The sequence below is a fragment of the Drosophila mojavensis genome, unplaced genomic scaffold (assembly GCF_018153725.1).
Source record: "Drosophila mojavensis isolate 15081-1352.22 unplaced genomic scaffold, ASM1815372v1 contig_136, whole genome shotgun sequence".
NCBI lineage: Eukaryota > Metazoa > Arthropoda > Insecta > Diptera > Drosophilidae > Drosophila > Drosophila mojavensis.
In genome coordinates, this window is record NW_025318667.1 from 1,388,505 (window position 1) to 1,521,281 (window position 132,777).

Sequence of the window (132,777 nt, forward strand, 5' to 3'; positions counted from 1 at the left end):
GAATTTCAGAGCTCGACTCGATTGCCTTGCAATAATTTTGCGTGCAATGAATTTGGAATACCCCGTTGCCCCTTCCACTGCGGCAATATATACGTATATTGCATTACAAATTGGTCAAGCGCAACTGGCGAGCAGAAGAAGCAAAAGAAGAAGAAGAAGGAGAAGATGGAGAAGAGGGGGCATCAAATGTAACATGAAACAATTTGCAAATAGGCTTTTAGCTTACAGTTATGAGTTTCTCCACCTCTCCGGCTATCTCTCTCTCTCTCTCTGTCTCCCTTTTATTTTCATTCCGGTTTTCAGTTACGGCAGGGGATGGGACGGGCTGGTTGGGGGAGGTCAGCTTTCGGCTGTTTTATAAAAAGCAATAACCATATTCTACGCATTGTTAAATATTTATGTTGGACAGCCATAAAAAAGTATTAAAACAAACGAAAAACGAAAAACGAAAAACCAAATACGAAAACCAAGCGCCAAAGGAGAAAAATTGTGAAAAAGAAATTCGCTTCATTTGGCAACAAATTTGTTGTGACGGCTCCGGTCAATGGGAAATTGCATTGTTTTTGTTCACTTTGTTGTTGTTGTTGTTGCTGCTGCTGTTCGCGCACATTTTTTGACGGTTCAACAACTCTTGACACAGCGCAAAAAGCGAGAGCGAGCGAGACAGACAGATAGACACTTAAAAAGCAATTGCCTATTGCCAATTGGCAAAAAAAAAAAACAAAAAAAAAAAGAAGAAGAAAAGAAAAACGAAACCCAAAACGAAGAAAACAACAGCAACAACAGCAACAACAACTGACAAATGCAAATAAAAATAGAAGTACCTAAAAAATGGCCAAAGAGACAAAGGCAAAACCAAAACCCAAAACCAAAGCAATTAAATTTGTTCAAATCGATTTAAGCTGACAATAGACAGCAGCAGCGCATACCCTATTCGCAGCAATCGGAGGCGTATGGGCGTGACACACTCAGCAATACACAGCAATTACAACCGCAAATGGCAATAAAATGACAGAGTAAAATGTAACAACCGTTACAACTGTCGCAAGTGGCGCTGCGCGAGCGAGAGGGAGAGAGTGAACTGTGTGAGCACATGGTAGCAACGGGATCGAGTCGAGTGACTGGCCGCTAGAGGGCGCCACAAACAATACACAAATTGGGACATTAGCAACTGTCTCAAACCCAAAAACCGTTATCGCAAATTGTCGCTACAATTAAGAGGGGGCCGACGACGGTAGAGCACAAATTCCCAGATATCAACTGATGCGGGCAACGAGCGACACAGAGGGGGAGCGAGGAGAGTGTGTGCAAGGTGCGGCTTTAGTGTAGCCTAGCCAGATAATATTTGAAGCCATTTTAAAAGTATACGAAAAACAAAAAAAAAACAAAAAAACAAAAAAAAATGGCACTCGAATTAAGTAAATATTTAAAGATGGCCGCAGAGAGAGGAGAAGGGGATGCGCTCTCTCTCGCTTGCCATCTCGCTCACTCGCAGAATGCTTTGAGATATCATTTGATTGTTTTTGCCACGCAGCAGCTGAGCCCGAGGCACGAGGCGGGGATTGGCGGGAATTGGCGGAGCGCTGTAAGCAATGCAAATGCCATAATAAAACGCGAAAGAGCAAAGGAGCACAAGAGAAGGAGATGAAACATTTAAAGCGTAAACCCATTGAGCAAATATTTAACAAAGCGCAAAATTGCAGAATTCCTTTTTTCCCTTTTATTTGCATATTTAATTTGTTTTGAGGTTTTTGCGCTGGACTCTTGCGCTCTCCCTCTCTCCCTCTCCCTCACTCTCTGAGTGCAGCATCAATGCACACATGCTCGAAGCAGCTGCAAAGGCTGAGGAGAGCTGAGAGCAAGCGGCATGAGTGAGCGAGATGGACAGCATATGAAGTACCAAACATTTGCATTTGCATTTGTTGTTGTTGTTGTTGTTGCATTTGTGGCCATTGTTGTTGCTGCTGCTGCTGCTGCTGCTGCTGCTGCTGCTGCTGCTGCTGCTGCGTTTGCTTTTAGTTATTAAAAATAGTTCATACATAATTTGCAACCTGGTTTCATACTTGGCTCCACTGTTTAATTAATACAAAAACTAAGACGGCGCAGCAGAATGGAGCGAGGGAGGAACTGCAACAGTTCGCAGTTTGCTTTGTTGTCTTGTTCACACTTTGACCTCAACCAAACGGCGACAGCAGCAGCCACAAAAAAACCAAACAAGAAACATAAACAAAGAAAAAACTATTAAGCATGGGACGTGGGCCACGTCAGCCGTCCGCCCACTCAATTTGAAGGTTAAACTTCGCCATGTGCCGCCCATTGCCGCCCAGCTGGTGGGCGTGGCCGGCACATTTAGGCAATCCGCAAAGTGTCACACTCTAACGGCATTTTCATTAATCAAGTTGGTCCAACGCCCTCCGCCCCCCGCCCAGCGTCCCACAGTCCCACAGCCATGGCCACTTCGAAATCCTCATCCTTCTAACCACAACAGCAGCAAAAATGTATCCTTTGTCTCGCCTTTTGCTTTTACTTATCCTTTCGCCTTTTTCCTTTCTTTATTTTCTTTTTTCCGCGGTTTTCTCGCCTTTTGCCTTGTCATGCCACTCCCCCTCTCTCCCCTTGTGCGTCGCTGCCTCTGTCTCAGTTTCTCCGTCTGTCTGGCTGGCTGGCTGCGCCGCATGTGACATTAATTGAATAACGTAATGAATAACGTAATGAAGCACGTAAACTGTCTTAATGACAGTTGTCACAATTAATCACAGTCGTAAGAAGGTGCGAAACAAACAATTGGAAATGGCTTCAGTTATGCATGCTGTGCTCCCTCTGTGTGCGCCGTCTGCTCCGTGTGACGTAACAAACTGCACGACGTACTGGCGACACGTGACGCAACTGCAGATGACATCAAATTAAAGACGTGTTACATTTTAGATATTCATTGCTTGACGTTAGAAGAATAGAATTCAATATGTGATGGCATATTGATCCTACGCACCGATTACCTGATTACGTGATGACGTAAGAATCTGCACTGCAACAGCCTCCATACCAGCAAGTTAATTAGTTCAAAGCATTTCAAAACTTGAATGACGTAAGACACACATATACACGTAATATACATGGCGTTACGTTTTTAATAATCTAAAAAATAATAAAGTTATGAATTGTGTTACGTCAATTGGGCCAAACAACGTAACAGCTAAAGACTTGAGCAGAAATTCATGCTTAAGCTGATAAGCATCCCTTCTAGAGTAATTCACTGGCTACAGGGTATATATAAGTTGGACCTCCCACCCCCCACAGTTTTGATTGTTTTCATTGTTTTCCCTTTGTTGAATTGAGCAGGTGCTACCGTTAAGCCAGCCGCTGCGGCGCTTACGCACTTTTAATCTACATATTTATGGCTTGGCGCTGCCCTCTGACTCTTACACATAGTCTCGCGCCGTCCTTGTCTAGCAACCTTCACTAATCCGGCGACTTTTCTTTTTTTCTGGTTTTCTTACAGCTGGCAACTGCACTGCTAATTGCGAGAGTTTAGAGGCAACCCGCAACAACAACGACAACAAAGCGAAGCAGCAAGAACAGCGGCAGCAGGAGCAGAAGGTAGAAACCGAGAGCTGAGAAGAGCAAAAACAACAGCAAAACAAAGGAATAAAAGGGCGCACTAATTAATCACAGTTAGGTCTGCTACGAGCAGCGGCTACAACAACAACAAAGTGAAGACCAGCTGGAACTGAAAATAAAGGCGAGCGAAAGAGACAGACGTATAGAGCGCGAATAAACAATAAGAGCGCGCCTGACCTGTAAACGCGCGCAGCTTACAGTTATAAGCGAAGCCTAAAAGTAGAAGACAGTATTAGGTCAGCCAAGGAAAACGAGCGTATGTGTGTGAACACTTATACGTATAAGACATAAGAACTATTAACAAGTGACTTGAAGCAAAATAGCCATAAGTTTTACTTATACTTCGCCTATACGGCTGGAAGTATTCGTATAAGACGCAGGGCAGAAATAAGAGACGTATACCAATTTATACGTGCGTAAGCAGGACAGTATATGACGCATTGATTGGTCAGCTGTCAGCAATTGAATAGAACTCTCAGAATAAAATACTTAACAGAATGTTAACGCGATCGGTGTTACGTCTGCTGTTAGCAGCTATGCTGCTGTTAACGCTAGCAGCGCAATCGCTTGGCCACAGAGATTGGATGCAGAACTGCAGCAATTGCCATTGCCATTGGAACTCGGGCAAGAAGAGCGCCGACTGCAAGGGCAAGAAGCTGACAAAGATTCCGCAGGACATGAGCAACGAGATGCAGGTGGTGGACTTCTCACAGAACCAAATACCCGAGCTGCGACGCGAGGAATTCCAGGTGGCAGGCCTACAGAATTTACATAAGATCTACTTGCGCAACTGCACGATACAAGAGGTGAACCGCGACGCGTTCAAGGGACTGCCCATACTGATCGAGCTGGACTTGTCGAGCAATCACATAAAGCACCTGCACCCGAGCACATTCGAAGGGGTGGAGAAGCTGCGCATCGTCAACATCAACAACAACGAGATCGAAGTTCTCGAAAGCGGCTTGTTTGTCAATTTGCCCTTTCTGTCGCGCGTCGAGTTCAACAACAACCGCTTGAAGCAGGTGCAGCTGAATGTGTTTGGGGGTCCGCTGACCTCCATTTCGCTGGAACAGAATCAGCTGACGCACTTGAACAAGGAAACGTTCGCCAACCTGCCCAAGTTGACGTATCTCTCACTGCAGGGCAACGCATGGAACTGCAGCTGCGAGCTGCAGGAGTTCCGGGACTTTGCCATAGCCAGGCGACTCTTCACACCGCCCACCGACTGCCGGGAGCCGCCTCAGTTGCGGGGCAAGCTGTGGAGTGAAGTGCCGTCGGAGAACTTTGCCTGCCGGCCCCGCATACTCGGCTCAGTGCGCTCCTTCGTCGAGGCCAACCACGATAACATCACGCTGCCCTGCCGCATCGTCGGCACACCCCGACCCAACGTCACATGGATCTACAACAAGCGGCAACTGAACCCGAATCCCAACGACCAGCACTTGCGCATACTGAACTCGGTGGGCGAGCAGGTCAACGGAAAGCAGCCACCTGTCCAGGTGTTGACCTCAGAGCTGCGCATCTACGGCGTAAGGAACTCGGACAAGGGCGCCTACATATGCGTCGCGGACAACCGAGGAGGCAAGGCGGAGGCCGAGTTCCAGCTGCTGGTCAATGGCGACTATCTGGGAGCAGCAGCTGCCTCCGACGGCCTGGCCGGCATCAGTGGAGCCATTGGCGCCTCAACCAGCGATCCACAGACGAGCATCATCTTAGTGATCTGTGTGATAGCGACGACATTTCTCGTGCTGCTCATCTTTGCGGTGCTGATTCTGTTCTGGTACTGTCGTCGGGTGAAGACCTATCAGAAGGACAACACAATGATGAGCGGCGATGGCTTGATCTCCTGCAAGCTGGACAAGACCCACAACAGCTCGATGCTGGAAGGCTCTGTGATCATGGAGATGCAGAAGAGTCTGCTCAACGAGGTGAACCCGGTTGAGAAGCCACCGCGACGCACTGATATCGAGAGTGTCGATGGTGGAGACGACGGACACGAGATCAAGAAGACCCTGCTCGATGAAACGGCATACGGTAAGTGGGCAGGAATAAATAGTTTAAGTCAGTCAAGTGGTAAAATGAGTAGGTGGCCCCTACAAGGCGGGGGAAGGATAAAGCAAGACAAATTGAAAAATATGAATAATTTAATATCAAAGGACTAGCAGAAAGCTAAACGCTTCGAATCGCATGAGTTAGACAGAGGTAGCAAGAGAGACACTGAGCATCGTAGAGCAAAAAAAATTGCAAATGGCGTCAGATCAAAGTAGAGAATGAAAGTGAAAGTGGGAGCGAGAGAGTGCGAGGCGCAAGACAAGTGATATTGTACCAGCACAAGATGGCGCAGGAAAGGGATACACATGATGCTGAGTGAGAGTGGGAGTGGGAGCGGGAGAGCAAATTGCAAATGGCATTTGCTTTTGGGCTTTTGCTTTTGTTTTTGTCACGACAGCAAAATGAATGACGCGACGTGAGTTGCCTGTTAAACAGTATAGCTGTACCCCTTGCTCTCCCACGCCACTCGACCCCGGCGCTTTCTCTCTCTCTCTCTCTCTATCGTCTTCGCCTCCCTCTCGCTGTTGGCAATTGCACATTTGATCTATTTGTCGAATATTTCCAGTTGAGTGCAGAGCAGCTCGCTCGACAATTTGGCTTGCATTTCTTTTTATTATGCAGCAGCAGCAACAACCAACACACACACGCACACATACATATGTCTGTGTGTTCAATTCACATTTGAGATACATTTGTATCTATTACTTCCGCCGCATTTGGCAACACATTGGCCGCCAGCTCTGTACGACACAACTGCAAACAAACAAACAAACAACCCGACAACTAACAAATGCAACAGCAACAACAACAACAACAACTTTTTAGCGGATGTTTGCTTTAAAAATTTTGCAATTGGCAATTGAAATGCAATTGACAAACGCAAAAGCCAAATTGAATGCAATTGATACACTGCCCAAAAAAGTTGTAGTACTTGTGTTGCCTCGTTGCTGTAGTTGTTGTTGTTGTTGTTTGTGCATAAGCCAAACAGCAATGAAAGCAATTCGCTTAGCTATTGCCGGCAACTGGTGCCAAATGTGCTGAAAGAGTAAGGGAAAAATACATGACATATGCAAATGCGAATGGAGCGGATAATATAAAGGATATAGTATACATATATGAGAGATGATAGGTATTACATTTTAGCGAAAATGGAACATGGAACTATGTCATTCGTATGGCTCAACTACAATAAGTCGATTTTAGGGATCATTCCAAAGGTAGGAAAAAAGTAAGGCTCTTCCCTTCCATGACTATATTAAGCACTAACTCTTTATAGGTATTCCCCACCCAATAAATTATTTAAGAAACTTTTAATTGTTTTTTGTTTTCCAAAGCATTTGAAAACCCTGTGAACGGTTGTACCCAGCAGGTGCTTGATTAAAGCGTATCGTATTCAATGACCATAATTAGATTTTGGCCTAGTTCAGGCATATTTATTAATGTATATGTATCGACAATTTTCATAGCTTTCATTAGCTGAATATAAGAATTGAGAAATTTTTATTTTCAGAATTGAATCATATTTAGAGGTCGACAACAAAGTAGAGCAAGCAAAGACAGCAAAAACCAAAAGGTATCTAAAAAGCATGAATATACCAAAAATTCATTTAGTTTTTCATTTAGTTGTTTAGTTGCTGTGGGCTTAGAACTCCAACCAATAGAAGACTTTCAAGCACCCTAGATTTTTTATTTGTATATTATTTGATAATAATATTGGATATCCAAATGATTTGAATATGCGAGCAGAAAGAGAGATAGAGAAGTAAGAGAAAATGAGAGAGGAAGTGAAGAAAAGATAGACAAACTGAGGAAAGAGGCGATGAATATGGATAGTGAAACAGAATGTAGTGAAAGAGCAAAATAGAAAGAGAAGTAGGTGGGAAGAAAGAGAAAGACATAGCGGACCAGTGAGATGTCATTGAAGTTTGTTTTGTTGCTCAATTGAAAAATGAATTAAACATATAGATATAGATAAATAGATATCTGAATCAATATAACGGTAAACGCAGAAAGAAGAAAGAAATATTGAAATATCGATAAATATTATGAATATAAAGGTAAACAAAGGGAAAGCTATGAGAAAGGATAGTTCAATAAGTTCCATAAAATCAACAAGAAAACAAGATTAAAATGTTTTTAAAAGCACTCAACTCTATAATGATTTACAAATAAATGTATAGTCGTAAGTTGTCAAACTCCCCTCCTAATGATTGTCCTTTAGCTAAGACTTAGAATTACGGAATTTCCTTCCAATTGATTCGCCAATCTAATCTAATGCGCTCTTCTCTTCTCGATCTCTCCCCTCGCTCCCGGCCGTCGTAGCCAATCACACACGCGATGACGAAACGCACTCGGTGGCGCTGTCAGACACGACGACCACGCCCCGTTCGCGACACGCCTACGTGGACGATGCGTACGGTAATAGCTTGCCACCGGACCTGCTGGCCTTTCCGGCCCGTGTGCCACCCACCTCGCCCTCGATGCAGTCCTCGCAGTCGAACATACCCGATCAGGTGATCTACGGCATACGCTCCCCACCGCCACCGCTGACCAGTCCCGTCTACGCGCACATGACGCCCCACGGCATCTACGGCACCACCACCACCACGATGGCGGCCCACAACGGCTTCATGACTCTGCAGCACCCCAAGTCTCGCAATCTCGCACTCATCGCCACCGCCAACAGTCGCCACCAGCAGCAGCAGCAGCAACACCTGGCCGCGGCACTGCACCATCAGCCATCCGGCTCCTCCTCCGCCTCGCCCTTCTTGCCAGCGCCCGTTGTCTACTCGCCGGCCTCCAGTGCCGTCGTGATGAAGCAGGGCTACATGACCATTCCACGCAAGCCGCGCGTGCCCAGCTGGGCGCCGAGCACATCCAATGCGGCTGCCGCAGCGGCTGCTGCTGCCGCTGCCGCCGCTCAGCACCAGCTCGGCGAGTTCCAGTCGCCCACTTCGCCGAATCCCAGCGAAACGGGCACGGCGACCACTGTGGAGCTGCAAGCGGAACCGGTCTACGATAATCTGGGACTGCGCACAACGGCGGGCGGCAATTCGACATTGAATTTGCACAAGGCACAGGGTGGCGGCGGGTCACAGGGTGCTCAGCAGCAGCAGCAACAGCAACAGTATACAATGCGCGATCGGCCATTGCCAGCCACGCCCAGCTTGACATCGGTGGCCTCGGCCACAGCCAGCAAGATTTACGAGCCCATACACGAGCTAATACAACAGCAAGCACAGCAGCAGCAAGCACAACAACAACAGCAACAACAGCAACAGCAGCAACAGCAACAGCACTTATACAATTCGGATACGGAACCGTTATATGGCGGACGTCATTACGGTATTACGATATTGCCCGGCTCGAGCATTAGCGGCGCTGGCTTGAATTCGCCTGGTGCTGCTGCGGCAGCTGCGCCAATGGCTATGGGAGCGCAGGGGACGCCCGGGGGCGATTCGCCAAAAATGGCAAAGATACCGCCCAGGCCGCCGCCAAAGCCCAAGAAGAAAATGTCCGTCACGGCGACGCGCAGCGGCCAGGGCAGCACAAGTCAGCTGTTCGATGACGAGGGCGAAGACGGCACCGAGGTTTAATTTGGCATAAATGAACACACAGACAGATGCCCCAACACCCTCCCCCTCCCCTTTTAACACTCTCTCTCACTCTCTACCCCTGCCCCTCAACTAGAAAGCGAATTCATTTGAAATTGCCTTTAGCCCCAGCAAATTGTAAAGATGATCTTAAAATGGCCGAGAGAGAGAATTAAACAAAATGGCCGACAGCAGAGCTTCACTCTTAACAGCGACAGCTGCTCATTCTGCACTGCTAAGACAGCATAACTCCACTCTTAACAGCGATAGCTGCTCAATCTGCACTGCTAAGACAGCAGAGCTTTACTCTTAGCAGCGAAAGCACTGTTAGAGCCACAATTGCAACAGCAGCTGCGCAGCAGGAGAGCCAGACAGCAGCGGGTTGTCCTGCTCTGCCTGCTTGCTTATTACACACACACTCTCTCCTTCTCTGATCCACAGCGTGTGGATCTGTCTATCGCACGTGCCGCTAAGCGCGTGCCTTGTGTGCCAAACCGACTGATGTAGAATTTAGTAATTAAAGCGAGAAACGATACGAAACACAACACACACACAAACGCAACAGCAAATCAAAGAAGACGAACATGTGCAGCGCCAGCAGCAGAAGCAGCGACGCCAGCAGCAGCACCGACGCCTGCAGCAGTGGCAGCGACAGCAACAGCTGATATGCCCCACAGGGTGAACCAGGCAAATAGATATTGAACAAAAAGGACAGTACGTAAAAAAGTAAATAAAAAGAAAAAAACAACAAAAACAAGAATACAAAAATAAAAACAAATTAAAATACATATTAGCACAAGAGTATGTAAAAATCCCATTTTAATAATACATTAACATGAACCTTCGAAAAATTCTCTCTAAAACAAAAACTTTTTTTTTTGCTAGGCTAAAAACATATATATATATAATTATAAATATATATATATACGAAAAACATTTACTTAAAGCTAAGCAAAACTATATATAAAAATTATATATAACAAAAATAAATTTTAAATTAAAAGAAAAAAAAAAAAACAATTTAGAAATTTTATAAAATTGTAAATCTTAAAATATATATAAAAAATATATATGTATGTAGCATAAAGAGGAATTTTTTTTAAAGATTTTTTTTTTATTAAAAATCAAGTAAAAAAAAGTAATTTTAGATGAAATTAGTGTTAAAAGCTCTATGTAATAAATGTATAATTCACTAATTTTGCAATCGCAACTAAAAGAAAAAGAAAATTTAAAAAATAATAAAAGATGTATGAGATATATACGTATAAATGTATATCTAAATATATATATATAGGAATTATTAATCAAGAAAAATCAAGAGAAAAAACACAATTTAAATGTTAATCAAGATCGAATAAATATAGAGTATATATATATATATAAGTATATATATACGTATGTCAAAATACCACGTTACACAACACTACTATAGCGCTGTACAACACTGCAACAGTATAACTACAAATAATATATAAAAACAATTTCAATATATGCGCAAATTGTCAAATGTAAAAGTTTAAAAAGAGAAACAAAAAAGAAAACAAGAAATTGAAAGAAAAATAAATAGTTAAAAATAATATTCATAGCTAAACGTAGTTAAGAGCTGGCACGAAACACCCTGTGCTTGTGCGCCTTCCCCCTCTTCCCTCATCATCTTTCACATTGCTATAACATTGGTGCATTTTGTTTAAACATTAAGTTTAATATTGGGTTAACATGTACCTTAACATTTCTACCACTTGGTGTAGAGTTTCTCTTAACAGAGTTTCTCTTTTACATTTACTTGAACACGATCTTAACATGCATTTCACTCTGTTTTAGCATGCTGTAACGATGTCTCCACATGGCAATAACATGCGCACTGAGAATGCTGCTAGCATTAACTTAACATGTTCTTATAACATTCTGTTAGCATGCATTAAACGTTCAACCTTTTTTATGCAATTACTTAAAAATATTTTAGCATTTGCTGCGTTTTTTCTCTAATTTTTTAAAAATATTTTATTTTTAAGAATTATTTTTGAGACACACTTTTACTGCAACTCAGTTAATTTCGATCCTATATATACCTATCTAATATTACATATATATATAAATATTTATATACTTTTTTTATTATTATTATTTTTTTTTTTTTAAATTAAAAATAAGTGTCACTAAAAAGTTTAACTAAAAAAATTGCAATTTAAACTAACTATTTTTAGTGCATTTCATTTTGTTGGCCAACTGCTTGCCACGCCCACACGCCGGTTAGGCGTAAAGAGAAAATTAATTTAATAAACCAAGTATTAAATATTTTATAAACAATTTTTATATATATTAATTTAAATTTTAAATTTATTACACTTAATTTTTTTTTTTTTGAAAGGATCTCGAAAAATGTTAAAAATAATATAATAATACATATATATGTATATATGTATACGTATACATATGTATTGATTCCTTTGCCAGCATTAAAAACAAAAAACACAAAGCAAAAGTTTAGCACAGAAATCAAAAAACCAGAAATATATAAAATTTTAACTCAAGCAAAAAGAAAATAGAAGTAAAATAAAAAAATTTAAAATAAGTTAAGCTGTCAGCAAATAACGAACGATTAAGCATAAGAAAAAAGATAAAGAGAGAATGGAAATCGAAGCAGACGAGGAACAGATTAAGAAGAGGACAAGCAGAAAGGAAATATTAAAAATAAGTTTCATATATAATTTTTGCATTGTTTTTTCCTAACACATACAAATATTTACAATTAAAATTAAAAATATAATTATAAATAAAAAGACGAATTAAAAAATAAAAAGGAAATATTTTATTTATTTACTGGGCAAACTTTGTATTTCAGCGATCAAACAACTATTTGGAGAGTTGACTGCGCTATACACCCTGTGTACAGGGTGCTCTACAATGCTGATGCGATGTAGATATGTATGTGTGTCTTTGCACAAAGAGAGAAATATATACATATATATTCATTTAATACATCGTAACTCGGCTATAGATACCCAGGACACACACACTAATATGTGCAATAAGCACACACACACACACTCATACACAGATGTCCGCATACACATATGAGCGCATAATTATGAAATGATGCAAGTTTTATTCAAAACTTGCGCCCAAAATAGGCGAGCCGAACGAAAAGGCTACAAAATATGCTAAATGCGCACGTTGTCGTCTCTCATTCTCTCTCTTTCTCGCCATCCTTCTCTTTCTTGGCACAGTGTCTACACAGTGCTGTGGTTTTATCCTAACCCAAATTCAGCATGCTTAACAGCTTAACACCTGTTAGCGTAACAGCTCTTGCATGTCCTATGCTAACATTGCTGTTACGCATCTGTAAGCGCTAATAGAATGTTAAACCGAAATAAACATACATTTCCGATATTTCATATTCCAAATTTGTAGCAGCGCAATCTTGGCATTTGTCCCACTGTGCCAATCGCCAAGGGCTCGCTGGGCGAATCGAGTGTTGCCTACTTTTGCGGGCGCTGCGCAAATTATTAAAGTTAGGTAAGAAGAAGAAGCTGCTGCACCAGCAGTGGCAGCAGTGGCAGCAGCAGCAAAACTTTTGGCTGAAAACCAAAAATTGTTGCTGCCAACTTTATTGAAAATGCTTCTCGCAAAACTTGAGCTAAACAAAAAACTTTTTACCAATACGCTTGTCAAGAGTATTATGACTCGTTATGACCATGTTGTCCAGACCCGCCCACCAGCCCGTCTCAGCGCCCCCCTCCTACCCTGCTCAGCCGCCAAACTTGCTTGCTCTCTAATTGCACGATGCTGAGAGCTGCCACAGCTGCAGGCACTTAGATCGGCCGCAATGGGGAGAACTAGAAGCTGGAAGCTATTTAAAAGTCAATCTATGCTAAGTTAATGTTAAGTATGCTATGCTAAGTCGCCGTTAAGTAATATCTGGAGCCAGAAAACAAAATCGAAATAAGCTCGGATGGAAATGCAAATGCATTAGCAAGACGTATGTTAAGTCACTGTTAAAACTTGAGGCAAATCCGATCTAAAAGTAAAACTTTTTAAGGCTGTTAGCGATATATGTAATGTTTATGACAATCTTAACAGAGCCCCTGCCCATTGTAAAACACAAAAATTGAGCCATGCTAAAGCTATTTTAAAGTCAGATTAGGTCTATCATAGTGATATTTAAAAGCAGCTCCAAGTAAGTCGGAGAGCTCAACGTGTTTCTGGTATTAAATCAACTAGAAATTGAGCCACGAACTTTTCTATGCTTCATTCAAGTCAAGTTTACAATTTGCATTCTAAAATTGATTGAACGCCAAAGATTGATTTGTTGTCGAGCAGTTGGCAAGTGTAGGGTATCATCGAGTGGGCGGGAGCTGGGAGCTGGGAGCCGGCTGCAGGCGGGGGTAGTTGCAGGGTATTGGCCAATCAATTTGATACACGAATAATCTCGACACTTGGAAAACTACTTTGGATCAAGTCAGCCAAAAACTTTTAATAGCTGCAAACCTCCCTGCGACGAGCCCTCGTCCCGCCTCCTTCGGTGCCTGTTTGCCCTCCTTGGACGTGTTTAATCAACTTTGAGAGTTTAATGGCCAACAGCTATTAGTTTGACTCCCCTCCCTCCATCCCACCGTCCCTCCATCACCCTCTCCCTCGCCCTATCTCTCTCTCTCTCTCTCTCTCTCTCTCTTTCTGTGTCGGCCTCTCTGTCTCACTCGCCCATTCGATATGCCTCATTAGATGCAACTTAAAGGACAAAATGTAAAACTTATATTGAAATCAAGTTTTCGACAAGCTTTTTACACACAGCAACATGTTAACGTTAACCTACAACCTACGTGCGTGTGCGTGTGCGTGTGCGTGTGTATGCGTGTACATGTGTGGCTCTGGGTGTGCGTGCAGAGAGAGGTCGCACGGCCAGCAGCAGGCGGCGTCGCTTTTGACAACATGTTGCCCCCGAAAAGTTTTACGAGAAATTCGCCTTAAAGACGCATAAAAAACTTTAAATGCAACAGCAGCGCAACAAACCAAAGAGTCTGCTCGACTAGCAGATACTCTACTTAGCTAAACAGCTGTGAAGCTGTTCGCTTCGCACAATTGGGAAAAATGGGTAAACGATTTATAATCGTTTTATAATTTGTAAATGGAAAAGAAAGATGTAGAATAAACAAATGGATAAGGGATCAACGAAAAGACAAAGGAAAACAGAAGAAAGAATTCCATAGATTGGCAAAAACTTGTAGAGGCAACGAGAGGTAGAGATAGAGAAAGAGAGAGAGAGAGACAGACAGAGGCTGAAACATAGGAATAAACAATTGGATAATCACATATAGTACATGTGGTTAAGCTTCTTAAGGGATAGACTAACGGATTGTCTGATAATCAGGCGGACAGCTAGAAACAAGACAAACGGATAAGCTGATAAGCGAGTAAACACATACATACATACTACAGATGGATAAATAGATAAGCAGTGATAAGTGAAAGAGCAGATGAAGGTATATGTGCATGATATAAAATAGATATGGATATAACAACGAATAGACTATGCGATAGGCAAACGACAATTGGATAGATGGACAGCCCGAAATGGAGAAAAGGTTGATAAAGCGATAAAGATATAAATATCAATCAATAATCGACAGATAGCCAGATATAAGTATGAGCGAACGAGCAAAAATAAAAACAAGACAGATCTGCGAATATCGATGGGTACTAGGTAAGGCATACGCCCCATAGATACTGTGCTGGTAAGCTCAAAAGTAGAACTCAAAAATAACGAAGACGAAGAGGAAGAAGAAGAAGGAGAAGAAGAAGGAGAAGCAACAGCAACAGCGAAGGCAGCAGCCGATGATGAGCAACACAGAAAGAGAGCTGAAGGTGAAAGAGGCAAGGATATGTGTGGAGCAGGCGGGAAGGGGAGGAGGCAAGCCTGAGAGCGGAGGTTTGGTTCGCTTGGCAACTTTATCTACAAATTGGACAGTTTGACAGCTCAAAGACTTTTTCATAAACTAGCGTAACTTTTCGTGTTGCTGGCGCTAACCAAAAATGAAAACGAAAAGTAAACAGCAACAGCAACAACAACAACAACAGCAGCAGCAAGTAAAGCTGCAGCAACAACAACAGCAACAGCAACGGAATGGCAACAAGCAAACGAGAGTTGCCAGAGCTTTGGCAGAGTTGCCAGAGTTTTTATAGTTCACATTTCATAGACTTACAACTTGTATAGCGAAACAAATAGCAACAAGAAAAAGAAGAAGAAGAAGAAGCAGAAGAACAGAACAAGTAAAGCAGCAGCTGCAGCTGCCTCGCAGCTTAAAATCAAAGCAGCGCAACGCGATTCGAGCCACGATTCGCATTTTCCCATCGACCAAAGCAGCGGCGAGCAGAGCAAGTGAAATGTTCTCTTAAACAAGTGCTAGATGAAATTCTCATTACATTCTCTATCTCTCTCTCTCTCTCGATCGATCTATTTATCTATCTATCTATCTATCTATCTACCTCTACCTCTACCTCTACCTCTACCTCTACCTCTACCTCTACCTCTACCTCTACCTCTACCCTCTACCTCTACCTCTACCTCTACCTCTACCTCTACCTCTACCTCTACCTCTACCTCTACCTCTACCTCTACCTCTACCTCTACCTCTACCTCAACCTCTATCTCTATCTCTCTCTCTCTCTATCGATCGAACTATCTATCGATCGAACTATCTATCGATCGAACTATCTATCTATCTATTTATCTATCTATCTATCTATCTATCTACCTCTACCTCTACCTCTACCTCTACCTCTACCTCTACCTCTACCTCTACCTCTACCCTCTACCTCTACCTCTACCTCTACCTCTACCTCTACCCTACCTCTACCTCAATATCTATCTCTATCTCTTTCTTCTTCTATCTATTTCTCACTCTCAGCCAGTGCTGCATTGATCTAAACGATCATCCCTCTCTCTTTCGCTCTGTCTATCCATCCGTCTACTCATTTGTCTCTCTTTCTGGCTGTTTTATATATCATCCATCTAGTTGTCTTCGACTATTTACCCATAGATCTATTTTTACTTCCGTCCACCTCAGTTTTTGCTAGTGCGGCCTTTCGTCCAGATTTGTTTCTGCCTCTCTCTCTCTTTCTCTCTCCCTCTCTCTCTTTTCTCTCTCTCTCTCTCTCTCTCTCTATCTATCTCTATGCTCTCTACAGATCTCTACCCATAACTATCTAGCCATCCTGTCTTTTGACTAGCTCTATCACATTTCTCCGACTGCTTATTTCTCCCCCCATCAATTCGTCCTTCAAGTCGTCTGTTCTTAAAAGAGATCAAGAATAAGATCAATTTCAGGCCAAAGGCATCCTGCAGCATGCAATGTCAATGCCCCAAAAGCCAGACTCGGCTTTGCCGCATTGTAGAATGGGCATCTGAAATGGGATACTTTAATCACAAAACGAACTTGAGGCAGATTATTTTCAAGACTTGAAATCAACAATCAGCTGAAGACGTCAATTAAACCAAATTATGGCAAGTGCAGCGGCGGGGCAGAGGCAGAGGCTGAAGCAGGAGGAGAAAACGCCAGCAGCAAAAGGGCAGCTAAGCGTAGCGGGGGAAGAGGAGGAGGCAGGGAAGCGGCTGGGGCGTGTTGCTCAGCTGAAGAAGCGGCTTCAACTTTGGCTCGGCTGGTCAGGCGGGCACTCGTTGCACTTTATGCGTGAAAAATAAATTCTCAAGTGCTTTTGTGTGCCGCCAAATGCCGACAGAGGCGCAGGCGTCAGCACCGGCGCAGACTGCGACGCAGCGGCGCCAACGGCGGCCCCTTTTGGATATGCAACGCTTTTTTTAGGCTGCCTTTGCAGCAGCTGCCATGCGTGTGTGTGTGTGAAAGAGACAGATGCAGATGGAGGGTGCGTCCGTGTGTGTGTTACTTGCAACGCTGAAGTCGACGCCGACGCCGACGCCGACATCAGCAGCGGCCCCTTTTGGATATGCAACACTTTTTATTCCCTACATTTTTTCTGTTTTTGGTTTTTTTTTTTTTGCAACTTCAGCTCTGCTCATGTGTGTGTGAGTGTGTTTTGTGTGTTGAGTGGCACTTGCACGCATACACAGGCAGCCGCTCTTTGGCTTTTGACACACACACACACACACACACACGCACACGCACACGCATTAACACTTGTGTGTGCAGACGCGGGCACTTGAGTTGTTGTTTAAAAATGATTAAAAGCTCGACAGGAAAAAAAAAACTGAAACAACCGCAAGCATTCCGAAAAAGAAAAGAATTCAAAATGCAATGAAAGCGAGTAAGTGATAGACGAACTGTATACCCTGCACATACGCGCATACTTCACATGTCAATTTCTTATATTTATTCTGTTTGATTTTATATATTTAGAGTGAGTCAATAATTGTATCTGAGAGATACTTTTATATCTGACAGTTGTAGCTATACTTTATAGCCGCCTCTATAACTGATAGATACACTTTGATCGTAATTGATAGATACACTTTGATCTTCCAGTTATTGATGGTCATTTCTTATCTTGAAGATACTTTTGTACTTCATAGGAAACTCTCGCAGCAGTCGCCTCTATCCCAAAGATACTTTTCTATCTGAAAGACTTTTACCTATGTAACAGCTATATAGATACATTTGCCTCTGACAGCGTATCTCGTAGATACTTTCGATGCATCTCATAGATCTGTGCGAATATTATAAATATTTTCAGACACTTTAACAGCTCTTCCCGTGTCGAAATATTTTTGTATCTTGCAGATACTTTTAGTCTCGAAATAGTTCTCAACTACCCATTGAAGATGGTTGGCAATTGCCATCAGCATAAAGCTGATTAAGCTCCGACCGGAGACGGCAACGGCGACGGAACTGGAGTTGGCGCTGGAACTGGAGCTGGAGCACGCAACAGGAGCCGCAGCCGGAGCCGGAGTAGGCGCTGCGGCAGCGATGCACAATGAGTGGCACTTGGCGCTTGTCGCGCAGGCAGCCGACTATATAATTTACAATCCAGCGACAGCGCCAGGAAACGCGACGGCAGAAGGCACAGTGGGGCAACAGCTGTTTGCAGTGAAGCTGCCAGGACTAGGTGAAAGACTGAAGTGAAGAATCTTGGCATCTCTTTTATACTTTTACAAGATATTGAATTTAATTTAGTGAGAAATGAAAAGTGTCAATCAGATATGGAAATATATACATATATGATTGACTGATAAAGTGGAAACTCGTTGATTGATTGATTGCAGCTATAATCGACCGCCTAAAGGTTTGATTGATTAAGTAACTTAGGGGAGAATACTTTAGGTGTAGATCGTACGTCATTGACTGACTGACCGATAGAATAGCTGATTTAATAACTGATTGACTAACTACTTAAAAGACTGATTGACCTATAAATTGTTGGAGTAATCCATAATTATCTATAATTATAATAATTAATCTTTAACTTATACAGAGATTCACTCTGATTGACAGACTTTTTGACTGATTGATTAATTGTCAGAGTCAATCAATCAATAATCCATTGTCTGTGAATTGACGACCAGACGGACTGGACTGAGTGACTTTCAATTGACAGTTTGATGAGCTATGCCAATGAGTTTCTTAGAATTTCAATCTATTTGCATTTGAAAAATTAATTTGCAGCCCATGCAAATGGATTACTTACCACTGTGCGCCTGCCGCTCTCTCCAGACAGTCTCGCATTTATTTTGCATTTTATGTTCTCTGTGTGTGTGTGTGTTTTTCTTTATTTATTTTTATTTTTCGGCACGTGTGCGAATCATTTAGTGTTTCATATGTTTTTAAACGCTCTTGTGCAGCGCTGCACCTGCAGCTGCTCCGGCAACACACCGGCCTCTCCCCCTGCCCCGCGCCCGTTCCCCGTCCAGCTGTCGCCGCATCTGCGTCTGCCTCGCAACCATAATGCAAGGCGCTGGGCTTTCATATTTCCAATTTATTTTCACATTTAACATATTCACTCAAAGGAGACGAATGCATATGGGGAAAATGGCTTTTCCTGTTTAATTACAATTATAATGTTGGCCTCAAGACGTGACTGACTGATTGACTGAATGATGCAGTTTAATTGGCCGACATGCCGAATTGCAATGGACGAATTGACTTGACCGGCTGAGTCACTGATTGACAGCCAGATAGACCGATTGAGTGCGACTCTCGATGCCGAGTAGACAAGAGACGGACTGATTGATTGACAGCTTAACAGAGAGATTGACTGATTGCCCCACCCATTGACTGGCTGATTGACTTAGTGAATTGCTAATTGGATGTCTGATTGACCAACAGATGCGCTGACTGACTGATTGACTGCATGACCGTCAGACTAATGAACATATCGATTGATTGATTGACTAATGGTGATACTAATTCATTGATTGACTGAAGGACATGACTATTGGCTGATTGAGGCAGCTTGACATGACTGGTGGATTGATTGACTAATAAACTGATTAATCTGATAATGAACGTACAGATTGAATTATGATTGATTGACAGACCTAGTTTATATTGATTATTGATTGACATCTCGAAAGACTGAATCGTACTCTCAGACTACTTTTCAATTATCTGATTGATGGACTGAGTAATTGGTCAACTTACTGATTGATTGATTGATAAACAAACCGAAACGACTCATGGGCAGCTTGTTGAATGATGGCTAATTGATTGACTGGCCGAGTGATTGACACAATTCACAATTCACTGACTACGTGTGCAGCGTAGCAGCTGCTGCAGTTAGCAGTTCATCAAGCAATCAGTGCAAGGCAAGGTACAACAAGCCAGCTGAGATCAACTTTACAGACCGCATAACTTACCTTAGTTGTCCTTGTGGATAAGCACAGAATCGTGACTAATGGATCTACTTTTTAGCTAAACAGGGAAAGACACAAGTTTACAAGAGTTGAACTTAAATGCAAAATAAATTTTTTCGGGCCAATGTTAAAGGAATAGCACAAATTATCCATACATACAGATATACAAAGCAGCTGTGCTTCGGTGTGTGTGTGTGAGTGCGGGTGTGCATATGTATATGTCTGTGTGTACTTATTGTATGTGTATGTATACAGGGTAGCTGCCAGTCGAAGTGCCTAGACAATCGTTACTCTGATATTGTAGAGTTATGTGAGGTACATAGACAGAACAGCATAGCATATGATTTAAACTTAATCTATATCAATGTGTATTAGGTTCCTAAGCGAAGAACCCATCCAAGTTATGCATGCTAAGACTACTTGAGATAGGCACACACATCCGAACAGCTCGTTTGCATAGTTATCTATCTATCCAGAGACCCATTTACACATACTTATAGACATACATAGATATAGATTTATAGATTGTCAGAGAAACATCCAACAGATTCATTTAGGAACGAATTCAGCTCTAAAATTATTTGCTGCCAGATCATATGTAGTTTCCTTTTACTCACTCAAATGTTTCTCTATAACTCAATCAGCTGTTATCAATCTATATAATATATAGCAAATCACATTGAGCTTTAGCATATATCATATAGCAATATACATAGACTCGTCTAATATCTAGCAAGCTACGACTCAAAAATAAACTCGAACGAAGCTCGATTTGTATAAAAATTAGGTTAGGCTACATTTAGTTCTTAACTAAATCTATACTAAATATATAGCTAAGACTGAACAATCAATTGGTTTTGGGCATTTATATATATCCGGACTCCTCTCTCGCTCTCGCCTTCTCTTTCATTTTCATTGCGTTCCTTTACATTTCTTTCGATTCAGTTTTTCATTTAAGTTAGGATTTTTTTCTTGTTTCGAAGTAAAAGTAAAAGAGAAAAACGGTCAAAATTTACGATTTATAAAGTGTAAAAAGTTCTATAACAATTTTCGTTAGTTGTTTTGTTGTTGCCTTCACTCATTTGGTTGCTTGTTGTTCTTGCTATTATTATTATTATTGTTCATTTATTTATTTATAAGCTTTTACGTTGCCACCTTGGTTGCTGCCGCCTCTGCATCTGCTGCATTATTAACTATACATAAAGTAATATGTATGCGTGTGTGTGCTTGGGTGTGTGTGTGTGTGTATGGGCTCATGTTGTATAAAGTTAGCTCGCTTACACAAAGCACATTCCAATGCGTGTCTGTGCATGTGTGTATGTGTGTGTGTGTGAGTGTACAAAACGAAAAATAAAACCGATTCATGCTTCTCCTCAGCGACCCCCGCAATTCTAGTTAACTGAAGAATTTTGTTGCTTCGCTTGCTCTCGCTGCCTGCTGTTGTTTTTTGTTTGTTTTGTTTGTTTTGTTAATATAGTTTTCTTTTATTATTGTTATTGTTGTTGTTGTTGCTGCTGTTGCTTTTGCTGTTGTCGATAAAATTGGGTTTACTGCAGTACTTCAAGTTGCTGTTGCAGTAAAGTCTGTTGCAATTGTTGTTGTTGTTGTTGTTGTTGCTGTTAATATTGTTATTGTTAGTGTTGCTGTCGCTTTTGCCCCAATGTTGCTTCTAAGATGCTGCCGCAATGGACGCTGGCGTCGACGTTACAGACACCTCATTTGAATCGAGATGATTGAGCTGCTGCTGCTCCTCCTCGGCACGCAGCTTGGCTGCCTCCTTCTCCTGCAGCTGCGCCTCCAGCTCCTCAACGTTGCGGAAGATGCGCGCATATTGGAAACGTTGCTGGCACAACAGCTTATACTCGTCCGCCTCCTTCTCGCACTCCCCAAAGATATCGCCATCCCGCAACGCCGTATAAACCTGAACGGCCTCCTGCAAGTCACATGGAAAACACACACACACACACACAGATATAGTACTTGATATACAGTATACAGATATATGAGAAAAATACCTCTAATCGCATCTTGCTCAGATTGAAGCTGGTGATCAGCTTGATGGCTGTTTGCTTTTTGCTAGGATCCAGCTCGTAGAGACCGCGTGCGCCCTCATATAAATGCAATATGGAAGTAGCATGATGCTTGGCAATGAATTCGTCATTCAACTGCTGTGGCGTCTTGGTGCCTATCAGTTCTTTGGTGGCCTTATCCAGCACTTGCTGCACATGCTCGTTGAACGGCTCCAATTTCTTGGCATTGGCCAGCGCTTTCATAAATCGGATGATACAGCTATGCAGCACGGGGTGCTCTGGATTGACAGCACGCGCACGCAGTATCGATTGCAGCATGAGGAGCAGCTTATTCTTTCGATAGTACACCTCGAAGGCCAATAAATGCGTTTCAATGCGCTCTTTGGCAAACTGCTGCAGCGGCTTTAAGAACTCAATTGCCTTCTCCAACGGCTCGTCGGTGCGCTCCAGTTTCTCGGGGATCAGCTCGTCTAGTTGCGGTGCATCCGGATCGGTTTCCTGGTTGGCTTGCTGTTTCGATTTCTGATGCTGTTCGCGCTTCACCTGCGCCTGGGCAGCCTGTGCGCTCTCCAGTTCGGCTTTCTTCTTGGCCTTGCGCTGTTTACTGCGCAGCTTCTTCAGCTCCGATGGCGGAAGGTTCTCTGCAAAGGATCACAGTTAGCAATCATTTATTTATATGTACATATAGGTATTCTGTGACGGATGTTCTTGCCGCACCGATGTCAATTTCCTCAATGGTTGCCTCCGACTTGAGTGGCTTATCGTAGAGACGCATATAGACCTCAATCCCACACTTGGCCGCCTTGAAGTAGAATGGATGACGCCGTAGGACATCCTCCAGTCGCAATAGTCCAACGTAAGCGCGCAATGTCATCTTGCGCATGCAATAGGTATGAAAATCGAACTGATCCTCAATGATCTCGGCAAAGTGACGATCCACTTCGTGGCATTTCTTAAGCGCCTCGCCCCATCGACCCATGCGCTGGAAGGCCAAGGCACACTCCGTCTGGAACCACATGCATTGCATCTCATTCAAATTGTCCATAGCCGAGACGCCTTCACGGGTGAACTTCGCACAGATATCCTCGGCCTCGCTAATCATATTGGCGCGCAGCATATACTTGGCGCACTTGGAGTTGATGTAGCTGCAAGTGGGAGTTTTAGATGGGTGCACAATAGTAATATGTATAGAGTATATAGTCTACCGATCGGCCGTGTCCATGCTCTGGGCCTCTTCGAGCCACACGTAGGCCTCCACAGCATCGCCTGCATGCTTAAAAATCCGCCCTTTCGTGATAAGCAACTCAATCAGCGTTGGTGTATGATCAATGGCGACATTGATGTATTCCAATGCTCGGTTCGTATCGCGCATATAATCATAGTGCTGGGCCAGAAACAATGCGGTCCAGACCAAAGCAGAGGCTGGCTCAACCGGCATACCAGCATCGGCATCTTCCCGGGAAAAGTGACCGGAACGCGTTAAATTCTCAAAGTATTGCAGCGTTAGCGACTCGATGATGTTCGCCTTTTCCGGCTGCTGGTGCAGCGAACGCACATTGACAAACAATGGAGGAATACCCTTTCGAAGGCCACGTCGCAAATATTCATCGGCCACGACGCGGAACTCATCGCCGCTGGCAATGTCTAAAGGCAGGCGACGTGGACAGAGCGCGCGTGGATATTGTTGCTGAAACTCGCGATAAACAGCCACGATATCGCTTGGGGAGCTGACGCGACGGGCCGTCATATATTGTTTGTAGTAGAGCACATTCTCCGGATTCCGCTGGATCAGGGATTCATATATGGGCACCGCCTTATCCTCCTGCTTCAGCTTAATATACAAATCGCCGAGAGTTTCGCGCACAGCCAACTTGTCCACAATCTGTGGCTCAAACTTAAGCAAATGATCCAGCGCCTGCTGCAGCTGGTGCGCTTCGATGAGTATCTGATTCTGATAGAGCAGCAGCTCCGACTGGCGATAATCGTGGGCCTCCTAAATGAAGGGAAACAGATCAACAGGGCAACAGAGAGAGAGAGAGAGAGAGGGAGAGATGTACAGATTAACAACAATATATAGTCCAACTATTCTCGCACTTACAATTGATGTCTGCGACTGGCTAAACGTCTCGAGTATATTATTCGCCATCATATGCTCACCCAGCAGATGATAGCTCATCGCGAAGCCAGTCCATGAGGCGTGCTGCGATGGCCGCAGCGTGAACAGATGATGACGCGTCTCCTTGTAGCCCTCCAAGTCTCGCATTTGTATTTGCAGCAGCGACAGATCTTTCAATATTTGCAAGTTGTCCTTCTCCCATTTGAGGGCATTGCGATAGCATTTGATTGCCTCGTCATACTTTTTGTCGCTACGCTGCAGCAGGCCATAGACATGCCAGCAGACGTGAGAGCGCAAATCGTTCCTCAGGCCCATGCGGACATACTTATACGCCTCCTCACGGCGCCCAAGTCCGTTCAGTGTTAGGCCCTTCATGGCCAGCGTTTCGCCATGTTCCGTGAACTTCGGATTTGATAGGATTTGCTTGGCCAGTTTGAGGCCATTTTTGTACTGCTTCATTTCGTAGCATTTCTGCATGACAGGTGAGCAAATACGAATGTAATTAAATTAAGTGCAGATACACATATACCTAAAGTAACATAAAATTGCAGTTACAACTAGAACTTCTCATACTTTGGCTTGTTATTCAGCCCTTTTCAAAAGCCCGCCCCACTTTTTGAGGTTATGCTATGAACTACGTGCCAAAACAATGCATTAAAAATCCAGTTAGCATTTTTTTTGGCAGGGGCAGCACTCTTCGACAACTAACAAATCCAATTGGTAATGTTTCTAATCAGTTTTGTTCTTATTGCTTTTGTTTTTTCTCTGTAATACCAAAAATAGGCGCAACGAAAAAGCACATGATAAACTGTGTGTGTGCGTGAGCGCATAGGTGTGAGTGTGTATGTGTGTTGGGTCTTGTATGGGAGCCGCAATTGGAATTGTAGCCGGCGACTTAGCAGAGCATACATGTACATATATACGCTCCAATACATATGCATACATGTGCAGAAATATGTATACATATATACTGCACTTACCAGTAATTTACGGAAGAGTGCAGCCTCTTTGGGCGGCAGTGGATCGCTGGAAGGCATCTTCGACGTTTTGCTGTGCTGCTTCTTCTTCAGCTGCTACTTTTGCACCGGATTAAAAATGCTTCCGTTTGGCTATTTTATGAAGGGTAGAGGTATTCTATTATTGTTGAAGCGCTAATTCAGCGTGCGTATAATTAATTTCCTTTTCACCAAGGCACATGAACAAAAAAAAAATTACACACACGCACGGCGTTTAAAAATATATATTTATAAAATTCTGTGTAAAATACACCGCGACCACGAGCAAAATTTCGTCTTGACGGTGAGACAGCAAACATCAACGCAATATACACATGCACAGCATGTGTTTGCGCGTCGATTCGAATGGCAAATGTTGACAATTCGATTTATTATATTTTGCACCTGATTTTCTTTTGTGCACGCGCCGTGTGAATGATTCACATAATTCACGATATTATAAAATAAAGATGATATTATACTCACATTTAAATTAGTTTATGGGAAAAATATTGGATTTTTATTCGTTTGTGCCGTTCTGCAGAGGCACAAGAATCACAGCTGTGCAACACCCTCCAATCGCAAGAAGAAGCAGCAATAGCGGGCTACCCAGTCGTGTTATATAAAACGTATGATTTATTACTTAAAATGAATGTAATGCGTTTGTATAGTATTGCCAGTATATATATCTAAACCATTAACAGAGCCACACACATTATTTTACTTCATTTAGAACAAAACTTCAATAAAATTCGTATTAAATTTTCTCACAAAAAAACTGACATTCAAACAATAGTTAGGAACAACAGCTGTCAATGCGAGAATACATTATCGATAGGTAAGAAAGGGGACTGATTATATCGATATGAGCAACTTGTGAGTCGTTTGAAACAATTGTGAAGTAAATAACATGAACTCCTTGGCTAAGCTCGGAAGCTTCGTTAGCCAAAGCGTTCAAATCGCTGGATGTGGCGTAAGTCGTAACATATATTCCAACAAATAAAATTCATTCAAATTTGTTTCTCCCCCAGTTGCAGCAAGTGCGCACCAAATATGCCGACTGGCGTATGATACGCGATGTCAAACGTCGCAAATGTGTCAGCGAACATGCCAAGGACCGCTTGCGTGTAAACTCGCTACGGAAGAATGACATACTGCCCGTTGAGCTCCGCGAGTTGGCGGATGCTGAGATAGCCGCATTTCCAAGGGACTCCTCACTGGTTCGCGTGCGAGAACGTTGCGCACTTACGTCACGGCCGCGCGGCGTAGTCCACAAATATCGACTTAGCCGCATTGTGTGGCGACACCTGGCCGATTATAACAAGCTGTCTGGAGTGCAGCGTGCCATGTGGTAACATTTAGATATACTTTTATTGAGCCCTGTTTAAAGCTAAACAAATAAAAAAAAGAAAATCAAATAAAACCAAAATCAAGTGCATTTGAATAGCCTCCACAGCTGATGGCCTGAATTTCGATAGAAACTATTGCCGTTCATCGATTGCCATTTGCCATCGCTATTTGTTTACTTCTGAAAATGAGCTACAGATCGGGCAAAACAAGTAGAAAACGGCATAATTCCGCGCGTCAGCCTCTTAATTTGGTGGATTTTAGCTTTTTGGATCACAAATCAGCATTAAGTGGACACCTGTTCACCAAGAGCACCAGGCATCCGGTCAGCCTCGTAGAAAATGCATCAGATTTCTGGCAGTTTGTCAACAAATATGAGTCTATGCTGCGTAGCATGGGGCAGCCGGTGTTACCCTGCCTGCTCAACGATTCCGAGCATGAGCAACCGCAGCCCTATCATAAGAGCAAGCACCTGCCCCTGCAGCTGGACGAGGAACAGGTCAAAGACTGCGAGGGTGACGAGCTACAAGCACAATTCCAGCAGCTGGTGCTCATCTACTTGGACTTCAAGCAAAAAGAGAAATTTAATCGCATCAAGAAACTGAGGGAAGCTCAAAAGGCGCTACCCATCGCCCGCTTCAAGCAGGACTTGCGTAGCTCGCTAGAGGCCAGCCGTGTGCTCATCGTTGCCGGCGACACGGGCTGTGGAAAGTCAACGCAAGTGCCACAATATCTTTACGAATTTGGCTACCGCAGCATAGGCAAGTCTAGCCTACATCAGAGCTACCAAGCTCTGTTAGCGAACTTCTACTCTATATAACCTATCTCAATCATTTGTCTCTTTTACTCTCCAGCTTGCACACAGCCACGTCGCTTGGCCTGCGTCTCGCTCTCGAAGAGAGTAGCCCACGAGCTGCTGGACGACTATGGCAGCAAAGTGGGCTTCCAGATACGCTTCGAGCGGAACAGAACTCAGCACACGCATATTCTGTTCATTACTGAGGGCTTGCTCCTGCGGCAGCTGGCAATGGCGGACAATTTGGAGCAGTACGATGTGCTCATTCTCGATGAGATACACGAGCGCAATCTCTTCGGTGACTTTCTGCTGGGCGTCACGAAATGCTTGCTGCGCGCCAAGCCGCAATTGAAGTTGATTCTGATGTCGGCAACGATCAATGTGGAGCTCTTCCATGGCTACTTCAAGGAGGAGGGCGCACGCCTGCTGCAAGTGCCAGGTCGCCTGTTTCCCATCAAGCTGAAGTATATGCCGCCTCCGGCGCTGGAGCTGAAGGCGGGACAAGCCACAGCCGGCAATAAGCGGGAGAAGAGCTCGCGACTCGACCCGGCGCCGTTCATCCAAGTGCTCAGCCTCATTGACCAGCAATATCCAAGTAAGAGGAGCCCCCACCTATGACCAGTACAATTCTAATGGGTCTTCTCCTTGCAGCCACTGAACGTGGCGATGTGCTGATCTTTGTCAGCGGCGTCAACGAAATCGATGTCGTTTGCGATGCAGTCCAGGAATACGCCAAGGAGCAGACCCACTGGCTGCTGCTGCCACTGCACAGTGGCTTGGCGCTGGCGGAGCAGGATAAGGTCTTTGACTATGCGCCCGACGGCATGCGCAAGTGCATCGTCTCGACGAACATAGCTGAGACGTCGCTGACAGTCGACGGCGTCCGCTTCGTCATTGACTCGGGCAAGGTCAAAGAGATGAGCTACGACGCCAGCTGCAAGGGGCAGCGGCTCAAGGAGTTCTGGGTATCCAAATCCTCAGCGGAGCAGCGCAAAGGTCGCGCTGGACGCACAGGCCCAGGCGTTAGTAACTTCACATGCTCCACATGCCGCATGCCACTTGCTGACTATTGCCGTCTCTTTCAGGTCTGCTTCAGACTCTACACACAGCAGCAATTCGACGCCTTTGAGGCATACCCCTTGCCGGAGATCTATCGCGTGCCCCTGGACACAATGCTGCTGCAAATGGTCTCCATGGGCTTGCCGGATGTGCGCGCCTTTCCCTTCATAGAGGCGCCCGACGCGGAGCGCATAGAGCAGACGATTCTCTCACTCAAGCAGCATGTAAGATGGAAGCCGATCAGCTATTGAAGGGCAAGCTCTAATCACTTCTCTCTCTCTCCCCCTCTCTCCTCTTCCTGTGCAGTGCGCCTTGAGCGTGGAGGAGAAGATCACGCCGCTGGGCAGCTCGCTGGCCCACTTGCCCGTTGAGCTGTCGATTGGCAAGATGCTGCTCATGGGCTGCGTGTTTCCCGAGCTCGAGCAGCTGCTCACGTTGGCCGCCATGCTGAGCGTGCAGAACCCGCTGACGACGCGCGCCTTCACCGATCAGCGTTGCGAACGCGAGCGCCAGCAGTACGAGTCGGATCAGGGCGACCTCTTCACGCTGATGCGCGCCTTCCACGAGTGGCTGCAGCTGAAGATGTCCAGGGAGAGCACCAGGAAGTGGTGCCAAAAGCTGGGCATCGAGGAGCAGCGCTTCTACGAGCTGTGCAAGCTGCGCCAGCAGTTCCAGCGCATACTCGAGAGCTGTCGCATGGCCACGCCCAAGAATGAGCAGCTGGACAGCAGGGAGCGTGCGCGTCGTCATGGCGAGCTGCGCCAGTTGAAGGCGTTGAAGCGGCGCCAGCGCTACGAGCAGCCCAGGCAGCGCAAGCTGCTCAAGCGCCAGCCCCATGAGGCGGAGCAGGAAGACGACGAGGAGCTGGGCGAGGATATGCGCGACGTGGACTTCCGGCTGCGCCATGATCATCGCCAGCTAACGCTGCTCGCTCGCTCCGCCCACTTGAGCAGCCATCGGGACGTCGTGCTGCTGAAGCTGCTCCTGGTGAGCGGCTTCTATCCACAGCTGGCCATTGCGGACGAGTTCAACTACTGCAAGGGCGCCAGCCAGCAGTTCTTCCACACGCAACTCAAGCCATTTCTCTCGCTGCACCCAAACTCGCACTTTGCCAAGGACTTCGAGCTGCTCAAGCTCACAGAGAGCGATCTGCAGGAGAAGCCCTTCTACTACACGCCCAAGCAGCCGCTCAGCGAGCGCCACCAGCTGCTCTGCTATCAGTGAGTGAATCTCTATATCATCCAGTCCAGTCTAGTAATTATCGTCCTCTATTCGCCCACCCAGATCGTTATTGGAAACAGCGAAGCCATATCTGATGAACTGCATCCGCTTGCCAGCAGCTCAGACGCTGCTGCTCTTTGGCTACGCCATCGACACAAACGTGGGCCTCTCGCGCATCGTCTGCGATGGCTGGCTGGGCTTGGACTTTCCACAGCCGGGCAGCGGGCTGCAGCTGCTGAGCAAGGCCATCGAGCTGAGGAGACGCTGGAGCAGTCGCCTCTACGATAAGCTCAACGGTGCGTAGACCAAGACCAAGACCAAGAGACAGATCTCATGCAACTAAACCAATTGCTTCTCTTGCAGAGCTCAACAGCAGCAGTAATGACTCGAGTTCCGTTGCTGCTGCGCCTCTCCACGTAGGCAGCGATTCGCTGTGGTCTGATCTGCTGGACTTTATGAGTTTGGATGTTGCGTACAGCATTAAGCGGCTGCTGCCTGCCGACCAGAAGACGCTCTACACCCGCTCGCCTCCAACCTATCGACTCGCCTCCCTCTCATCGAACCCTTTTGCCGCCGACTTTCCGCTCAGCGTGAACGAGGAGAAGGGCGGCCTCAACGTCTCCGAGCATGTGGTCTATGGCTGCTTGGCCGAGCTGCCCTGGACGCTGGCCATGGAGACGGCACTTCAAGCCCAGCCCTGGCAGTGTCCTCGCTGTGATTACGAGCTGGAGCAGTTCGATGTGTTGGATCAGCTGCTGCATCGCCCTGAGTGCAAGGCACAACAGCGAGCACGTGTATCTAACGAGCGGGACGTGACTGTGGCGCCCACGAGCAGCTCCCGCGGTGGCAGCGATCATCATTGCGAGAGCTGTGGACGCCATCTAAAACTATCAAAGGTCGATATACTGCGTCATCGTCTCAGCTGCACGAAGAACAAGTAATACTCAATATCACAGGACAGCAGTGTAAACATGACTGTGCAGCCGAGACACAAACCAAATCCGACAATGCTCGCGAGCGTTTTCAACCGCTTTGCTGCCAACTGCAAAATACTTAGACAAAAGTACGTAATTTAAATGAATTGTATAATCACATACAATTTTGAAATGCTGTGCGATGCCAAAAACTAGCAACTGTTAGCTAAGACACAAACCACTCACTTCTGATCCAGTGCATGTTTCAGTTAGTTAAGACACAGCGCAATACAAGTTGAGCTGCACCCGCTTACAGTGCAGTCGCGCATATTGGTACACGTTTATTTATTGTTGCTAATAAATGAATAATTTCTGAAAATTGAAAAATAATACAATTCAGGCGTGTCATTTTCGAGATTTAATGAGTTCTTTAGGTACACATAGGCGTTTGTCTATCTCTCTTTCTCTTAAATGTCTACGGTTTATCTTAAAAGCCATTTTTTTAAATAAATACAAATTTTTTTAAATAAATTGTAGTTAAATAAATTTCTGATTGATAAAACAAACCTTTACCTTCGTAACTCACGTACAGAAGCTTAAATTCTACGGAATTTGAATAAAACTCTTTTTTCTTGAGAAAAGATTACTTTATCTAGCTCTCTATCTCTCTTCCTCCCGCTCTTTCGAGTTGTCTCTTGTTCGCTTTGTTTTTGGAAGGCTTTACACTCTTACACCTACAATTATGGTATAAGTATATTCTCTAACATTTATATTTTGTTTTCCAGTAACAAACTTGTGTTTATTTCAATTTCAGTTTTCGTTTTCATTTCTCATTTCCTACGTTGTTATTTTTATTTTTTTTTTTTTTTCTTGTGTGTGAGCTTAGGAGTTTGAGATGATATATACACAATTATATATATATATATAGACATATATAAAATGATATATATAACTATACAAACATAGCGCTCTATATATAATACTAATGTCTATTCATAGCAGTCGAAAGGAGCTATCGCTGCTCCACAAACATTAAAAAAAAAAAAAGTGAGAAAAATAAAAAGATGGAAAATATAGAATCTAGAATTATGCAGATGCAAAATAAAACTAAAACGAACGAAAATAACTCTGACAAGAGTATATTTTGAGGATTCTTCATTTAGTCTTATTCCTTTTCACGTCAGAGTCCTGTTTAGGGCATGATGTACTCCAGATCGAATTTGGCTCCAATGCGCGGAACACGCGGCTTACGAACCACCTTTGGCTGTGGAATATATACGAATGTCACTATTTACATAGAACAAATGTATATGTATGTGTGTATATTACCTTTATAAGCACGGACTCCTCTTTGCTTCCTCCAGTGGCTTCAGCACCTGAAGGCTAGAAAGTGATAGAGAGAGATAGATATTATTAGGTGATAGTAATATTCCTCTCATTATCGTTCTATCTCACTCTATCTGTTAATGTCTCTCTCTCACTCTCTTTACTTCCCCCTTCTTGTGTCTCTCTTTCATTCGTCCTTGTTTCTGTCTCTCTCTTTGTCTCTCGCCCTGGTTCAGTATCTGTGTCTCTCCCTACCTATATCCATCTCTGTCTCTCAGTCTCTCTCCCTCTCCCTCTCTCCCATCTACACATAATTTAAAAACTCAGCCATATTCCACTTAGCTAAGCGGAATATTCTAAATATTTATCAACCTCTCTCTTCGCTTGGGCAACTATATATTATTAGAGTCCATATTCCGCCCACAGCTACGAAGATGTGTGATTCTCCACCTCGTTCACTGTTTAAGGATTATTTTGAAATATTTACCATTATCTTGAGGGTTCTCATTAACTCCGAGCTGGCCTCGTCCTCAGTTGACTGCACTGCGACAGTTATTGTTGCCGTAGAATTAGTTGGGGTGTTCTCCTTTAGCGGATCATGGAGAGCGGCGCTGTTGTTGGTCTTTTCGTATTTATCCTGCAAGCGAGACGGCAATAGATATAAATACAGTATGTGAAGTTTGCTGAACAATCAGTTCAGTCAATCAATCAGCCAATCAATCAGTCAATCAAAGTTTGATCAGTCACTCAATCAGCTAATTGGTTGATCCATCTTACCAATGCCTGCCCGCCTTGAGCTGGAGCAGCTAGAGCTTCCCCGTCAGCCGGACGCTGAGTTTTCTTGGGGCGATAGGCCTGAATGGGCACAAAGTCTTGGATCGAGGTGCGACGTTGACTCCCGTTGCCAAAGAAGCTGCCATCCAGCTGACGATTGTTGTTCCCGTTGTTGCCATTGTTGCTGTTGTTGCCTGTGTAGTTGCTGCTGTTATTGGCAAAGAAGGTTGGGGCGTTGTTGTTGTTGTTGTTGCCGATGTTGCCGATGTTGCCGCTGTTGTAGTTGTTGAAGTTGTTGCTACTGTTGTAGTGAACATAGCCCTTGTGGTAGGCGCCGCCGTTCGATTTTGGCACGTCAAGTGACGGAACTATCGGTGGTTGTTGTTGGTGGTGCTGCTGCTGCTGTGGCAGCTGTTGAGCTAGCTGAGGCGTTGGCAGGAGCGTTTGCAGAGCTGCATTAGCGAGTCGCTGCAAATGTTGTTGCAGCAGCAGCTGCTGCGGCGTCTGCGCTGCCTGCTGTGGCTGCTGTGGTTGCTGTGGCTGCGGCCTGATCAGCTGTGGGCGCATCACGTTTGGAGCCGCTGGCATGTCCCACTGCTGAGTGGCAATCATATCCGACTGCATCTTGGCCTGATGCTGTTGAGCCTCGCGCTGCCAGAACAGCGGCGGCTGCGGCAATTTCTACAACAGACAAGGATTTAGATTAGTATGGAAGTAGCTACAGCTGCAGCTAAAATAATATCTTACAGGCATTTGACTAGGCAGCGGCGCCTGTGGCAGCGACTGCGGCTGTGGCAGCGAAGTGGACGGAACCTTCATTGACTGCACTGGCGTAGCCAGTTGGGATTGCATTTGAAATGCTAACTGCTGCTGCAGTTGTTGATGCAATTGCATTTGCAGTTGTTGTTGCTGCTGCTGCTGCTGCTGCTGCTGCTGTTGTTGTTGCTGCTGCTGCTGTTGTTGTTGTTGCTGCTGCTGTTGTTGTTGTTGTTGTTGTTGTTGCTGCTGCAGTTTCTTCTGCTGCTGCTGTTGCTGCATTTGCAGCTGCAGTTGCTGTTGCTGCTTCTGTTGTTGATGCTGTTGTTGATGCTGCTGCTGCTGCTGCTGTTGATGCTGCTGCTGCTGCTGCTGTTGATGCTGCTGCTGCTGCTGCTGTTGATGCTGCTGCTGCTGCTGCTGTTGATGCTGCTGCTGCTGCTGCTGTTGATGCTGCTGCTGCTGCTGCAGTTGTTGTAGCTCCTGCTTTTGCTGCGACGATGGCTTCAGGCCCAACAGCAGCTTCAGCGCCTGAGTTTGATCAGTGGGCGAGGCCGAGCCGCCTTGGCTGCGCGACTGCTGCTGCTGCTGCAGCAGCCCTTGTTGCTGTTGTTGCTGCTGCTGCTGCTGCTGCTGCTCGAGCTGATTGGCAAGCAGCGGCAACTTTGGCTTGCTTAAGCTGCGCCAGTCCGGCAAGGGCATCAGATCCTTCTGGCCGGAAGCTGCCTCTTGATTTAGAGCAGCAGCTGATGCAGATGCTGCGGCTGCTGTGGCTGCTGTGGCTGCTGCTTGAGCCGAAGTCGAGGCAGCAGTGGAGCCAGACGTGGAGCCGGACGCGGAGCTCGTGGCTGGCGCATCGCTGGGCCAATAGAATTCGTCGGCGATGCGCGTGTTCATCGTGATCGGATTGTACTTGCTGCCCGCAGCCGTCACAAAGCGCGGCTGCTGCTGCTGGTCGCGCCAGTTGCGGCGCAAGGCATCCGTTCGGGTCTTGAGGGGCGACGAGACTGCCATGTTTGCCTGCTGCTTCGGCTGCTGCTTCTCGTCGTTTTCTGAAAGAAGGAGCAGAGACAGAATTAGCAGTTCCTACTTGATCTCGGACGCATGCCACTTCACAGAGCCTCACCGAGCGAGCTGATGATGACCAAGGCGCTCTCCGGCACCTTGTAGATGCGCTCGTCAGCTATGCCGTGTATGTCGCCGCAGTTGGACACCGGCCGATCGAAGAGCAGTTCGCAGAACGTCTCCACTGCGTTCAGGCACTCCAGACGCACTGGATTCGGGTCAGAGACCGGGTGTATGCCGATGACGGTGGCGGTGATGCCCACGGGCACCATGTAGATGGTGCGCACGACCACGACACGGTCGAAGAGGCGCACTGCGCCCGACGTGCGGTAGACGTCGGGCAGCGTCACGTTCGGCTTGACCAGCAGGTGCGGCTTCACCTGCAGCTTGACATTCTTGACGGGCAGCATGCGCAGCTCATCAACAGCCTTTATCAGCAGCTCGACGGTCTCCTTGCAAACGGTGCGCGAGCCGCAAGTGATGCGATCCACCTTCATGTGCGGCTGCTGGCGCACCCAGTTGGCCACGTCCTCGATGAGATGCTGGCCCATCGCGTGAGGATAGATGTCCTCCTCGTAGATGAACTCGCCGCGATCGCCGCTTCTCGAGAAGTAGTCGACAATGGCCGGAAAGTTCTCAATATAGGTATGCATGAGATCGACGGCCAGCGAGGAATAGAACCACTGGTTGTTGATGCGGCGGCAGTAACCGGCGCGCTCCTCGTTCAAACGGGGATACTTCAGCTGCAGTCCAATGTTGTGCTTGGAGACGTTCTCCATTTTCTCACGGCGCGGGCCGAGCACCACCCAGACGGTGCCCGTGAGACGGCCCAGGCATTTGCTGTTCACATTCAACTCACGGCACACCTTGTACGAGTTCATGAAGTCGCGGTCGCGCTCCTCCTGCAGCAGGCGTGCGGGCATCAGCTGTGGCTCGGGGCCCACGCGGATGTTAACTGTAAATCGCAAATCGAACACAAATTAATTAATTTACCAAAGAGCAGTCGGATCAGCATGCAACGACTGGCCAGGATAACACCTACTAGTAAAATCACATTTAGAATGCATTTTTGTTAAATTCGCGAATGAAAAGTCACTTAATTTTGAAAACTCAAATCCAATTTGTCGTTGACACTTGAACGGTCGAGAATCTTCTGAATCCACCATTTTTAAATTTCAAAGACTTCACCTCGGCACATGGTAGAGGGAAAGAGACAAACGTTGTCTCTACCTGCAGGAAGTGTCAGTGTCACTGCCATTTCTTCTTCTTAGTCTAGCTTTGAATTAGATGAGTGAGCGAGCAGGCTCATAGAAAACGCGTGCGACGGAAAGAGACAGACTCTAGCTTAGGCCCTTCCAGTGAATGCCTGCACACAACAAAAGCACATGCAAATACACGTACGCGCATACGCACACGCCTACATGCATACGAAGTGCGTGCGCTAATTGCGAATGCCAATGCGCAAAGTAATTAGACTGCAAATTCCCATTCAATCAGCGCACTCAGTATTGTTTTCACTACTGAATCCAATGGCCGATTGTATGTAATTGCTAATAATACTAGTATTTAATGTTGATCAACATCGCTTAGCTTAGTTTATGCAAATTTACTTAACAGCCTAAGGCTGTGACGTCACACTACGCACTTGACAACCTCTGAGCAGGCGGCAATGCGCAGGCAACCAATAGAAAGAGGCTACACTGGTTGTCTCTCTCTGCCGCACGCCGTTGGCCTATGCTGGGCCAGCGATGAAAATGGAGGACGAAATCTGAGTCGCTGCGCAAGTAGATTACAACCTATTGCAATGTGCGGCTCGTGGCACGTTGTTTGTTGCACGTTGCCGGTTTGTAAACAATGTAAATCATGTAAAGTAATGTATATAATGTAATGTATAGAAAGTGTTTGTAAAAGCTTTTAACTTGCCCTGCACACGGCCACAGCTGTAGACGAGCATCGGATCCAGCACGGTGCCCTCGCTGCCCGCATACGGCTTGCCAATGAAGAAGACCGTGCTGCCCGTCGGGAAGAGCTGTTCGATTTTGTTGAACTGCGCGTGCAAGTTGTCGCGCACCTTGATGTCGGAGACCACGCCTTGTGCCGGGTACGCCGTTATGGCACTGCTCCACGAGTCCTTCATGAAGACGTTGCCGCGTTTGCCGAACTCCACCGAGCTGCCGATGTAGGTGCGTATATAGATGAGCACATCGTAGTTGGGGAACTTGATGGCCATGCGGCCGGTGAAACTTTAAGGGGAAAGTGGCAAAAGTGAGATTAGAAACTGACGGGCGTGCTTGGGCTTGGAGGCAATAACTCAACTGTTCCTCGAGCGACTTGCAGTCCGAGTCGAAGCGTCGCGGCTCATTCGCGCGTATGCCATCGCGATCCACCACTTGGTCGCGCGTCGCGACGCTCTCCACCTTGGCCTTGATCAAGTGCGGCCAGCCAATGTACACCACCTGCCCCAGGTGCTGGGCCGCCACCGACTGGAGGGAATCCTGGGCTTCGCGCTGGCGCGGCATCAAGACCATGCTTTGATTGCGGCTCGGCTGCTCGAAGACCTTGACACGATCGTGGCGCAACTCAAACTGTAGGCGAGAGACAGACAGACCGAGATCAGAGAGAGAGAGAGAGAGAAGGTAAATAAGAGTCATTTTAGTTCCACAATTCCATCTTACATCGAATTCCAAATGCTTCATCGTGGGAAAGCCTGGAAAGAAGACGTGGCGGGCCGCATTGGCCAGCTCCACGCACACAGTCCTTGGCGAATTGAGGGCGATTTCATCGGACCAACGGGCCAGCTCCGTGCAGAACACGTTCTGCAGGGGTTTGAGTGGCGCCAGGCCCTTCATTGGACCCTGGGACTTTGCGTTGTAATCGTACTGGTACATCGGCCCATGGCGATTCCTTTCGCGCTCCTCGACACTCAGCTGCGGCTCACAGTCGGCCATGGCACTCAACAGGCGCTTCTCCTCGATGAAGGGTATCAGCACCACGGCCTCCCAGTCGTGCTTCTTGCCATTCAGATCACTTTCGAATTCCGTGGGGTAAAACTCAGCCAGCGGACTATTCGGCTTCAGCATCAGGTCATGATATGCCATCGGCAGGAGATTGACGCTGGCCGCTGGCAGCACGGCAAGCAGCTGTGAATGATAGAAATGATCAGTACGGAATACCCTGTAAAAGCTGAAAACTATGTGCATAGGCTGAGCCTTATTCCCATTGATGAAGTCATCTCTAGCTTGCGTGAGATGTCAGCTAAAGGAGCTGATAGACTATTGCATACCCCTTAAATACTTAACATGTCAGTGTAGCATATTTTCTTCACAATAACGAAATCAGCTTGTCTAATATGTAAGGGATATCAGTTAAGGTGGGTCAGCCAAGGTGACTGTATACCCTGTAAATTATTTGAAAATTATGGAAAATATTCTGTAAAAGCTGTAAACTATATCCAAATATTGTCATTTCTAGTCTAGTCTAGTATATATCAGCCGAAGAAGCAGTTGAAAGTCAATTGTATACCCTGTAAATACTAAATTGCAGCTGCTAGTCGAGCAGTCACATTTGGAATTACCTGTTGGAAGGGCAAAAAGGGTTTGCCCATCTTGAAGTTCACTTTGGTATTCTTAATGTTGTTCAAATCACTGATGAACGGAGCATAGTGGAAGGGATAATACCAGTCCCAACTCTGAACACCCCGGTAGTAATAATCGAGTACCCATTGAATGGCGCTGATATAATGATAGCTCAGCTCGGAAATCAGGTCCTCATGCATCTCGTTCTTGAATTTATTTCGGTAATAGTTGCGCTTGTAGTTCTGGAACTCGCTGCGCAGCACTGCCTGCTCGTCGTCGGGATCCACATCGTCGTCGTCGTCCTCGTAGAGCTGCAAATGGGAAATGGGTGGTATTACGTAGGCGAAGTCATATTGAAACGAAGGCTTCTGCAATTCTATGTCACTTCCTATTGGCTTTCAATTCCCCTGCAAAACATGCGAACATCAAATCAACAGTTGCTGGAGTTGATTCCAATTGGAAGTCTGCATTGGATAACAGCCAATGCAGAGCAAACAAGGCATGCAAAAATGCTGTTCGCTCTTTCGCACATATTGCCCGGGCGAGCGGCCAATGTGAAAGCAAAAGCTTAACACGCTATCTATTTCAACAGGCCCACGCACACACACAGACATACGCACAAACGCCCACACACAGGCGCTTGCAATAGCTGAAAGCTCGCTTGCATATTCCAATGAAATGCAAAAAGCTTTCGCTCTCGCTCGCTCGCACGTAGTGCATGAGCAGTTGGACAATGCGTTCGCTCAGCAGAAATCGGAAAAGGGGCAATTTGCAATTGAAATGGGAAATTCTATTTGAAAGTGCTTTCCTGCTGCATCCAATCGAGCTATGCAGGGACTTTCAGTTGCACTGATAAAGACAAATATCATAGGGGTTTTGAAAGTGATGTACTAAGCAAGGGAATTTGAGATGCGAAGTATGGAAATAGTCAAATAGTCAAATCTTCATGTGAAGGCAAATATATCTCAAGCGATTTTTGATTTGTAAAGGGAAATTTATATGGGATCTTTTATTCCCGTCATGTATGGGAAATTAATATGGGATAGTTTACGTTGACGTCAAGGGAAATTAATATGGGATATTTGAATCACCCTCCAGTGAAGAGAAAATAATACGGGATATTTGAATTACCTTCATACTCTCATCGATGAGCGCAGCAAGATCCTCATTGTAGCTCTCACCGCTGTCATTCTTGATGTCGTCAATGTCCACGTCGAACGCCTCCGTCTTGGCATTCATGTATTTCAGATCGTCGCTGTGCTCCTCGAATAGCTGAAGCTCTACCTCGCTCAGAGCGTGCAGAAACTGCTGCAATCGATCCAAATTCAGTTTCCCATGCTCATTGATATTTCCGCCCAGTTGCTTGTAGATGCGAATGTACGTCTTGTAGAGCAAGGGCAGGGCGTTCGACGAGATATGCAGGCAGGGCAAGTGCGGTATGAAATCATTGCCCACCATGAAGCCCATCAGGACCCAGTCATCGATCAGTTGAGCGACATCGAGCTTCTGCTCCGGGGTCGAAAGCTCGTGGAACTCCAGTTCTAGATACTCGCGCAACAGGCCCAGATGGAGCAAGAAGAAGCGCGTCTCCTCCACGGAGGTGCGCTTCACGTTTCGGCCAAACTTCACCTCCTCGCGCAGCACAACGAAATGCAGCTCGTGGGTACAGAGTCCAAGGATAATCAAATCAGCATCCAGGCCATAGAGGCAGTGACGCGTGTTGGGGTCGAAGGTGGGCTGAGCCTTCATGTAGCGTATGTAGTCCATTATCTTGTGCTCCCCCTCGCCGGGTGTCTCCTGGCCACTGAGTATGACCCGACATTTTTGCCAGAGGGGATCCTGCGAGATTTTCGTTCGCAGAAAGCAGCGCAGGCCGGCCTGCAATCGCACCATGAACTCTGTGCCCGGCGTAATGCAGTTGCTATCGAATCGTTCATGCTCACGCTTCTCGCCACGCTGCCGTGCCTTCGCCTCCAGTTGCTCCGCCTCGCGGGCCGAGCGAAAGCGCCGGCTGCGCTGCTGATTCATTTTGGCACGTGGTGCGACACCATCTACGGCCAGGAAAAACAACTTTTGCGGCTTGATCAAGTAGAAGAGCTTGTCGATGTAGTTGTAAATGTCCTGAAAGATCTGCGTCTCCTCCAAATGGAAGTGGATATTACTATCATCCGGGTGCGAGCAGTTGTGGACAATCCCGTTCATGTCCAGGTAGAGATTGTCGAACTCAGGAATCTACGCAAGAGAATGGGGTTGCAGTGTACCTCCCTTTGCTATCCTACACACAGGCACATATACATATGTATATGTGTATGTATGTATATATGTGCGTATATACTTACACTATGCTCACGCGCCAATTCACTGAGGCAGGGATATCGTTCGCTGATATAACGAAAAAACTTGGGTACACCCATCTTGGCGGATGTATTTCAGTCCGTTGTCGGATTCGTGCAGCGATATTAATTGCGTCCTCGCCACGTCTTTTGCAACAACAATGACAACAAATCGTCTCTTTTGCTGTCTGGTGCTGCACAAAAAATTTTGACTTGTTTGTATGTAGCGTGACTGCAGCCTATATGCGTCTAAATGCCCAATATTCGTTTAATAAATACTAACAAAAATACTGTTTCCATAAAGTCACTGCATAAAAATGATCATCGTTATAAAAGCGCGTATATTGTTAATGAAAATAATAGATGGTATTGTAACATTTGTATCTGTCGATTTAAGATTTGAATAAGTACCAATAGTCGTTTTAGGTATAGCGAAAAAAAAAACTGGTACAAGTATTATCTTTTATTTGGTCTATTCTATTCTATGACTTATTTTCTCTTATTTTTCGTCCTGTGTACGCCTAAACTATTAATTTGCACTTGCAGAATACTAACAAAAATACCAAAAGTTATAACCATTAAAGGACACATGGAACAGCTGTCCGTTGATCATCACTAGTGATGAACCCCAATAAATCCGATAGTTCGCAACGGAATATCTGGATGTACAGATTAATGTTGTTTATGAATTAAAATATATAAATAAGGTTGCGTATGAATTGATCTATTAATAACTGTCAAAACTGTCAATAAAAAAAAACGTTGTTTTCTTTTATTCAAGTTGGACAACCAATAACTATCGATATACCCTCGCGTTACATATCACTCAGTCAGTTGTCACCCTGCCAATGAAACAGCTGTCAAAAACAAAAACAACAAGAAAACGTTTGTGTTCCAAAATTTTACGTAATTTATATTGTGATTTGCCGTTGATAGCTCGAGATTGTGTGAAAAGGAAAACAAATAAAAATGTCGCTAATCCGTCAGGCGTTGGCACGCACAGCGCCCACAATGCAGTTGTAAGTGCAAAGCCTTCCCTTTGTCCCGGAACCACCAATCTCATTATTTTTCTTCTATTTGACAGCACGGCACGCCGCTGGGCCTCCTCGCAGGACGGCGGTCCACTTGACCCAAGCACTGCGCTCGCACGTCCCGAAGAGCTGGAGCAACGCAATAAGCTGAGTGGCAAAATAACCGTGCCCGTTGAAGTCAATCTCGGGCCCATTTCCGGCGTGCCCGAGGAGCAGCTGAAAGAGCGCCGCGTTCGCATTCATATCCCACCCAAAAATGCGATGCAGAGTGGAACGGACAACATAAATACATGGCAAATCGAGTTCGATAATCGCGAGCGCTGGGAAAATCCCCTCATGGGCTGGGCATCAACGTAAGCGAAATGCGAAATTCTGTCCAGCGACTCCCGTCTGATTAAATCCCACTCTCTCTATCTATCTATCTATCTCGCTCGCACTCGTTTTAGTGGCGACCCATTGTCCAATCTGAATGTAAAGTTCGGCTCCAAGGAGGAGGCCATCACATATTGCGAGCGCAATGGCTGGCGCTGGTTCGTCGACGGCGATCTGAAGCCCAAGAAGGAGCGCGTCAAGAACTATGGCATCAATTTCTCATGGAATAAGCGCACACGCGTCTCCACCAAGTGAAGCAAAGCCATCCACACGCAAACGCATGCGATGCACTTGCTCCAGTTCCGGTCTGCAGAGAACAGTGGCGCTTTATAATAATTTAATTGCTATTAAAACTATTAACAAGTCAAATCCTAATGTCAAATATTGCGTTTGTGGCCGGATAGAGGTTGGATTCGCTGGTGCTTCTCCTCTAGCACTCGTGTTGTCGCGCTGCTTCCATTCGGACTCGTCGACTAGGACCGCTGCTCAGTTTCCTCACTGCTGCTTCATCTCCGTCTGATGCCTGCATTTCCCCTTCGGATCGCGCCTCCACACATTGTTCGATAATACCTTCAACTCGGATTGATGCTTTGATTCCACAGCGAAGTGACAGCAAACCTATGCGCTCCTCAACTGCTGCAGGTCCATCTTTGACTTGGACTCTCCGGTCGCTCCTTCTGTTCGTCTCATTTGATTGTCGCTTCAACATGAGATTGGGTCACGCCTGGGACTACTCCTTCGACTCGTTTCTCGATTGCTGGAACTGGGACTGTGTCTTCGGCTGCGTTTCGGATTTTTATTTCTACTGCGTCTCCGACTCGGACTTCGACTTTGACTTCTCCCACGTCTTCTGTCTGGGGTGCGGCTGCTCCTGTGATTGTGACTGCTCGAGTTTCTGTTGCTCCTTCGACTGCTGCTGCTCTTACTGGGATTGTGACTGTTTCTCGGATTACTTCTACTCCTGCTCTTTCTGCTTTTCTTCTTTCGACTCCTACTCCTACTTCTGCTTCTACTCCTTCCTCTGCCATCCCGTTTCTCCGGCTTCCTCCATTCCCTGTGATCTCTGTCAGATAGACGCTGCTGCTCCTGTTGCTTCTGCTGCTGGTGCTTTAGTGCCTGCATTTGCAGGTGCACGAGCTGCTGCATCTCCTCCAGCAATGTCATCTTGCTCTTGCGATGCCTTCTCGCTCTCTGATGCGCTCTCTTTGTCTCTGCCACGAGCTCAGCGAAATCCGCCTGCTGCTCGAAGCTGAGCCGCTGTCGTGGCGTGCAGCTGAGCACGTGCTCGTAGAGGATCAGCTTCTCTTGGGAGCTATAGTTCAATTGCAAATCCGCGAAAGAATCAACTGGAGTGAGCTGTTTGCCTGGCAACAGTTGCTGCAGCAGTGTAGCATTTAACTGTACACTGTGCTCTGCTGCAGTGCAGCAACTTGGTGGCAGCTGCTCGACGACGACTTCGTCTGGTTGGGACACCGGGCGATGCAACTAAATAAGCAAACAAATCAGTTTTGCTTCAGCTGATGAAGCTGAACCTACCTTCTGCACGCCTTCCTCCGTCCAATTGAGCCGTTGCAGTAGTTGCTGCAGTTGCGCTCTGCTCTTAGCTACATACTCACGCAGTGCCTCCTGGCTAGTGGACATTTCAATTTCAATTTGTGAAATTTGCAATAAGAATTATTTGCAGCCGGCTTGCTGGAGAGTGCACTTTGACATTACTGTGCTAGACACAGCAAGGTCACACTGCCAAATTCCAACCAACGGCCTAGAGCAAATCTAATTACTTTGAACAGCTTAACTGTGCAGTTTCCCAGTTAAATTTGTTGAAATTTAATTTAACTTATAAAGTGTAGCAACCGCTGAGACTTCAGACCTGGAAACACGGGTAAGTTATGGATTGCCATCTTTTCTAGCCGGCATGTTGGTATTTGACATTAGTTATCTCAACAAAGTCACACTGAATAAACGGTGATGGAGATGATAATAAAAAAAACTACTCCATGTTTCACCCAAATTGGATTTTCTGTATGTATAACTTCTAGCCATATATGGATGCAGTACAGCGTATTTAGCATCTTGTTCGCAAGAGATAAAAGCACTCCTTGCTACCGGCATGCTGCAGCCAAACATTTTGTTGCTTAGCACAGCAAGGTCACACTCAGACAAGTACTAAACAAAATATTGCAGTTTGCAAAATTATTTTCGGTTTGCGTTAACATTAATATAGAGTAGAAAAATGTACATATGAACAAGTTGTACTAAAGCCTACAGAATGCCAATCATAATGCTATATTTATTGAACCTTAACTCCAAAACAGAACGGTGAAAGCCATTAGCAGGCAAGCGGCTCCAACCCAAGGGGACTTTCGTTCGCCGATTCGCGCTAGTTTCCAAAATGTGCCCAGCAACCTGCAATATGCATGTGTAATTGAATCAATTAGATTTTTTATAATTGTTTAAACTTAAAGCATTTACCCAGTTTTGTTGCGATCAATGATGCTGGGGAAAAGTGAGCGCAAATAGGCACAGGTGCATATTAACAGTAATATGACCGACAATAAGCTTTGAAAATTGAACAATGCACTCTGCAAGACATTTAACAATGAATTTTATTATTTAATTTTATAAATCACACAAAACATTACCATTTTGATGTGCGTAGCTTAAAAAAAAACGAAAACAAAAACAAATTATACTGTGACGTGCCCTATTAAGTGTGCCCGAGCTTGCGATGTTCTTTTATCGAAATATCGCACATGTAGCACTAAGTTGGCCTATCGATTATGTGTGTGCATGTGCAATGCACATACATATGTGTGTGTCCGTTCTTAACAAGTGCACATATCGCTAACCGATACATAACAATCGATAGCTTCAGTCAGCCCAACATCGACGTCTCTAATAGACTGTGGTTTTTTTTTTTTGCTCTATTACTAGTTTTTTGTCGTAATTGTAATTTGGTCGTCGAATTGCAAAACATCTTTGAATTAGCCATTGTGGCTGCTGCAGCAAAAACTTCATGAGTGGCTCGATTACAATAGCGAACGAATTGAAAGAATCCGCCAGTTGCGTCAAATAAGAAAAAAATACTTTTTACTCCGCTGTCGTGTGTGTTTGTCGGTGTACGTGCGTACATGTGTATGTGGGACGGTCGGTCCCTGCCTGTGTGTGTGTGCTGCACATAGCGCATCGTTCGGTTGAACTTTAAATATACAAACGCAGTTGAATAAAATAGCGAATTGTACATTTCTTATGAAAAGAACAGCACAGAAACACAGAAATAAAGACAATATATAGTAGTTCTACTAGTGAATTTGTAGTCCGCGGAGAAGTTAATAATTTGTTGATTGTGCTCTCGCACTGCAATTTGCGGGCAAAAGAACTTGATACAATTTTTTTTTTTATTTATTTATTTTTTTTTTTTTTTGTATATCTTCTCGTATATAACAAAAATCGGTAATATCACACATACAGATGTTAATATTGTGTGCGTGTGTGCGTTCACATTTTTTTTGTTTTATTTTTTTTGAGAATTTTTGCCGCTGAAGTGCTCCTGTGTGTGTGTGTATGTATGTGTGTGTGTGCGAGTGAGCGAGCGAACAAGCACCAAAAACGACAACAGCAAGAAAGCACATCCACTGTCGCAGCTCTCTCACACACACACAAATTGTTATGTTGACACTCTTGCGGATTCGGACTGCAATTGCATAGCGGTAAGTGTGTTCATATAAAGTTTCCCCCAAATAATCATGAAAAAGAGTGGATGGTAGGAGGTAGAGTAAAATACGATTTAAGTTCGAATGTAAGTTAGGACATTTTGGATTCTTTAAAGGGAATCAAGTATGGACATACATAAATATATTTATATACATATATAAGCGTATACAACTACACATACACATGTAAGTGTGCGTGTGTCGTCGTCGTCTCCAGCGTCTACATATGTATTGGTGCTGTTAAATTTTTGCCATTTTTTACAGTACACCAGTTATCATATAGTTAAGTGCACTGCACTGCAAAAATGTGCGCCATGAAAAAAGTAACGGTCAAAAAGTGTTTGTAGCAGAATACAATGAAATACATATTGAATGATGTATAAGTGCAAAAGTGAATGATGTATAATGATTTATTTATTAATGGTTCTATGCAAGTGGACAAGTTTGTGTTGATTGTTATTTGCTTCTGCTCTTGTTGTTACTTCTGCTCCGTTTCGTCTTCGGTGTTGTTGTCGTTGTCGCCGTCGTGGTTTTCGTCGTCGCCGTCGCCGTCGCCATCATTTTCGTCGTTGAGCTGCGTTCAGTCGATATCTTCTCATCGTAGACATTCGCCAAAAAAGTGTTGGCAAAACCAGCAGCAGTGGCAGTAGTGGCATCAGCAGAAGAAAAGCGGAAGAAGCAGCAGTAGTGGAAGTTGTAAAAGCGCGCAAATTAGTACATAGAAGCAAAGAAAATAAAATAAAGCCAACTTATTAAATTGAAACAAATAAGCACAAATAATTAACAATACAGTATTATTTTCATATTTTTTTGTTAAGTGCGCAACAACAAAAAGTGTGTGTGTTTTTTTCGGTGTCTCTCTCTCGCTGCGTGGCTGCTGCGCTTGTGTCTGTATTTGTGCAAGTGTATGTGTGCGGCTGAGAGTAAACGAGCGAAAACGTGAAAAAGTTTTAAAAACTCAGCCAGCAGGCAGAGCAACAAGCTTTTCACCGCGTAAGAAAGAAAAGGTAAGAGATGCATTCGAATTCGTTGATATTTTTGATGTTTTCCTTTTGAAACAGACATACACACGCACATGCATACACGCACACTATCTCACACAACAGAAAAACACTATGACAAGTTGAAAATCAAAATTTCATTAATTGCATGCTGCGGCTTTTTATGTCAATTTAATGTAAATAATTTGGCGCTCTTTGGTTTTTGTTATTGCATTCTCTTTGCTGTTAAGTTATTTTTTGTTCAATTTTAATTTAAAATCTTTATTATCATATATTAATTCATTAAATTTTGTATACATAAGTAAATTTTTGTATTTTATGCAATTTTGTTTCTCAATTCTCAATTTTGTATGACATTTCATCTTGCACCTCAGCTCTTTTATCGCTCTTTTGTGCTCATATTTTAACTCTTACGCGCTCTTTGCCAAACGCGCTTTCGTTCTGTCTCTCTTACACATTCAAGAATGTTTTTACCGTAAAAGCTTTGACAGAGTTGCATTTGAAGCGCGTGCGGCTTTTGGCGCTTTTCCGCATTCAAATGCCTCGCGCGCGATTCGTGTTGATAAAAAGAACTTTTGTTTTATTTATTTATTTATTTTTTTTTTTTAGCGCGCAAACTCGTTTTTTGTTTTCAACAACAACAAAATGGCTCAGCTTGAAATTTATTTAGCTTTACCAGAGAAGTTGCCGTTTACCAGTTGTTGGCTGTTTGATTTCGCTCTAGAATGTCATTTAATTGCAATGTAATAAATATGCAAGATAAACACATGTTTTCTTCTATGCATGTATGAGTATGTTCAAGTAAAAAACATTTCCTTCCTTCTGGGAATTTGAATTCAGTCGAAATCTAGTTTTCGGAATGGAGACGAACGCAAAAAAATATTTGCCTATCTCGTTTAATTTTCTATTCTACTTCGAATTCCAATCTGTCAGTTTATGACGTCAGATAATGGAAAAAAGTGCTGCCTAGCAGCGAGAGCTTGCAGCTAGAATGAGGACAAATTGGATCTGAACGTGAAGCTGGCGCTAAAGCGCAGTTTGCAGCTTTCGATGCTCTTTTCCTTTATTGTTATACCTGCACAACATTGTCAAGGCCATTATTGCTGCTCTTTGTCTAACACATGTTGCATAGTGTTTCGGCACCTCTTGCATTGGTTTACATGCTTAAGTTTGCTTCGCCTTGTCTTGCATAGTGGTTCGGCTCTTCTTGCACTGCGTACACATTACATGCAAAAGTAATGATTTTGCTGTAAAGTCAAGTGAAAGCAAGCGAGAGAGAGAGAGAGAAAGAGCTAAAGCCTAGTTCTCCACACTAGTTGCTTTTCGGTCACACACTCTTTGCATTTCTCATTAGATTGTTGCGCACAATTCCGCAACTTCCTCTCTCATCTCTTTACGTTTTGTATAATAACTTTTCATTATCGATTTGCGTAATTTGGCAACAAATAAAATATTAAATAGGCAAAAAAAAAAAAAAAGAAAAATAACATTCCATGCATAGTGGTATGAAAGCTAAAAATATATATATATATATAAATATTTGCTTGTATATATTTGAATACCAATTGCATAATATAGCTCTCTGTTGCATTTAAGGAAAAAATAGTAAGGCAAAACAACGACAACAAGAACGGCAACATTGTTGTCACCTGTACTAAAATGTGCTAATTAAATTAGGAAATATAAAGCCTTACACACTTACATATCTACAAGCAGTGTTTGTATGTGTGGGGCAAGTGCAATAGACGTTGTTTTCGTCATGGGACACGCGTTGCGCGAATTCTTATCACATTTATAGCGGTATCGCTGGCAGTGCTGCTACCGTTCATAATCCACGCATTAACAACTTTTTCGACAACGCAATCGCCTTCAAAGTGCTGCGCAAATTAGCTTTTTTATGTGCGTTATTTAGCTGTTTTTATTTTCATTATTTTTGAATACAATGTGAATTTCTAAATGTTTTACATATGTATGTGGTGTGTGTGAGTATATGTTTTATGCAATAATTCGGCATGTCGAATACTGCAGTTCACATATAAAATGTACAATGAAACTGACTTCTTCATATGCGCATTGCCCCTGCGGTCAGCGGCGCAGCACTGACTGCAAGAGAAAACACAACAGAGAGGGCTGCGCATACTAGCTATTTTCATGTGCCAAATCTAGCTGTTTTTATGAACTCATCTCTAAATGTTAAATACATAAATGTGTGTGTAAATGTATTATGTCAAGAAATGCAAATTGATATAAATATGTATGCATATATATATATATATATATATATATATATATATATATATATGTTTACATATAATGTAATATAACATAACGAAATAAGTATTTATTCTAGCTTTATTTTATGTGCGCTTCACTAGCACTGTGTTGATTGATAGTGACGACGCGTCATCGCCAGCGTCTCCGTCGCAACGATCGTTCGCGTGCCATTTTTCGCTGCTTTTTGCTGTTTTGCTCATTCTTATTTTGACAAGCGACGTGTGCGGAACGCATTTGCGCGCGTCGGAATTTTGTCTGATCAAATTTCGTTTACCTTTTTGTGCGTAGCGCGGATCAAGCAGACTTAAAACACGCACACACATATATACACATACACACATATGCAGACGAAGCACACACACACACATGCGAGCTAGCTGTGTCCATATGTGAACTGTGGTGTAACTGTATTTGTGTTATATTTTTTTTTCTTCACTTTCGTGTCTCTCTCTCAATATACCTATATATTGGTGTGTGAGTGTGTATGTGTGTATCAGCTTTGTTTGCAAAACGCAAAAGTATCAAAGGAAGCGCTAGCAGCACGAGTGCGCTGCAGAAGCAGCGCTGTAATAATAACAGCAACAGTAATGGCTCAATGCTGTGAGACGACAACAACAACGGCGACAATGTCCACGCGATTTGGTGGCAGCACTGGCCGTCAGGCAACGCCGGCGCCGGCCTCCGCTGCTGCATTGCTATGTATGTATAATTCAAAGCACCCTGTATTTAACACACTAAACTCTCACACACAACGCAACACAACAACAACAACAACATCAACACACGCACACACACACATGTACTTGCACTTGAGCTTCATTGTTTTACTGCTACTCTCATTATTGTTCTTGTTGTTGTTGCTGTCGAAAATTATGCTGACTGCTGTTGCTACTTCTTCTCGGTATTCTTGTTCGCCCGTCTGCTTTGCGTGTGACATACATTGGTTTACAATCGCGTGATTTATATTTACTTGTTTCCTTCTTTTTTGCTATTTTCTATAAAGTTTAATGACTTATTAATATTTCTAGATATGCATGTACGTATGTATTTCGTTTGGGATCTTTAACTTTGTTCTTTTTGTTTTACCTTGTCTGCCTATTGTCATTGCTGCTGCATGCGTGCATGCACAAATCTGTACATGTATGCGAGTGTGTATGCAGTGGGTGTGCCTGTGTCTGTGGCTGCCTATGTGATTGGCTGGTCACACTGTGGCTATTGGCTGCGCTCTGATATTATGGGCAGACCACATACGAATGCAGCGACAGCTGCTACGCCGTGGTTGTTGCTGTTGTTGATGTTTTTGTTATGCCTTTACAGCTATTTGTCATGATGCTGATGATCATCATTATCTTCTTGAACTTCATCATCGAATGATCATTCGTAATCATCAAAACAAAAACACAGCTAAACCAGACAACATTTAATTTTATTTTTGTTATTTTTTTTTTTTTTTTTTGGTTTAGCTCTTTCTCGAATATATCAGTTTTTGTTTTATTCTATTTTTGTGAATTTCCGCCTTCAGACTTGAAATGTTTTGCTTTTCTTTACTGTTGTTAGTTTGATGAGATTTTGTATAGAAAGACGAGACGTAAACATATGTATGTAGATTGTATTTTTTTTTTTACACACATCTCAATAAATATATCTAGACTTTCATAATTTTCGAATTTGGTCTAGTCAACCGGAATTATTGTGTGAAGCAAACATTGCGAATGTTTTTTGGCCTTGAGCACTTTATAATTGACTTTTTGTTTTGGCAAAATTTGCAAACAATGGCCAAAAGCTTAAATGGAATTTGTCATTGGGTGAAAGTTGAGACGGGGCACAACTCCTCTGCGCAGAGTGCGAGAGGGAGGGGAAAGAGGTTGAAGAGCAGGCGAATGAATAAAATCTATGTAAGCCCGGCTCTAGCGGCACTTTTGATGAGTAATGCTAAAGAGCGGGAGGGAGCGAGACAGAAAGAATGGTATGCGAGAGTAAGAAGGGCGGAGCGACATTGTTGTTTGTTATAAAACACTTGGCACGTTTATTGCTGGCTAAAGCTGTTGAGCCCAGCGCCCAATGTAAATGCAAATGCAAATGCAATAAAAGCAACAACAACAACAGCAGCAAAATAATTATAATCGAAAATGAAAGTGCTGTATAAGACAATGCACTTTATAAGTAAATATTATAAATAATTGCATAAGGGAAGAGGAGGAGGTGGAGGAGGAGGAGGAGGAGGAAGCGACATTGCAATTGGAATTGTCAATGTCAAGGTGAATGAATATATTTTTGATTGTTGGCGCTGAGGCGCGCAGTAGAGAAATAGGAAATGAGTCAAAACGTTGCCTTGCACAGTGGGGCAAAGAAGACAATTTGGTAAAATAATATTTTGTATAATATAAATACAACATGAAAAGTTCTATTTAATCAACCGTTGCAACTCTCCCCACCATCGTTTGCCTCAAAACATTTGCTCACGTACTTCCACCGTTTATAACTGGGTTTTTCTTTCTGATTTCTGATTAGATTGATGTCCTAACTTTAAATAGGTCTGATTCAGACAAACTTTCTCTTTCACAACAATCGTTACTGATGCTTTATCAGCCAGTTGAGCTCACAGGTTTCACCATTATCTGTGCCATTGTTAACACTGACAGCATTAAGTGTTGCAAAAACATTCAAGTCAAATACTGCAAAATGTTGCAAAGTAAAAGGCTCTTTGTTGATATAGAAATAAAGATAAAGCAAGAATATATGTATCTTTGTTGGGCATACCTGACTGTCCGATACTTGCTCCCAACTGATGTAAATCAATTCAAAGATATTTCTATAACCAATTAATCATAGGTCTAACTGCAGGAAAAGCTCGTAATCAGTAAAAATTGTATGAGTGGGTGTAACTACATATATCCATTAATTTATTTATTTTTTCATTCAACTTTAAAGAAATGTTTGACTTTTTGTTTTCTTCACTCGCTTTTTATCTCATAAGTAAATATTGTTTATCTCGGCGCTTTTTTTTTTCTACTTTTTCATGGGGCTTACGGATGCCTGACGTGTGTTATCAGTGCGAAATTAATAGTGTTAGTGTTATAATTAACACATATTCACATAGATATATGTATATATAGAGAGAGAGAGAGAGAGAGAGAGCGAGGCATTGATGGCGATGGAAGATAACTGAATACGCTTAACGCAGTGGCAATATTTTGTTTGTTGACATGAACTCCCGATTGGCTCCAGTATCTATAAACAGCTTAACCCCGATGATTGATTGATTAAAGCCTAAGAGTTAAATTGTAGGGTAGCAGCAAATCGTTCAGCAACAGTCGTATATTTGATTTCCTAGGGTATCTTCACGTCGCATCGTCGTTGATTGATCAGAAGTTAGTTAGGATATCTGCCAGTTGATCGGGAAAGTAGATAAAAACATGTAGACAAGTTTTTGAGACTGATTGATTGATTGACTAAGGTATCTGGTAGTCGCTCATGCAGTTATCAGTCAGATGGTTGACTTGATAGGGTATCTGCTAGTCGATTCTGCCTGTTTATGCTTCTTTTATGTGTGTTTGGCTTATCGTCGCTTCATACGTACATATGTCTGCATATTTTTTAGCTTTCGATAAGAGCGGAGTGTGAAGGGCAAAACCACGATTATCTTATTAGAAACGCGTCAGCTGCCGGAGTACTGATTATAATTATTATTATTGTTGCTCTTCGCATTTGTAATATATTGTCAAGGGGTTAATCAGAGTTCAGCAAGATTGTAATTGTAATTGTAATGGTAATTGTTGATTAAATACAAAATGTTCTTATCAATCGCAGTCGGAAATCATTTGGAATACATTTTGATTAACATCGCGCTGTTAGCAGAAGAAGAAGCAGAAATGCAAACAAATAATTAATGATTATGTTAACGGTAAGTATGTGCGGTCAGACAAACTGACAGACTGTTCACGTGCAAGCCGAATGAATGCGACACCAGCAGCAGCAGCAACAGCAACAGCTGGTTGATGGCAAAGATAAGCGATGGGGAAAGGAATGTTTGGCGAGAATAGAAGTGGAAGAGGAAGACAGCAACGAGAGCAATGAGTGCACGAGATATATAAGGTGAAAGAGAGCGAGAGAGGTAGGGAGAGGCAGGTAGAGGCTGCATGCCAATTGGAATATGTGAAATCTAGTTCTGTTAGTAAAGATAGACAAATTGCAGATAACGGTATGCATATGAAAAGAGAATGAGATACATGTATGAAGAGATGGAATGAGATGAATGAAGAGAGAGCGCAAGATTAAGAGAGGAGATGTTGATGAGGAGGTTGAGAATAAAAAAGAGACAGGGGTAGTATAAATACGATCTATTCAAGCAGCAAAATGAATCCGATTGGACAATGTCGTTAATGTGAATGATCTTGAGGCAATGGGCAATGAGCTATAAATTCTGGTTAAGCACTTGGAAAGGATTCCAGCTAGAGTAGCACTGGAAAGTTTTGGAAAGCTGTTGTGATTGCAATCAAATGTTTTTGTTTTTGTTTGTGTTCTCTTCCCTCTCCTCTCTCCTCTCTTCTCTCTTCATGCATTGGCGTGAGCTCGCCTATCGCCTGTTTCAGATCGCTAATCGCAGGTCAAATTTGGTTTCTAGTGACGCATTTCCATTTGTATTGCTGCTGCCAGCCCTAATCAGTATATTCACCACAAATCTATATTAGAGAAGACGTATAGAATATGTGTATGTATGCGTATGTACGTAATTATATGAATATGCAAATTGTCAGGCTGCGGCTCTTCTGACTATTGTTCAATTGCACTTGGAGTCACTTAAGTGTATCCCCCTCCCTCATTCGTAGCCCTGCCCTAGAGCCTTTCAGTCCAGTTGGCATCTTGCGCAAGCGGGCGATTGCAAACTAGTTCACACACACACACACACGCACGCGCGCGGAGAGATAGATAGATTTGCTGCCAATCAGAATCAAAGCGAAAAATCGCGCCATTTGATTTCGAATTTTTTTTATACTTTTTTTTTGCGTAGTTTTCGTTTTACAGCTACTTTTTATGTGTGGTGTTGTTGTTGTAGTTTTTCGCGTTGCTTTTCGTTTGATTTGTTGACCTCTGTCGTTGCCGGCAAGCAAGCAGGCGAGCAAGCAAGCAAGCAAAAAGTTTACAGTTACAAACTGCGCTGCCGACTGCGCAGCTGGTAGTGCTGCTGCTGCTGCTGCTGCGTAACAATTTCGCTTCGCTTCAAACTTTTTGCATTTAGTGCACAATTTTTAGTATTGCCGCATTGAGCGTTGTGTCTGCTGCTATACAGATTTTTTCTCTCACTTCATCTTTATTTTTTATGTTTTTTCTTTAGTGTTTATATTGTTGTTGTTATTGTTCTCCTTATAATTTTGCGCTCGCGCGTTTGCATCTATCTCGCTCGCTCGCTCGCTTGCTCGCGCTGCTTTACAACTTTAAACTTGGTCGCAGGTAATTACAACTGCACACATACACACACACACACACACACACACACACGCATACTAACTAGCTCGGGCATGGATTCAATCATACCATATCACTCAGCTTTTGATTGGCTATCAGACTGCTTGTTACGAAAGTCTTCAATTACTTGTTTTTTTTTTCGTACTGCGCAGTTCTTGCTGCTGTTGACTGTAGTAGTTGTTGTAATTGGAATCCAATTGGCTTAATGTGCCATTAACAATTATTTGTCGCTACATTTCCAGTATGCAGCACCGATAGCATTTGCATTACATAAGTCAATTATAAATCACCTGTCGGCTAGTTTTCTTGATTATAAATCAATTTGCTGCTTAATAAATAATGTCAATGAATGAGGGAATAAATAAACACTTAGTCACACTTGTACACCTAGACATAACTCAATGAAACTTCGCGGCAACAGTGCTGCCAACTTTATAAGCCAACGATTAGTTGATAGATAGATTTCAACAAGGCGCGATCTTGTATAAATTAAGAGAATCTATGTGTTAGTTACATATATTAAGAAAGAGCTAGTTAGTATATCTCGATGTAATATAGTTAGATTGTTGGGCTGCTTCAACATTTATTTATGCATATACAAATTAATAGAAAATATATCATAATCGGCATGTATTAATAATAAATGCTAAAGGAAATGAAAACTTCAAATATTCAGTCAACAAAAAAAAAAAGAAGCTAAAAAGCTAAATGTCATGTAACTAGTTTTAGCGTGTCTCAGTCGTGTGTGGCTTCTCTGACAGTTTGCTGCTACCTAAACAGCTGATCGCTTAGCACATGCATGCGCTGCCTATATGTGTGCGTGTGTGTGTGTTTATGCTTGCATGCAGACGCCCGTTAATGTTTGGCCTGTCTGGCAACACTGACCTTGACAGTGCGATAACGAATGAAAGAGAGAGAGAGAGAGGGAGAGCGAGTTCTTCTGCCGTTGTCGTTCTGCCTGTTTACCTACCTACACCATTGGCTTGCTTGCAAATATTCCATTGGCCTTTCCTTATCACTCTCTCATTCGTTCGTTTTGCCTTGGAAATTTCTTAAGTTGCACTCAATTTGCTGCAAATGACAAAAGAAAAGCAAAATATTTTTGTATGCATGCAGAGAGCATGTGTTCACCGCTTCTTCTGCGTCTGCCATATCTTTTTGCCGCTGCTTCTCTTTAAGTATATTTATTTTGTTTTGTTTGTCATTTTCCAAATATCTCACTTTGTTTATCTCTTCTGCTTTTATTTCTGTCTTTTTCTTTTAGTTTATGTAGTACATATGTATGTATGTATATTTGCCAAATATAAGCAGAATATAAGAGCAACAACAACACAGACTGCTACAACAACAACAACAGCAGCAGCAGATAATAGAAGAATTTCGCTTTTATGCGCTAATCGATCGCTAATTACTACCAGGGCTGAACTATCGATAACAAGTCATTAATAAAGCCAACAGACACGCACGCACGAACGCACTCACGCACGCATCCCTCGTCTTCCAATGCCTATATTTAATATTTAATAAGCCAACAGCTGTTTGTTTTTGTTTCCATATAAAAACGTTTGTCGTCGCCCACGCACGTTTTTACTATTCTGCTTCTTCTTCTTCTTCGTCTTCTTCTGCTTCTAATTCTCATTCGCTTTTCCGCACAAATTTTCCTCGCGCGCTTCAGTTCAGTCAGTCGTCGGTTTTCGTGTGCGTCAAGTGCAAAAAGAAGTCAAATATACATATCTATATGTGGTAGATATATCTATGTATGTATTGCAAAATCATTTATGTATGAATGGATGTGTGGGTGTGTGTGTATATATGCATATGTACTTATCTAGTTGTTTTTTAACGCGTTCTCTTTACTATTTATTTTTGGTTGCGTCTGCTTCTAACGGGCTTTTTTAACTGGTTTATTTTCGGTATTTTCCATTAACTCTCATTAATTGAGTTCATTTTTTGGCACATACACACACACACACACGCACGCATATTTATGAATAATATTGTTGGGCTGCTTCATGTGGAACGCACAACAACAAACACTGCATCACACTCATTGCCCATCACAACAACCACAAGAACAACACAAACAACTAAAACAAATGCTCGCCTAATTTCATGTCTCACGCCACAACAACAACAACAACAATTGCTCAATGCAGCAGCAGCAGCAGCTACAACAACGCAGCAGCAGCAGCAGCAACAAGAATTGCCAAGCAGCAGCAGCAGCAGTAACAACATCAGCAACAACAATTCAACACATTTCAATTACATTGCAGCTAGCAACAACAACAACAACAACAACAACAACAAGGAGGAAACAATAACGTCAACAACAACAACAACAGCCGCAGCAGAAGCAACAGCTAACAAATTGTTGCCCACGCTTCAGCAAAAGTTAACATCCAACAACAACAACAACAACCACAACAATAACAATAATAATACCAACACCAATACCGATACCGTTACCAACTCCTCCGTGACAACAACAACCTCTTCCGCATCTTCCGCTTCTACCATCTCTTCTTCCTCCTCCTCCTCCTCCACCACCTCTTCACCAGCTCTATTAACAACATCTAAGCCCTGCAATTGCTGTTGCGCTCACGTTTTGCAACGACAACAGTTGGAGCAACGACAATTGATACAGCAAAACGCCGCAGTTGCCGCCGCCAAAGAGCTAGTACGTTCCGTAACAGCCACCAGCATCATGGATATGCCCTATAACACCTCGCCGTCGTTACGCGTGCGTACCACCTCATTGAATCAGTTGAAGAAGACAGCCGACCTGGCCATCGAGAATGAGTTGCATGTCTGTCCATCGGTGATGTCGGATGAATTGCGTAAGCTGTTGCCGCCCACATCGGAAACGGTGATGACCAAACCGTTTCCGATTCGGGGCGAGCGTACAATAGCCGATTGTACAACGCCTCATGTGATCGCAATGGTGGGCCTGCCCGCCAGGGGCAAGACATTTATATCGAAGAAGCTGGCGCGTTATCTCAATTGGATTGGCATCGCGACGCGTGTCTTTAATTTGGGCGAGTATCGTCGTCATGCAACGACTGCCTACAAATCCCATGAATTCTTTCGTGCCGATAATGAGGAGGCAATGGCCATTCGGAACCGCTGTGCTAATCAAGCACTACACGACTCGTGTGATTGGCTGTTGAGTGGACTCGGCAGCATCGCTGTCTTCGATGCCACGAATTCGACGCACGATCGCCGTCAATTGATCTATGACATTGTGGTTAAGCAACATGGCTTCCGTTTGTTCTTTGTGGAGTCGATATGCGATGATCCGCAAATCATTGAACAGAATATATTGGAAGTGAAGGTCAGCTCACCGGATTACATCAATATGAATACGGAGCTGGTTGTCCGAGATTTCTTGCAACGCATCGAGCATTACGAGGAGCGATATCAACCGATTGACGAAGTCGCCGAGTCGCATCTCAGCTTCATGAAGGTCTACAATGCCGGCAAAAAGGTCGTCGTCTATAATAACGAGGGTCATGTGGAATCGCGCATTGTTTACTATCTAATGAACATTCATATAACGCCACGCACCATCTATCTAACGCGTCACGGTGAATCGGAGCACAATTTGAGCGGCTTAATTGGTGGTGACTCGAACTTGAGTCCCCGTGGTCATCAATATGCCAGAGCGTTGGCCTCGTTCATCTCGCAGCAACAGATCGATGGATTGCGTGTGTGGACCTCATGGATGAAGCGTGCCATACAGACGGTAGCAGATGTCAAGGCGCCCCAGGAGCGTTGGAAGGCATTGAATGAGATCGATGCGGGCCACTGTGAGGAGATGACCTATGAGCAGATTAAGGAGCGTTTTCCCGAGGAGTTCAAGGCGAGAGATCTGAATAAGTTCGCTTATCGTTATCCACGCGGCGAGAGCTATGAGGATCTGGTGGCGCGACTTGAGCCTGTTATCATGGAATTGGAGCGTCAGGGCAATGTGCTCGTTGTCTCCCATCAGGCTGTCCTAAGGTGTTTGTTCGCCTACTTCCTGGACAAGTCAGCGGATGAGTTGCCCTATTTGTATGTCCCATTGCACACGGTCATTAAGCTAACACCTGTCGCCTATGGCTGTAAGGTGGAGCATATCAAGTTGCCAATCGATGCTGTCGATACGCATCGTCCAAAGCCAAAGATACCCGGAGATGTTAGCGAGCCAGGTTTGGATGGTCTAAGCGGTGAGCTGGTTGCGCCCGATGGCGTCGGCAAGGTGCTCATCGTGGGCGATGATGTGGCTACGGCAACGTCTGCCTCCAATGGCAACAGCGGTCGTGCGGATAATACCCAATGACATTGCACCAAGCCTCCCAAAACAATGAAATCCAAGACATTATAAAAAGGCAACCGAGATAACCAAAAGACCCCCAATCCCCACCCACCAATCAATTAACTAATCCGACCCTGGACCTGGCCCCGGCCCCGCCCCCATTGGATTATAGCTCTGTAATTGAAGTAAATGGAAAAGACATTTCCCTCACACACGCACACGCACATACACAGCCACAGCCACAGCCTCAGATAGACAGACAGCGCGGGCGTTGTAATGTTAACATAAGCGTAATGGTTGCTGCCAACAGAGCAGTTAACAGTGAAGTTGATGGATGTAATAACTGCAAGCTTAACAGTAAACTTAACCGTTAGCAGTAGCTCTAACCACTGCTGTTAGCAGAATACAGAGTTAACATTAAAAGCTGTAATGGCAGTCAGAAAGTTAACAGCAGTTATAAATTGTAGCACATGGCTTTAACATAATCAATAATTGCAGATTTAACACTCGCTGTTAACAAATCAATTAACAGTGGCTTATCTTGAATGTTATGCCTTATGTTAGAGTAACAGAGAGCTTGAAATTGCATTTTGAAACCACACGCTTAACAGTTGCTGTTTGCAGAGTCGTAACAGTAGCAGTAACATCGGGAACACACAACTGTCACTTAAAGAGACACATCATAGTTCTGACTGCTTACATTTAGTGTTAACTGCTGTTCAATAGCTTTAACAATCAACCGATTGAAGAATACTTTAAGTACAACTGTATGAATCATTGAATGAAACGGGCTTAGCAGCTTCTGTTATACCTTATGTTGGCATATTCCCTCTAACAGTGTACTTACATAAAACAACAGAAACAGAAATTATTTATAGACTGCTTTAAGTGAACTGTGTTTATCAATGTTAGCTGTAACAGTAAAAGCTTCTGTACTTATGTAATGTTAGCATACTGTTAACACGTGGTTAACAGCTGTTAACAGTTAACAGTTGCCATATTCTCTTATCCTTTATCTATGTATCTATATCTATATATATTTCTTACGTCTCTCTATTATGCCTGTTTGCCTTTCGTGTTTATATAGATATATAGACGTATATCGATATATATATTTCGATGCTTGTCGAAACTTTTTTATATTGAATTTTGAATTAATGTTTGTAATTTGTCTGTCCTTGCTAAATTGTGATTGGAATGACTCTGTTATATCGATGTACTTTACGCTCACTAGAGAGATGAACCACTAAAAACTTAAAATTTAAATCCTAGCATTAGCTTAAGACGAAATATATATATATTTTTAACATATTTTCTTAAACAAAAACAAAATATACATTTTTTACAATTTTTATTCATGTTTAATAAATATTTCACTTTTCGATTCAATGTTATATAAAGATTTAAGTAAGAACTCTATTGCGTATACTTTGTATACAAAGCGAACAAAAAATAAATGATACAAAAATCGATATACGATAACACTTTAATTGTAGCAATACACGCAGTACTTTCGATTTTGCGCTCTTTTTTCGCTTTCTTCGTATCTAGTTTTGCGTGTCTATCAAATTTTGGACGCCTCATTTTACACTCATCGTATATATACAAAATATATAAACTATATCTATATTGTAAATTACTCAGAATAATGAAAAATATTAATAAATTACTATGAAAAACCAACAACAAAAAAACAAAAACTTGTATTTGTCTTCTAATTTATACCTATATGAATATACCACCCTCTACAGAGTGTATCGGTCTTAGGTATAATGTAATAAACAGAAAGCGTGGTAAAACTCATCAAATCTATGCAACAGTTGAGACGGTTTGTTTCTAAACGAGCTGTAGACGTATGTAATTATACAAGAGCTATAGGATCATTTACAGATGTAAAATATCAGCGTAGAATAAGAGACTACTTGGTATAAGAGCTAAGCATTATCCGTTATCTTATCTAAGTTATGCAGTATAAGAGCTGAAAATTAAAGATCCCTTGCTGTTAAAGCTAGACTAGTTGAATAGTGTAAGAACTTGGCTATCTAGTAAATACTATACACCAGCCACTCTGCTTAAGGGAGTGTTATATCTATAAGTGCGAAGGAGTATTAGATTAAAAGCCAGAGACTTATACACTATTCAGAATTGATTTGGTGTAGGAGATGGAGATTTAGATGTCTATTCTATTTCTATCTATTTACTATCAATATATATAGCTACGATGTTTCTCTTTCGTGATTGGCAAGGAGCCTAAGGTAACTGCTAGTCGGACACTCCCGACATGATGTTTTTCATTGTCGTATTACGTGTATTACGAACTAAATATACCAACTGTTCTATTTATAAGAAATATATTTCAGTTAAATTAACGTTAGTTAGTTAAGAAAAAGCTGAATCTGTGGCTTAGCTATTTAAGCTTCAGATTGTATATGTCCGACATGCTCTGTCCGTTCTTGAAATTGTTGCACTCAAAGGCCTAGATATTAAGCAGGGGGCTAAACATGGGTGTATAGATACGTAATCGAAATTTGAACTCAAATGAAATTCTCTCTCAAAAAAATTAAACCTACCAAATGCTTGCAGTTGTTCAGGCCCGATGTAAGCCGTGAAGGAGGACCTAGACATAAGGAATAGACGACCAGAAGTGAATCGAACTTGGACTACGAATTTGGATAACATATATACATCTAAAGAGCTTGTATATATATATAATATATATATATATATATTGATTTATATATATATTCACTGATAACAACATCAAAATGCCACGATTCCGCAACGAGGAGGTGGAGCGGCAGTACAAGGATGGGGACATCGTTTGGGTAAAGATTCATAACTCAGAGATTTGGTGGCCCGGCGAGGTGACCTCGTCGCAAGATTTTCGCTTTGTGAATAGCTCGCGGCGACCCTACGCCGTCGTCGAATTCTTCAACGAACGAACTTTGTAAGTAATACCCATCTCTCCTAACTTGGGATTCCTGCTGACATGTTTTTCTGTCTTTCGCAGTGAGCAGGTGAACACGTCCAAGCTGATCTATCCATTTCAGTGCGAGCACAAAAAGGAGTTCATCAAGCTGGGCACCAGTGAGTAGATATGCGTTTATTGTTTGATTGATTGATGGATTCACAGATGGCTGAAGGGCAATCAAGACATTTCAAGGGAAATGGGGCGATTGGGTAATGGAGCAAGTCGGTCGGGTAATGGTGTAACTGCATGATTGATTGATTGACCAGCTGATCGAGTGCTTGACTGGCACAGAATACCTGGGGAAATTAATGTTTTGCTTCAGGATTAACTGTTTACCTATTACAAGTTCATCTTGCTTTAAAATATTCCACATGATTGGCGAATTGATTGACCGTTTGGCAGGCTAGTTACTAATCCGCTGTGATTGATTGATTGAACCACTTTGAGGTTGAGTGAACGAGGGATGGATTAACCGATAACCAGAATAAAAAATGAATGACCTTTGCATGCTATATGCTATCGATAATCAATTGAGAGACTTTCTTATATATATTCTCATACACATATATATATATATATATTAAATTTATATATATATCTATATATATGTATATACGCATTATATTTATCTTTATATAACTGAACTATTGTTAATGGCGGGATTCATAGACCGAAATATATGCACACACCTCTTTTCGATAAATTTAAAGAAGGGAAGAAATAAATATTGTATGTATATAAACATATATATACATATATACGTATATATGTATATGTATATATGAATGCATATTGAACTCTTTGATTGATGTTTGATTCGAGGAACACCGCTCGCTCACTCTCTCGTCATCGCTCAACACTCTTGATTGATTGATTGAGAGTGGTTTGAGGCTGATCTGTCATTCGCGACTTGATTGGTTGATTGGTTGCAATTTGATTGATGATTGAGTAGGGAAATAATTCGATGAAGGCGCTTTCTTTCGTAACTCTTGATTGATTGGTGAAGAATTTCGAGGAAGATGCTTTACTCGGCACTCTTGATTGATTCATTGATTAATTGAGAGTGATTCGCTGCGAGACTCTTTTGGTTGCTTGGACGATTGATTGAGATTCAAGAAAAATTTACTTTGAGACTAACTGAATTGATTTTGAGAGATCCAGGGAAGTTTTTTCTGAGGCTTGATCGATGAACTGTGTGTTTGTTTGTATTTTATTGATTGGCTGAGATTCGGGAGAGCTCTCCCGAGACCATCCTACGTTGCTTGACTGATTGCTATTCGGGCCCTACTCGATCTCCATTGAGTTGGAGGACATGGAGGTAGTCAGCTCTGCATGAGATACAGTTTCGACATCATCCCCAGCTTCAGCTTCAGCTTCAGCTTCAGCTTCAGCCTCGGCCTTAGCCTTGGCCTTGGCTATGCCTTTGCCTTTGCCCCCTTCGCGTCCATCTTCAGCTTCTGTTGCAGCTCCATCTCCTGCGCCAGCTTCAAGGTTTCTCAACAGCTGCTCAGCTCCTGCGGGCTCCGCTTGCCATGCCTCCGCACGCTTGAGCTTGCCCTGCTCCACCGCCCCCTTCTGCTTGAGCCAGCGATGGCCGCAGTAGTAGAGGAGCACGCCAGTGGCCAGGCCGCCCACTATGAAGGGGCGACTCTGGCGGCTGCCCAGTGCCTGCTGCAATGGCTTCACATTGTCGAAGATCGTCTGCAGGCGCAGCTGCGAAATGGCGCTGGCTGCGCCGAGTATGTTGGACATGATGGTGCTGCCGCAGCAGCAGGCCTCCGCACCGACGCGCATATCCTCAGCTGTGTCCGCTGCTGCTGTTGTCCTGTTTCTGTTTTGCTTGCTGTTAATTCGTCTGCTGTTAGTTTGGCTTGCGCTTTCTTGCCTCCTCTGGCTCGCTGTTGGTCTCTCACTCTCCACCTCTCTGTATCGATCGCTTGCTTTCCCTCTTCGTTGATTTTTCGCAAATGGACTTGACTCGTACAAAAATACAAAAATATATAAATCTATATATCGATTTGATAAAAAGTAAAAAAATATAAATTTATAGAAATATATATTTTTGAAGAGCTCGTATGCTCGATGTGAACAATACCAGATATAAAATAAATGTGAGCCCTACGAGAGCAGCTCAGAGCCAACGAAAGCTGTCCGAATTGACATTTAGCTACTCGACTGCTAGATGATTATGTGTGTGACTAGTTGTGGAGGGGGCGGGGAGTCTGGGGGGAGAACGTCAGAATGGGAGGGAAGGAAAGAGGCAGAAAGAGGAGAGAAAATAGAGTGAAAGATTTGACAGCAATAGAAAATGGCAGAGAAAGAGAAAGAGAGGGAGGGAGAAAAAGAAGGAGAGCAAGCAAGGGAAAGAGCAGAGGACGGCTAGGATTAGCAAGTGAATGGGAATGGGGAAAATAAAAGGCCAAGAGATAAAGACCGAAAGAACGAAGATCGAATGGGAGAAAGGACAAACTCAAATTTGAATCTTGAATTTGAGCTCCTTTGAGAGAATATAGCGAACATCCAGTTCCACTCTCGAACTGATCTGACCATGCATTTGCTTTACAGGGAAATCCGTGGCAGCCGATATGAGGGAGAAGTTCAACGAGGACGTGAAACACGCCGAGAGCCGTTTGGCCGAAAGAAATTTGGAGAGCGCAGAGCCTGCGGTGAGCCGTGAGAGCTTGATTAAGGCATTTCTATCGAGCACCATCACCACCGCCTCTGTCGGCACCAACACCACCGTCTCTATTGTCACCGGCAACAACAACATCAGCAGCACCAGCAGCAGCAGCAGCAACAGCAACAGCCACAACAATGCTGCGAATAATCGCACCTACAACAACAACAGCAACAACAATCTGGATGATCATCTAAATAACAATCGCTACAACAATCACAATAGCAACAACAATAACAACAACAATCAGATCCCCAACAATAACCACGTCAACAACAACAACAACAACAACACTCACGCCCACAACAACAACAACAACAACAATCACATCGATAACAGCTACAACATCTACGGCAGCTTTAACGACAATGTGAGTTTTGTTGGATATATGTAAATATAAGATAGATGTACATTTTTGATATATACGTATTCCCTTTCTTCTACAATTAAGACGTTTTCTTTAACTCTCTTTGATTAACCCACTTAGAAACTATTTTACCTAAGATATATTTATATACCAGATATTTATTCGTAGCCCTCTTATAAATATCTCTTATACAGAGAGACTATATGCCTGTTGCCTGTTGACTACTCGTTTCTCTTTCATCTGTCGGTCTTCGCTCTATTATTATGTGTGTATTCCTACACATACCTCGTACCTCTTCCTTATGAAGACTCCCTGACTCGCAGCAGTCGGCTGTATATGTATGCCTCTATCTGTATTCCAATCTGAAATCTCGTAGTCTAAGGCCTTCTGCAGACCTCTTTGTCGTATAAGAGTTTGTCGATTATTATTCTTATACATATCTGTCTTTAGGCAATTCAGTCTTTAGCGTATCCTCTATATCTCTTATTTGGCCTTGATCTCTCGAATGTTATCGACTCCAATTAATGTTGCTCCTCCCTCTTTACGCTTGACAGGATTCATCGATTCGTATCATGGACATTGGCGCGCCGGCTTCAGCTTGCTCACGACCCGAGGGACGCAACGATCAGCGCTATGAGTGCAACCTGTGCGACTTCCATACGAGCAGCATGAACGTTCTGCTCATCCATAGGCGCACTCACTTGGACCTCAGCCGCTTGAGCACCGCGTCAACGGGGATGCCAGGCAGTGGATGTGCCAACAATTGCGTGTCCAACAAGTCGCGTGCGTCCCGCAGGGCCAACACATCGATCTCCCGTGAGCTGGCGACCTACTCGTCGCTGTGGCGCTGTCAGTCGCGACACGTCTCCATTGTGGTGGATGCGCCGCTCAATGACGAGGAGCAGAGGCAGGTGGCGAGCATTGCCCAGCTGACGCTGGCGAGCATTGAGCGCGTGGTCAAGTCGCCTATACCCCCCGAATCGCCGTTGAGCGAGTGCTCCAGTCCGGCGGTGCGCCGCAACACGCAGATTAGCTCGAGGGATCCGAGACGCAAACGTTGCCACCAGTTGCGTGCCACGATGCCAGTGCCGCCGCCGCTGACGCCGCCGTCGCCCGCAACGCCGGCGAAACAGAGAAGACTAACGCGCTCCTGTACCAGGCAGCAGGAGACCAGCTCCACGGCCAGTGCGGAGCGTGAGAGGGCCAGGGCAGAACGGGCAGAGCGATTGGGCAGGAGGCGGGGACTTAGTGCTGCAAGGGAAGCAGCCACAGCGACATACGATGATCCCAATGCCGACGAAAGAGATGCGAGTGCAGCCAGAGGAAGAGAACGAGAAAGGAAAGTCCTGGAGAAAACACCAACTTCCAGAAGATCCGCCTCTTCCTCAGTCACCTTTGCGCTTCCCCGAGAACGCCCGCAGCAGACTGGTGAGAGGAACTGCACAATTACCAGTGCCTCCATGATGTCCACGTCAACATCACCGTCGCCATTCACACTGGCCTTGCCCAGTCGAGCGACCCAAACAGTGAATCCCAGTCCGGAGACGGCGCCCACATCGAAGGCGAAGTCCCCGTCAAAGCCGACAGGCAGACCGAGTGGAGGCGTGTCGGCCGCGGCAGCGGCAGCGGCTGCGAAAAGGGGACGCAAGCGCAAGCGAAGGGATGAGGAGGACGAGGATGAGGATGATGACGAGCAGGCAACAGCTGCCGAGAGAGAGCAGAAGGCGAAAGCTGGGACACTGCAGGAGGCAGAACAGATGAAGAAGGAGCAGGAGGAGCAACAGCAGTGCAACGACACTCCAAATCAGATCGTGAATGATTCACGTGAGCTGCACCTAAGATTGCTCGCAGAATGGAGAGATTACGAGCAGGAGGAACCAGATCTGGAACAGGAACAGCAAATCGAGCAGGGGCAGCAGCTGCAGCAAAGGGCGCAACAGCAGGAGCCAGACGACGAAGCCGACGACGAAGCCGACGCCGACGCCGACGCCGACGCTGACGCTGATGCCGAAGCAAGTCCAGCCACAAATGATGCGCTATGCAATGATGTATCCTTGAATGCCGTGGCCTCCTGTTCATCGAGCTCGTCGTCATCCAAACGCATACGCAACATACCAAAGAAGGATCGTCGAGATGTGGTGCTGCAGGAGTTCGATGCTAGCGCCGAGAGCAACTGCGTGCAGGATGAGCCGATCCTAATTCAAGATAGCGATGCTAGCTCCAATGAGAGCGTTGTCTTTATCGATGCTGCCGAGCCGCAGCGCTCGATGAGAGCATCAGCACTAAATCCGAATCCGAATCCGAGTGCCGTCTCCTGCTTTGACTTCGACGAGGAAGACGAGCACCTCGAGCCGGCTGCCATTCAGCCGAATGCACCCATCGCTGAGAGAAATGGAAATGGTCTAAGCTATAGACGGCACACCAAGCCCTCGGCTCCAGCTCCTGCCCAGACGGCAACAGCTACAGCTACGGCTCCTCTGTCCAATGGCGGCGAGGAGTCGAACTCTAGAGAGCAATCTTTGGCCAAATCCAACGAAGATCTCTTCAAGTCTTTCAATGAACACCAGCGCCAGCAGCAGCAGCAGCAGCAGCAGCAGCAGCAGCAGGAGCTGGAGCACGAGCAGGACTTGGAAACCGGAGGAGGCAGTGTGGATGCGGAGGCAGAGCAGTCAAATCTGCCCATCAAGGAGCGACAGAAACGCATTTTCAAGTCGCGCAACAAGCAGCGCGAAGAGCAGGAACAACAACAACAACAAGAGCAACAGCAACAGCAGGAGCGGGAGGAAGATGAGGACGAGACAAGTCAGCAAGAGGTTGCGCTGGCGCTGGAACACGAGGAAGAGGAGGAGGAGCAGCAGCAGGTAGTGACGTCGCCTCTACCCACATTATCCAATGGCTCCAGTTCTGAACTGAAGACTGACAAGCGACGCCAAAGCAATCCAAACAATTGCGCTGCCAAAGCCCAGTCGCAATCCCAAATCATGTCCAGCTACAGCCTGGCTCAAACTCCGCCCACGCCGACACCCACAGCCGAAGAGCTGAGCAACTCGTCGCCTGTGCCAAGCCAAATGCAAGCGCAAGAAACGCAACTGGAATTCCAGACGCAAATGCCATTTGCTTCCCAAGCGCAGTTCCCCATTCAGTCGCAGTTCAGCGGCCTAGCCTCGCCAGCGCTGAGCCATATCCACATCCACATGAGCTCCAACAGCAACAGCTCCTCGCATTCGGCGAGCAACAGCAACAGCAACAGTAACAGCAGCTCCATTCTTTCCAATATGGCTGTCATCTCGGCGGAGGAGGCGTGCGAGCTGCAGCGCTCGGCTCCTGCCCTGGTCGAGGAGTCCACCACGGCCACAGAGTCGAGCGGTGTGCTCATCCTGGAGGACATATTGCTGCCCAATCTCTATGAGATACGCCCCAATTCGGAGAACAGCAACATGAGCAGTGCGCGGGTTCGCAGTCTTGCGAGCAGAGCCAGCCGAACCAGCAAGAACAGTAAAATCAGTAAAGCCAGCAAAGCCAGCAAAACCAGCAAAAACAGTAAGCGGGGAAGCCGTGGAAGCAGCAGCAGTACCAGCGGCAGTGGCTGTGGCAGTGGCACTGGCAGTGGCAGCGGCAGCAGTAGTAGCGGCAGCAGTAGCAGTGGCAGCACTTGCAGCAGTTGCAGCGGCAGCGGCAGCAGTGGCAGCGGTAGCAGCAGCACCGGCAGCAGCAGCAGCAGCGGACGCAGCCAGCTGAAACGGCCGGTGAGAGCAGAGGCGGGCGAGCGTCGAGATGCAAAGAGTCGAAAGGAGAGACAAAAGCAGGAGCAGCATCACAACAAACAGAAGCCACAGAAGGCGGAGCAGCAGACGCCGGCAGGGCGTTCAAAAGACAAGAGAGAAAGGCAAGCGAAGAAAGCAAAGCACTCGAAGAAAGAAGACAAGAAACACACACCGAAACAGCCGATACCCTCCACATCGGCGGCAGCTCAACGCGCACAAGCCGAAATACGTGAATCCCCGGGAGCTGGCTCGCCGTCATCGCCAAATCGCTGGTCACCGACGTCGTACCCGGTCGGTCGACGCTTCGAAGTGCAGCTGAAGGAGCGTGAGCGGGAGATGCTGCTCAAGTACGAGGCGGACATAACTAGCGGACGCAGGGCAGAGATCAATCGCATTGCCCGGGAGCGCTGGGCTCGCGCCCGCTGTCAGCACAAACCGGATGCCGAGGAAAAGTTGCTGCTCATGCGGCTGAAGGAGCAGCGCAATTTCCGGCTCAATCGCCGAGCGATTAGCGTTCACCCAACGGCCATACGAAGAGAGAACATAAGCCGCCCACAGAAGAGTCCATCCTGTCAAGCGTTTACCACGCTGACCGAGCAGGATCTGCAGTTTTCCAGGCGCCAGCTGCAGCGTCTGCGCGAGGCTCAGGCTAGAAGAAAGCGACGAGGTAGCGGCTCGCAATCTGCAGTGGAAGCTAGGAGAAGAAGGCAAGAACAGGATGTCGAGAAGGAGAAGGAAAAGGAAAAGAAGGAGAAAGAAAATGAGAAGCAGGAAGAGGAGCAGGATCAATTGGATCTGGACCTTGAACTGGAACTGCAATTGAGTCCGGTATCAGATGAAGCGCTAGAAGAGGAACAGGAAACGGTGGCAGAACAACAAACGCAGGATTTGCTACACGGACAGGAGCAACTGCAGCTGGAGGAAGAGCACGAGCAACTGCAGCTGGAGGAAGAGCATGAGCAGCTGCAGCTAGAGGAGGAGCATGAACAGCTGCAGCTGGAAGCACAACAGCAGGAGCAGCTGCAGCTGGAGGAACAGCAGGCGCAGCTGCAACTGAAGGAACAGCAGGAGCAGCTACAGCTGAAGGAAGAGCAGGAGCAGCTACAGCTGGAGGAAGAGCATGAGCAGCTACAGCTGGAGGAAGAGCATGAGCAGCTGCAGCTGGAAGAAGAGCAGGAGCAGCTGCAGCTGGAGGAAGAGCAGGAGCAGCTGCAGCTGGAGGAACAGCAGGAGCAACTGCAGCTAGAGGAAGAGCAGGAGCAGCAGCCGCAACTGGAGGAACAACAGGAGCAGTTGCAACTGGAAGAACAGCAGGAGCAGCTGCAGCTCGAGGGACTGCAGGAGCAACTGCAGCTGGAGGAAGAACAAGAACTACTGCATCTGGAGGAACAGCAGGAGCAGCTGCATCTGGAGGAACAGCAGGAACAGCTGCAGCTGGAGGAGCAGCAGCATCTGGAGGAACATCAGGAGCAGCTGCTGCAAGAACAGCATGAGCATCAGCTGCAAGGACAGAAGGAACAGCCGTTACACGGACAGCAACAAGAGGGACAGGAACAGCAACCGCAACCACAACCACAGCAGAGGCAACAGTCGCAGAGAATCGATGATCCACTGGATGATCAGCCGTCATCGTCACGAGCAGTAAACCGTCCGCCGCCAAGTGACAACAATTCCGAAGCAGATGAGTCGAAGGAAACCACCCAAGAGATAGCAGCAGATTCACGGATTTGTGCTGTGATGACTCGCCCCATTCCTGGCTACAGCAACACCTTCATGCTCTGCTCCCTCAGCAACAACAACAACTTTACCCCTTTGAACAATGAGGCACTATATTTGGATAGCGAGAATCATTTGGTGCCGGTGCCTTTGGAGGCGCTAACCGAGACGCCACAGCTACCCGAAGGGAATCCGTTGTCTGCGGTCTTTCTGCTGGATGGTGAGGCCATAGCGCAGGTGGTGCAGGGTGAGCAGGGTGAGAACCCGGAAGCAGAAGATGGGCAAGTGGGAGAAGGAGTAGTGGAAGGGGGGGATGTGATGCCAGGTGCCATACTGGGCATGATGTCGCCTTCAAATCAATTAGTCGACGGCCACGACGACGAAGAGGAGGAGCCGGAAACAGCTGAAGATCTGGTGGCAACTGATGAAGCCGAGAATCCATCGCCATCCGAGGAAATGTATCAGCTGCAGTCGAATGTGCTCCAACTGAATGTCGGTGGCCACCAGCTGGAGATATCAACCGAGGTGCTAATGAATATAGCCGAGCAACAGGATGACATCATCATTGAGATCGACGGCGGCGGGCAGGCTCTGTTGCCTGCCGCCGAAATACTGCAGGCGGCCAAGAACTATTTGCACGAGCGAGACTTACAGCTGGTCAATCTGGAGGACTTGACCTTGCACCAGTGCAACAACGGAGCTGGCTCTGTTCCTCTGATAGTCCCCGATTTGTTGGCTGCAGCGCTGGCCGGCAACAGTGTGGACGTTCTACACATTGAGACTCAATCGGCGGCTGCAGCGGCAGCATCTGCAGGCACAGCACCAGCACAGCTACCAACACTGACACCAGCAGCAGCTGGAGCTGGAACTGAGGAGGATGTGGTTGGCTTTATGGCACACACGTTGCCGGTCAGTGCCTCCCACTTGACGCCGCCGATCACAGCCCGCACGAATGAGACAAATGCGCTGCTGGATCAGACGCCCATCATGTCCGCCTTGGAGCAACCAAGCACCAGTGCCTCTGCCGCCCTTCAACTGCGCGCCGGCAGCAGCAGCTCATCGGCCTCGCCTCTGTCCCTGGATTCCATTGGTGGCAATCTGGACGATAGCCTGGCCGTAATTGGTGTGACCAATGGCAGCGGCAGCGGAGTGCCCACATCCTTGGAGCTGCCCATAACCGTCACCAATCCGGCGATTGCGCCCCGTTCCACAACTGCTGATATGACGAAATTTGTGCCGTTCCAGTAGCTGTTGCAGTTGGATGAATTGTCCGATGGCTGGGATAGCCTGGACTCAGAGTAGATAGCGATTGGTCAAGTCGATAATCAGCTATGCTCGCATTCGGCAGCGCCATAAGCAAGACAGTTAAATGAGAAGAGAAGAGCGAGGTAGAGCTCAACAGAGCAGCAAATCATTTCTAACTAGAATATTTCTTTTACATACATATTCTCTCTCTCCCTCTTTCTTTGCAAGGAATGCAGGTATTTTTGTTTTCAAATATAGTAAGGAAAGCTTAGGCTAAATGAGAGCGAGCAGCATAGTAATAGAAACTTGGACTGTAAACTGTTTACTTTTAAGTCACTCGCTCTCGCTCTTGCCCTTGCTGTCGACGACACGCACTCAGCATGAGCAAATGACTATACACTTACACTTACAGTTAGGTTAAGGCAGAATAAGTAAGAGCAGCAACTGGAACAATGGCTGCTCTCGTTCTCTCACTCTTACTTTTTGTGAGTATGCATAGTATGCATCAGCTACGTTATTTTCAGCATTGCAATGGAAGTTAGGCTAAGGCTATTAATTAGGGAGCGAGCAGGATAGCAGCAAAATGAATACTAGAATACTTGATGTATAGACTAATGCGTGTGCCGTCGCTCTCACTGACTTGGTGTACAATGCACATACATATATATATATATATATAGTTTTTTTTTTTTGCAAGGCAAATATAAAGCAAAGCTTAGACTAAGCCGATCGAAAGAAGTGCGAGAAGGAGAACAGAACAGAACAGAACTGGACAGAACAGAACAGAAAAGAACAGAATTTAGCATACTTAAGAATTACTAAACAAACGATTATAAATGTATATGAATATAAATGATTTTATTTTATTCTTTTTACTGCAACAAGATACCCTTAATTCGCATAAATGAGGTAAATCTATACAAGGAAATAAGAGTAGGAAACTGTTTAAACCTACAACGTGTAGCTTAAGAAGTAAACAGTTTCCTGCTCCTATTTCCTTGTATAGATTTTCCTCATTTGTGCAAATGAAGCGTATCATGTTGCAATAAAAAAAAAAAACATATTCATATAAACATTTATATAAATATATATATATTTATAGTTTAATAAAATGTTCTGCACCAAAGCAACTTAAATGAGTTAAAACATATTTTTAATAAAATTAGATATAAATATAAATCTATTAGTATATTAGTAAAAACAGAAGCCTACAAATATATAATATGAATTATATAACGAACTTAATTTTGTAAACCTAAATTAAAATGTAATTAGTTAAAAATAAATGAAATGAAATATTTTCAAATTAAAAAAAAATAAATAAAAAAACTATGTGTATTATTATGAATTCTCATTTCAAAAATCCGTTTTTTCAGCTATAAATGGTTTATAGCCCAGCCAACATTCCTTGAGAACAATATATTTAAGTAAAGGGCGCTTTTTCAAAATTATTTAGTGATGAGCCTGTTCCGGAATTTGATTAACGAGTCGATTTCAATAACTTAGAGATGAAACTGAGCAAGCTAGTTCCAACTATATTCCTTGAAATCTGTACCCATTTGTAGCCTTCATCATCATAAATCAAAGTGGCCTGGGCCATTCCACATAGGAGCCAAGCAAATAGAAATCATATAACTTTAAGTAAGGCTGAAAATCGGAGCACTTCTAAAATAAAAAAAATAAAAAATAAAAAAATTATTTTTTTTTCGAAAAAACAATTACGAGAAATTCGGCAAATTACTAAAGAGGGAGAACTAGAAAAAGGCAACAAATAGGCTATAGAAAAAGAGAACGGTATAGACCAAAGCGTGCACCAAGCTAGGGTAGAGTTCATCTGCACCGTCGGTGCCAGTACTTTGGCGGAAGGGGAGCAAAGAAGGAGCAAGTGAAAACCTCTTGGAAGCGCGAAGTCTATCTGTAGCTGGTCTGGTAACTATAGTATCCTGTAGACATAACCATACAGAGTAGATTACGAAGAAAAAAAGAGTCTGGTAAGCACATCTTAGAAATGCCGTTATCCTGAAATATATTAGGTGTATCCCCTGCAAAGTAACTCTAGGGCGTATAGAAGAGAAAAGGAGCGGGGAAGCGAAGCAACGGGAAGAAAAAATATACCCTATATAGCTACTCTATATAAACCGGTAAGCAAAGAAGTTAAACAGCAGAAATCTACATAGTATTAAGAGCGTATATAATACCTACATATACCCTATAGCTTGCGAGATATAGCGGGAGTGAAAATCATGAGTTTTAACTGCACATCTTCGGACGAGGAAGATATGATGCTAGACATTGAACTTGTGAGCAGCTCCGATGACAGCTCCGATGAAATAATTATGGCTGCGGTCGAAGGTGAGCTGATGCAACAACAACAGCAAGAGGCTCCGTTGGAGGTGGATCTAGTATCAGATTCGGATGAGATGGATGGCTTAGAATCGGAGTCCGAGGAAGTGGAAATCGACTTCAGCTCTCTAGATGAAGATGATTTGATCGAGCATGTACCAGAGGACCCCATAATGGAGGAATCTTACGAGAGCATTGATATGGGGCTAGCTGTGCTGGATGGGATCGCGCAAGTGGAGCATCTGGACGAGCTGACTCAAGCCGAGCAAATGGAGCACATCAAGGAGGTCTGTCTTCAACAGTTGTCGGGGGCGTCGAACACATCGAGCGAATGGGCAGTTATTGCCCCACTGCACACCAGCTCGGTGGTGAATGTGCTGCGTCTGTGCTTCGGTCGCATCAATCGCAACGAGTATCGCATCTACGATGCTACCAAAGGCAATGGGTATTGCCCGATCCCTGGGCCGCCGTTGGTAATCGAAGGGCTGAGCACTAAGCCGTCGGGGCAGTTGGAGCCGCTGCTCGATGGCTTGGCGCTCACGGAGACCTATGTGCACCTCTTTCCGTACAGCTCTCTATCGGAGCACGTGAAGCAAATGATCCAGGAGGAGACGGGCGCTGATATTCCAGAGCTGTTAAACAACGCCGACAACAAGATGGGCATTGAGCTACTTCCGGACGCCGAGTTGAACATAATGTGCGCCGGTCGTGGGGATCGTGTGGGAATTCATTTCCGCTCATGTACCCAATCCAAGGAGCAGCAGATGCTGAACGAGGAGAACAGCGGCACCAACATCTTTGGCGAGCCAACTGTAGTCTCAATGATTATTGCCAAGACGGAAATCGTGCTCTCCAACCAGCAGATTCAGCTGTTGGCCCAAAATCCGGAGTCAAACATCTATCTCTATGCCGACAGCAGCTGCATCTACGTCCTCAACGGACGCATTCTGTTCGAGAACACAGAGCTGACCCAGCACATTCTGCCCATCAGCAACATTGATCTGATCCCCTTCTCTCCATCAGAGCCCATTTCCATTGACTCGGACCCTGACGATGAATAAGGGGGCCGATGATCGCAGACTGCAGAATTCTACACTGAATACTAAAGACTGATAATTCAAGACTGAAAACACTAAACTGCAACACAGAAGACTGAAAATGCAAGACTGGAAACGAAAAACTATCAATATTCAGAGAGATAACTGAATATTGAACTGAATGCTGAATAATGATAATGAATAATACTGAAAATAGAAGACTGGAAGACACGAAGGCAGATGACAGAAGACACATGGATTAATCAAGGCAAATATTTGAGATATGCTGATGTTTTTATAGATGTACATATGTATACATATATAGCTAAATATAGGGATATACCAGGTATTGATTTAGCTCAGGTTTTTGTATATACCTTGGGATGTAGAAGAAATATGATGGGAAATTATTTGATTTCTGTTCTATACCTCCTTCTCGTATGGCACATCATGGGTATTTGAACGAATACACTTGGCTATGATGGTGTTTAGTCTCGTACAGATTTTTATTCCTCTGAGCCTGGGTTTATATAGCCGGACTCATGCGTACTTTTAACCCTTAAATCTAGTGCGTATATCGCTGAGTTTATAGGTCTTCGTGTTGGTCTATTGGTTATTCTTATCCCATCGCTGAGTTTGTAAGGCTCAGCGCTCGTCTCTGAGATAATCTGTCGCTTGGATTGCAAGGGTTAGTTTTCATCTGTCTATTTATAGAGTCCGCACATGCGTCGGAGGCATGTATACGATCTTCGTATATTCGCATATTCAACAACCTACAGTACAATATTGTTTCATATCTTGCAATCCTTATATCGTATCTAGGAGCACATATCTTCCCCTCAGCTCGCATATTGTTTACTTTTTTCGTCTATTGTATTATGCACCTCATATCTGGTATATAATATCTCATATCTAGTATATAATACCTTATATCTTTTCAGCTTCAATATCGTTTATCGTTTAACTGGTCGCTACCTCAATCGCTTTGTCTTGCTCTCTCCCTATGCCCGTTCCTATCTCTATCTCTGTGCTATTGTTATACTACTATGCGTTATATTGGCATTTTGTGCTACTGTTATACTGCGCTGTTGTTATACTATACTGTTATAATCGTGCTTCACTGTTTCGTGAATGCGCCCATTATTTTCCCAGTGCATTTGCTAATTTGGGATATTGAAATATTCACATTTTGTTTTTGTAATATATATTTTTATTGAGTTTTCAACAAATTGAATGACATTCGGTTTGTACGCCTGATTAAACAATGAAACAATAACAATTGCTTTCAAATGAATAAACAATGTGCTATGTAATTTGTTGCTTCTTTTTAGTTTTCAATTATAATTATTCATTTATTATAATATTATTATCAATATTATTATTGTTTTGTTTTCTATGCACTCAACTTTCAGCTTGACTTGGATTGTTGTTTCTTTCTTCCTTTTTACAATTTGTTTAAACATAACAAAAGACGCACGTGGAAATAGTTAAAAAAAAAAAAAAAAGATGTCTAAACACAATAAATAATAATTAATTAGAATTACTTTCGCGGCCGATATACATATATATAAATATAAATTTATATCTATTTATATATATGTATAAATACATAAATTATAATTGAAATTTTCATTTTGGATGGCAACAAATCAATACTTGAAATTAGTTTTGTAAACATACAAAGTTGTTGCTGTTGTTGTCTTGCTTTGAACTGATTCGATTTGAATATTCGAACATAAAAAAAAATACTTGGGTTGCGTAAATATACAAATTTAACTAAATAAAATGAATATTAGAAACGGTCGGGCTTCAATTTAGATATTGTTTGATTGAGTGTTTGTTGTGGTTGATGTTGCTATTTGGTTTGAGCGGCGAGTGCTTAATTGCTTTAAGCTCTTCTTCCTTTTCTTCTCCTTCTTTTGCTTGTTGTTGATTTTTGAACACTCTACCGAAATAGTTGTTTTTGCTGTTTGTCACCGGAGACTTTGGCTATTTAAAGCTTGGCGCAGATCTCGTTTGTGAATTCGGAGCACTTGGCCTTTCCACCGAGATCGCCAGTTAGATATTTGCCCTCTTTGATGGTCTCGAATGCGGCGCGTTCAATCTTGTCCGCATGCGAATTTAGCTCCATGTGACGCAACATCATCACAGCAGACAGTAGCAGAGCTGTGGGATTTGCCAAGTCCTTGCCGGCAATATCGGGCGCTGTGCCATGCACCGATTCGAACAGAGCACCATTCAAGCCCATGTTGCCCGAGGGCGTTAGGCCAAGACCACCGACCAAGCCGGCGCACATATCAGATAAAATATCACCATACAAATTGGGCATGACCTAAGAAAGAGAGATTACTTAAGCAACGAAATGATTCAAATTAACATTCAAATTAGCGGCAAGCGTTGCCAGCTCGTTAATAAAATTCAAATTGAGCCACCGACCCTCGATTAGGGTCCACTTACCAGCACATCGTATTTGCCTGGATTCTGCACCATATTAAGGCAGACCGTGTCCAAGTAGCGTTCCTCGAACTGAATTTCCGGATATTTTTTCGCTGTATCGCGCACGCAACGCAGGAACAAACCATCCGACATACGCCTGTCAAATGGGAGATATATAAACGTATATACCTGTCCAGCTAATGATCTAGAGACCTAAAGATCTACTACTTACATAATGTTGGCCTTGTGCACAACGGTCACCTTCTTGCGATTGTTATTCTTGGCATACTGGAAAGCATAGTCGGCCACACGCATCGACGCTTCCTCCGTAATGAGCTTGATACTCTGGACGACGCCATCCACAATTTCGTGCTCGATGCCAGAGTATTCACCTTCAGTATTCTCACGAATTGTGACTACATCGACATCATCGTAGAGCGTCTTGTAACCCTCCAGGCTGCGACAGGGACGCACGTTGGCATACAAGTTGAATTCCTTACGCAGAGCCAAGTTAAGCGAACGATGGCCCTTGCCAACAGGTGTCATCAGGGGTCCCTTGAGACCGATCTTGTTGGTGTTGACCGAATCGATGGCGGCCTGGGGTATGCCGAATTTGCCATCGGGACCCTGAGAAGCAAAGTATTTAAATTAATATTCAAATTCATATGGCGGGCATATAACTGACAAGTGTTGCCAGTAAGTGAATGAATTATCTACGAGCTTTTCGATAGTATCGATTATTTTCAGACAAGCGTTGCCAGCGAGTTTCTGCGCGCCTCATTCAAAAATAAACGGTTGAAAAATCATATGATCAAATACTTACACGCACGGGTGTTACATCAACAGCTTCCCACTCGATGGGAACGTTGGCGGCAGTGAAAATCTTTTGCACGGCAGCAGAGATCTCGGGGCCGATGCCATCGCCGGGTATGAGTGTTACCTTTCTGACCCCGGACGCATAGCCGCGAGTGGCAGCGGGCGTTGTGTTGACCTGCAAGCAGACAAATTTAAATGCCAATTAATTACAAACGCAATCCACAGCGACACAGGATCACAATCTGCAGAACCTATCCGGTTGCCAGATGTCTGGTTACATAAGCGACATCTCGCGCATGCAAACGGAAGCAGCGTTGGTGCTGCAGCTAATCGCGCGTTGAGGTTAAGCGCGTCTGGCAAGGTGGGCTGGCAGGCAGGCGGCGGCGTTGCCATCGCTATTTATGCAACCCGTGCAAAATATAGAAACTGATAAGCTTAAGATTCTAATTTATGAGGGTGTTTGTTTTCCCAAATTGATCAGAATCGAATTGAAGTGTTTTTGGTTTTGCAACTATCAAGAAGTCTTAGACAATGTAGGCAATCTTCCATCAACCCCCCGCCCCATCCCTCATTCACGCGGTGTGTTATGTAAACGAAGCAGTGCTTGTTTTTCTTACGCTCCATCTTTTTGACCAACGGTAGTTGGTTCTGTTGCTGTTGCTGTTGAAAGTGCACGCACCTTGGCTTTAAGTGTTGCTCCGGCCAAGGACGTTGACTCGGTCGCCGCCTGAAAACCCAATTGCTTCAACTGCCAAATATATTTTTTGCGTAATGTGTTGTTGTTGTTGTTGAGGTTGTTTGCACGTTGGTTGGGGTTGTATGTTAAGAACAAAATCAAAAAGTTAGTTTATGTTTCGTTATTATTAGTTATTTCTTTTGGTTTCTTTCCCCTCCTGGAAGGGCGCACGTAATCACAAATGGGCAAATATTGCATCTGTATGCGTGTATGTGTCTGCGGGACAGAAGGCGAAGGAGAATTGCGAAAGGGTTGACAGTCGCGGCACATACAATGTTTGCTTAACTAATTTGGCAAGCTGTTAAAATTATTTTATTAAACTCTCTTATGATCTTACAATTTTCTGTATAAATCTAGCAGCCATTGCGTTGCGTTTTTGGGTTACTTGCACTTGGATTATTTTCACGTATAGAAAAAATTTGACCACTCGCACGTCTGAGACTTTACTTTGCGCCCGCCGTATCGCCACCTAGCGGAAAAACTGTCGAATCTGGAGCATGGCCGATATGCGTGAGCTATTGGTTATCGAGCATGGTTTTGTAGGCGTTGCCACACCATATAATTGTCACATGTTTAAAAAAAAAGTTATACAAATAAGTATGATATTTATATTACTTATGAATTATTAATTGGAGTTAATATGGCTAATAAACCTAAAGTATAAACAGTTATTTGATCACATTTTTATCAGGTTGAATTTATCTAGATGCAGAGAGAGATTTTACGGTATATATCAATAAAATAAGTAATCTGGCCCTTCATTTTCGTACACATAGAATGTTATGATTTTGTTATTTATTTATTTACTGTTTTCTTTTTTTGCTTTTTTAAATGCCTACAGATCGTTTCATGATCGACAACGATGGCATCACTAGACAGCTAAAATCGAATCGATATCAAAACACAGCTATATCGATAATGTCTTTTGCAACGTTGCATCTTGCAGGCACAGTTTAAATTAATTTCGGCTCTTGCGGACATTTTACGCCGTATTACATATAAAATTAATTTAAACAAATTCTCTGTGGTTTAATTAATTACCTAAGTGTATTTCTATCCGCTGCTACGATAAAAAGTTCGTGCGTGTCGCGTAACCTATTGACCAACAGAATAAAATTAAACGACCAAACCGACAGACAAAGCTACGCTACGGTCGTTACTGGCAAAGTACGCTGTGGAACGGCCAATGCAGAATTTTGTCATACGCGAGTATTTTTTTTTCGCGTTCAGTTTAGGTTTTAGTTACCTGCGCGCAACAACCCCGTCGCCTTAGTCGCTGAGTTTCAAATTCTAAAACCTGAACATATTACAAAGTGTGCATTGCATGAGCAATAATACGGCTCCGTGTTGTAATTTAATAAACTCTCAATCGTGTAAATAAGCGAAAGCAGCTGCTATAGTATATTATACCCTCCGTTTGTTTGAGGCGCAAGTCTTTAAATAGTTGTATTTGTTCTCTCTCGTTTGTTTGTTTATTGCAAACGGGTAGCAGTTAAAGGTAAGCCATAAAGTATTTGATGTTTTTATACGTGTTTAAAATGTGCACTTTGCATTGCATCTCAGCTGCTTGGGCTAATACGCACACACTCGCAATCATCGCGCACACATACAGGCACACGCGCGAATACACACGCGCATACATATATAGATGTGTATAGCACACGCACAAATACAGATGTATAATCTTTTGACAGCACACTACGGTTGTTACGATAAAGTGCGACTCGTAGGAAGATTGCCTACTTTGCTTAAAATGCGCCGAGTTTCTATTTAATATACTTTTTCGTAAATTTTTCTATTAGTTGCCTTTGAGTGATAGATTTATTGTGCACTTCATTTCTCGTCTAAGATTTGTGGTTCAAGAGAATTGTACAATAACCAAATTGGAACTATTGATTTCCTTTTGCAGTTGCTCCTCGTTGGTGCTGTTGTTTGTTTGTTTTCTTTGTGATTGGAGTTGCAATAATACGCGGCACGCTGGAGAAACAAAATAAACGCTCCCAGCTCATACGCGACAAGATGGTGTTGGCCGAGCGCAACACCGGCGACATAGTCCGCAATGGCCGTCGCTCACGTGGACCCAGCCCCAATACACATCAGAGCGGCGGTGGCAGCGCTGCTACTGCTGCCGCAGCCGCTGCTGCTGGGCATGGCCACAATGCTGGCGGGCTGGGGGTAGGTGGCAACTCTGTTAATTCAGGCAACGCAAATGAGAAAGCCGCTGCTGTCACAGGAGCAGGCACACCCGAGAGCTCCGACGACGATAACTGTGAGTATATAGATGACTATCTGTATATATGCACATCATTTTTATTAAAATCTACTTCTTTCACCTAACTTGATCTCCATGTAGCAACCAAGCGAAATGGCAAGTCCAAGGCGAAGCAATCTGAATATGAAGGTAAGCACTTTGTAATTCCATACAGTTCTTCAGCCGTGCAATTTCAAATTTTGTCATTCTTTCAGAGAAAATCCGTGTTGGTCGTGACTACCAGGCTGTGTGTCCACCGCTAGTGCCTGAGCTGGAACGTCGTCCAGAACTGATGAATGAGCGTGCGCTGCTAGTGTGGTCTCCCACCAAAGAGATACCCGACATTAAACGTAAGCGATAATCGATAGACAACCTGCCGCTGCCTGAATCTATAATATTCTCTTCTACTTCTCTTTCTTCAGTGGAGGAATATATTTCGGTGGCCAAGGACAAGTATGGCTATAATGGCGAACAAGCTTTAGGCATGTTATTCTGGCATAAGCACGATTTGGAACGCGCTGTCATGGACTTGGCTAACTTTACACCTTTTCCCGACGAATGGACCATGGAGGATAAAGTGCTGTTCGAGCAAGCCTTTCAGTTTCATGGCAAGAGCTTTCATCGTATACGCCAAATGGTAGACAAATCTCTCCCTATTTCTCTCTGACCCTATATATATTGATATATATGTAATACGATGAAGAGATGTAGCTAAAAACTGTCTTCTTGTTGCTAGTTGCCGGATAAATCGATCGCCAGTTTGGTCAAGTATTATTATTCGTGGAAGAAGACGCGTCATCGCAGCAGCGCAATGGATCGACAGGAGAAAATGTTAAAGGCCGCTGTCAAGGACGGCTCCGAGAATGGCAGCGAGCTAGGCAGCAATGAGGAATCCGATAACGATAACGACAAGGTAATTATCGCTTAGCACTTACAATCTCGATCGATAAATCGAAAGACAAAGATAACCAAAATACTCAAAACTAAACAATGACAATAAGCAAGACTCTGCCACTCCTCCGAGACATCATCCTACTCTTCTCCATGCTACACCGTACATCAGTACATCAATATATCTATACTTTCATATACATATATACATCCACACATCTGAATCATCATCAGCTCGTCCCCATGCATAAATTTGCATAGCTTGAGATATTCGTCTTAATTCATTCTCATCTACATACAGAATTGCACATACGCGCACATACATACACACATACAAGCGCACACGGCTTTCTCGAGCTTTCTTGTAGCTCTTCAAATGTTGTTTTCTCAAATGTATATTAGATAGCTATCTATAGAGTATCTGAATTAGCGCTATCTATGACATCTGTCTGTATCTATGATTGTAATGTATAGTTAGATTATTATTCGAAGCTTATTAGATTTTAGTTAATTTATATATATTTATAAAGAAATTATTAACATGTTGAAGCAGAAATTTGAGTATTATATAAAAATATTGTATTTATGGAGGTTATCATTATAAGACATTCTGCTCCGAAAGTTATGAAATATAGTATTGCAATATATCATTACTAGTTCAGTATTATCTTCAGTGGATTATATGGATAGATAGATTGAAATTGATATATATATATACATATATATATAGATTACATATACAGATACTTATAAGCAAATAAATAGATAGATATACGAAGATACACAGAGATAGAATAATATATTAAGATAAATAGAGTCAGAAGATACATAGAAATATATGGACATGTAGCTAAATAGATTGATATCTACTAATAAAGATAGATACTCATGCATATTTGTATGTATGTATATGTAGCATATCTATCTATGGCATGAAATCTTTCGAAAAGATTGAGCTATCGTTATCGAAATGCATTATTTATAGAAAATAATGAAAAGGTATTTATGTGCGGCCTGTATAAATGTGTGTGCGTATGTGTGTGCGTGTCTGCAACTGTGAGTGTATATGTGCCTCTAGTGTGCGTGTGTGTTTGTGTAAAAGGGGTGTGGCCTTGGAGTGGAACAAAAGAAATACCAAATATAGATAATAAGTTGACGAAGCATACATTTATATTTATATATACTTCTTGGACAAATTAAATCTAAACTCTTAGACTATCCATACATATATAATTTTCTTTAAATTTCTTATTATATAATAGCAACTCCTTTATGAGCAAACTGTCAAATTCAAGTCAAATTTGTTAAGCAAAATGCGAGTGCTGCAGTAAAAAGAGCCTGGCTAAGAGATACCCTGTAGCAAACCTACACCTCCATACAAACGAATACACAGACACACACACACACATATACATACATCTATTCCTTTCCAAGCTCTATGATAGGCAACTTTTGTGTTTCTGGTCCGCTTCTAATGAAATTTATCCGAATGAGAGCTAAAACGATCTGTTGAAGCGGAAGTTGGTAAAGTAGTTTCAATTTAAATGAATGAGAATCTTAAATGTTTTCTGTAATTGTTCTAGATCAAGTAATTTATCATGAATGATACTCATTTCTGTAGTAATAGAGCTACTGTCCTTTTCTTTTGCGTTGATCTCTGGTTGTATGCGTATACATACATATATTATATATGTATACAGTTTTTAATATATTGTCTGTATGCTCTATGGTTTTGTTTCTTCTTTACTTTAGGGTAGTTAGGTTTCGTTTAATAGATATAGAGTATAAATATGGTTCGTTACTTTTTTCAGATAATCGCCGTGCCTGCATATCTCTCATAAAAACTTTCACACACATACACACACCCGCACTCACATACACGCTCACGCACAAGCATACACACAGACGTACATTGATTTTGTATGTATTTTATGCCAAATCGAGAATAAAAGAATTACACTGACCAACATGCTTAAGACTCACACTAAGCCACATGAGTGTGTGTTTTTTTTTTTTATGAATATTTAATTTTTTTTTTTTAAGTTTCGAAACTAAGTAAAACAAAAGAAAATTTAAATCGCTTGACTTAGACGTAAGGCACATATATAATATATATTATATATTATAGTAATTTATAACAAATTATTTTGTATTAAAAAAAAAAAAAAAAAAAAAAAAAAAAAAGAAATCAAAGATTGATATAGTTTATTCGAAACTATATATATATATAGATCTGAATCAAATAGTTATATATACACAAATTATATATAGAGAAAGAAATATTGAGCTAATGAGCGTAAATGATTGTTGATATGATAATGATAATGATAATGATAATAATAATGCTGATGATAATCACAAAAGTTAATGCTAACATTAAAGAAACCAAACGAAAGACTACAAAAATAATAAACAACAAATATATTTACATGTGTTTCTTATTCCTATAAAAAAAAAAAACAAATGTTAAAAACAAAAGTAAAAGAAAAATATAAATATTAAAGAATAATAGTGCATATAACAATATATGTTCACGTAGCTCTCCCTCATATTGAGAAGCTTTGGGGAAAGTTATGTCTATCTAACTGTCTAACTTCATCTTGGAGTTTGAAGTTGTCTTCCGAGTTGGTCGAGCATAATTAGCTCTCTCTGTAGCCATGTTCCATTTCCATTTCCGTCTGCATTTTTCATGAGGTATGGAAAACTGGGGGTGTATTAGTTAGTGCTATGATTCAGTTATTCTTTCCTTCCCCTATTGATCTCTTAAGGAGCTTTAGTTGGTTTTTTAATTAAGAGTTTCAACTAAATGCATTCATTGACTAGTAATATATGCACACACATCCATACACGCACACATACACGTATGTCTTACACATGTATATACGATATGCATATGTATCATTGACACCTATCTCCTTTCCTTTGATTGTCCTTTTATTAATATATCTAGTTGACTGATCATTTTACTAATAGTTGTTACATACATATTTATATACTTAAACACGTTTGTATGTATATTTATATGAATATGTATATACAATATATTTATTGATTGAATTTCTATTTATTTTTTGTTGTTTACCCATACTGAATTCAACTTTACAAAATTCTCTTATATATATTTATATTTATCAAATATGTATATACTATTTGTGATGTAGGTGTGTATACATATGTCCCCACCCGTCTCTGCGCGCGTCCTCTTCAAATAGGTCGTTATGCACAGTGGAACGTCTCACGTTCTGAGCTCGCTCATTGCTTGCAGCAGTTGCTCTGCGCTCTACTCCATTTCCCCTATGCGATTTCTCTAATTAGGCGTCTCTTAACTCAGTGAAACATTCTGCTTTACTTGGAAGGTGAAATCTTAGTATTTGTACACAATGAGACAAACACACTCACGCACACACATACACACATATACATCTATATATACACACTAGCACGTGCAATATCTACGCAACTTCAGCAAGAGAGCGAGAGTGTGAGAGAAAGAAATTTCCCTGATTGCAGAAAAGAAAAAGCGACAAAAAATTTGATCAACAGTTTGACGAAGCTTTAATGGGTACATATGCATATGTATATCTATGTATGCTGTATACGTATATGTGTTTGCATGCATGTGTATGTGGTAGTCTAGCTTTTGAGCTTTTGTCTTTGCAGTAAGCCATATTTGGTACCAAAGCCAAATACCAAAAAGAACAAAAACACAAAGTCCCAAAAAACAGATTCTGAAAAAAAGTACCAAAAATACTAAAGAAAAAGTACCTCACCAAAGACTCGTGGAGACTGATGCAGACAAAACCAACGTTGTTAAAAGTGATTTCACACACACGCATACATACACATGCATATACACACACATACACGCTTACATTTTCATGCGCCTCGCAGTTCAAATATAGCAGCAGACGGAGCTTTGAAAATCAGCCAGAGGGAAAAAGCAAAAAGAAGAATTAGATAAAGGCGGAGAAGAAGAATAAGATAAGAAGAAGCACACGTTGAAAATTTCAAATTTTGCATGTGCTTCATATTTTTTTATTTTTATTTTTTTTTATTTATTTCTTTATTTTGTTTTTTTTTTTTTCTGTATTGCTTTTTGCTGAAGAGTTGATGATGATCAAATGGGGGTGGGGTTTTGCTGGAGGTGGGTGCTTGCGCGCAAGCTTAAAGTAATCTTGGGATTTAAGAGAGCAGCGAACAAACAACAAACTACATTTTAAGTGATACCAAGTGAACTAAAGCCAAACAAAAAAAACCAACAAACTGTTTTTTTTCTCTTCTCTTTGCATTTACTGTGAAAATAAACCAACATAAACACATTAAAAAAACATTGTCCGAAAAAAAAATAAACAACGATCCATTAATATAAAATAACGTACGAAACAAAATCGAATTATTAAAAATCCCAAACGATATCGAAATTCATTGAATTCGCTTGCTGCTGCTGCTATTGCGACTGCGTCGGTATAAAAAAAAAAAAAATAATAATATAATGAAAATTAAAAAAAAAATAAAAATAAACGTAAACCCAAAAAACAACGAAAACGAACGGCAGAAGGCCCATAACAATAATGGCGGATTGCCAGGCAGTAATGGAAGTGCCAACAACAACAGCAGCAATGCATCTGGGGATAACGGAAATAACAATGGCGGCGGAAGCAGCAGCGGCAGTGGCGTTGGCGCGGGCAGCGGCAGCAACGGCAATAACAACAACAGCATTGAACTGGATGCCGAGCAGCTGTGCATCTATACGAATGCCTTGAGCGATGATATGCTCGGCTTTGGCCTGCCCGGCTGTGGTCTGACCATCGATAATGGCATCGAGTTTGATAACGATATCAACAATCACAATGCTGGCAACACTGGCAACAGCAACGGCAGCGGCCGGCGCGTCGTTGTGGGCGGTTTTTGCAAAAATTGCAACGTTGTCTGCTACATATTGTTCGATTCGCCATTGGGTCGCATGTGCAAAAGTTGTCACACGCACTGGAGGTAGATATTCCCAAAAAAAAAAAAAAAAAAATCAACTTTAGCTAAATTATGTTGTACAAATCGAAGCTAATGCTAAGTTTTCTCTCTCTCTCTCTCTCTCTCTCTCTCTCTCTTTCTCTCTTTTCCATTCTTACGCTCTTTGAACTCGTACAAAAACTGAATGTTGCATAACTTGCTGACCTACACACACACACACACACACATTCGCCCATACACACGCACACTCACACACATACATACACTCACTCAATCCTTCGTTCATTCATGTTTAATGTTGTGCTTGTTTTGCCTTGTTTCCCGCCTCTTTCCATTTTGAATTCGATATTTTGTTGCTGTTGTTTTGCTCATGCGATAGACGCACTGGGAATCGACGTCCGATCTCTGGGCCGGATAGCGTCGTGTCCTCCAAACGTTCCGCACACAACAACAACAACAACAGCAATAGCAATACTAATAATACGAACAATAATAATCACAATACCAACAACAATAATAACAACAACAACAACAACAACACTGCCGCTGCGGCGGATCGTTCCAAGCGGAAACCGCCGCGTGGCATGTATATCAATCACGACGATCTCACCGCCCTGGCCAGCTGCAAAAATCCGTGCGAATATCTAGCCGAAGGCGATCGCAAAATAGCCGCCCTCATGGCCGAAGTAAGAAACTTTAAGTATTCATTCATCCACATCAGCATCAAAATCAACTTTCGTACTTTGGAATGTAGAAGCTTTGCGGACTGGAGAACATGGATGCAGTTCCCATTCGAGGCCCCTGTTAGATAACGTTAGGATGAATATGCAGTAACTGCAATGCAAGAAGCTTGGACTGGAATGTAAACATTGAAGAACCAATGCAGCTTTTCTTACGTTCCAGTTAAATAGAATGTCAACTTTGAAGAACCGCTGCAGCTTTTGTTACGTTCCAGTTATATAGAACTGGATGTGTATTCCAGTCGTATATGTATATCATTTGTATAATATATATCGTAAATATACATTTCAGTCCTATCAAACTGAATGCACAAGCTACGAATCAAGATCCAGCTGCTTATTTCTGATTTCCAATCGAGCTGGAATGTTGGTAAAGAACTTGTGCAGGGTGTTCAAGATATTAGAAAATCGCCAACAGCTCAGTGAAGTAACACTTCAAAAAGTTTATCTAGGGTATTCTAGCTTACAGTTAGTAGCTCGTCCTACAACTCTAAAGCTTAATACCTGCTCGTGTATATATTTCTAGGGTATCTAAAGCTTCCATAGTTGGATTACAGTAGTTCATTATGCCGTTTATTCACACACACATACACACACACACACACACACACACACCCACAGAAAAACACATAGAAATATATACAATATATCAGCAGCCTGCATATCGTATCGTATCGTATCGTATCGTATCGTATACGCATATCATATCATTTATACATATCGTACATATCGTACACACACACACACACACACAATTGCAGGTCGCATCGAACATACGCACACGCATACATAGACAGAATGGACTATGAACGGACCGTATTTACAATCTACACAGACTTGACATACTGTTTCCCCCTCATCCCGCAACCCTCTCGCGCTCTCGTTCTCTCTATCTTCCCGAACTTTTGGATTTAATGCCCCATGGCCCATTTTACAGATACAAAAGAATAGGCAACTATTGGAGCAGCTGGAAAAGGACTGCAACGATGGCCAACAGATGGATGAGGGCGGCAGCAATGCAGCCAAAGCCTTGCCAGGAGCAGCCGGAGCCGGCGCAGCAGGAGCAGCTGCAGTTGCTGCAGGAGAGACGACAACAACGACGACGACGACGTCGTCGACTTCCCCAGGCACAGCAACAGCGGCGGCAACACCAGCGCCAACAGCAGCAGCTGCCGCAGCCGCCGCAGCAGCCAATGCTCAGCCAACGCGCATTTCACCACGTTGGACAAGTGATGAGAACAAGGTAGTTCTGCTCGCCCTGCGCGACTATGGCAAGAACTTTCAGGTGAGTAAATGGGCCGAGATCGCAGTAGAGATGGAGTGACTCATTGGGGACTTCCTCCATGCAGATGATCGCCAAGGTGGTTGGCACCAAGACGGAGGCGCATGTGCGCACCTACTACTTAAACAATCGACGACGCTATAATCTAGACGAGATCGTTAAGGAATATGAAGCCAAGGCGGAGGAGGCATTGCTCGAGGAGCAAGGCTCTGAGACTGCAGCAGCAGCAGCAGCTGCATCAGCGACAGGAGCTACTCCACCAACAGCAGCAGCAGCAGCAGCAGCAGCAGCAGCGGCAGCGGCAGCAACTGTTGCCAGCTCCTCCAGTGAGGCGAGCGAGGAAAAAAAAGATGAGATTGCCAAGAAGAAGTCGGACTTGAGCACTGACGGCAGCTCGGCAGCAGCAGCAGCAACAGCAACAGTTGCTGCCTCAGCTGCATCTGGCGCAGCAGCAACAGTTGCTGCAGTAACTGGCGCGGCAGCTGCTGCGGCTGCTGCTGTTAGTAAAGCCACGCCCACTATAACAATTGTCGACGAATCGGATACGGCGACCAACTCCTCGAGCAGCGATGCAGTGCAAATAGTTGCCAATTCTGTCTCCACCTCAACGCTGTCCAGCAACAGCAGCAGCAACAATAACAACAACAACAACAACAACAGCAGCAGCAGCAGCAGCGCTGCGCCCGCCAAAACAGCGACTAACAACAATCACAACGAATCGGCTGACAGCCAGGAATCGCCCCTAACGCTCAAGTCCAGTCACGTTTCAGCCGCAAAGCGTGACAATTCCGAATTGGTATGTGAAAAGAGAAAACAAACACAAAAACAACAACAACAACAAAGCAACAACTCGTTGCTCGTTGCCAATGGGCATTAGGCAAAGCTACTCTAAGGACTCGCTCTAGTTAACTCGCTGCAGTTGACTCGCTTTCAAGTCTTGTAGCTAGTCCGCTTATTTCCCCATCTTATGGTTGTATATATGTAATTAATCAATTTTCTCTCTTCTCGTCACCTTTTTGGTTTTCTTTGTAGAACACTGCCGAAATGCCGCCAGCCAAGAAAATGGCACTCGCCGTTGAGTTTCTGGCCAAGTGAGAGTCACGCCCATATGCAAAGAGAAAGAGACGGCCCCCTCGTTGGATGGCTGAAAATAACTGATGCCTGATCAGCAGGCGACATACATAGATATATATATATATGTATGACACTTTATATACATATATAGACAGAAAAAGAAAGAGATAGAGAGAGAACGAGAACGTATATATGTATATGTATATGTATATGTATATGTATATGTATATGTATATGTATATGTATATGTATATGTATATGTATATGTATATGTATATGGATATGTATATGTATATGTATATGTATATGTATATGCATATGTATATGTATATGTATATGTATATGTATATGTATATGTATATGTATATGTATATGTATATGTATATGTATATGTATATGTATATGTATATGTATCGTATAGCCCAAAGGATTTTTTTGTTTTTTTTGGCGTGTGTTTAAAATTTTTGATGAGTCGAGTAGCTAACGTAACTTTTTATTTGATATATATCAGTTATAGATACACACACCTACACACAGACACACGTTCACATATACATTTACGATTTAGTGCGTGCTTTTTTTAAGCAATATATTTTAAATATTATTTTACTCATTTAGTTAAAAATTTATATTTGAAATTTAAATTATTATTATACATTTTTTCAATTCTGCCGAGCATTTACAAAATTTTTTATTGTATATGAATATATATATATGGTATATATACCATATATATTCTATAAAGATTGTATACATATATTAATACATTTGATAGATCTGCTCAAGCTTTGTTTATTATTCAATTTTGTCCTCAATTTGTACATAAATATATATGTTTTTCTAACAATCCAAGATCACTCTGCGATCACAATCGATCGCTTGTCGATAACTTTTTGTCGATACCACTTGTTTTCCTTTTTACCAAACACGCAGACAAGAGAGACATTAATGGTTGGCTAGATGACTGCTAAAGAGTTTGCTACTAAAGCATTCGCCTACACACACACCCACACACCCACAAACACACACACACACATACACTGCACAACAAAAACAGTAAAGAAACACGCAAAATGCCAACAGCAACAGCAGTAGACAAACAGAGAAAAGTTACTACTACAATTTATGTATTTAATAATTATTAATATTAATATTAACATTAAAAAGAAAAGAAAATCAATCAACCATAAATCTAAAAGAGAAAGAAAAATGAAAAAAAAAAAAAAAAACAAGAAAAGAAAAGAAAAGTGAATATTGTATAATTAATGATGTAAAACAAACACAAACTTTTTTTTTTTTCGTGCTGTAATTTTAGGCATAGGTGACATTTTTCGAGTAACGCTTGTATACAACATCCAACACATATGCACTGAAAAACAACAACACGACAACAGACTGCGAACAACGACGACAAAACGCTACAAAAACATCACAGACAACAACAACAGGACTAAAAGGACAATACACAACATACATCAAACACAGAGAAAAGTTAAACAACAACAACAACACAGTAAACACATTCGCGGTGTTTGTTATGGTACAATTATTATTATAAATGAAAAAATCTTTTTTTTTTTTTTTAAATATATTATAAGCGAATCATATAAGAGTTTTTTTTTTTAAATTTGGGTTTTGAATTTGGTTTCTAACACATCATATCCACTCACACACACACGCACACACTCAATCATGCTAACAATTTGTATACAAGAAGCTAAAAGAAAACCCGTTTAAGAACTTACAAAATAAAATAAAATAAATTCAAATAAAAAAGTGTGAATATTGTGTTTCTATTTGAAGCTCAGGAGTTGTTTAACTCGTTATTTTCGGACTGAAAGTAACTGGTTGGAAGATATATGGCGAGCGGTGCAGATTTGAGCTCTCATCGAGTTCGGTTAAAGATTGGATTGAAGCGGTAGTGGAATACGCAAACTGCATGCCGTTCTCTATCAAGTGAGCTTTATTCGGTACTCTTCATTAATCAGAAGGAAATATGAGAAATTCTGCTTTGAACTTCTGCCTTAGCTGTGCTCTTGCAGCATAACCAATTGCATCTGGGGGATGCTAATCAATGTACCCAAGCACATATACAAGCACACTTCAGCATATACATATATGCTGCGAGAGAGCCATAAAGCTCATCTATGTATGCAAAAGTTTTTGCGCGGGTTATGCATGTGCAAAAAAGCTAGCTGACCCACAAGTCAAATTGTTTGCTCGAACTCTTAACTCTTAAGAGTGAGGCTCTACACACTTAGATAACCGATCTACTCCTGAGGAAGAGAGAGGAGAGCTTAGTCTAATAAAGATCTTTATGCCTCAATTGCTGCATGTTGCTGAAGGAATCGGAAAGAGCTTTTTTCAAAAGGCAATTTGAGAGAGGAGAGAAGAGCGAGTTACTGTGAGTGCCACTATCAGAGGCAGTCTGAGAGATATAGACAGTGTGAGAGTGAGAGAGAGATGGAGAAAGATAGCGATATAGGGTATATTCGCATCGGCTACATTCAGTTTCCTTTCGGCAGTCGTGTCAGGAACAGGCTGCGCAGCGAGCTTTGCCCAAGCTTTCGCTTTCGCTTTCACAATGCGACACGATGAGGAGCGAATCGAAGCTTTGATTTGTTGCTTCCCACACGCACAAAAACATCGAGTAAACGAAAAAATGTCAACAAATTCTGTTGACTGTTATCAAAATCGTACAAAATATATAAAATCAAATTCAAAATTATACGCGCAAAACAACTGAAAAGAAAACAAAGCAAAGGCAGTGGAGCACAAACGGGAGCGAAGGCAACAGCAGCGGCAGCGGTAATCAGTAAAAACAAAGAGAGAGTAGCGCAAGGAAGAGCAAAAGCAAAATTAAAAGAAGCATACGCAAGGCCAAAACCAATTAAAACAAAAGCAAAAGGACACACGCGAGAGCAACAACTGCAACAGCAAAACCAACGGCAGTTGCAAGCAGGAGAGCAGCGAGCTGCGGAGTTAAACGAAAAAGAAAGAAAAAAAAAAAAACAAAAACAAAAAGCAACAAGCAGCAACAGCAACAATTGTGCAAGTGCATTTGTGTGCGTGTGTGAGAGAGCGAGCGAGTGCATGTGAGCGTGTGTGTTTGTACTTCTGCGTGCGTGCGTGCTTGTGTGTGTGGGTGCGTGGGTGCTTTTATATCTGCTCGTGTGTGTGCATGTGTGTGTTGGCGTGTGCAGTAACTGCGGCAGCCCACCCCCGAAACTAATGAGCAAAATGAGCATGTTCTTTAACCGAGTGCCGTTGTTCAGCTGCTTTAGCGGCAACAGCGAAAGCTGCGAGGAGCTGTTGCCTTTGAATGGGGCCGTGCGTAAGGAGCCCGTTATCCTGAATGTCTACGATTTGTTTACTATCAACGAATATGTAACGCCACTTGGCCTGGGCATCTTTCACACCGGCATTCAGGTGTATGGAACGGAGTACACCTTTGGCGGGCATAGCCTGAGCAATACGGGCATCTTTGAGTTGGCGCCGCGCAGTGCTCAACAGGAGTTGGGCCAAAACTTCCGCTATCGCGAAAGCATTCACCTGGGCCACACGCATCTAAGCCGCGACGAGGTGCGCCGCCTTGTGGAGCAACTGGGATGGCAGTTCAGAGGCAACAGCTACCACCTGACCAGCCACAACTGCAATCACTTCTCGGATGCAATGTCTCGTATTTTGTGTGGCCGGCAGATTCCGGGTTGGATCAATCGATTGGCACACTTCGTTGGCTGTGTGCCATTCCTTGAGCGCTGCTTGCCCCCTGATTGGCTGACACCCATGTAAGTGGGCGTGACAGCAGCAGAGGATGATGGCGGTGTTGGAAGAGGGCGGGTGTGCGTGTGCGAACAGCTCAATAATTATCATATTCCCAACATAAGATTCATTCAATTCGTTACTGTGTTAATGTGTCTAGACAATTATAGTAGGAACCTCAAGTACAAGTATCATCCAATCCAAATCCAAATCCTAATCCAAATCCGAATAAATAGTTATATGCTAACATTCTTTCTTTTATAGATTCAGAGAGCAGTGAGTGAGGAGCAGCGAGTGAGGATTAGTGACGAGCTACGGACAGAGTGACGAGTGACATTTACTGACGAGGTGGGGGTGGGGAACCACAAGTGATATATGTATGTATGTACATGCATAGCTGTAAGCTGTTGAGCTTTGAGAAGTTGTTTTTTTTTTTTTTTTTTTTACACCCGGTGCTGTTATTATAACGACTGGGAAGCAGGGTGTCGTGCGACGAGTAGAGACTAGAAAGTGAGACATTATATTTTATATAAATGTATTAGAACCGAAGCAAGATTATATATATATTGATGGCAGTGATTAGAGGGCATGGCGAGTGACGAATCATACACAATTTACTCTCATATAATATATAATCATTAAGATAATCTGAGCTGTTCCCTAATCTAAGATATTGTAAGACTCAACAGATGAAATTGTGACAAGTAACGAGCGAAAATAATGGTGAATGACAAATTATTGTAATATCAATGTACGTATCTATGTTTACTGTAAGTGTAAAAGTTGCAAACTTCACTCGATAGATGAATCGATTGTCTGTCGCTTAGCGAGAGAGAAGCAGCGAGCGAGAGCGAGCGAGTGACGAGATAAATGTTGTTATATATGTATGTGTTGTATGAATGTGCTCAAACTGGTTTCTATTGTTAAGCCTATGTAAAAGTTACGCCAGTTAAATTTTCTTGAAAGTCTCTCACTTTACTGAAATTGTGGCAAGTAGCGAGTAAGAAGTAACGAGATACGGGTAGAGAGTAACGAATGACTATAAAAAATGGACTCAACTATGTTAGCTAATAACTTTATTTTGATTTTGTCTGTTTTGTTTTTATACAAAAGCAAAATTCTATTGGAACGACGAAGATGAAACTGTGGCGAGTAGCGGGCAGTGAGTAGCGAGTAAGAAAATAACGAGTGAAAAACTATCTTTGGTATACATGTACTATTTATTTATGTAATCTTGTGTAAGCTTTGAATGACACTCAGATGAAACAATTTTTGATAGGCCAGTTATACAAAATATATCAAATAAAAATTCAATGTACACAAATCCATGCGAGTTTGATGATTATAGCGAGTAATTAATGAATAATGATTATGCTGGGTATGCGTAAGTGGAGCCAGTTGGGCCTTGTCTTAGCATTAAGAGATTTCTGTTTACTGAGCAATTCTTGTGCCCCTCAAGGTCCAAAGCCGACGAGACTGCCAAGGTATGTGATATATGTTTATGTGGTTACGCATATGTAAATATACAGCTATGCCGTCATAATTATGAATCAAACCGCTCAGCATTTGGGCGCCATTAGAGAATGTGCTGACACTGTCAGCGCGAGTTCCCCCTCCATGTTTGTTTTAATTCCTTTTTTTTTTAGTTCCCAGCATTCAGTTGGGCAAAAAGGAAAAAAATAAATGTTATTGAGGCAGCATAGCAACACAAATTATGCAAAATTAATATAACCTGTTGCTTATTGCTCAAAATTGCATCGCTCAGCTCTTATATCCTATACACTTACACTAACACTCACACAAATGTGCGTGTGTGTGTCATGCACTTATGTTTATATACTCACTTATACGCATACGAATAAACTGTGATACTCTTAAGTACATATACTCTTTCACTCTTCTACTGCTGCACTATTATGCTGTCTACTCTTCTACGTTTCTGCTTTCTTTTCATATACTGCAATACTCTTCTACTCGCATACTATTACAAGCGTTGGCTTTTACAAAATGCTACTCTTCTGCTCTCTTAGTCTTATATTCTCGTCTTCTAATACTTTTAAGAACTGAAGCTAAAATTCTCTTATACTCTCTTTTCTATGTTCGTATACTCTTAGTCTCTTAAGCTCAAATAATTTAAAGCCCTCATATTTGTAAGCTCATGGCTCGTTTACACTTATTCTCTTCTGCTCTTCTGCTCTTCTACTCTTCCTTCAGTAAGTAAGTAATATACGCTGCTTGGCCGCATTACCATAGTTACAGGGTATACAGTGAGAAGATATTGAAATTCTTTTTTTTTTTTTTTTTGTTATTTAGTTTTTATTTATGTTTCATTTTGCTGTTGTTTGGCATAAATTGTTAAACATGTTTTTTTGTTTTAATTTAATTTTTTTTTTCGTATTTAAATATATATAGTTATGTATATTTTTTTTTTGTTTTTTTTTTCTTTGTTTTTTGTTTTTTAGTTGTATTTGGTTGTAGTTTTTGTTTTTCTTGTCTTCTTTTATCTAGTTTAGTTGTTTTTATATTTAAATTATTAAATTTAACTCTCGTTTATGCATTGCTTAGCTAAAAAAAATCCACTTACAATTAGTTTACACAAGTTGAAATAGTGCGAATGACTTTTTGTTTCGTTTTCGTATAGCTGTCTTCTAGCACTCGCTGCTGTTTATCTAAAACCTAACGAGATACGAGCGAGGGGGGGTATTTAAGAGCGGGTAAGTTGGAATTAATTCTAATCTCGTTTCATCTCACTTCTGTTGTCAATGTGGCGAAATGTGAGTGGGGAGTGGGGAACAAACTGAAACTCGCTATAGCTGACTGAAAATGATGATACTCGATCAACGAGTAACGAGTGCAGGGTAATTCGTTGTACTTCAGCTATTGACATTTCGGGAGAAACTAGAGCCAAAGCGTGATGAGTGAACTTAAATTCGTTGTGCCTCAGTCAGTTTGATATATGCGAGTAGCGAGTTCACTTGAGTTTAGTATGATTGGCCTTTTAGTGGGTAACGAGTGGTTTGAAAATCGATAAATCAGAGCACCTCAGTAGGACTAGAGATGTGTCGAGCTATGAGTAACGAGTGGCGACTAAAACTCTTTTATATCTGAGCACCTTTACAATTCCCGTAGGTGAAGTACCGGGTGGAAAAAGCGAGTGATCCCCAGTGACGAGTGGCAACGAGTGGCAAGTAAACCCAAACCCTTCCCTAGAGGGACTGAAGATGAAGTAGCGAGTAACGAGTGTGACTGACGAGTTGCGAATAGCGAGTAACGAGTACATCGCGCGGTAAGGAAAAGTGACGAGCGACGAGTGACGAGTGACATTTAGTTCTAGTTGTATTCTTGCTATTAACAATCTGTCTTACAGCTGATTTATCTTGTGTAGTATACATTAAGGTTAGTGCTTATGCGTATCATACAATATTTGTCTTTTTTTACGTTTTTCTTCGTTTATCAATTCGTTTGCTTTGGTTTTTTGTTTGTTTTTTGTTTTATTTTTTTTTTGTCGATCGATCGATTGATTGATCTGTATATTTTATAATCTCACGCTAAAATCTTAATTACACAAATTCGCTTAGTTGCTATGACTAGTTAGCCTATTAGAATAAAAAAAAAAAAAAATTATATATATATATACATATGTATATATATATTTATGGGAATTACATAGACAAAATATCAACAAGTCTTACCAATTATATAGATGTTGTTTATATATACATATAGTATATATATATATGTATATTTTATATATGTATGTGTATATAGATATATGTAGGTATACATAGAGTTAGAGCACGACATTCAATAGTTAAATAGTTCTACATACAGATACAGATTTATAGCTAAGCCCAAGTATATATATATATATATGTATATAATATTCGTATGCATATACATATATATATACATACATACATATTATGTACACCCGAGTGTTACTATATATATATATATATATATATATATATGAAGTTGTCTAATTCCTAGTCCATTTGACGCACTCGCTTTTAAAGGAATCAAGTCGAATATCAAGAATCGATGATCGACTTAAAGGTTCCTTTAAAAGAAGTCGTCAAAGGTTTTTGATTATGTTTGGTATTGAAGCATCGGCGCCGATAAGTTCGGATGATGCGAGCTATTCATGCGCAATGCGGATAGACTTTTGTTATACCACTCGTCCTCCGGTGACATGCCTGAAAGCAGAAAGGAGAAAATATAGCATTGTTAGTTGGGTTGTATAAAAGTTGGGTTAGAATGAAAAGCTGTATGGCTGATATGTCAGTATGTTTATATGGAATTGTCGGTGAATTTATTCGCATGAAATATGAAGTGTCAGGTGAGGGTATGCCAAATAAGGTTAAGTTGAAGGTCAGCTTATTTGATTATTATTATTTTTGATCATAATTAACAAGTTTAATGATAAATCATTGCATAAAAGTGAGATTACATTGCCATTAAAACACAATCGGATTGAAGATTAGGCCAAGTGTTGATTTAATCAACAAGTTGTAATCCTAATATATAGATTTATGCATTAACTGTGACTATTCAAAATTTCCGCTACATAAATGCAAAAATCAATGAGGTTAGGTTGAATTAGGCTAGAGGTTATGATGAATCAGCTGCACATATTTCGATGATTATTCAAGATTTCCGCTACGTAAATGGAAAATGGGCCGAGACGAACTTACCCAGACACGCACACGCACACACACACACACACACACACAGACACAGGATGCTATGCCTAACTGGACTTGAGAAACTTGTCTTGACTTTATTTCGCTTTTTTCGTTTATTTTCGTTTTCTTCCTTGGCCGGAAATTCATTTGCAGATTTGTCGTCGGCTTGACTTTTGCCTTGCAGCCATCTCTCTCTTTCTGTCTCTCTGTCCTTCATTCTCCTTCGCTTTCTTCCTCTCTCTTAGTTCCTCTCTTTTAGTTAATAATATCCGGTTAAGTAGTTCCCCCGCTAACCCCCCGGCCATATACGTCCCTCTGTCTGGGCGCTTTATGCCTCTATATCTAATGTCAATCGCATTTACAGGTTTGTTTAGTTGCGCTGCTTATCTTTCAATTTTCTGTTTACGGCTCCGAGCTCGGAAGATCCCCTTCTTGCCGACCAATTTCCTCTGCCCTCCCCCCCTCCCCCTCTCCATTTTCTTATCAGCCGTCGCGACGTCGCCTCAATAAACAAAAATTTCATACTTCAGACAAATGGCTCGAATTAATGGAGCCGACTGCGAACGGAAATTTACGCTAACTCGAAAATCACATAGAATTTATACATATGCATTCATGCACATACATATGTACATATATAGGAGAAATATGGCGTATTAGGATTTCATTTCTATGAGATAATCGTAGCTTTCTGCCGAGAATCTATGAGACTGCTGAAAATTCGCTCAGAGAACGAATCTTTGAGCTAAAAGAATGGCTGAGTGCATGATAAAAAGAGAGGGTTATATATAGTGAAGGGCGCAGAAGGACAGAGAGAGTGGCAGAGGGAGTATGGGAGAGGCAGCGAAGCTTTCTGCGCTTTTATCGTAGAGAGCATATGCTATCATGGCCATTAAAGGGTGACCATACCATTCATATTTAAAAAATATGCGTAAAGATTTTTATGGGATTTATGAATTAAATTGTTTCTAGCATAGAAGTGTCTACTAAATAAGTATATTTCTATATATATACTTCTATCTATATCTGAATACTCAATTAAATGGGAAATGATAATCGATATTTATCGATTATAGGCTAACTTTAAAAATAAATGACTTGTTGCAATAGAACTGATGGACGCAATGGAAACGAACTACATTTATTGAGCCTATCGTGATTATATGATATAGTATATTAGTATAGGTAATATACAAATGGCCATAGTAAATGTATGTGTGTATGCCTTATTGACTCTCTCTCTTTACACACAGATTTCCAATTAAAGTCTTACTCTCATTCGCAAATTGTGTTGTCGCAGCGCTAAAGAGTTGCGCTCAACTTTCTTAAGGCAAAGCTCAGCTTGAGACGCGAGAGAGCCGAAGCTCGTGAAAAAGCTGCGAGCAGCCGATCGCAGCGAGCGGCTAGCAGGTAGAAAAAGGCGCAAACAGAAGCCGAATATTCTTAGTTAGTCGACGGGCGGCTAAGTGTCGAAACGTTTGCCAAGCCCAATTAAGAAACAAGTGCAGTGAGAGTGCGGGATAAAGAGAACGGTTTTTTGAGGTGAGGTTTGAGGTGTGAGACGCAAGGCATGAGATAAAACGGAACGAAAGCGTGAGTAGTGCCAACCAATTGGAATTGTTATCGATAGCTGTTTGCTTTGCGTACTTACCCATCGAGTCCTGGCGCACGCCCACCGAGCCCATGTTTGTGCCGTGGGCCATTGAAAATGGCTGCGTCATGCCCGGATATGAGGAGGCGCCCATTTGGAACAGATCCTGCAAGTGTTAGAAAACAATTAATTATCATAAATGCGGAAGCGTGTTGGGTGTGGGTGTGGGTGTGAGTGTGAGTGTGTGCATGCGTGCAGCCTTACCTGGGGATAACGATTCATGGTATTGTGATGTGGATAGGGCTGATAGCCGCGAGAGACGCTATAGCCTTGAATGTTCCGCATCATGCCGTTGCACGACGGGATCACAGATGGTGCCAATGCCTTTTGCAGCTGCTTCTCCTGCTTGCGGTACTTGGCGCGTCGATTCTGAAACCAAACCTGCAAGAGGACACAGAGAGAGAGAGAGAGAGAGAGAGGGAGAACGATGATTTAACATCAATTAAAGCGTTGCCAGACCTTTAAGTTGTTTGCTAAATTAACCAGCAATGCCAGCCGCAGCGGCAGCAGCACTTGGCAACGCTGTGCGCATAAAAAATAAAAAGCGAGCGTAAAGCGAATGATGGAAAAAAGGCAAGGCGGAAAAAAAACATGGCTGCCCCAATCCATGCACACACTTACACACAGACACGAATACACCCAAGCATTTCACTTTAGACTGCGGGCGACGTCTTATGAGTGAAAAAATCTACAAAATTGAAATTGAAAATAAGTTGACGACGCTGTTTGCAATGAGTGGGGGCCGCATCGGGTGGGGGGTGTGGGGTGTGGGGGGGATTTCTGCTTAGACATTATTAAAGATGGTCCTCACGATTGCGACTGGGGTCCCGACTACTGCCGCTGCCGCTGCTGCTGCTGCTGCTGCTGCCGGTGCTGATGGCAAAAAGAAATTGCCAAGATGAAAGCCGCGCGCCGAGCATAGACAACGTTGCCAGTGGGCTTAGCGGCCAACAGAGTGGGAGTACGAGGGAGTGAGAGCAAGAGGGCGGCGGCGGCAGCAGGCGACGGGCTGTGTGTAAAAATTTCCGACATTTTGAAAGCTGCGCTCGCCTCAGCTTACTTTGACTTGCTTACAAGTCGCCCGTAATGGCGCGGGCCCAGACATCTGAAGGGCGTGAGCGAGCGAGCGAGCGAGTGCTGGGCGTGGAGTGTGGGGTGTGGGGTGTGGGGAGATAGCGACGGGTGTGGGTAACTGCCCTGTGAGTGTGGTGGGTATTTGTCGTTGTCTTCAACTTGAGCTTGCTACGTCTTTGGACGTCTTTGGCATTTTTCTTGTATTTATTTTATCATTATTATTATCTTTGTCCATGGCTATGTGTGTGTGAGGGCCTGAGTGTATCTCTCTCGGTGTGTCTGTGTGTGTGTGTGTGTATTTTAATGAAAAATACAAGCAGGCCTGCAGCTCGCTCGCTGGCTTTCGGGGTTGTTTTCTGTGCCCACTTGATGGCTCGTTCGGTTTCATTTGGTTGGCTGCCAGCATAAAAATGCCAGCCCATGCTTATGTGTGCGTGTGTGTATGTAGGTGTGTATGTAGGTGTGTGTGTGTGTGTGGGTAAAAATGCTCTTAGCCATTTGTTGGAGGGTTGCAAACTGCCTTCTATGCTGCTTCGACTGACTGTCTAGCTGTTTGTATATTTGTATGTACATACATATGTATATATGTATGTATGTGTGTGTGTGTGTGTGTGTGTGCCAGCCATCAAATGGATCCTTAATTGAGTTACTCCGCCCACACACATACACATACACACACACACACAGTCCTACATATAGATGCAATACATAAAAAATGGCTATGAGGAAAAAAAATAAAAAAAAAAAAAAACAACTCGGCAAATTGTAAAATCGAGCACAGAACTTTACTATACCCTCTATAGGTGACCAGCCATGGGGTATGCTAATGCCAAGACACAAATTACGAGGGTATTCATTATATATCAGTAATATGGATTTATTACTGTTGTATAACATTTTGATTTATTCTAAATGAAAATTGTCATTTGGGATATTGATTTTATTTCTTATACATTTTCGATGTTGCTTAGATAAGAAAGTCTAATAACTTTGCCAAAGAGCTTATTATTTATGTTATATGTTATTTCGTAATGCTCTCCAATGTTTTAGAGCTTTACATTTTTTTTGGTTTTTTTTTTAATCGAATATAACTCTAAAGATAAATCTGAAAGTTATGTCATGGCGATGTTTTTTATATCTCAACAATCATACAAATAACCTTAGCTGTGTTATACAATATCCTGGCAATATTCTCAGCTCTACACAGTATTAATTTCGGTTTGTTTTGTGATAAACTTGATTAATATTTAGTCTGCTATACTCTGCGATGTTTTTGCTTTAATTAAAAATAAGTTTAGTTTCAGCATGATTTTTGTTTTTTTTAAGATGTTATCAGCCTAATCCTTGTTGCCTAATCTATGTTATGACGATGTTTTCTTATATAATAATTTATACGTTCTGTACATTCTGGATTGCCATTTGATGTTGATGGTAATTGGTAACTAAATGTGGCCTGCGATGTTTAGCGATGTTTTTTTTTTCTTTTTTTGTCTCATTTGTTGGTTTCTCTGAATGGGCCTAATTAGATAAATGTAAATTAAAACTACAAATAGCCTGGCCCAACAACAACAACACACACACGAACACACACACACACACACACTTACACCAGGATACAGACATAGACAAGCACCGCGACGGAAATATGAAAATTAAACGTATTCAAATTGAATTTACTTTCAACATTTAATCAAATTTTGACCCGCATAACGTTTCATTGCAATGTTATTCAGTCTCTTTGCTTTTTTCGTGCTTTTGGTTATTTCAATTCAGCAACGTTTAGGGATTTTGCATTGTTGTTGTTATTAAATTGGAGTTAGCTGAACTTAGATGCAATTCTCTGTGCGTGTGTGTGTGTGCGTGTGTGTGTGTGTCTGTGTGTGTGGCCTATAAACAATATATAAATAAAACAAGCAGCTAAACGAATTGTTATCACATTTCATTTCAACATAATTTCTAATTTGAAAATATGTTTCTGCATACCAATTGGCTTTCAGTTAAATTAGCTTTTCCTTAAAGGCTATCAATTCATTGTTTTTCCCCCATTTTCATGAGCTGTGCTCTAAATTACGGGAAGCTAGTGCAATTTGTGTAGTTGAATTGCAATTATCTTCATATATGGAATACTATATATATATATATATATATAATCCACTTCAATCGGATTTGAATTCTTTTTTAATCTTGCTATATTTTTGGCTACCGAATTAAAAAAATTTTAATAATTCTAATCAACGAACCAATTATCTAATTTACTTAATCATGCTCCATTTGGATTTATGGTTCTTCAAATTCATAAAAAATGCCATACTAATTGAAAGATGAGGCATTAGTGCAGCTGCAATCCAATCAGCCGACAATTATTCCAATTGGCGTCCAGTTGACATTGTTTATTTACACATTGGCTGCAGACCAGACAAATGACAGTTGGACTGCGATGATTCGCATGTTGATATTAATGTTTAGCAGAAAATCGTGCAGTTTTTTACAGCACTTGCAAAATATCGAATTGCCAATTGGAGTAGTGATTCATGATTGCCTTGAATATTAATTCCAATTGCAATGCAGTTGCCATCGTTGTTTATTTTTTTTCAATAACATTTGTTTCTGCTCATTGGAGCCGCAGAAAAACCCAACTGGATTCTTATTCGAATAACATATCGAATGTACATACATACACACATATAACTATGTATATAGTAATCATACATGTATGTGTAATGTATATGTTATAAATATTCAATTTCATTAAAGTTCTGTTCGTGTTTCATCCATTTTGCTGTTTCTCAATTTCCATTGCCTACTTATTGGCGCCCGCCTCTTTATGCAACTCGATTCGTTCTCTGCCTTCCTCCACCCCTTTATCGGTCTATATACACATCTCGTTTTATTTCTGAGTAAATTAAGCTATTATTGTTATGCGACTCATTTCACAGTTGTTTACAGAACAATCGAAAGGAAACCGACTCTATTAACGTAAATAGTAGATATTGTATTACATATCTGATACATGTTTATATAGATATGTTTACTCGACTCCCCTTGCATCTTATATGCTGCATAGCACATCTATAAACAGACTGTTTAGCAATTGATCAATAAGAGATTAATAGAGCTCAGATTGTTGAAGTTAAGTAATACGATAATGACGGACGATAATGAAAATAAACGTAATACTATTGTCAATATTAATAATGCTACGCTAGTATTAGTGATTATAACGATAACAATGGATAATAATGCTAATACTAATTACTACTTACTAGTTGATATTAATGCTAACACTAATATTAATGATGATGGTAATGCTAATACTAATGCTAATAATAATGATAATGCTAATACTAATATTAATGCTGATAAGGATAATAATAGATGATAGTGTCAATACTAATGATAATATTAATGATAAAATTAATATTAGTATTAGTGATGATAATAATGCTAATGCTAATGCTAAGATGAACAATAATGTTAACATTAGAATTAATGATGAGAGCTATAGTATAGCGATGATAATGCCAATACTAATGATAATATTAATAATAATACTAACATTAGTATTAGTGGTGATAACGATAACAATAAATGATAATGCTAATATTAATAACATATAATTATAATGCTAATTTTAATTCTAAGACTGATGCTAATAATAATGCTAATTCTAGTGCTAAGGATAACGAGAGATGATGATTTAATTATGATGATAGATGATAAATGACAATTTGATGATATGAATCATGATGATAGATGATAATGAGGCAGAGAATGATAATGATAATAATATATGATAGTGACAGTTGATAAATTAGCTAAATCAGTCGTTGCTCACATCTACTCCCATCTACTCCCATCTACATTCTAGCTATTCCTCCCACATTCTCTCACTCTAGCTCTTTCTAGTCTGTCTTGATCTTTTGGCGTGGTCTACTCATAACAAATCTTAAACCTCATCTAATCTCAATTAGTTGTACACGAAGATAAGCATCGCAGCCAAGCAAAAAGCTTTTACCTTCCTTCGAAATGCATCTGTGCTCCAGAGGATAATCAAAATGCGAAAAGGGCTAACAATGACAAATATATACATATATAACTATATATAGAGTTATATATACAGCTGTTGGCTCTGATCTGATAATTATGTGAGCTGAACAAACAAGCAAATTGAAAGACTAGCAAAATGCGGCAAGGGGCGAGGGTTGAGCTCGAGGTAGACGGACAGGCGGGCAGGCGGGTAGGCGGGTAGGCGGGTAGGCGGGTAGGCGGGCAGCCTGCAGAGCGACTCGAATCAGGACATTTGTTGGCGATCAAATGACAGGCAAATGCCCTGCTATTAGCACAGCATAAACCATATTTTTCTACAAATGTTCAAATATTTACACACACTCGCACACACACACAAACACACACACACACACATAACCCTCAGCTGCAGAACCGCAACCCTCGTATAATGAGGCGTAGAGTTTGCTCTGCTGCTGCTTCATCCTTCTCTCTCTTTCACTCTGTTCGTAATTTGACGACAACTTGACTCTGGCACTCACTTAACAACAAGCAACAACAACAACCAGCAATAACAACAACAACAACAACAACAACAACAACAACCAGCAACAACCATATCTACAACATAATTTTGGTGTTGACAAAATTTGTCGCATATAAAATTGTATCGCAAATTTTCTTTAGGTAGTGCGTCAAGCGGCTGAGGGTGACGACCAGGGGGCCAGGGGTAGCTGGAAATCGGAGTGGGGGGCTATGCGGCTGCTACATCTGCTTGAAAAATCTAAAAAGCATTTCTCATATTCGCTAATGCAAGAGTGCAAGTGCTTCGCGCATAGCATCAGCTTCAACCTATTTGACAACTAATTAGGGTCATATACAGTAGAATCTGGTTATAACGACTCGGCTTGTAGCGTCTGTACGGTAATAGCGACGGAAATTCTGGTTCCCAGATAAACTTGTATGATTCTACTGTTTATGTAGATCTAATATATAGATCCTATGTGTACACATCCTATATGCTTTATAGATCTGTCCCAGTAATAGGTCAGCATATAGAGCGAAAGTAACTGTTTAGATATTGGAGTGTCTGGCTTGCCTTAGCTAAGCTAAAATGTAGCTAGTGTTGTTAATAACACTGTGTTGTTAACAACACTGTGTTGTTAATAACACTTGACAGTTCTACTTGAGCTTGACAGCAGTTTCTATCTAACTGTTTTGCTTATTTGTGTGTGTCTTAAGCTTAGCTAAAATAAAGCCAGTGTTGTTAATAACACTGTAAAGAACACTCTACCTAATAAATCTACAATCTAAACATTTCAACTTGACAGCAGTTTCTATCTGGCTGCTTTCTTTTTTTTTTAATTAAAACATAGTTAGTGTTGTTAACAGCACTGTCTCCTAAATGAAATCAACTAGCTAACAGCAAGCTGAAAGTCTAGCCTAGTGACGGCCTTCAGGCTGTATATATGATGGGATATATGCAGTCCAGTCTCGCTAATTCGAAATGGCAAGGGAATCACTTTTTTTATTTACACAGAAATTCAAATTATCGATAATTATCGAAAATGAATTTTTTGTTCAAGGGGATACAATTTTTTCGATTTAATGGGGTACGAATTATCGATATTGATATATATGATATACATATACATATGTATATAGATAACTCTATCAATTGATATTTGTAGATGACTCTATCAGGTTGTCAGCTCGCTCTCAGCTCACGAATCTCTTAGATCAAATCAGAGATTTTTCCTTTTTATTTTCTTAGTCCCCCCGTGACATGTAATTCTATACCTCAAATGGGCAAATGAAATGCGCCCGGGGTTTGCGAGGGGCGGGGTAGGAGTGTCTGAGAGTTGAGGGCTGAGGGCTGAGGGGTGAGCTACCCTAACCACAGGAGCAGCCGCTGCACTTCACTTGTTTCGCAGTCATGATAAAAACTATAAATTAATTATTACCGCGGCGCACTTGAAAGCGCAACAGAGTCGCAGCACAGCAAGGCGGGCGGAGAGGGGGTGACACACAGACAGGCGTGCATGGGTGTGTGTGTGTGCGCCCTAGTGGGGGGTGGCTTTGGCTTTGGCTTTGATGCCGTGTCGCCCCGGAGAGCACTTTAGAGCGACACCCAAAAGCGAAGCATTCAATTGGAATAATCGTGAACTAATCGCCTAACCCAGATGATCAGAGCGACATCCATATAGAGTTAGGCGCGGCTGGGGGTGGGGGCTGAGTGGCAGGGGTAGTTGGTGTGTGGCATGCTCTCTAACCAAGCAAATGGCCCTAAATCGCATCAGTGCGCAAATTGCCAGCGCTGCGGGCGAAAACAACTGTTGGAATAAATTGGAAATTGAAAGACCAGCGACAAATCGATTTACGTATATCGATAGCTATATAGCTAGATGGATAGGTAATTAGCGGTATTTGAAGAGCTCTTCAGGAATGATTTCATGCGTTTTAGTTAGCTTTAGCTAGAGCTATGCCAATGCAATGAATTCGATCATTAAATGAACTAATTCATAATAGAATGGAGAGATATATAGCTCACAAGTGCTAACTGAAGAGCTGAACTAGTTCCGATTAGTGAACTAACGTTAATTTCAATGAATTATTTACCTTTACCATACTCATTTAATATCTATAGAGCATACTTGTTGCACATGTTCAAATGAACTAGTTCAACTAAATGAACGAGAGCTACAAATTCATATGGGAATCAGAGTTTGCTTGCATATTCCACATACATAGAGTCAAAATCTCAGCATCTCGTTGACCATTCGCTTTTGAAATATTTTCTAGGGTATTTTTTATGCTCTGTTACGGGCGGGGCATCATGGAATACTCACTTGAATTCGCGCTTCGTTCAGCTTTGTCGTTCGCGCCAGCTCCTCGCGACAGTAAATATCCGGATAATGCGATTTGGCGAATGCCGCTTCCAGTTCAGCTAATTGTTCCTGAAATAAAGCGGATTTTAATTATGCTAATTTCTGTTATATATATGTGTGTATATATAAATATAAATATATATGTATTGGCATGAGCTGCAACACACACACACATATACATTCTGTCTCTCTCTCTCTCTCTGTGTTTGACTTTTTCACTGAATGCAAATCGCTCTGATAAGCAGCAAAGAGACAACATTAAGAGAGCTTGGGTTGAATTGATGCCGACATGGGCAGTGACACGCCCCACTGCCAGCCAGCCCACTGTTTTGTCCATAGCCAAACAATTTTCGTATTCCCATTGGCTCAGTTTCAGTTTGGCAAATGCAAATTGTGTTGCCCACTTCGGAGGACTTGTCAAAAGTTTAACATCAAATTTCCATTAGAAAGCAGTGTTGTAAAGTGACCAGCGAAAAGTCTAGCAAAAAATAAAGAGAGAAAGCAAGGCAGACCAAACAAACAACAACAACAAGAACAACAACAACAACCGTAACAGCAACAACACTACTTAAGCAGATTCCAGGCGAGCGTAATGAAGTTTTGCTTAAAGCTGTCGCAGCTTGACACACGCCGCCCAACTGGCTGTCAACGCGCTTTCTGTGGCGTTCCACAACACTTCAAAGTGCTTGTCACCGAGCTATCGATGACCTACGCATCGAGTCTAGACAGGCACTTGGGATTGGGAACAGAACTACAATATTATTGATGTTTTTTTAAGACTTAAACTAAATAGCTAAACACTTATCGATTACTGATGGCGCTTAGCGGAAGTTGGTGCTTTGCAACACTATAAAAAGTAATGTTCAAATACGCCACTTGACGCTTTACAGCACTTGCCTTAGCTTTGCTACTTTTATTGCTTTCAATGCATGCCCAAATGCACTTGAACATTATCGAACACTTGTGTTTGCATTGTAGGACCCATAAAAACCCCTTTAATAGAGCTACTGATGTCTCTCAATATTCGATACGTTCGCTTTTGTAGCTATACTTTGCATCACATGATTTCCCTTTGATATGTACATAAGCTATATTTAATAGTCTAACGAATATCTGCAGACGTTTTCCAACACTTGCGTGCCCCACTTAGAAGCCACTAGAACTGACGCACTTTAATAGATATCAATAAAGCTTCTTTAAGAAATCCGCTGACATAACCATGTGCCTTTTTCAACACTTTTCTTTCACACACAACACTTTCCAACACTGCTTAACGGATTGTCCTTGCCCCTGATTGAGTTTAGCTGATTACAATTTTTGAATTTGTGATTGAAATAACACTCTAATGCTTAGGCTCTATCTACGAAGTGAGTTGTTGTTGTTGTTGCCGCTGCTGTTGTTGTTGTTGTTGTTGCTGGACATTTACTTTGGCAAATGCCAAAAGTTTTAATTGCAAGCGTAACCTTCACGAAATCTAATTAAAATTTCTCACTACGTGCTTGAGCTGAGCAGAGCTGGTCTCGTCTGGGCCAAAGGGGAGGGCAGCGGCGGGTTGAAATAGGGAATACCCCTAATATATATATATGTGAGTGTGTGTGTGTGCGTGTAGGTGCACATGCATATTCACTCTCTCTCCCTCGCTCTCTCTCTCTCCCTCTCTCTCTCTCTCTCTGTCTATCACACTCATACTCCCTCTCACCCACTCTCTCTCCCTCTCCCTCTCCCTCTCTCTATCTCAGTGGTTAACTGACCTGTGTGAATGTGGTGCGATGTCTTCGTCTGGCTGGCGTTGGGCAGGATGCTGTGGTTGGGGTATGACCGGCATGTTGGCTCAATGATGAGATTCCACTTCCGGGCGATGTGATGCCAGCGGAAACCGTTGACATTCCGCTATTTGGTTCCGGTTTGAGTTTCTTGAAAGCGCCCTCTGCTACAAAAGAGAGAGAAAACAAAATACAGTTTAACTAAAATAAACATTTCTTATACGGAGTATATATCATGAGATGTATCTATAACTCTATCTATGGGGCAGACTGGTATCAACCGTGAAGTAGTAAAGCCGATCAGTACGATCGACGAAAAGATACAAAAATAACTTAAAGATCTATTTGTAGAGATCAGCTGAAAAGAACAGAGTGGGTATATACGACTATATAGTATATATATAGTTAACACTTGAAGTCTTTAAACTGATGGACAGAAGGAAGCGGCGAACGGACACACAGATCAACTACTTGATGGACGGGCAGAGGAGCAAAGCTAAAGTCAGAGGAATGTGCAGGCAAACGGACGGACGGGCGGATGTCGAATAGGCAGAAACTCAGAGCAACAGAAGAGCCTGGAGGCAGATAGACAGAGGCAGGGCAGAGAGGCAGAAGAAGAGTCGGGCGGACAAGCGGATGTGCGTACAGCCAGAGCAAAATACTGGAACGGAAGAGCGGACCGGCTGCCAGACTGAAAGTAGGATGTGCAGTTAGGAATCTGTTGGACGGAAAGACAGCGAAGCAGAAGAGTAAACGGACGGATGAGTAGGCAGGCAGGCGGACATACGAACGGCAATAGAGAAAGCGACTATATAGCCAGACCGACATAAAGCCTAGCTGCACTGCATGAAAGAGTATCAAAAGGCTTACTCCAAATACAACAAATATTCATTAAAGCAGAAAGTGAGAGGGAAAGAGAGGCACATAGCTGGAAATTAAAGAGCCGAGGCAACTAGCATTTAATTTGAATTTTAATATGCAGCAAACGTTTATGGAAACTGCCACCCCCTACCCCTACTCCCAGCCCTACTTATGCCTCTAACTCCCACTCTTCGTCCCTCCCACGCCTCCTCTCTCTCTCTCTCTTTTTCTCTCTGCATGCCTCTCTTTCGGTTTGTTGCATAATTTGTTGCGGCCACAATAACTTCGGCGGACGTCTCCGGGCCACGGGCCACGGAACACGGGCCACGGGCCACGGGTCACGGGTCACGTCGTCCTCTCCGGCTCGGGCCATGAATATGCAATATGGGATAATTTATGCAAATTTCTCGGCACATTAATCGGACAGAGCAGTCGCTCTCTCTCTCTCTCTCTCACTCACTCGCTCTCTGTTGCTCACCTGGCGAATTACAGGGCCAAAGGTCAAAGTAGGGAGCGACTACGGCTTAAGCTTCATTCATTTAGCTTGTCACCTGCCATGTGACCTCTGGCCACCGGCCTCCGACCTACGCTGCTGCCGCCGCTGCCGCTGCCGCCGCTGCTGCTGCTGCTGCTGCTGCTGCTTGGGCGCTTAATTGGCCCGCTTAGCTCGTTAACAAAATTTCAACTATGTTTGCATTTAACATTTCGCTCGCACTAATTGAATAACACACAAGGCGAACGCTACCTTTTATCTGCATTTATTTATGCTAACTCACGGTCTCTCTGTCCTCTCTGCCCTCTCTACCTCTCTCTTTGGCTATCGCAGTTAAGCTTTCGTGACCTTGTCAAGGTCATTAAGGATTAAATCATTTCCTGGCCCATGAGCGATCCTCAGCTTTGTTTTCTTTTCAACTCAGTTCTCTGCATCTTTTCCATTGTTTCTCTATGGATTTTTTGTCTGTTTTTCCTTTAATTATCCCTGCTCTTTCTACACTCTTCGCTCTTGTCACTTGCATGACATAGTTTCGAATTACCTTTGCCACTCTTAATATTCGCTTTCCTTTCTGTTCACTTCTTCCTTCACACTAGATTTTCTTTTATTACTCTTTTCCTTTTCTATGTGATCCTGATTTCTAATCTCTATTTCTCAATACCTTTGACTTTTTTCTTATATATCATCGAAGTTTACTTCTCTAGTCTATCTCTCTCTCTCTCTCTCTCTCTCTCTCTCTTTCTACTCTTTACCCTTCTCTTCCCTATCGTTTTGCTCATTCTCTCTTTCTTCTTTTGCGCAAGTATTATGCATTGCCTGCACTTCTCGCCTAATCCTAACTCATTATCGCTTCTCTCCCTACTGCTGTTCCTTCTATATTCCACTACTGGGTTCCTCTCTTCCAACTCTCTTCTAAGTCATGTCTCTTTGGTATATCGCTTTGCTTTGGCTTCTCAGCTAGTTCTAAACGATAAGATCAATGAAATATTTTTCAATATGTGAAATCCAAATCGAATCAAATATTTTTTGCTTTCTGCAAGAGAGTATCAATATACATTATGCAGTCATAGCTCTCAAAGTTCAGGTTCGATTCCCCGAACTAGTTCATTGTTCACTGGACTTGTGGGTTTGTCTGTGATCATTGGGGACTACTGAGTACCTTTCTCTCCCCATCTGTTCTACTATAAGAGGAGTTTATGTTGTTTCTTCTTGGCCTTTCTCTCTGCCTCTCTTTTCTCATTCAACATATCTCTTCTTCTCTGTCATTCTATGTACCTTTCCTTACTTATCTGCAATGTTCATGTTAGTTATATATAATGTTTATTTATCTTCTATTCGCCGTTTCTCAAGCCTGTTTCTCCTCTCTTCTCTCTGTTTTTCGTACTCTTATAGTCTCTTATCCCTCTATTCTCTCGTCAATATCGCTTCTACTTATTTCAACTCTACAGTTTTTCGCTTTCCTCTTCCCCTTCCCCTTTCCCCCTTCATTTGCACTGTATCAGCTAGTCGAGAACAAAAGCTGGGCTATTGAAAGGACTCAACGATTAGCTTGGATTACAGAGCTAAAGCCAGAGCCTTGGCAGAGCACGAGCAAGGGCACGAGGCTAAAGGACAGCGAATGTGCCTATTAGCAGCTGATTTTTGTCCTTTTGCTGTCACAACAATTGCGATTAGGCCGAGGAAATGTGGCAAACGGATATGCTCACATAAAGGAGTAATGCAGAGGCCAGCGACAAAGGGCAGTTGAGCCGGGAGACAATTGGCAGCAGGCGTTAATCCGTTCACTGCACAATTGTGGAATAGGGAGAGGGCAGGGAGCAAAGAGCGGGGTCAGTGATGGAACTTACCTGATATGGTGTGATCGGAGAGTCGAGAGGGCGGCGTGTGGGCCGGCGTGTGGTGGTGCGAGGAGGAGTCCATGCCAGGCGTCGGCAAGCCCGAATAGAGAGCACTGAAGTCCTCGGGCGTGCTGCTGCACTTGCGCTGGTGGTTGAGCGAGGACGAGGAGGACTTGTCGAGCGTGGTGATTGGGGAGCGGGTGTCCTGCACCGAGCTGGCCAGGCTGAGCAGGCGATTCTCGTGCGCACCGCCGATGCCCATCAGGCGATTGTCCTGGAAGGACATGAACTTGGTGTCCTGGGCAACGCCAACGCCCGCCGCAGCGTGCTGCATGCTCGCATGATCCTCGAGCAGACCCTGCTGCAAGCCAAGCAAACCGCCCACCAAATTGGGTCGCAGCTCGTCCATGCTGAGCTTGCCCGCCTGACCGCACGCTCCAGCCGCCGAGAAGTTGAGCTGCCTGCTAAATATGGCTGGAAAGATGTTGAACTGCTGCGAATCGGCGCTCGATTGCGGACTCAGGCCCAAGCTGTGCGGCACCGCCGCCACCGAGGTCGATGACGAGGAGGCAACAACGGAGGCCGCAGCGGATGCGGCAGCGGCGGATGCTGCAGCGGCGGCAGCAGCAGCGGCGGCAGCGGCGGCCGCTGTCGATGAGACCGTCGAGTGGCTCGTCGAGTGGCCCGTCGAGCCTGGCCCGTTGCCTATTAGGAGTGTGGGCGTGCCGTGCAGCTGATCTAGCTGTTGTTGTTGCTGCTGTTGCTGTTGTTGTTGCTGCTGCTGTTGAGCTACCTGCAATTGTTGCTGCTGCAGTGGCGCAGCTCCCGCCGGCAACTGTTGCTGTTGCTGCTGTTGTTGCTGTTGTTGCTGCTGCTGTTGTTGTTGTTGCTGATGCTGCTGTTGCTGTTGCTGGTGATGTGCGTGTGCTGCTGCTAGGGCGTGTGCGTGACTGTGGGCGTGGCTGCTATTGCTCCCGTTGGAGGGCAACGCTTGCTGCTGCTGTTGCTGTTGTTGCTGCTGCTGCTGTTGCTGCTGACCGTTTGTACTGCTGTTGCCGACGACTCCTACCAATCCAGCTGGCAATCCGACGCCGCCTACACCGGTACCAGGGCCGCCGGCACAACTTTGATGTTTGAAATCCAATTTGTGGCCGGCGTAAAAACGCTGCGTATCGATATACGTTTTGAAGAAATCTATTGAATAATCCAACTGGAGGCTGTAACGCGGCAAGATGCGCGCGTTCTTTTTTACGTAAATAAAATTTCGATTGAGCTAACCTAAGCTCCTCTCGTTCCAATGGCTTGCTTGGGTCTGAGGATTGAGAATTTGTTACTTTCGTTTTTAATGTCTCGTTGACGTTTGAGTTTTCAATTTGATTTTACACTTTTCCTTTTTGTTTATGTTTTTGTTTCTTACGAAATATTCTCACTTATTGCTAGTCAAACACGTGTTTGATCTTAGCTGTGCTATTTTTGAAAATGGCGCCTCTTTTGTCACTTGCTAAATTGTTGTTACACAATGGCGCATTCTCTTGGATTTGATAAATTGTTGTATTTAAAAAAAATGGCGCCTCTCAATATGGCGCCTTGTCTTTAATTGGCCCGCTGCGATGCGGCGCTTTGGTCAGTTGCCTTCGCTCTTGCTCTTCTGGTAATCACACTTAATGCAAATCATTTGCATTTGTTATTATTGCCGTGCTCCTTGCACTCACGTACACACACGCGCGCACATTATTATTATTATTTTTTCTTTCAATTTTATTTTTTTGCAAATGGCGACGGCTTTTTGGGACACTTGAAAAAAATACAAACTCTTATTGGAAAAAAATTGTGAGCAGTTGATTTTCGAGCCGTTTTATTTTGTTGATTAATTATTATTGTTATTTGTTGTTGTTGTTGTTGTTGTTGTTATTATTATGGTTGGATCTGCAATTGGCGTTGCGTCGCGTGTTGTGTGGCACCGTTATGTCGAAAGCCGTTGCAGCGACTGTTGGTTTTGTTGGTTTGTTGCCGCTGCTAAAGCAAAAATCGGCAACGCCGACGGCAAACGAAGAAAAAATCAACAAAAAAACAACAACAAATATGAACAACGAACGCCTCGAAGAAACACGCAACTGTGTGGATGTGTGGGTGTGTGCGAGCTGTGTTTGTGTGTGAGCTAATGTCGCAACTATTGTGAATTGTTAGGCTATTGATGTTGTTGTAGCTGCTGACGTTGCTGTTGTTGTTGTTATTATTGTTGTTGTTGTTGTTGTTGTTGTCGCACGCACAACGGTACGTATTCGCGGCCGATCAAACTTAAAATGATATACAATTTCAGCCAACATACAAAATTATAACGAAATTAAGGATCATGTGCTCTGCACGAAGCTGAGCTGCGCAGCTCGGCTGATGCTTCTGCTGTTGCTGCGCTGCCTCTGCCACTGCCAATGCTGCTGCTGCTGCGGCTGGGGGTTGCTTTTGCTAACAGTGGGAGTATTGCGGGTTGCGCGCGAACGATTGGTGGTTAGTGTATGCGTGTGTGCGTATGTCTATGAGACCACGAATCGTTAGCCGTACTAATAATTTGAAAAATAATGAAACTTCTGCTGGCGTCGCTGCTGCTGTCGCTGCCGTTGACGGCTAGTCTGGCAACGCTGCGTGCATGTCGAGTGCGACAGCATGCGCCATTTTGTGCCAGTTGCAGCTAGAGGCCGGCCTGCTCGCACGCATATGACAACTGCAGCAGCTGTTGTCTCGCTTTAACTTGCTTGGTTAATTTCGTTAGTAGTTACCCAGACGTTTGACTGTGTGCGTGTGTGTGCTTGAGTGTGTGTGTGTGTATGTGCGAGCAGCTGTCCATACGTATGCCATGTTTTTGTTTGATCCAATAAGGCTCGCTGCTGTTGTTAATGGTGTTGTTAGTGTTGGTGTTGGTGTTGCTGACTCGCTCGCTCGCACGTACGCATAAAACAACATTTATCCTATTAGACTTGCAAAAGTTTTTCATACTTTTGCTTGTCTGACACACATCCTTTGTCGGCAACAACTGCAACTGGCTAATTTGCAAAACTTGCGGCGCAGTGAAAGTGCGCAAATTAATTGCGAAAGAAACAGAGTCGCACAGTTTGACACAGTTTGGCTGTGCCTCTCAAACTGTCCGCAACGATCAGCAGCAGCAGCAGCAGCATCAGCAGTGGCGAGAAGGAGAGCGAGATAGCGTGCCTACTCATTAAAAAGCAGCCGCAATGCCAATTGGAATCCCCTGAGTCTGCCACAACACACACACACACACACACAGACGCACATGTGCATACATACACAGTCCGAGCTGGTAGTGAAGTTCACGGCGAGGAAAATGTGTTGTGCCTGCTGCCAGCGACGCGCATCAAATGAAAATGTTGCCCCAGCCAAAGGCCGCGTCAATGGGGACAGCGAATTGCACACGAGTGCCAGCTAGTTGTCTCGCTCTGGCTAACGTGTGCGCCTTCGCACAGCCAATGCGCCACAACTTCTGACCAATCAGAGAGCAGCAGTTGCCAGTAAAATCACTATGGCTGCTGTTTGTTGTTGCTGCCGCTGCTGCGCTGGCAGCGCAATGAATTAGTGTTCGTTAAATGTGGCAGACGTCGACGTCGACGCTGACGTTGACGTCGCCGTCGCCGTCGCTATTGCCGTCGCACGCTGGCGCTGTTGCCACATTTCTTTGGCAGTTTCTTTGCCGTCGTCGTCGCATTCGCTGTAATCCTTAAAACAATACTTTTGAACCAACTGACTTTGTCCTCTCTGCTGCTGCTGCCGACGACGGCGACGCGCATCTTCATCCTCGTTCTCGTCCTTGTTCCCGTTCGCATTCGTATGCTCGTTCTCTATTGCGTTCGCCGTTCGCTTTGAAGCACTGCCTCAGCTTTTATTTTATTTTATTTTTTCTCTTTCTTTTTTATTACCATTTTCTTTTTACTTTTCTCATTTGTTTGTTCTTCATTTTTTCCCATTTTTTGCTCGTTTATTTTTCATCTTATTGGAGCTCTGGCTTGCTCGAAATGATTTCATCTCTTTGTATAAAACACACACACACACACACATGTGGCTTAAAGGCTTGTCCTGTTGGTCAGTAGGCCCGCTTAAATTGCATAAAAGGGCGAGCAAAACTTTTTCTGACCTCAGCGCGAACATTTTTCAATATCAATATTTATGGAAATATCTGATTGGATTTTTCGCAATTATTCTCATTGGCAGTTAATTTTTATAGTTTTATGAGCATGAGCCTAATTTTTGGCACTTATGCTGATTCGAGGTATTGGTTCCTTGAACATACTCTTTTCTGTTTATTTTCTTTGTTCATGGATGATGTTCAATCGTTCTTTAGCTCATTTCGTCTTTCATTATTCTTATTCGTCGTTATTCTTTTCACTTATTTATTCATTGTTGTTTATACCCGACTTCAGATGGTTATCCATTACATTTTTGTATAAATTCTTAATTATAATTTCATTCAGTTAGTTCATAAAGCACTTTTAGCTGGTCCATTTTGGTTAACAGGCGTTCTCCATTGGTTGTTTTGCAACTTTATGCAACTCGTTTCCGATACATTCACAAACTTCACTTTTAAACACATCTGATCTATCTAAAGTGCTGTTATATGTCGCTTCCATAAATGTCTGGGCTTGTTCATTGATTCCATATTCCATATTCCTAGATTGTAAATTCTGAATATTCTGTATTTTTTGGTCCTTCCATTAGGCTACTAACATGCTCAGCTTACTATAGCAATAGCATTTCCTTCATATTGTCCTCCATTGTATATTTAAATATTTTATTTCAATTTTATTCATTGATAACATAATTAAGGCTCATTATAAGTCATTTCCATGTTAGTTATAAAATGATTTTTCTACTACTTCAACTTTCTCTTTGCAGTTGCTTAAGCTTTACAGTTGCCAATGCATCTGTATAAAATGCATTTGGCTTTAAAACTGCTTTTAAGTGCACTCACACACACACATATATCTATATTTACATATATATATATATAGATATGTATATGTTCAGCTGCATTACCAATTCCAATTCCAATCCCAATTCTCAATCTACTGCCCGATTGGCGACATCAAAAGGCCGCAATAACCTGTTTGCCATACACATGCACACATACATACATGTGTGTATATTCATAACCAAAAGCTTGCTCACACACACTCACACAGAAGGCAGCAACACTCGCTCAGGTTTGTGTGCATTTCGTAGTCGCAATTGGAAAACAACCAGTTTGGCTATTAAGCATCCATTTAGGATACTAATTTGTGTATCATTACAAATTGTATCTACACACACACACACACACACACACAGACATACAGATGCACACACACACTCCTAATATAACCCTCTCGAAAGTTACAGTTTGCAGTTAACCATTTTGTCGAGTTAACATTGCAAACTCGCACTCTCCCCATTTCACTCACACTAGTACGCTCCAATACGCTCTCTACTCTACACTGCACTACAGTGCTGCTCCTCCCTTTTCCTCTGCCATGTCGAAGCATTGCAAAATGGCAGCCATTGCCAAACGATTGCCCCCCTACTGCTCTCCCGCTCTCCCGCTCTCTCTCTCACTCTCTCTCGCTCTCACTCTGTCACTTTGCCCGTTCCATTCCATTTAGCTACGTTCTGTGCCATTTCGGCTTTTTTTGGGCCCTTGTCCTTGTTGCTCATACGCCGCGTGCACCGCAAAATGCAATATCCCAAAAACACAACAACAACAACAACGAGTTGATGTTATGATTGTTGTTGCTTTTGTTGTTGTTGATGATGATGATGATCATAACATCAATTAGGACCTTCCATCTATCTATTCAACCAACAAAGCCAAAGTTAAAAAAAAAAAAAAAAAAAAACAAGTAAAAACCAAAACCCCAAAATGCCGACCAAACGAATGGACAACAGCAACAACAACAACTACTACGACAACTATGACCGCCAACAACAACAACAACAACTACAGGAACAACGAGCACACAGAGTTTGCTTCTTGGTTGGCTAGTTGGCTTTGCCCTGGCTTGGCTATTGGACATCTTTTGCTCATCATTTCTGGAAGGCCAAAACAATAAAAAAAGTGTAGTTAAATTAGTCAGCTAAGCGTGCTGGACTAGCAAGTACCCTGTACTTCAAAATATGCCCAAACCGTAGAATCAACAAGAATCTGCTTTACTTCCACTTGGGCCTTGTATATGATTAGCTTAACAAATTATTCTTCTACTTACCATCTTCGTAGATTCTTAAGGATTTCGAATAGTTTTTGAAACAATGTGTCGACTATCTAATGTTCTGTAAAATATAATAAGCTTCTTCTTCGATTCGTCGTGTGAAATATAGCAGACTCTACCGACTGCAGCATACGTATAGCTAGACCATATTATACAATTCACAGAGTAGAATGTAACGGTACATGCCCGTCTACTGCATTGTGCATTAGTGTCTGTTGATTTTGGCTCACTTAAATGCATTTGACAAAGGAAAAAAAATCAGCACATGAGATGCTGTGCAGAGTGCTTCTAACACCACTCTGCTATTCTCTCTCTCTCTCTCTCTCTCTCTCTCTCTCACTCTCTCACTCTGCAGTTATATCTCTTTGTCTTTCTCCTCTAAGAAAGCAAAAATGTATCCCATTGATGTGGTTTTTTAACTTTTCATTATTTACCGCTAAAAGCATCTTTTAAAAAATTTCAAATAGCTGCCGCACAGCAACAACAACAACAACAAGCAGCAAAAACTGCACACAACAACAAAGCAAAAAAAAATAATAATAAAAAATAAAAAGAGGAAAAAAATGAGACGAATTGCGAGCGTAGACAACAAAAAATGGTTGGCTGCTCCCGCAAAGTGCCAAGCCCTCATCTTTACCGTTACCCCCGCACTCGTGCTCGCTATCTCTCTCTCCCTCTCTCTCTGTCACTCTGCTTGGGCGCCAGCGAGCCACCATTTTGCCAACGCTTTGATATTCTCAGTTGTGCTTCCCGTTAGCTCACTCCACTCCACTCGCTCTACCCGCCCCTCCCTCACTCCGCGCCGACCGCTGCTGCCTTTTCTTTCGCTCAGCCATTTTGCCCGCCTTGCCGTCCTTCAACTCATTTAGCTTATGCTGCTCCCACTCTCCCGCTGCTCTCATGTCTTCTCCTTGCCTCATACGGCTCCTTTTTCTTTTTTTTTGCTACATTTTCTATATATTTTCCTTCTTTTTTTTTGCAGCGCTTTCGCATTTTTACTTTGATTGCAAAACGCACTTTTATTCTCTTCATGTTGCGCTTAAACGCTTTTAAAGGCTTTTCTCTTTGCCTCTTGCCGTTGCCTCTTGCTGCTACAACTTCTGCACCCCCCTTCCCTTCGCCTTCTCTCGCTCGCACTCGCTGTTGATCTGCTTGCTGCTTGCTTCCTTCATTTCTGTCCTGTCTTTCGTCGTCGTCATCGTCGTCGTCGTCTAATTTAGCCTATTAGCCAGTAGATGCTTTTACACATAAACACACACACACACACATACATACACATTCGTCTTATAGCAAACTTGCTTTAAGCTTTAAATATGCCTAATGGAAAGTAAATGTTGGCCTACCCTAAAAAAACAACATCAGAAATGCGTCTAAAATTTCAATTACATATTGAAATTATTCAAAACTGATTCGAAATTTAATATATGTATGCATAATCTACAAGATATTTTACATTGGAGTTCCATGAAAATTGGCTTTATGACAAAAAGGCAAAGCTCAGTCCTCATCTGTTAAAGCTTAACTAAAAGTTGCAAACTTTATAAAGCCTACAACAAAATGTTGCATATATCATATAGAGACATTTACCTGAAGCTTTTGGAATTTTACTTCAATTAGTTTTGTGAAATTATTGTTGAAAGTTCGATTTCAATTTCATACAAAGGAACACCTTGTACAGCATGGCTATTCCAGGTATTACTTTATTTGGGTGCGTCAAAATCACTCGGCTTTCACTTTTCGTGTTCGATGTTTGAACTTGGATTTTTAAATATGAAAAGAAATCTGTTCATTCCTCGACACTAAGAGTTTAGGTCTATAAACAACATGGGTGTTTACAGAGAGGCAAAGGATATGAGCACAGGGCGAGGGCTAGTCTTATTCCCTCTAGATACCCTACAAACTGTATATATGTATTACTCCAATAGTCGTATACAATTATGAGTCTGAATGTTTCAATCGAAGACAATAAGTGTTTACGAATATCAGAGTATTATGATATAAGCACATACGGGAAAAGGATTATAGAGTGGCGACCCTAAAGGTCTAATAGTGCAAGTGTGAAGAGTATAAGAGTATAAACGTATAAGAGTCTAGGCATTCGAGGGTGTAAAGGCATAAAAATACAAAACTATTTTTGGAATTCACAAGAGTTTTGTTTTTTAGACTTTTATATTCTTGTGCTATACAAAACTACATACATATGTAGATATGTAGAGGAGTGTGTGATCAATTATTTTGATCGATACTGCATTCATTCGAGATCTGAACTATTTTAAGGATGTGATCAGTCGTTCATGACCTTGGAGTGGGGAATCTATCAATCAGACGCTGGGCATTCCCTCTGAGCGAGCAGAGAAGTATTATTTGCGTGCATCTGATATCAAATAAAACTTTTTTGGTTTGCTGCGAGGTATTGTTGAAATGTAAACGTTGCTCGCTCTCTACTGATTGATTGATTGAGCGACAGCGTAACTTAGAGGCAATGAAACTGTCATCTGTAATTGTTATCTAGTTGTATAATATATATAATATATAATATTAATAATGGTAATACCTCTACAACATGTTTGATTGATAGACTGCTTGATTGACACAGATACCCGACTCCACATGAAACCTATAAGTGTTATAGGATTGCACGTGATTGTTTGATTGACTCATTGATAACTGAAACACTGACTTACTCTTTAGAAATTGACTAGCAGTTAATTTTATTGGGGGAATGATTGATTGATAACATGATTGATTGATTGAATGCTTGACTAACTGTTGAATCTGTTGAAATACTTATGTTTTTCGTCAGTTGAAACCTAAGGCATGTACATCAATCAATGATTGACGTAAAATATTATGTTTTACCGAATTCATTTGAAGAAGGAAAATCTAAGCATGTGGAAATAGACCTGTAAATGCCTATTTATGGCAGAATCTCCGATACTACACACACACATATAGACACATATAAATGAATGTATAAATGTATGTGTAGCTTATAAATTTCACAAAGATATCTGAGCTTGTGTGCGCGTTTTGTTCCCCTCGTGCAATTTAAACGATTTAAATCTTTCGATTTAATTAGCATCGTTTTAAAAAATTGAATTCCATTTTGCATTTTGCTAGATTATTACAATGCAACTGAGCGAGCACTGCTCAGTGTGGGGTAACGCGCGAGCGAAAGGGAAAGCGAGAGCGAGAGCGAGAGCGAAATACATATACCTGTCTCGCGTCTATTTTGGTGCGTAAAATGGCGTTTGCTTACGTTGTGTTTGCCTGATAGCGTTAGCAGTCGAATAGTTGACTTCCGTCCCTATCCCTGCTCTAGCTATCTGCCGCATTCCCGCTCCCACTCCCACTCCCACTCCCACTCCCCCCCCACTCCCACACTCGGCCTCGCCCGCGCTCTGTCCTGCGTAGCTCTGGCTCTGGTCATGCCCATTAATTTTTCAATCATACAAGCCCGTGCTCGACCGAGCAACCGGTCCGACAGATATGCCGTTAGCAACAACAACAGCAACAACACGAGTTGCTCAGCAAGAAGAAGAGAAACTAAAATCAAGTGCATGTCCCTTGATGCCGAGGCTACACTCAAAACTCAGCGACAGCAGAAACGAGAGCGAAAAAAAACTAAAATAAAATTCACGAAATACAAAATACGAAAAAAAAAAAATAGAAATGGGAAAAAATGTCGCCCTGCTGTTTCCGGAAAAGTGCTCGGGGCGCACATATGTCAACTTTTTGCACTGACTGTTGCCCGCGCGCCCTCTCCCTGCTTCATGCTTGCTTGCCAATACCCTGTAATCGTCATGACGAGGCATAATGATACACAGTCTGCAATTGCAGATGTCCTGACTATAATTGCTCTCTTATATATCGATAAATATATCGATTGGTCAATAGATTTTCGATAAATTTGAGAGCAATGTAAAACTTTTCCATACAACATTGTCGCCATGCACAGGGTATTTGATAGCTGGGCAGCTGCTGCTAGAGCGTTGTTTCTAGTTGTGATGTGCACGCACACTCCGCGTATATATACATATGTGTGTGTGTGTGTGTGTGTGTGTGCATGTGTGTGTGTGTGAGCAACAACTTTAGTAGAGAAGTTTTGGCAACAGCAACAGAGTAAAGCAAAAGGGAAGAGGGGGTGCCGAGTAGTGGGGGAAGACAAGGAGGAAGAGGAGGAGGAGGAGGAGGAGAGCGCGCTTGAAGAGCGGCACAACTTGAAATTGGAAACTTTTGAATGTCCCTCTTATCAAAATCGTATAATTTGAATGTAATTTGCAACTGCAAAAGAGAAGGGGCGCAGCAGTGGAATGGGGGATGGCGAATGAGGGGCGGGGGGAAGCCAAAAAGCCTCGAAACTGCGACCCAATCGCAAGCTCAATGCCAAAGCCAAGGGTTGTCAGCACTAGCAGCAGCAGCAAAGCTGAGAGTGAGCGAGCGAGACGGAGAGAGGGAGAGAGGGAGCGACTGATGGAGTGGGAGAGTGGAAGAAGGAAGGCATATTCCTATTTGCAGCAATGCGGTAAAGTCAATGAGACGAGGACAGGTTGTTAAATGTTTAATGCGCGCGCTCCCGCTCCCGCTCTCTCTCTCTCTCTCTCGCTTGCTCGCTCTGGCACTGAATAAGACAAAAGACTTTTAAGCGTATGCTAATGCTAATCAGAAAGACCCATTTTTAAATGAGGAGACGCTAAGCGGAGGGAGGGGCGCCGGGCACCTAATGAAATTAACAAAAACTGAGCAATGGCTTTTCATGGCTTTTATCGATGTTCTATAAATAGAACTAAAACAAAAAGAGAGTTAATTTTTGCCAGATTTATTTCTATTTTTTACTAAATAATAGAAATAATAATAGAACAGAAGACATTGAGACATTGAGACATTGAGACATTGAGACAGCTGACTGAGTAACCAGATATGCGAACCAAACCGAATCGAATCGTAGCTAAAGTCTATGACCTTATCAAGGCTCTAAAATGAATAGATCTATAGATCTAACATGGTGTGGTTGGTGAGCCTGTCACGCATTCTCTAATGCATTCTTTTATGCCAGAATCGTAAGGGACTTTGCGGCTAATCAGTTAATTTGCTGCAAATGCGCTTTGAGCGTCAAAAGTCTGTCGCACGAAATGCACTGGGAGGGATTAGACGATGTACTTAGTGCGCAGTCTGGCAAAAGGGAAGAGGGAAGAGGCAGCACACAAATAGCGATGATGACAACAATTTAAAATCCATCAAGAGCACAAAAAGGCCTCATTAAGTCAAGAGGGGGTCGCACACACACACACACACACACAGACAGCGAGAGAGAGAGAGAGAGAGGGAGACATTCAAATGATCTGGGCGGATAACGCAGGGGGGCGTGCTGCATGCCTTATGTGCGATAAGTCCAACCACCCAAACCAATGAAACCACCCTGCCCAAAGCCCCGCGGTGCGACTTGAACAAAATGTAAGCATAAGACACAATAGTAATTATTGCCCAAATAATTGCAAATGATGAAGCAGGACTCTTGTTGCTGTTGCTCCTGCTCCTGCTCCTGCTCCTGCTCCGGCTCCTGCTCCGGCTCCTGCTCCTTGTTGTGGTGGTGGTGGTGGCTCACATGGTGGTCCATTTGTTGCCTCAGCCTCAGCATCAGGCACTGCGCTGTCAGCATTTGTCCAGCGGCGCTAAACACAAGTGCATGACAATTGAGCAAATAATTCAGCAGGTTTTCAAGTGAAGTGCAAGTCAAGCGGCTGTTCACGACAGCGCGATGCACTGCCGAACAAGCAGAGAGTGCGTGCAAGCTATCAAAATAGAGAAGATGGAATACAGCGAAGCGGCTATGCACGACTGCTCGATGCACTGCTGCAAGCTATGGCCTAGCTATTTGCCAGCTAATTATCATTATATCGTACCTATGCCATATACAACTAAGCAACTCCAATATTCGATGCATTCGATATAGGAAATTTACATAAAATTCACTTGAAAAATCGGGTCTTAGGCTCATCTGCATAGAAGCTCATTCAAATGCAGTTGAATTCACGCAAAGTTCTTTGAGAATCGAGGAGAGCGGTGCTCGTATCATTTTGTACATTGAATGGTAGCTATCGGATGTATTTGATAATCCTAGCAACCGTCTTTGTGCAAAATCATGGAGCACACGAGCAGCAAAATGATAATGATATAATAATGATAATGCGAATGATAATAAGAATGGCAGATAACATGGGAATATTGATAAAGAAAGTGACAAAGCTGTGATAATGTCGACTAATGAAAATGCTAATCATGATAATGAGCGTGAAAACAATGACAATACTAATGGTAATGACCATTATAATGATCATAATAATGAAAATGACAAAGAGGATAAATGATAATAAGAATGGCAAAAAGATTGAGAATGATTGATAATGATACTGATAATGAGAATGAGATCATGATTATGATATTGGAAAACAATTGATAATAATTATAATGAAATAATATTGATAATGAGAGTCGTAACTGATAATGATAATGATAATGATCATGGCATGTAAAAGGCAATAGCTTATATAGCTTTACCTATACGGATATTTATCCATAATCGGAAAACTAGATCATGGTATAAAGCTGAGCTCTAATAGAGACGCTTGTAAAGCAAAGCTAGTTTATGCAAGTTCTACAAGTATTTCACTCGCACTTGACCGAATTTGAGACAGACCCATTAGTTTGGAAGTAATACGAGAATGCAGTGGAACAAAAACTTGGGAGCAGGAAAAAAGAAAACTATTCAGAATTAATCCAAATGCGCATATGCTCAATTTGTGGGTCTGACAAAGAGGCAGCTCGTCATTCCGAGTGACTGTCAACACCTCGGGGTGTCGCACTAAAGCGCACAGTTGTTGCACATCGACACAGAGAGCGAGTGCCTGAGCCAGAGCGAGAGCGAGGGAGATGGAAATAGATGAGGAGGAGGGGAGGGAGGGAGGTTGAGGAGGCTGATGGACAACTGCGTAAACCAGAGCTGCAGAACAACAGAAATTTCAAATGTTTTGCTTACGGCAGGGTGCGACAGCAGCAGAGGTAGAGAGAGAGAGAGAGAGAGAGAGACAATGAGAGAGGGTTGAGAGCATTGACTATAGCAAACGGCCCTCCACCCCCGCCTTTTGGTTACACTCGCCAAATGTGTCGATGGGCTTTGTAATTCGAGTAGGCAAACGATTTTTGGACTCTGGGGTCTGCGCTCTGAAAATTGAAATAAGGAACCAAGGACCAAGGACCAGAAATTGTAACAACAACAACAACAAGAGTAACAACAGCACGAAACATGAGGATCAAATGAATTGTGCAAATTATGCCACAAAATTTGAAATCAATTTGTCCATGTGTTCCGTTTCGCTCTGTCGCTGACTCGGACTCTAACTCTAACTCTAACTCAAACTCTGACTCTGAGCAGCTCCTCCACATTCCCAATTACATGCTAAGCAGGAAAAACTCATTGAGCAGAACAACTTTTCATGCCATCATATGGTAATAATTTCATTGGAAATGAATAACTAATGCATTATGCAATGATTTCATTTCTGTTTACCGAAATCTGATCATCATAACATGTTTATCATTACTATCATTGGCATAGCTATTGGAATAATCATTGTCATTGTCATTGTCATAGTCATAGTCATTGTCATTGTCATTGTCATTGTCATTGTCATTGTCATTGTCATTGTCATTGTAATTGTCATTGTCATTGTCATTGTCATTGTCATTGTCATTGTCATTGTCATTGTCATTGTCATTGTCATTGTCATTGTCATTGTCATTGTCATTGTCTTTATCATTGTCATTGTCATTAGTTGACTGCTTCCACAGGCACACAGAGAGACAGCTTGCCAGATTGCCAAATAAGATCGAGTTCAGGCAGAGATTGAGGTGCGTGAGATCTGTGGGCTTTAGGCCAATTGATATGGTCGTGTGGCATGAGGCAGGTGTCAGCAGGTGGCAGCAATTCGGAACCATTGTGTGCCCACATCCGCATTTGCAAGCCGCAAGCCGGCGACTCATTTAGCCAAACTGCAGCCAATTGATTGAGACACGTGCCGACACTTGAAGCAACAACAACAAACTTAAAGCTGCCTGAAAGAAGTCAAAAATCACGCCACGTGCCGACACGTGTGTGCGTGTGAGTGTGTACGAGTGAGTATGTGGGTGTGCGTGTGTGTGTGTGTGTTAATTTTGTCAGCCTCTCTCTGCATGCAGAAGCTGCCTAATTTGATGCCCTCCCTTCGCCCCTCAGCCCGCTCAACTCCTCTGCCTCATCTTATTCATAAAAACTTGCTTCAATTTTCATTGCGTTTGTTTGTTGTGCGTGTGCGTGTGTGTGCGTGTGTGTGTGTGTGTGTGTGTGTGTGTGTGTGTGCGAGTGTGTATGTAGGTCACGCCCTCTGTTATACAATCTAATTGCATTTGTTACCTACTTATATGTAAGTCCATATGCGTACATATGCATATACCCTGTAATCAAGCGAGGCTCCTGCAACACCTGAAGCTAAGCCTATGTTTTAGCAAGTTAATTGATTAGCCATAGTTGCTAAACGTTTTCCTTCTGATTGGGCTTTGGATAGAGTAGCAAAGGCGAAGTTTGGTAGTCAATCAATCGATGATTGATAAGTTTATTAATTGAATAAACAAAGTGATTGACTTATGAGTATCTGTCTGATTGACTGATTGACTAGCTGACTGATTGGTGATTGAGTAACTAATTGAGTGATTGATTGACCAGATGATAATGATTGATTGGTAGCTTGACTGAACACTAGCTGACTGCTTGATGAGTAAATCAACTGATTAATATCTTATTGATTGACTGACTAAAACTGATTGAATGAATGATTGATAGATTTAAATCAACCGTTACCCACTCAGTTCTCAGTCTGGAACTTCACTTACATTTAGAAGATGCATCGAAATTCCCATTAGCTGTCAAACGAGTCTCTCTTCGTTATAACAGGGTATCGCTTCGTTCAGCAACTTTTTTTACGTGCATCACTTTTTATTTTTCTGGCAATTTCATATTTCTTTGTTCAATTAATTGTTACCTTTTCGTTTCTTCCGTTTTTTTTTTTGTCACACTTTTTTCTCCTTTGGCACGCATTTCGGAATGTGTGGGCGTGTCAGTTGCCGCCCCTCAGTTGTTCGTGTGCGCGTCAGCTAAATGAATTGTTTGTTGTATTTCACTTGCGACTCACACGCGACTCGCCTATTGTCCAAGCGGACTCAGGGTGAGCCCATGAGGTGGCAGGGGGCGGGCAGTTGCGGGGGCTGGACTGAAGAGGCCCAAGAGATGGGCTTACGGGTATGTCAGGCCAATTTTGTATGGTGCGTCTAATTGAATGTATATTCATGTCTCTCTAGTTGGGTGCCAAGTGAACGCCCACTATTATTATCATTTACAGCTCATTGTCTGCGCTGTGGAGTGTGTGCGCAAGTGTGAGTGTGAGTGTGAGTGTGCGTGTGTGAGCGTGTATGTGTCCGTGAGAATATATCAAAATTGAACTAGTACTCGTGTAGCCAATTTCTAGGAGATTGTACTACTGCATCATCTGTCACATATCATCCATTATCGATCATATATCTTGTATTATCTATTTATATATCGATCTATTATCGATCGTCAGTAATCTAAAATCTATCTATGTATGTGTCTATCCATTTAGTTTTTTCTCCATCTATGTATTTATCCATACCTCAAACATTCATCTATTATCTGTTAATACACCTAACTATTACCATTATTATATATCCATCTATCCATATATGTATCTATCTGTCTATCTATCTATCCATATAACTGTCTATCCATCTATCCATCCATCCCATCCATCCCATCTATCCATCCATCCCATTTATCATCTGTGAACGAATGGTCGACAATCGATAGATTTATCGATAGCAGTCCGTTCACAATTGCTGTTGATTTGGAATCACGAAACTCATCTGTTATGTAGCGAACGATAACAGTGAGTCTCGCATTCCAACTCAAAGGCAATAATTCAGTAGCAACGTTGTTAGTTTTGGCTCGATAAAAATCGATATTGGTCTTAATGCCAGCATTTCATATGGTCTTTGATTGTAGATACTCCCTATATCCCGTATGTGCGATACTTTGATAAAATACAAGATGTATGGGGTGTCTGCAATCACAAACCACATAGCCGCAATCAAACAACTGGCCCAAAGTGTTATCGTTATCGTTATCGCTAGCGACGCTTCGGGTGCAGCCCCTCGCGATTGATGAAAGCATCTCCAATGAGTATTTCGCATTGGATTAGTTCTCATCGATGTCGATGCGCTGTATCAGCAACAACAACAACATGAGTTAAACGAAATGAACCAGTTCGTTGTTCTGGCCCAGCCCGGTTCCGATTGCGCGGACATCTCATCGTCTGACCATTCGATAACCGATGAGATATTCACGTTATCGAGACTGCGACAGCGGCACTGACTTCAAATTTGTGCATGTGTCCTATGACTATCCACTCTTATGCCGAAAATAGTTCCGAGCTGTTCCGCTACAGGTTCAATAGCGCAGCAGCTCATGTTCTTCTGTAACAAGATTAGTTGGGAGTTTTCGCAATTAGGCAAGGCTCATCAGTGACTAGAATAGGTTCTGTAGGTTTGTGGGGACTGAGTAGCTCAAAATCTATGATCTGGTTCTGCTTCTTCTTCTATTAGGAATCAAATTATCAATAATGGTTCATCTGTATAAACTTGATCTGCTCTGATGTTTAGAGGACGTTAATTTCTTAGTTAAAGTGATTCACAAATATGTTAAAAAGTCGTTCAGTTCTATAAACATGATCTGCTATGTTCCTTTACATGTCTCCATTTCATCTGCAATTCGTAACTCTAGTAACTCTTTGCCTTATAGACGCCTTATAACACTCGAAAATATCCAAAATATTTTCTTTGACTTAACAGACTTGTAAGCTCTATGAAATTCAGCAACATCATCGTCATCGTCATCGTCATCATCATTATCATTGTCATCATCATTGCTATTGCTGGGCCTTTCAAGTGCCCATTAATGAGCTGCTTGTATGCTTTTAATTTGCATATGTCTGTCAGTAAATGCCCAATCGATAGATGGATGGGCTTTTGATTAATTAACATACACACACACGCACACATCGCTCTCTCTCTCTCTATGTGTGTGTGCATGTCGTTGTCCATGTCCATGGGCCAGCAACCATAATTGATTGTCGATAATTCATGCGAGCTTAAATTGCCAATTGGATGTGGGGCGGGGTGGGTGGATGTCAGGCAGGCGTGGCTGGCTGGTAGGCGCACCGCCTACAACGTCAGCTAATGGTAAACATATAACATATATAAGCATACCATATACACAGACATGCACACATACACACTCACATGCATGCACACATGCTCATTCACGAGGGTCGCTTGATAAGTCATCGAAGCAATTCCATTTTGAACGGATTGGAGCAGGTTTGCTAAGTTGACCTCGCTTAACTAAAGCTAATATTACGTAACTTAGAATCCTAGTCGCTTATAGACCCATCTCTCCACCGTACCACTCTGTCCTCCAACACCTAACAACTATCTTAATCTTACAACTATCTTAATCTTACAATATTCAATATATATATATATCGAAGATAAGCTCTCAAGACTTCAGCAAAATAATCTGTTCTAAAATTAAAAATTAATTTGATACACATACACATACATATGTATAGAACAAATACATAAATTAAAGTCGATTGATCTCTAAAATTCAGTAATTTCTAAATGTTCCATGAGCATTAGATAATATCTAATATAATATCTAATATGTAGATATTAATTAGAACTTTATATACACATACATATATCTCAATTATCGGCCCCTAGTCGATAAGCTCTATATAGGCTCTCGCTCAGTGCTGTCAACCCAAATCGATTATTAATTGATCAACCCAGCTTTTGCGTTTTTATATGAATGCTATGAATATGCAAGGCAAATTGGCTTTCGCATCTGTGTGTGCATGTGTGTGGGTCGTTGTCCCTATGTCTGGACAGCAGCTCTTAACGGGCAGTTGCGGCCGTTGGCCGTTGCAAAAAGTGCGCAACATGATGAAAATCCATGGCAAATTAAAATTGGCACATTTTCCAACCAGACAACAGAGAGGGGGTGCAGGGTACGGGCGATGGGTAAGAGGAGGTAGAGACAGTTTGTAGGGTTTGTAGGGGGCAAGAAAGGTGGGGGAACTGGCAGACAAAGCCATCAATTTCGGTCGCTGTTCACATTTCGGGCTGTTATTGTTGAAATTGCGCAAAGCTGTGATGTAAATTGGTAGCATGATCTGCGATACCGTTAGATAAGCGTCTTTCCAGTATTGGTAAATGGCAAATGGGCGTATGTGCCTATACGTGCGATAGTTAGCCATAGCTGCGCAGTGGCCTAGGTGAACTCGATTAAGGATAGGTAAAACAAAGGCTGTGTAGAAAGAGTTCGAACTTAAACATAGTAAAAATTGTTAGAATAGAATAGGTTAAGTGGAATACGTAAACATGAAGTAGTTGCATTACCCGCGAAAGGGAAAGTAAGAAAGGTTAGGGATAAAAGGCGACAAAGAAGACAAAGATCCAAACTGAACAACTATTGGATCAGTGTGGGTGTAGCACTCTGAACAGTGCTGTGAAACGGAGTGCGCAACAAGAAACTATAAATTGAGTTAGCTAAAGAAAAAAGCTTGGGAAATAATAGATGTTAGGGAAAAATTAATATAAACAGCTAATGTTGATTTTTGCCTGAACAGTGTTGTAAAACAAACTGTGCAACAAATGAATACACCTACTCTTACCGGGTTGATACCCTTATTAAAGTTAAAGTGAAGAGCAAGAAGTAAGAAAGAGTGTTAACTGTAAAAAGTGTTTCCAGTGCTGCAAAACGTGTTGAAATTCTAGAGAAACTGTACTGTTTACTATATACAATACTACTATAGTAATTAAACTATACTAGAATATAGTACTAGTGCTATAGTGTGCATTACTACGTTTATATAATACTACTATATCAACCAAAACGAACCAGTGTTGTAAAAGAAACTGCGACAAATGTGAATGTGCGCGAAATAACACAACTCTATGGATAACAACTACACAAATCGCTGAATTCTACTTAAATGTATGTGAGTCGTTCTCCCTGAAACCAAGTTTCGAATAGATTTCGACTTGTTGGGTACTTAGTTGCTAACGTGGCCAATATTTGTAATATGTTTACGTGTTATCAGTTCCAAGGGAGCATGCGTGCGAAAATAAGGCACTTTAGCAGCCAAGAGTCCACAGTCCAAGTCCAGCATTATCGATAAGTTCGCATCGAATCTCAGCTAGGAAGTGAGTGCAACGCCGTGGATAGGCGTATGAAGCAAGAGGCCCTTTTTGATTGCTATGTGATTTGTCGTATTGGCCATAGATAACAGTCTGAAAGGGCCTTTTGGCTCATATGCGGTGCCAACTCTGACGCTCAAAATCGGCAATATCGATTTGGGCGGTCATCGATAGACAATGCGCGCATCTGGTGACTAGCTGTTCCTGAAGTGTCAAATAGTGAGTACTACTCGTAAGAAAATGTACGTTGATTTTTATTTGGCACATCAGTGACAGCATGTCACGAG

At 42.7% G+C, this 132,777-nt stretch overlaps 16 protein-coding genes across 28 annotated transcripts in view; 9 read left to right on the forward strand and 7 right to left on the reverse strand.

Annotated features, from left to right (window-relative positions):
• The window catches only part of LOC6585651 (leucine-rich repeat-containing protein 24), a 203,898-nt gene extending 193,865 nt beyond the window's left edge, over positions 1–10,033 (forward strand). For 3 of the 4 annotated variants that reach the window (XM_015160976.3, XM_002011243.4, XM_044006951.1), the window contains 2 exons: positions 3,500–5,652; positions 7,993–10,033. In XM_015160976.3, coding sequence (XP_015016462.1) covers positions 4,116–5,652; positions 7,993–9,266 — 2,811 coding nt within the window. In that variant the 5' untranslated portion in view covers positions 3,500–4,115 and the 3' untranslated portion in view covers positions 9,267–10,033. Of the gene's footprint in view, positions 1–3,499; positions 5,653–7,180; positions 7,244–7,992 lie in introns of all 4 variants that reach the window. The other variant, XM_044006955.1, reaches the window with a different exon arrangement.
• Positions 10,034–21,085: 11,052 nt separating this feature from the next.
• LOC6585649 (N-alpha-acetyltransferase 16, NatA auxiliary subunit) lies at positions 21,086–25,804 on the reverse strand. The gene is made up of 7 exons (XM_015160975.3): positions 25,713–25,804; positions 25,212–25,340; positions 24,214–24,702; positions 23,321–24,108; positions 22,833–23,260; positions 22,101–22,756; positions 21,086–22,018 (listed from the first exon to the last, which is right to left on the reverse strand). The coding sequence occupies exons 2-7, from the start codon at positions 25,266–25,268 to the stop codon at positions 21,755–21,757; spliced, it is 2,682 nt and encodes an 893-aa protein (XP_015016461.1). The 5' UTR covers positions 25,269–25,340; positions 25,713–25,804; the 3' UTR covers positions 21,086–21,754.
• Positions 25,805–26,100: 296 nt separating this feature from the next.
• Positions 26,101–26,655, forward strand: LOC6585648 (28S ribosomal protein S14, mitochondrial). Its single transcript, XM_002011240.4, has 2 exons — positions 26,101–26,199; positions 26,258–26,655. Exons 1-2 carry the CDS (start codon positions 26,137–26,139, stop codon positions 26,579–26,581), a joined length of 387 nt encoding a protein of 128 aa, XP_002011276.1. The 5' UTR covers positions 26,101–26,136; the 3' UTR covers positions 26,582–26,655.
• A 16-nt stretch (positions 26,656–26,671) lies between these two features.
• LOC6585647 (probable ATP-dependent RNA helicase DHX34) lies at positions 26,672–30,958 on the forward strand. The gene is made up of 7 exons (XM_002011239.4): positions 26,672–27,334; positions 27,428–27,964; positions 28,021–28,391; positions 28,455–28,652; positions 28,735–29,648; positions 29,713–29,945; positions 30,013–30,958. Exons 1-7 carry the CDS (start codon positions 26,761–26,763, stop codon positions 30,588–30,590), a joined length of 3,405 nt encoding a protein of 1,134 aa, XP_002011275.1. The 5' UTR covers positions 26,672–26,760; the 3' UTR covers positions 30,591–30,958.
• An 8-nt stretch (positions 30,959–30,966) lies between these two features.
• LOC116804582 (transcription factor mef2A-like) lies at positions 30,967–33,585 on the reverse strand. The gene is made up of 5 exons (XM_032732859.2): positions 33,411–33,585; positions 32,667–33,344; positions 32,377–32,526; positions 31,893–31,946; positions 30,967–31,827 (listed from the first exon to the last, which is right to left on the reverse strand). Exons 1-5 carry the CDS (start codon positions 33,555–33,557, stop codon positions 31,756–31,758), a joined length of 1,101 nt encoding a protein of 366 aa, XP_032588750.1. The 5' UTR covers positions 33,558–33,585; the 3' UTR covers positions 30,967–31,755.
• Positions 33,586–33,593: 8 nt separating this feature from the next.
• On the reverse strand, positions 33,594–41,095 carry LOC6585646 (5'-3' exoribonuclease 1; the record flags this gene model as incomplete). Its single annotated transcript, XM_002011238.4, has 9 exons — positions 40,399–41,095; positions 39,191–40,291; positions 38,059–38,370; positions 37,160–37,624; positions 36,801–37,069; positions 36,408–36,727; positions 34,546–35,439; positions 33,752–34,471; positions 33,594–33,661 (listed from the first exon to the last, which is right to left on the reverse strand). Coding segments are annotated over exons 1-9 (4,224 nt in total), but the record flags the coding sequence as incomplete, so codon positions are not given.
• Positions 41,096–41,237: 142 nt separating this feature from the next.
• LOC6585645 (NADH dehydrogenase [ubiquinone] iron-sulfur protein 4, mitochondrial) lies at positions 41,238–42,164 on the forward strand. Its single transcript, XM_002011237.4, has 3 exons — positions 41,238–41,411; positions 41,477–41,776; positions 41,870–42,164. The coding sequence occupies exons 1-3, from the start codon at positions 41,362–41,364 to the stop codon at positions 42,048–42,050; spliced, it is 531 nt and encodes a 176-aa protein (XP_002011273.1). The 5' UTR covers positions 41,238–41,361; the 3' UTR covers positions 42,051–42,164.
• LOC6585644 (serine/arginine repetitive matrix protein 5) lies at positions 42,011–43,613 on the reverse strand. Its single transcript, XM_032732860.2, has 2 exons — positions 43,332–43,613; positions 42,011–43,280 (listed from the first exon to the last, which is right to left on the reverse strand). Exons 1-2 carry the CDS (start codon positions 43,434–43,436, stop codon positions 42,498–42,500), a joined length of 888 nt encoding a protein of 295 aa, XP_032588751.1. The 5' UTR covers positions 43,437–43,613; the 3' UTR covers positions 42,011–42,497.
• Positions 43,614–43,973: 360 nt separating this feature from the next.
• On the reverse strand, positions 43,974–44,548 carry LOC6585643 (protein kish). The gene is made up of 3 exons (XM_002011235.4): positions 44,438–44,548; positions 44,268–44,377; positions 43,974–44,201 (listed from the first exon to the last, which is right to left on the reverse strand). The coding sequence occupies exons 1-3, from the start codon at positions 44,438–44,440 to the stop codon at positions 44,096–44,098; spliced, it is 219 nt and encodes a 72-aa protein (XP_002011271.2). The 5' UTR covers positions 44,441–44,548; the 3' UTR covers positions 43,974–44,095.
• Positions 44,549–44,664: 116 nt separating this feature from the next.
• On the forward strand, positions 44,665–72,422 carry LOC6585640. Its single transcript, XM_044007292.1, has 6 exons — positions 44,665–45,505; positions 61,127–61,490; positions 61,554–61,630; positions 64,080–64,561; positions 65,113–69,318; positions 69,349–72,422. The coding sequence occupies exons 2-6, from the start codon at positions 61,309–61,311 to the stop codon at positions 71,284–71,286; spliced, it is 6,885 nt and encodes a 2,294-aa protein (XP_043863227.1). The 5' UTR covers positions 44,665–45,505; positions 61,127–61,308; the 3' UTR covers positions 71,287–72,422.
• Positions 48,989–60,044, forward strand: LOC6585642 (6-phosphofructo-2-kinase/fructose-2,6-bisphosphatase 1). Its single transcript, XM_002011234.4, has 2 exons — positions 48,989–49,482; positions 56,523–60,044. The coding sequence occupies exons 1-2, from the start codon at positions 49,371–49,373 to the stop codon at positions 58,565–58,567; spliced, it is 2,157 nt and encodes a 718-aa protein (XP_002011270.2). The 5' UTR covers positions 48,989–49,370; the 3' UTR covers positions 58,568–60,044.
• A 425-nt stretch (positions 72,423–72,847) lies between the features above and the next one.
• Positions 72,848–75,023, forward strand: LOC6585639. 2 transcript variants are annotated; one of them, XM_032732854.2, is made up of 3 exons: positions 72,848–73,274; positions 73,317–73,424; positions 73,499–75,023. In XM_032732854.2, exon 3 carries the CDS (start codon positions 73,527–73,529, stop codon positions 74,685–74,687), a length of 1,161 nt encoding a protein of 386 aa, XP_032588745.1. In that variant the 5' UTR covers positions 72,848–73,274; positions 73,317–73,424; positions 73,499–73,526; the 3' UTR covers positions 74,688–75,023. The 2 variants fall into 2 exon arrangements, with proteins under 2 accessions (XP_032588745.1, XP_002011267.1); XM_002011231.4 differs by having other exon boundaries at positions 73,334–73,424.
• Positions 75,024–76,272: 1,249 nt separating this feature from the next.
• On the reverse strand, positions 76,273–79,133 carry LOC6585638 (probable isocitrate dehydrogenase [NAD] subunit alpha, mitochondrial). Of its 2 annotated transcripts, XM_002011230.4 has the most exons (6): positions 78,989–79,133; positions 78,595–78,663; positions 77,923–78,090; positions 77,332–77,726; positions 77,121–77,256; positions 76,273–76,995 (listed from the first exon to the last, which is right to left on the reverse strand). In XM_002011230.4, exons 1-6 carry the CDS (start codon positions 79,013–79,015, stop codon positions 76,657–76,659), a joined length of 1,134 nt encoding a protein of 377 aa, XP_002011266.1. In that variant the 5' UTR covers positions 79,016–79,133; the 3' UTR covers positions 76,273–76,656. The 2 variants fall into 2 exon arrangements, with proteins under 2 accessions (XP_002011266.1, XP_015016460.1); XM_015160974.3 differs by lacking the exon at positions 78,595–78,663 and having other exon boundaries at positions 78,989–79,131.
• Positions 79,134–79,566: 433 nt separating this feature from the next.
• LOC6585637 (REST corepressor) lies at positions 79,567–90,023 on the forward strand. Of its 8 annotated transcripts, none has more exons than XM_032732772.2 (11): positions 79,567–80,149; positions 80,561–80,920; positions 80,993–81,052; positions 81,118–81,252; positions 81,325–81,539; positions 81,639–81,815; positions 86,349–86,785; positions 87,141–87,447; positions 88,439–88,786; positions 88,851–89,579; positions 89,816–90,023. In XM_032732772.2, exons 2-11 carry the CDS (start codon positions 80,671–80,673, stop codon positions 89,876–89,878), a joined length of 2,721 nt encoding a protein of 906 aa, XP_032588663.2. In that variant the 5' UTR covers positions 79,567–80,149; positions 80,561–80,670; the 3' UTR covers positions 89,879–90,023. The 8 variants fall into 8 exon arrangements, with proteins under 8 accessions (XP_032588663.2, XP_043867562.1, XP_032588664.2 ...); XM_044011627.1 differs by having other exon boundaries at positions 86,352–86,785; XM_032732773.2 differs by having other exon boundaries at positions 81,005–81,052.
• Positions 90,024–92,980: 2,957 nt separating this feature from the next.
• Positions 92,981–93,868, forward strand: LOC6585636 (deubiquitinase DESI2). Its single transcript, XM_032732824.2, has one exon. It carries the CDS (start codon positions 93,089–93,091, stop codon positions 93,647–93,649), a length of 561 nt encoding a protein of 186 aa, XP_032588715.1. The 5' UTR covers positions 92,981–93,088; the 3' UTR covers positions 93,650–93,868.
• A 3,682-nt stretch (positions 93,869–97,550) lies between these two features.
• Positions 97,551–116,680, reverse strand: LOC6585635 (transcription factor kayak). The gene is made up of 7 exons (XM_002011227.4): positions 116,633–116,680; positions 112,887–114,150; positions 109,674–109,852; positions 107,884–107,991; positions 100,160–100,336; positions 99,956–100,061; positions 97,551–97,815 (listed from the first exon to the last, which is right to left on the reverse strand). The coding sequence occupies exons 1-7, from the start codon at positions 116,678–116,680 to the stop codon at positions 97,709–97,711; spliced, it is 1,989 nt and encodes a 662-aa protein (XP_002011263.4). The 3' UTR covers positions 97,551–97,708.
• Between the last annotated feature and the right edge of the window lie 16,097 nt (positions 116,681–132,777).

Coding starts and splice junctions, on each gene's coding strand:
- LOC6585649 (XM_015160975.3), bottom strand. CDS start 25,268: ATGCCTTCCAGCGATCCACTGCCGCCCAAAGAGGCTGCACTCTTCCGT. Junction 23,261..23,320: donor AGCATGGACACGGCCGATCG/GTAGACTATATA, acceptor TCCCACTTGCAG/CTACATCAACTCCAAGTGCG. Junction 22,019..22,100: donor TGAGCAAGATGCGATTAGAG/GTATTTTTCTCA, acceptor TGTGACTTGCAG/GAGGCCGTTCAGGTTTATAC.
- LOC6585648 (XM_002011240.4), top strand. CDS start 26,137: ATGAACTCCTTGGCTAAGCTCGGAAGCTTCGTTAGCCAAAGCGTTCAA. Junction 26,200..26,257: donor TTCAAATCGCTGGATGTGGC/GTAAGTCGTAAC, acceptor TTTCTCCCCCAG/TTGCAGCAAGTGCGCACCAA.
- LOC6585647 (XM_002011239.4), top strand. CDS start 26,761: ATGAGCTACAGATCGGGCAAAACAAGTAGAAAACGGCATAATTCCGCG. Junction 28,392..28,454: donor CTGGACGCACAGGCCCAGGC/GTTAGTAACTTC, acceptor CGTCTCTTTCAG/GTCTGCTTCAGACTCTACAC. Junction 29,946..30,012: donor CCTCTACGATAAGCTCAACG/GTGCGTAGACCA, acceptor CTTCTCTTGCAG/AGCTCAACAGCAGCAGTAAT.
- LOC116804582 (XM_032732859.2), bottom strand. CDS start 33,557: ATGCAATTGCATCAACAACTGCAGCAGCAGTTAGCATTTCAAATGCAA. Junction 33,345..33,410: donor CGCTGCCTAGTCAAATGCCT/GTAAGATATTAT, acceptor TGTCTGTTGTAG/AAATTGCCGCAGCCGCCGCT. Junction 31,947..32,376: donor TGAGAACCCTCAAGATAATG/GTAAATATTTCA, acceptor ATCACTTTCTAG/CCTTCAGGTGCTGAAGCCAC.
- LOC6585645 (XM_002011237.4), top strand. CDS start 41,362: ATGTCGCTAATCCGTCAGGCGTTGGCACGCACAGCGCCCACAATGCAG. Junction 41,412..41,476: donor ACAGCGCCCACAATGCAGTT/GTAAGTGCAAAG, acceptor TCTATTTGACAG/CACGGCACGCCGCTGGGCCT. Junction 41,777..41,869: donor CTCATGGGCTGGGCATCAAC/GTAAGCGAAATG, acceptor CACTCGTTTTAG/TGGCGACCCATTGTCCAATC.
- LOC6585644 (XM_032732860.2), bottom strand. CDS start 43,436: ATGTCCACTAGCCAGGAGGCACTGCGTGAGTATGTAGCTAAGAGCAGA. Junction 43,281..43,331: donor CGGAGGAAGGCGTGCAGAAG/GTAGGTTCAGCT, acceptor TTGCTTATTTAG/TTGCATCGCCCGGTGTCCCA.
- LOC6585643 (XM_002011235.4), bottom strand. Junction 44,202..44,267: donor ATTGATCGCAACAAAACTGG/GTAAATGCTTTA, acceptor TGCATATTGCAG/GTTGCTGGGCACATTTTGGA.
- LOC6585642 (XM_002011234.4), top strand. CDS start 49,371: ATGGCTCAATGCTGTGAGACGACAACAACAACGGCGACAATGTCCACG. Junction 49,483..56,522: donor CTCCGCTGCTGCATTGCTAT/GTATGTATAATT, acceptor ATTACATTGCAG/CTAGCAACAACAACAACAAC.
- LOC6585640 (XM_044007292.1), top strand. CDS start 61,309: ATGCCACGATTCCGCAACGAGGAGGTGGAGCGGCAGTACAAGGATGGG. Junction 61,491..61,553: donor TTCTTCAACGAACGAACTTT/GTAAGTAATACC, acceptor TGTCTTTCGCAG/TGAGCAGGTGAACACGTCCA. Junction 61,631..64,079: donor GTTCATCAAGCTGGGCACCA/GTGAGTAGATAT, acceptor TTTGCTTTACAG/GGAAATCCGTGGCAGCCGAT.
- LOC6585639 (XM_032732854.2), top strand. CDS start 73,527: ATGAGTTTTAACTGCACATCTTCGGACGAGGAAGATATGATGCTAGAC.
- LOC6585638 (XM_002011230.4), bottom strand. CDS start 79,015: ATGGCTGCTAGATTTATACAGAAAATT. Junction 78,664..78,988: donor CTAGATTTATACAGAAAATT/GTAAGATCATAA, acceptor TATATTTGGCAG/TTGAAGCAATTGGGTTTTCA. Junction 76,996..77,120: donor CAGGCAAATACGATGTGCTG/GTAAGTGGACCC, acceptor TCTCTTTCTTAG/GTCATGCCCAATTTGTATGG.
- LOC6585637 (XM_032732772.2), top strand. CDS start 80,671: ATGGTGTTGGCCGAGCGCAACACCGGCGACATAGTCCGCAATGGCCGT. Junction 81,053..81,117: donor GAAGCAATCTGAATATGAAG/GTAAGCACTTTG, acceptor TCATTCTTTCAG/AGAAAATCCGTGTTGGTCGT. Junction 89,580..89,815: donor AGCGTGACAATTCCGAATTG/GTATGTGAAAAG, acceptor TTTTCTTTGTAG/AACACTGCCGAAATGCCGCC.
- LOC6585636 (XM_032732824.2), top strand. CDS start 93,089: ATGAGCAAAATGAGCATGTTCTTTAACCGAGTGCCGTTGTTCAGCTGC.
- LOC6585635 (XM_002011227.4), bottom strand. CDS start 116,680: ATGAAGATGCGCGTCGCCGTCGTCGGCAGCAGCAGCAGAGAGGACAAA. Junction 109,853..112,886: donor CTCCGATCACACCATATCAG/GTAAGTTCCATC, acceptor TCTCTTTTGTAG/CAGAGGGCGCTTTCAAGAAA. Junction 107,992..109,673: donor ATCGCACCACATTCACACAG/GTCAGTTAACCA, acceptor GCTTTATTTCAG/GAACAATTAGCTGAACTGGA.